General features: G+C 37.5%; 3 protein-coding genes across 3 annotated transcripts in view; 1 reads left to right on the forward strand and 2 right to left on the reverse strand.

Moving 5' to 3' along the window:
• Positions 1-28,384: 28,384 nt before the first annotated feature.
• On the forward strand, positions 28,385-81,857 carry LOC103036526 (calcium-binding protein 7). The gene is made up of 5 exons (XM_022668436.2): positions 28,385-29,210; positions 74,643-74,786; positions 75,880-75,992; positions 77,496-77,646; positions 78,434-81,857. The coding sequence occupies exons 1-5, from the start codon at positions 29,102-29,104 to the stop codon at positions 78,562-78,564; spliced, it is 648 nt and encodes a 215-aa protein (XP_022524157.1). The 5' UTR covers positions 28,385-29,101; the 3' UTR covers positions 78,565-81,857.
• A 51,263-nt stretch (positions 81,858-133,120) lies between these two features.
• On the reverse strand, positions 133,121-138,812 carry zgc:112294 (transmembrane protein 17A). The gene is made up of 4 exons (XM_022668444.2): positions 138,624-138,812; positions 136,577-136,683; positions 135,933-136,046; positions 133,121-133,955 (listed from the first exon to the last, which is right to left on the reverse strand). Exons 1-4 carry the CDS (start codon positions 138,751-138,753, stop codon positions 133,653-133,655), a joined length of 654 nt encoding a protein of 217 aa, XP_022524165.1. The 5' UTR covers positions 138,754-138,812; the 3' UTR covers positions 133,121-133,652.
• Positions 138,813-140,843: 2,031 nt separating this feature from the next.
• The window catches only part of selenoe (selenoprotein e), a 6,423-nt gene continuing 3,087 nt past the window's right edge, over positions 140,844-144,179 (reverse strand). The window contains exons 3-4 of the mRNA XM_015608299.3: positions 144,162-144,179; positions 140,844-141,151 (exon numbers count right to left, since the gene is read on the reverse strand). The exon at positions 144,162-144,179 is cut by the window's right edge and continues 61 nt beyond it. Of these exons, the coding sequence (XP_015463785.2) occupies positions 141,008-141,151; positions 144,162-144,179 (162 nt within the window). The 3' untranslated portion in view covers positions 140,844-141,007. The remainder of the gene's footprint in view (positions 141,152-144,161) is intronic.

Genomic DNA, 144,179 nt, shown 5'->3' on the forward strand with positions numbered 1-144,179 from the left:
ATTGAGTATCATTAAACATTTTTTTATACATACTTGAATCAACATGGCATTTTCTTAGTATTGCAAAAGATGGCAACATTTTACAATAATGGTGCATTGAATACCAATGCTTAAGAAAGAATGTCTCAACAAATAATACATTGAGACTTGTTGTGACATTATTTATCATTATGACTATTTAACTAATGTCTTAAATCATTATTATTTACAACATTTTTTAGCATTAACATTTAGTCATTTTTAATAATGTCTGAACTTGTTTTCGTTAAAATACTCAACCCTATGTTTTAGTGACTATTTTAGCATAGAGACTTTGAATCCCAGGGGTGACCCAGTCCTCTCTTAATTGAGTATTCCTGAAAACACACGCCGTGAGGCAGCGACGACTACCTGAACCCAGATATTAAAATCCTCAGCATATTTACATACCGTCTCAGGAGTAAAAGTTGTTAATAGTGGTGTTATTTTATGGTTGACTGTGTGAAAGTGCAGCGGAGACACAAGTCGGTGTACAGGGTTAGATTAGCTTCACGCTGCTGTGCTTCTATAGCGCAGAAACAGGTGTATGTAAAGGCTTGCTTTATGGTAATGCAGGAGACCTTTGGGAAATGTGTGTAGGGTTGTCTGAATGTGTGTGTGTATTTGTGTGTAGTCATGTCTTCACACACTAAACATATTTATTTATTATTTAATAAACAGCTCCAAAAAATGTTGGTACCCTGTGTGAAATGATTAACGAGGCTATTTACTGTTTCTAATGTATTATTACAATATTATTACCACTGTATTGTCGCCATTGTATTTTAACTTTTGTGTAATTACAATGTTATAACTATTTTATTAGAAGATTTATTAGAATTTTTGGACATTTTATACAGTTTACTTTGATGGTGGTGGTAGTGGAGGAAGGGGGGGGGGGGGGGGTGGGTTACCTACATGTCCACAGTACTGAAGCCCAATAAATCTTTTGGACTTGTGGTTAAATATAACAAATTTATCAAAATCACAAAAAAAGTATCTTAAAACATGGCGAAAGGATTTCACATTATGCTTAATATAAAGCTTGCAAAAATATATACCTTAAGGCGGTATAAACTATTAAATATACAGCTTTGAAAAAAAATGAGAGGACACTTCAGCTTCAAAATCAGTTTATCTAATTTTACTATTTATAGGTATATATTTGAGTAAAATGAACATTGTTGTTTTATTCTATAAACTATGGACAACATTTCTCCCAAATTCCAAATAAAAAATAGTCATTTAGAGCATTTACTTTTGAGGGTGAAAAATGAAAAATTACTAAAATAACAAAAAAGATGCAGAGCTTTCAGACCTCAAATAATGCAAATAAAACAAGTTCAAATTCATAAAGTAGTTTTAAGAGTTCAGAAATCAATATTTGGTGGAATAACCCTGGTTTGTTTTTAATCAGAGTTTTAATTATGCATCTTGCTGGCATGTTCTCCTCCACCAGTCTTACACACTGCTTTTGGATAACTTAATGCTGCTTTACTTCTGGTGCAAAAATTCAAGCAGTTCAGTTTGGTGGTTTGATGACTTGTGATCATCCATCTTCCTCTTGATTATATTCCAGAGGTTTTCAATTTGGTCATCATTAAGTGGACTGTATATATATTTATTATTAATCTATATTAAATATATCTAATATTTTCAGTCCCTTTTATACTGTAAATTCTCAGCTGAATTGTAATTGAGGGTCACTGTCAATGTATTCACAAGTCAAAGTAAAGGTTTATTGATTGAATGATTGACATCCTCTACTTTTTTGGTCCTGAGCTTTGGTATATTTATGTATGTGTGTGTTTGTGTGTATTTTAGAGGCGTTTTACGGGTGAAGCTTTTAACAGATGCTTGTTGCAGACTGTACGGACAGTATGCTCAGGTCCAGTGCCTGTGAAGAGCAGGCTGATTGAGTCTGTATTGCAGTGCAGCTGCACACTGAGCTGGAACAGAGCTTTCCCTCTCAGATCACGCTTCAGTGGATCAAAACCAAACCCACACCAACCACCAGAGCGCGGTGCATGAGTCCGAACGGGCTGAGACAGGTTGTGGAGTTGGACTTTCATGTGCACAGAATTGCAGGAGGTCATTACGTCCAGAGAAAGAGCAACACGGTGAGATAAAGAGGAAAGAAGAAAGAATTGTTGAGATACAATAAGAAATTTCTGTGGATTCTCAAGGTCAAAGAAGTGGTTGCAAAAATCAATGAACACAGTTCAAGGTGTCGGATTGCAGTACTGTACGTAAGAAAGATAAATGTTACCTGAAACAATGAATTATTATAAATGTATATACTGATATGGGCTCTTATAAGCCTTTGTCATATTTATTGAGCTGCAACACATACACAGCAAAAGGGCAAGTGTTAAATTAACTTCCACAGAGTTGATTTGAACCCTTTTTCAGGGTTTTTATAGGTCCACACTGTTTGGAGCTAAATCAACACTTAAAATAGTTAAACATTTCTTAAACTTCATAAATAGTTACACTTACACTGAAAAGAGTTTTTAAAAAATTATGAAAAGAAGATTAGTCAATTGATATGACTTTTTATTATTTAATTATTATTCAGGACAGGTTAGCGTGTAATTACCATTACCAACACTTTAGCACAATTTACTGTTCAAAGGATGGTAACTTGCTCTTATAGCCTACAACAGGGGTGTCCAAACTAAGGCCTGCGGGCCATTTGCGGCCCGTTTTCTTTTTTGGAGCGCCCGCGAGGTATTTTAGAAATAGAATGAAAGTTGGCCCGCTGTTAAGCAGGTTTTTATAATGTGAGATTCAAAGTTTGAACGCTAGGTGTCAGAAACGGGCCAAAGAGTCTAAAAGCGGAGAGGGTGCGCATTTATAGCGTAGAAAAACGGGCCAAAGAGTCTAAAAGCGGAGAGAGTGCGCATTTCTAGCGTAGAAAAACAGGCCAAAGAGTCTAAAAGCGGAGAGAGTGTGCATTTCTAGCGTAGAAAAACGGGCCAAAGAGTCTAAAAGCGGAGAGGGTGCGCATTTCTAGCGCAGAAAAACGGGCCAAAGAGTCTAAAAGTTGCCATAATTAAGGAATTTAATATTAAGAGACATCATGAAATTAAACATCAATTTGAAAAATCTTAGTTTACACAACATAATCAGGAAAATGTATTATTTAAAGTGGTATATTTCATTATTTGTTTTATTACAGAGTCTGTGGCCCGTGACTTCAAATATATTTCTCCTTCTGGCCCCCAACAAAAAAAAGTTTGGACACCCCTGGCCTACAATATGTTGGCTAGACAAACAACCATTAAACAAAATATAACACAATACCCAATAGAAGGTAGCCCTGGTGGGCAAGATTTCACACTGATGGTAAGTTAGGATCTGGGGGACACACCCATTATGCAAATAACGTGTTTAACTGGGCGGAGTTTAATTAAATCTGTGTGGAGCTGGCCAGTATTTATTGGGTTTCAACACTGAAATATTCAACTCTGTCAAATAACTCCAACACTGAACACCATTTAAATCTGAAAGAGTTAAAATGACTATTTATTGCTGCAATCTGCCTGATGCTTTGGTATGGAGTTGTAGATGTTCCTAATTGTGTCTGCTCCAACAGACCACTGAAATCGTGCGTCGTTCTGTAGTCCTCGTATTGCTTCCACGTCTAAGCGTTGAATGAATGTGCTTTACAAACTCTGGCCTTTCTCACATTCTGTAGTAAATAAATCTATCACTGGATGTTAAAATATGAAATCTATGTAATATTTGAATTTCACATTTTCAACTGAATTACTGAAATAAAGTAACTTTACAATGATATTTGAGATGCACTAGAATATAGAGGCATGCAGAATGTGTTGCAATGGAGTGCTAAGTTAATGTCCTAATTCTTTTGCTCTTATAGTTTATAGGGTAATCTGTTATAGAACAGCACTAATGCACTATTGCACGATCAATGGCTGAACATGACCTCCAAAAAACTAAAAACTTTTACGCAACTAAGGTTATGAAACTAAAGTTTTAGCATTGACCCCATTGCCTCAAGTTTGGTGTATCTTCTGAGACATTTTTTGGTTCAAGTCAGATCACATTATTTGAGTGTGAAATCAGAGTTCCTTCTCGTTCCTGAACGCCGACTTTTGGGTTTGCTGAAGTGCTAAAACACTGCAGGAACGCAGCTCAATCAGTATTCCCTCTGGCGCAGGCAGAGAAGATGCCAGTGCAGCAGCAGCGAGCCAGACTGAATTATGCAAGACTTTCAGTGAGTGAGTGGAAACAGGCGTTAGCGTAGCTACATGCCAGCCCCTGTAGCTCCAGCTGGTCCTCTCACAGACCATTGCCCTGAGTAAATGGCCAGAGGGGCTGATCTGCAAACACACAAGCGCTTTGATACGGCGAAGCCCGGCGCCGCAGAGTTTAGCCATGAACACACCAATCAGTGGCTTTTAATCACCCTCCTGCAGCCATCGTTTCAGCACCCTGACTCACTCAGACTGTATAAAAGCGGAAAAAGCAAAAAAAAAAAAAAAGATCAGTCTGTGAGAAAGAGAGAGTTGGTGGAGTGTGGATCAGTTTAAGTAAGGGAACTCCAGAGATGTTTTATAGCTCAAGGCCATTTCAGAACTACTGGAATCTGTGAGCAACATCCTGCAAGGGGGGCAATACCCACCTCAGTGTTATTACAGTATAATGAATTTAAATGAAATTAAATTTAATTAGTACTTTGTATACATTTAATTAGAGCAGTGACAATGCAGCTAAGGTATGCAATATACACAGCAAGCACTTTTATAGCAAAATAAAAAGATCATTTGATTGGGGAAAAGTGTACTGTACAATTGAAAGACGGCACAAGATACAAGATAAGATATGATAGATCCTGCTCTACACTCATAGCTTGCTGAAAGCTGGTGGCTCAACTGATCCCATAAATATAAACACTTTATTGACGATAAATCTGGTAACCAGGCAGGCTGAGATAGTCCTGCAATCTCTCAGGGACATTGTGCAGTGTGTAGATGGGCATTGTACTGCTGAAAAGTGGCAATTGAAAACCCTGAACATGTCTCAAGAACTTGTTGATCCAAAATTGTCCTGGCTTTCAAATGAAAAATATACATTTAAAATATATATTGTTTATCAGTACAGTGATACAGAATACTGTATATACCTTTTGGCTGGTTACATGGTACAAATCAGTACTCTGTTCCTGTTGTTAGGAAATACTTTGTTCTTGAAAAGTGTAGCTTTGAGTACATGAAAGTAGCATCACAGCGCACTTGAAAGAAAACGCAGCTACGCGGTTCTGATATATCAGCTCACAGACGCCTTGTGCTGATCGACATCACCCTAGAAGTGATTAAAGAGGGAAACAAAAGACGAGACAATTTAAAGGACAGGACAGTGCAGTATTGATACAGATGCCATCTACAGTACCTATCGAGAGGGAGCAAGGCCAATTGTACTCTCTCAGGGCTCCGGCAACTGATGGCAAGCTGAATGACTGGGATTTGAACCAGTGATCTTCTGATCACAGTGGCAGCGCTTTAGACCACTGGACCACTCCCCACCCTCCCCACAAGTTCCATTGGGTAGGAACCACTGATTAAGATAGTGTAAATGGCTAAGTTCTACCATGAAAACTTTTTTCACAAGTTTTCACAAGTGCCCCTGTTGGTACACTTTAATGGGTCAAGATTTGAAGCCCAAACTAACTGTGGATGAAGCTTCATGGGATATTTATATCAAGGGTAGGCTTGTAAGTTTGAGTTCCAGTTCGTCACATTTTCTGACAGCCTCCAACACTTTCTCAAAAAAGCCTTTTTTTCCCACGTCGTTAGATGGATGTTTATGGAATTGCTTGTGAAAATCTCAGAATGCTCATATTTTACCCGGTGTAAGCCTCCGTAAAAGTGTCCAACGAAGCCGGAGCCAGATGGATGCTATAGCAGATGTTCTAGTGCGCTTCCCTGCTGGTTTTATCACCGCAACACTTCTCTTCATAACTCAGAATGCAGAATTTATCAGTTCGGGGAGCTCGGCCACATCCCACAACGCTGCCCTGAAAAACCGGACCGCGGTCAATCCTCCTATCTGAAGCTCCAGATGGGTTGCGTCGGCTGCCGAGCGATGGGATGCTGGGTAGAACGGAACGCGCCGATAGGCTGATCTGGCCGTGACCGCGGTAAAGCTCAGCACTAAAGCCCCTGCTCCATAGCCCTGCCCAACAAAGCTGTTGGCTACTCAACGCAGCTGGAGCTCAGAAACTCTCTGCCTATTGACAAAAGAGGCAGCTGGGACTGGGGAAATAGGCTGAAGTGGGAATGCATGGTCTGAAGAGTTTGTGGTGATTCCATTTGGCCAGGCTGAAGCTCCCTCTGCAGATATCATAGCTGTTATATACTCTTCGGAACAGCTGCCTGAAAGGAACATGTGGAGCAATGCCAGAAAAGAGCCTGAAATAACCTCTTAATTGATCTTTCTTTGGAAAACAATCTTTTTAAAGTTTAATGAACCTCTGCAAAGTCCTTAAAAGCTTATACTATATCTTCTTTTTGGAGTTGCTGAAACACTAGATGGAACTGGAAGAAGGAAAATGAGCCACTTGTTAACAAATGCATGAGAAAATCAAGTTGTAGAATAGAATAGAATATAAATAAACTGAAAACAAACACGGGTAATGCAAAAACTCAGAAAAACAAGACTAGGATATATTTTAAACTAAGACAATGACAATGACAACTAAGGAAACAAGAAACTAACTAAAAAACTAACTTTAAACAATAAATAACTACAAAAATACAAAACAGACCTGGATATAAGTACTTAGGGATTCTAAAGAACACAAACTCAACACTCGCATATATGGTCACAAAGATAAAAGATACAAGATACAAAACTTGGATTTATACAGAAGACAAGGACACAAAAGACTCCACAAGCAAACACTCATGCTTTGGGCTATTTATACACAGGGAGGGTGAAGACAGGTAATGAGGGGGCGGGGTTACAAACAAGACACAAGGTGACACTAATGGCTAGGGCTGGGCCAGGGCGGAGACAGGACCAAAACACAACAGTAGCACATGGCTAAGAACACATGACAGGAGCACAAGGGACCAACTGAGGGAAAAACACAAGACAGACATGGGCTAAGGTGTGACGCCAGCAAGGCTTGCCATTTTTCTCTGGTTTCGCCATACAAAGGACAATTCAATTACTAAACACATCCATGAAACAAAACAAACAACATATCAGTAAATGACAATAACACTGCTATAAATAATAGACAGATCTAGCGCAATTTGTTAATGTGTGTGATGGCATTGGGGACAAACGTCCCTTTAGAAACCTTTTTTGTTCGTCAACGGCACTCTGTAACATCGGCCTGAAGGAAGAAGCTCAAACTCATTGTAAAGAGGGTGCGTCGGGTCAGAAATTATTGCAGTGAGTTAACTAGATAGCGTAATTTATCTGTGTTAAAGAATATCTACTGATTTTTGTTGGCGCCCTATTATTTTTCCTGCCACCTTAATAATTCTAGACAGTTTGCTTTTACCTAGTAAAGTCAGAATCAAGAACGCTAACGCTGAAAATAGCACTGCTTTAAGAACCATCGTTTAACACTGATCGATTTAAAAGAATCACATGGACAAGGGATTAATTTCACAAACCTTGGTCAGGTTCGACAATACAGAGTTACATTCACTAAATGCTATTATGTTAACTGTGTCCAGAAGTGGTGATGACTTATTTGGGCTTGGAAGCTTCTGGATTGAACCATCACACACCATCGGATCTGGATCGTAGACTCTTGGATGTAAAGTCCAAGAGCCAAGGTCTATTATTATATGAAAGTACATAAAGATTTTAAAGCAAGATATGCTGCCTTTAAAACAAGATTTCAAGCTGTGACACAAGGCTTTAAAAGTGGCAGATAGAAAAAAGGCGGGAAAAACATAGAAAGGAAGTGCTACGTGGCATGGCTCAAACAAGGGAGGCACAACCAAACAAACTTAAAGAAAATTAGGAAAGACCTTTTTTGAGATCTTTTTTTTTGGCTTTCTTTTAAGATCTCTTTTTTCTTTTGTGAGCCTTTTGCTTTCATTTGAGATCTTTTCTTTTTTCTCTTTTCTCTTTTACCCACCTCTACTACAAAGGTGCGACAGGGAGTTTTTTTGGCCCAATACCACCAGCTCTTCCACTGCAGTGTCCAGACCTTCTGATGGTGATTGGCGGTATGGGGCGCTTTCTTACTCTTTTTTAAAGAGATATCTATGCATTTTTTCAATAGTACAATGCACAACCACATGCTGCACACATTACAAAGGCAGGGCTATGGGTGTCAACTTATTTGGGGCTTGGAAGTTTCTGGAATTAACCATCCATCACACAATGTCTATTGTATTTTATTGTGGTCAGATAAATCAGTTTTTCAGATCTGGATCAAAACTCTTGGACGTAAAGTCCTAGAGCCAGGGTCTATTATGGTATGTGGGTCTGTTAGTGCACATGTGATGCACTTTTAATGCAGAAAAGTGCATAAAGGTTTTAGAGCAAGATATGCTGCTTTTAAAAGAAGATTTCCAGCTGTGACACAAGGTCACAAGGTTTAAAATTGGCAGGTAGAAAAAAGGCGGGAAAAGCAAAGAAAGGAGGTGCTACATTGCATGGCTCAAAAAAAAAGGATGCACAACCAAACAAACTTAAGGATACTTAGAAAATACTTTTTAAAATATTTGTTTCCGTGGCTTTCTTTTAAAATGGCTTTTATTTCTTTCTTTTAAGTCGTTTCCTTTCTTTTGAGATCTTTTCTTTAGGTTTTTTGACTCTTTTCTCTTTTATCCACTGTTACCGGTCACTATTCTACAAAGGTGTGACAGAGAACCTGGTCTGCGCTGATTGCTGCTGGGGATTCCTGGACTTTTTTTTTTTTTTTTTTTTTTAGATCAGATCCACCAGCTTTTCTACTGCAGAGTCCAGGCCCTCTGCTGGTGGTTGGTGGTAAAGGGTACCTTCTTATACTCTTTTATATTTAGAGATGTCCATGCAATTTTAATAAGACAATGCACAAACCACATGCTAAACACAGTACAAAGACATGGCTGTCTGCTGACTTGAACTTTTTCTGATATGAGGTTGTATAAAGTTCATATTTCAGTTTTTATGAGGGCTGAGTTCAATCAGAATCCAGGGCATTTTATCTTGAATAAAAAGATGGCTCTCAGAGTAGTTTTGTTGAAGAATTTAGTATGCTTTTTTTGTTCAGAAATGTCTAATATGAGCTTTCTAATGTCTGAGCCTTTCTAGGACAAGCAATTTTCTAATTTCCTAGATTTGTTATAAGCCCAACACAATATTTTTCTTTAATTTCATTCCAAATTGACATAAAATGAATACAGTTTTATGAAACTAGCTTTTTGTTTTTGAAATAAATCTAATGTTCTTTTGTTGAGAGCTGCGATTTCAGGAACATTCTGGCTGCCCTCGTTTAGTGAAAGGCAGCACTCATGGCAGGGATGCATTAGAGGCAATTTAGCTCCTCCACTTATTCACAAATTGACTCGGCCCACAGAATAAGAGCCTCCTGGATGTTCATACAATTGAATCTCCGGAACGTAATGGGCACGGTGTATTTCTATTTACATAAAAAGGACTATAATAGCGTGGTCAGTTCAGGACTACTATCAGAAATATATTCACACAGCATGTCTACCTCAAAGGCCCTGCAGAGCAAAACAAATAAAACCTGGCCTTTGAAACCGTTTAGAGAATAAAAGCCACAATCATTTAAAGTCACAAACTGGTAGAAATGTCTTTAAATGAGCTATGTATAATTTTTTATTTAGAGTTGGGACAGTGCTTATGTGCATTGCTTTGTGACTTAAACGTCTCATATCTTACATTTTTTATAGTTTTTTTGTTTTTTCATTGAGGTTGAACCCATATGCTGTTCTTTTTTTTTTTTATCAAAAAATTTATTTGGTAAAAAAATCTGAAAGGAACCTATAGAGCAATGCCAGAGAAGAGACTGAAAGAACATTTGTAATTGATCTTTTTTATATCTTAGTATCTTCTTTTTGGAGTTGCTGAAACACTAGTTGGAACTGGAAGTGGAAAAAATGGGTAACTTGTCAATAAATGCATGAGAAAAGGAATAAAGTGAAGGGCACAAGCATCTAAACTGAAAATGGCACTGCTTTAAGAATCGTCATTCAACAGTAACTGATTTAAAAGATCTTTGTCAAGTTCTAACATTTAAAGTTGCATAATTTTTCCACATTGTTTAGTGTTGTTTTGTGACATAAAGGTCCAATATCTTACATTTTTATTGCTTTTTTGTCTAATTGAGGTAAAACTCATATGATTTTCTTTTATATATATTGGTACATTTTCATTTGGGAACAAAAAAAAAAGCCTTACATTACACATTTTTACATTTCACATCTCATCAGAGAGAACCTCTGATACATTATTAAAAGGCATTCTCTTGTATTTTAAAGGTTATAAGAGTTTTATACATAATTGAAAAGAAATACAAACACAAAAAAAACAACAAAAAAACATTACATTATTTTAAAAAAGTAGTATTAAAAATGATGAGCAGTGATGAGGAAAGACAGCATGGTCAATTGTGCTTTCGCTCGGACTCCGGCTGCTGATGGTCATACGCTTTTCATTGTTCTTTTTTACATAGATATATTTCAACCTTAATTTCCTCATAGAATTTACAGTTTTTATTGCTCTGCCTTCATAGTTGATATAAGCTTTTATTGGCAAAATTGGCCATAATTCTATGTGCATGATTTTGTGACATCACAAAACATGTGTTTTTTTTATCTCGATGAGATCTCTGAGAGCTGGAAAACAGGCCGATTTCAGAACCCCAGAAATTTAAAGCATAAGTCTTTACTTGATATACATACAGTAGATATGGGGGAATATGTATCTAGTTAGTGTTCTCATGAGACACACTGTACTGGGCTGAGTGATGTACTCATGAGAGGGCTATGCAGTTACAGTTCTGTTACTTACTGTACTGGGCTGAGTGATGTACTCTTGAGAGGGATATCTGGTTAGTCTTTTGATTCTCACTGTACTGAGCTGAGCGATGTACTCTTGAGAGGGCTATCCAGTTAGAATTCTGTCACTCACTGCACTGGGCTAAGTGATGTACTCTATAGAGGGGTATCTCTCTCCATTAAACTTCCAAAGTGTTTCCAAACACAGATTTGGCAATGACAACTTCAGAAGAATGTTGTGTTGATATTGAAAAGAAGCTCATCACCACCAGACTCCTTCAGTTATGGAAATGCCAATTACTGTTGAAGGCAGCCTGTGAGTGGCTTGACTTAGCCCTATACAGTTAGAGTTCTCTTACTCACTGTACTGGGCTGAGTGATTTACTCTTGAGAGGGGATTCCGGTTAGTCGTCTGAGTCTTAATGTATTGGGTTTAGTGATGTACTCGTGAGAGGGGTATCTAATTAGTGTTCTGTCACTCATTGTACTGGATCTAACTGGATTGCCTTCTCAAGAGTACATCCCTCAGTCCACTACAGTGACAGTCAAAGGACTAACTGGATACCCCTCTCACGAGTACATCATACAGCCTAGTACAGTGAGAATCAGATGACTAACCAGAAACCAGGGTTGTGCTTGTTTTCTTTCTTTCTCTCTTTTGCCATGTGAAGAAGTGAAGATGAAGAGCTGCGCGGGGGTATGTATTTCTTTCCCAGGCCTGTCAGATTTGGTTAGCGGTGCTGAAACCGCTCCCACTATAATCTAAGAATCCGAACAGGTCACAACAGCTTGTGTTTAAAAAAAATAAAAAATAAAAAAAACACCACAAATATATTTGCAGGCCATCGATGCTGGGGGATGGCGGGAGGATGAAAGGAAAGCTGTAGAGAGAAAGAAAGAAGGAGGGGCGACGAGTGCATGACACCGCCATCCTGTCTTCTCTTCATTTCTCTGACTTTGATGTGAAAAGCGAGAGATTTTTTTTCTCCTCCGCTGGCGTGATTAATATTCTGGGGAGAGCAGGTACAGTCTCGTGTGCTGTTGCTGCTGAAAGCTGCGAGTGCTGATACATTTCAACAGCTTCAACTTCTTTATTCTCTCGCCATGTCTCTCGCCACAACTCTCGCAGGACGACCGGCGTGCATCCGTTCACAGTGGCCGTGAAAAAATAAAATCTGACCCCTGACTAAAGCTTATAAAGCGCTTATAACTGGAGAAACCATGTTACCAGGTTTCCCTGGGGAAAAAGTGACTTTGACTCTGAACTTGCCTTTTTACTCTTCCTGTAAGACATGCATTCTTGGTGCAATTTGCTGGGGTAGATGTGAATATAGTGTTTCCCTTGGACATTAACATAACATCTACAAGACTCTTAGAGGAACATGGTCATTATCTGGTTCCAAAAAAATCCAAAAAGAACCCATGATATGTTGGTAAGCTGTTTGAGTGTTTTTAAGGACCAGACAATGACCATCTCCTTCTGTAAGAAAGATATCAAGTGTTCTCATTATCACTGTACTAGGTGGTGTGGTGTACTCTTGAGAGGGATGTCCTGTTAGTGTTCTGACATTCACTATACTAGGCTGAGTAATGGACTCTCAAAAGAATGACCTAGTTAGTGGTCTGAACTTGAACTTGCCTTTTTACTGTGCCTGTAAAACATGCATATGTAAATGATCTCTGCTCTGAATGCCACGATTGGCCATGATGATCACTCCTTCAAAAGAAACTTAACACACAAGATTTCTGAACAAAATCAAAGGCTTAGTGTATTATTTAAGCTACCATCATTAGAATAGTTCTAATTAACAATCAAAGGCTAAATGTAGCTGTTTTGAGAGATGGACTCTCAATATTATTGATAATAGCTATTCTTCTAATAAACAAGACGAACTATTCCAATGTGATAAGCTCTATTCCAGATAGACAGACTCTTGAGAGGGGTAGCCAGTCAGTGTTCTGACATTTAAAGATGGACTCTTAAGAGGTGTATCTGGTTAATTTCCTAAAAACCCACTGTACTGGGCTGAATGATGTGTTCTCAAGAAGGATATACAGTTAGTATTCTCATACTCGCTGTACTGGGTGGCGTGATGTGCTCTTGAGAGGGGTATCCTGTTAAAGTTCTGACACTTTCTGACACAGTACTAGTCTCAGTGATGTACTTTCAAGAGGGGTATCTGGTTAATGCCCTGATACTTACTGTACAGGGCTGAGTGATGTACTCTCGAGAGGGATATTTGAATAGTGTTCTGTATAGTGTATAGTTCAAATCCAAAAGTCCCGAAACTGTTATGTAACAGTTGACTTGACTTATCACATTTACTACAGCAATTACACCACCAAAACTGATTAAAACCTGTCTCGCTAGAAAAATTATTATTCAAAGCTGGTATATAATTATGATATTGATGTCAGGAAAAAATGGTGTTGTTGATGATCAGGAGCAGTTTATTATCTCCAGACATAGTCTTAGGTAGTAGTATGGTTATATGCGATACTACAAATACAAGTTGCTTTACACTGGAGATTTGCACATTTAGATCAAGGGCACCTCTTTTCTTTATATCTTGTTTAACTGTGTTGTTTTTATTCTTGGTGCAATTTGTTCGGGCAGGTGTGAATTCAGTATTGCACTGGGAAGTTAACCATGGCATCTACAAACAAGACTCTTAGAAGGAGACGGTCACTGTCTGCTTCCAAATAAACTCTGAATCGGCTTGTTTTTTTTGTTATAAGTATATTGGGTTAAAGCAAGCTGCTCCAATGTTCATTTAGGAACAGAACATTGACCATCTCCCTCTCTTAGAAGGATATGCAGTTAGTATTCTCATACTCACTGTACTGGGTGGCATGTACTCTCAAGAGGGATATCCTGTTATTGTTCTGACAATTATTATACTAGGCTGAGTAATAGACTCTCAAATAGGGGTATCTGTCAAGTGGTCTATTAAAAAGACTTTTTGTTGTAGACGTTACAATGTCAAGTCAACAGTGGCACTGTGCTGTGGTCAGAAACCAAATATTGATGAAGCTCTAGCAGATGCAGAAGCATTAAAAGCCTATTATATTCACACCAGTTAGGCGGAGTCCTGGGTTGCTGTTGACTGTATGCATATTTATTGCTTCCTTCCCTCTTTCCATTACCCTCTTCCTCTTTTTAAAGATCCCGACTCCACCCCCTGCCCTGAGCTGCAGGCTACGTAGGCTACGGTGGCAGCCTGGTGTACCAAACTTCGGGGGTAGGTCCCAGGGCAGATGTATAATAGCTGTTTAAAAAGCTCACAGGCTGTCTCTGTCGTTACAGAGCGAGAGAGCAAGAGAAAGAGTGCGAGAGAGAGCGCAAGAGCCCGCCAGCATAAACACTAACGCTCCCACACATCTTCTCCCGGGCTGATGGATGTCGAGGCAGAGTGGAGCGTTGCCTGCAGGTGAACGCCAAGATGAGACGGCGCTGGGCCTGAATGCACAATGAGGGGAGATGATTGCTAATGAACTACGAGGGGAAAATGGGAGCGATCTCCACCATCATATTCACATTACTGCCGGCCGCGTCGTAAAGCCGGAGCTGCCGCTAGTTTATTGATCGTTAACTTGCTGGTGGTTCTGCGGTCTGATGAGCTGTGAATAAATTCATAAGGGATAAAATCGATGATTGATGGCTGGAGGTGGTTCTTAAGTGTGCAAAACAACGAGGTGGATGAATTGTTTACTGTTTCAATTAATCCTCCGACATCTTTGCGATCCAGGCCATTTTTTCCCCAATTACGTCGATAAAACAATCAAAATCAAGTCTGAAAGTCATCAAATCTGACAACTGACAACCTGTACGGCACTGAGTGATGAACTCTCAAGAGGGATATCTGGTTAGTGTTCTGTATAGTTTATAGGCCAATTCCAAAAGCCCCAAATATGTGAATGATGAGTGAATATGATGTTATTGAAGGTTGTTCTTATGTGCACAAACCAACAAGGCAGACGAACTGTTTACTGTTTCGATTAATCCTCTGACATCTTTGTGATTGTGATGGTTTTCCCCGAATCTTGTTGTTAAAACAATCAAAATCAAGTCTGAAAGTCATCAAATCTGACAACTGACAACCTGTATGGCACTGAATGATGAACTCTCAAGAGGAATATCCAGTTAGTGTTCTGTGTAGTATATAGATAAATTCCAAAAGCCCCACAAATGTTATGTAAAAGTCTTGACTTTATATTTACATCATACAGTTTTTACTACAGCATAAACCCCTGCTGACATAAGCTCCTCCCACTAGAGAACGCTCTCTTCAGAAAAAGCTGGTAGAATATGACAGTGATGTCAGTAGAACATGGCGTTGTTGGAGAGGGCTTTTAGGTGCACAAAACTATTGTTGGAGTTGGACGAATTGTTTACTGTTTTGATTAATCCTCCGACATCCTTGCATTCATGCCTTTTTTTCCCCAATCACATCGTTAAAAGTCATCAAATCTGACAACTGACAACCTGTACTGCACTGCGTGATGAACTCTCAAGAGGGATATCCAGTTAGTGTTCTGTATAGTATATAGGCTAATTCCAAGAGCTTTAAACTGTTATGTAACAGTCTTGACTTCATATTTACATCCTATTATATTTATATTTACTTCATTTACGCTACTAAAACTGACTGGAGTTGCACAAAACAATTGTTTATTGTTTCGATTAATCCTTCGACATTTTTTTGCGATTGTGACAATGTTAAACCGATTAAAGCCAAGTCTAAAAAAAAATCATCAAATCTGACAGCTGACAGCTGTTGCTAACAGCTGACATCATTGAACAGCCTTAACAGGTCATCGAAGTATATACAATTCCTTGTCGGGAATAGTAGCCTGGTTTTCGGCTCAGTCTTAGATAATAAGCCTGGCGAAAGGGAATACGTTAGTCATGCTCCGAGGAGCGAAGGTTGCTTTTTATAGGCGTCGTTTTTGAACCGTGTCTATTTCTGTCGCTCCCAGTGAGTAAGCTGCTGGTGTGTACCTTTCTTTGTCTGCTCCGTCTGAAAGAATCAACACCGCCGCTTTCCTAAGCGTTTGCCCTGAATAGCTTCAAAGGCTAAACTTCAACACAGATGACTTGTTATTTTAAATCAGTGGATCTGGCCTCCATCACACAGGGGAAGCCGTTCGTTTCCCTCGCTTCTGCTTCCTTTCGCTTGCCTTCGCTCACTTTCACTCGCTTGTTTGTTGGCACCGCTGAAGGAACGCTGCTTTTTCTTCTCCTTTTTTATATTTATTTACTTCTCTCCACATCTGAGGGAAGGTTCCTCTTGCGTCCTTGTCCAAGATCCAGGCCCTTTCCTCTGGATCCCCAGAGACCCTGAAAACAGCCGAGCGGAACTTCAAACGAAACCGGACTTCCTGCAGCAACCTCCTACTTTGCGAAGAGAGAGCGGCGGTTGTGGGGGATTGGTGGTTGAGTGGTTAGTGTTGGGAGGGGAGGGAGGAAGGGGTGTTTAAGAATGATTTCTATTCTTTGTTCCTGTGAAGATCCTTATACAGTAAATGCTTTGTACAGAAATCCAGAGAATGGGTTACTGGGTATATGCGGGAAATGGTAATTGGTTGCGTCCATACTAGCTTGTAGAGGATGTGTCAATGAGTTCATCAAGTCAACGCTAACTAGTTCTACAGGAAAGTGTGTATGGGTCACATTGGGATTGGGACAAGACCCAAATCTAAACTAAACAAAACACTGTCTTGGATATTCATTGGGAATAATTGGCAATGCATCCCACATCTATGTAAGTTGTGAGGTGTTATCTTGTAAGTGAGGCTGAGGACTGGCAAGAAGTTGGAGCAAGGCCTGATGGCAAGTGCTGTATTATTGGAAAGAGATCATAGAAGTGGACAGTGCAGAAGGTGATAATGATAATGACTGGCAGCGTCTGACCAGAATTGTCCATCTAAACCATTAATAAGGTCAGATAATGTTAATGGACTTTAGACCTCATTTACTTATAGCTGCTCCAAAGCATCCATCATGACCAGCATGACCACAATGACCAAGGTAGATGACCAGCATCACCAAAACCAACGGCATTATACAAATTTGATGGACATGAATTGGTCAATCAGCTAGCTTAGCTGTATAGAGAACTTGCTAACATTACCAAGTACTGGTCTACAAGGATGATCACTAAGGCCAAGCCAGAACTAGACAACCAGTATGACCAAGCTTCACCATGGTGGTTGACCACCTTGAACAACAAGACCAAGCTAGATTACCAGCAAGACCAAGCTGGTTGAACAGCATGACCAGCAGAACCTAGCACAAGTTATAGGACACAATGCTTTAGTTGGTAAAATCGAACCCTACACCTAAACCTAACCCGAACCTTAACCCTTAATCAACCATAAAACCAAACCCTACACCTAACCCTAACCTTAACCCTTAATCAACCTGTTTCTCCCGTCTCAGTACCTTTCCACCACTTGTCTCATTTGTAGCTCCGCCCCTTCCCCAGGTGTTTCCAATTATAGTGCGTTTCCTGTTTCTTTAAATAGCCCTCCTCTGCCACTTTGTCTCCGTCGGTCTTTGCACCTTCCCCTGTTGTTTTGTCTCTCTGTGTTTCTCTGCGTTTCTTAGCCCTAGTTCTTGCTCCGTGTTTATTTCTTGTTTAGTTTTCTAGTTTCTTGTTTCTTCCTCGTTTCCCCAGTTCCCTGCTTAGTGTTTAGTTCCTTTCTGCTTAGTTTATTTATTATTGTCTAGCCTAGTTTTTCCCTGTCTTGTATTAGCTTCTTGTTTGTTTTCCCTTGTAAATATATATCCCTGCCCTGTTTAGTCTTGTTTATCTTCTTGGTTATTCTTGGTAGCTTCTAGTTTCTTTGTGTTCTTACCTCGTTTGTTTCTTTGTTTATTAGCCTCCCTGTTTGTTTGTTAGTTTTCTCACCTCCGTTTCTTGTTTATTTCTTTATTGCTTGTTTACTTGTTTCTTTGTTTATTTACTCCCTGTTTGTATATATATATATATATATATATATATATATATATATATATATATATATATATATATATATATATATATTTAGTACTTCTTGTTTGTTTAGTTTATGTTCACTAGTTCCTCTCGTTTGTTTTGGTTTACTTTATTATTACGTGTTCTTTGTTATTTGTTTATCTTTGTTATTTATATATATATATATATATATATATATATATATATATATATATATATATATATATATTAAATTATTCGTTTCGTCCCTACCTGCACTTGTTTCCGCCTCCTCATCTCCCTGCCTGGGTTTTCCCTGACACTTACAATGTTTTTATTTTATTGTTTTAAATGTTTCTGCTAATATTGATTTTGGGAATGCTTATTTTTTGTAACAACATTTCCATAATGTTAGTGTTCATACAGCTGGGAACGTTACAGTATGTGAGAAACGTTCTAATAACATTTTGATCCAAACCATTTTGTCACACGTTTTAGAAAGTTCCTGGAACATTATTCCTGTAAAGTTAAAGGCTAACCTTCCTGGAACTTGGTAAGTTTGGGAATGTTCCTTTTCCATAACAATATTTTCATAATGTTAGTATTTGTCTAGCTGGGAACATTTCAGTATGTGCGAAACGTTCTATCAATGTTGTGATCCAAACCTTCCTAAACCTTTTCAAAACATCTTTAAACAGTTTTAGAACGTTCTTTTTCAGCTTTGACCCAGTGTTTGCAATCAACATTCTTAAAATGTTTAATCTTTGAAATTATCGGGATACTCTTACAGTGTGTTTAATTTTATTGTTTTAAATGTTTCTGCTAATATTTCCATAATGTTAGTGTTCTTACAGATGGGAACGTTACAGTATGTGAGAAACGTTCTAATAACATTTTGATCCAAACCATTTTGTCACACGTTTTAAAAAGTTCCTGGAACATTATTCCTGTAACATTAAAGGCTAACCTTCCTGGAACCTTTCTTAAAACTTTGTTAAACGTTCTTCCAATGTTCTACGTTAGCTGGGTTATGCCGCTATCACTATTAACAGCCACTCACAGTACAGGATGTTGTACCACTGAGCTGCAGCTTTACCAGCATTACCCAAAACCCACTTCTCCGACTCCCAACACGAATACACTGACATTTCCAGTGCAAACACATGCGAGAAGCCTTTGGTAAACAGGGACGGATGGATAAACAGGAAGCCTGGGCGAGTCGGAGGATACGGCCGGTGCTCTTGGCAGCTCCTCTGCTCTGGTCTTTGATACGGTTCTCCCTCTCGTATCCCTCCAGCGTCCGGCGCTGTCAGCTGAAGGTGGAGGAAGGAGGGAGCGGAGAGGATTACAGGCTGCCTGACTGAGCTCAGCTCTTTTCAAACAAGCGAGGGAACAATCCCCCAAGGACCCTCCCCCCCAAGGGCTCTCCTGGACCCGACCCACTCTACGTCCCATTGATCTCTCCGCAAATAAAATGTAGAACTTGCTTTTTTTTCATCGTTCCAAGAGCAAATCCATTGTTGTTTTCTTTTCTCCGACTTCCTCTGTAAACTTCACCCGCAGTCCCAGGGCTCTCTTTTCAGTGGTTTCACACTTTAATTCAGTTCTCGGAGAACGGGTCACCGCATTTACCCTCCTGACCTTCCCGATGCGGCACTCTGAGAACTGTGCAGCAAATACAAAAACAGCTGTCGGCCATCTTTAAATCGATCTGTGAGCAGATTTCCTTAGGCTGAGAAACAGCTTGAATTTTTTATATAAACTAAAATAAATTGAGATAAATTAGTTTTAAAAGCGTCTCTTCTGTGCAGGAAAGCTTTCTGCAGCTTCTTAGAGAATTTCTCTGAGATATCGGTCATCTCTTCTTCACATAGCCAATAATAAATATATACAGGGGTTGGAAACTGAAACTGAAACATTTGTCTCGTTTTAGTGTGGGAGGTTTCATGGCTAAATTGAAGCAGCCTGGTGTTCAATCTTCATTAATTGCACATTGCACCAGTAAGAGCAGAGTGTGAAGGTTCAATTAGCAGGATAAGAGCACAGTTCTGCTCAAAATACTACAATGCACTAACATTATGAGTGACATACCAGAGTTCAAAAGAGGTAAAATTGTTGGTGCATGTCTTGCTGGAGCATCTGTGACCAAGACAGCAAGTCTTTGTGATGCATCAAGAGCCACGGTATCCAGGGTAATGTCAGCATACCACCAAGAAGAACCAACCACATCCAACAGGATTAACTGTGGACGCTGTAAGAGGAAGCTGTCTGAAAGGGATGTTCGGGTGCTAACCCGGATTGTATCCAAAAAAACATAAAACCACGGCTGATCAAATCACACAGAATTCAATGTGCACCTCAACTCTCCTGTTTCCACCAGAACTGTCTGTCAGAACAATAAATTATTGTGGTCTAAAACCAGGTGTTTCAGTTTCATTGTCCAACTTCTTTATATATAAGTGAATACTATACATATAGCTCACCATTCCCAAAACCTGCAGTATATTTGGTTACAGCAGCAAATGATTGCAACACTTTAGAAAACACCCTCAATCTTGCAAATTTAACACCTTTTACTACTTTCAAGCATACAATTAAACAAATAATAGTAGACTGTTGCTCTTGCTAATCATTATGGGTCAAATTAGAGCATATTCACACTCCTGCTTTTTAATGAGTTCTTAATTTACATGTTTGTTTTTAGGCTAATCTGTGATTTTTGTTTCATTCTTCATTTGTCCACATGTTTTTTTTTATGTGTCTGTTTTATGTGCCATTGACCTTTTTATATTGGGGCCTGGTTCTCAAACATGTCACATGGTAAAATAAAGAAAAATAAAAAGCTTTGAGAATTTGATTACATTCAGAGACAGGAAAGTTATGGAGGTCCCCAATTCCAGCAATTGCCAACTTCATCCATTTCCGTAAAGTTTTGAATGTGCAGCGATTCTCAACTGGTGGGTTGCATATATATATATATATATATATATATATAACATTAAAAATAACTAATACTCATCTTATTTTGTACTCATCTTTTATATTGGAAAAAAGAGACAGAGAGAGTTTCTTAAAAATGTACTCTGAATGCAGAGAAGTTTTTCCATTTTCATGTTGTGCATGTATGATTATGTATGTTAAAATGGGTTTTTGAAGACTATTTTTCAAACATAATTTTTTTTTTTGGTTTGTATTCTATAAAAGTGGGTCACGACTTAATGAGAAAATGTGGTTCCTGGGCTGAGACCAGTTGAGAACCCCTGTTGTAGTGGATCATTCCAGAGAACTCAATCCCATTCTTTCACAGCTCAATGCTGAGAGCATTTTGTTGTGTACAGTACATTTCTGTAGTATTACTCACCCACATGCTTCTTTCACTGTTACTGATGGTCCTATATTTTTCAGCTTGTCCAGAAATGCATGTGTACATTGTGTGTTCAATATTGGCACTTCTAGCCAATATTGGTCTCTCAGCCTATAATAAAGACATGAAAATAATAAAGGGACACATGAATTACATAGTAAACCTGATGAACTGAGATAGAGGTGATTTGATGTGATTTAATTGGGATGAGCTGGAGCTTCACAGCGTAAAAAAAAAAAAACAACAACTATTGTTCAGCACTTCCAGGAACTCCTTCCATCAAGACACTGAGAAAACTATTCCAGGTGACTTTCCCTCATGAAGACACTGAGATTAAAATCTCACCAAGAGTCTGCAGATCTGAACTCAAATATAAATTAGATATCTAGAAGAATCTAAAGTGTAAAACAGATTCTGTTTTTAACACTTTTTATTTACAGAATATAGTCTTAAATGTTAAATTTACAATGTAAAAAAATATATAAAAAGAAAGAAACACATTAAATAAGAAGAAATGAGTCCAAACTTATTTTTGGAAACCCTCTTTTATTAAGTGTTAGACCTTTGGGTTTTGCTCTAAAGTGTGCTGTGTCCCGTCTCTGTGACAACTGATATCCTGAACCACTGAACTGAGCAGCTCTAGTGGACAGGCTGAAGACTGTGCTGTGGCTGGACTGTGAACTGGGCGGCGGGCGGCAGCCTGTGAGGACTTACTGATGCAGTTGACAGTGTTGCATGGTCGCTGGTTCCAGAAGGTTGAGAGGCTTCGAGTGGCCTATTCTGGTCTTCTGGATCAGATAGACCACTGCTAGGAGACAAGATAAAGCTTTTTTGGGTGATTTTGCTATTGTTTATGTTTGAGTAAAATTATCATTGTTTGTTTTATTCTATAAACTACAGACAACATTAGTCCCAAATTCCAGATTAAAATATTGTCATTTAGAGCATTTATTTGCAGAAAATGAGAAATGGATGAAAAAACAACAACAACAAAAACATGCAGAGCTTTCAGACCTCAAATAATGCAAAGAAAACAAGTTCATATTCATAAATATTTAATAGAGTTAAGAACTGAATATTTAGTGGAATATCCCTGGTTTTAATGGGGAACTCCGGTTCAAAATGGACTTTTGGTGTAGTAAAAAGTGCTAAAAGTACTTAACTCTGATGAATAGCACAACTCCGTTCCCCCAAAATTTAGATGTCAGGACTCTCCGGATTCTAGCATGGAGGTGTGGAGCTACTTTGAGCTGGATAACGGTGGTAAAAGCGATTTATCTGGGAAAATCATGCCCTGTGTCACCCAGTCTGAAGGGTGTTTGGACAAACTGTTAAAATTTCTGGATCTCAGAAAGCTGTGGGAGAACGGAGGTGTGCTATTCATCAAAGAAAAGTATTTTTATCATGTTTTACTACAACAAAAGTCAATTTTACACCAGAGTTCTCCTTTAATCGCAGTTTTCATGCATCTTGGCATCATGTTCTCCTCCACCAGTCTTACACACTGCTTTTGGATAACTTTGGATTGCCACTGCTGGCGCAAAAATTCAAGCAGTTCTGTTTGGTGGTTCGATGGCTTGTTATCATAAATCTTTCTCTTGATTATATTCCAGTGGTTTTTAATTTGGTTAAATCAAATAAATTCAACATTTTACCTTTGCTATTTAAACTGTTGGGCACTGTTGAGTGTTCCCAGTGAATGTGATCAACAACCAGTGTACTCAACACTGCCCACTAGTGACAGACGTTCAACACAGGACCTCAGCATGATGACCGCAGTGATATCGAGCATCTCTGGAGGCACTTGGCCTCCAGACTCTCCGGATTGTAGCATGGATGTGTGGAGCTACTTTGAGCTGAATAACGGTGGAAAAAGCGATTTATCTGGGTAAATTATGCCCCGTATCACGCAGTCTGAAGGGTGTTTGGACAAACTGTTAAAATTTCTGGATCTCAGAACGCTGTGGGAGAGCGGAGGTGTGCTATTCATCAAAGGTAAGTACTTTTTATCTTGTTTTACCACAACAAAGGTCCATTTTACACCGAGTTCTCCTTTAATCGCAGTTTTCATGCATCTTGGCATCATGTTCTCCTCCACCAGTCTTACACACTGCTTTTGTATAACTTTATGCTGCTTTACTCCTGGTGCAAAAATTCAAACAGTTCTTCTTGGTGGTTTGATGGCTTGTTATCATACATCTTTCTCTTGATTATATTCTAGAGGTTTTCAATTTGGTTAAATCAAATAAATTCAACATTTTACCATTGCTATTTAAACTGTTGGGCACTGTTGAGTGTTCCCAGCGACTGCTATCAACAACCAGTGTACTCAACACTGCCCACTAGTGACAGACGTTCAACACAGGACCTCAGCATGATGACCGCAGTGATATCGAGCATCTCTGGAGGCACTTGGCCTCCAGACTCTCCGGACTGTAGCATGGATGTGTGGAGCTACTTTGAGCTGAATAACGGTGGAAAAAGCGATTTATCTGGGTAAATTATGCCCCGTATCACGCAGTCTGAAGGGTGTTTGGACAAACTGTTAAAATTTCTGGATCTCAGAACGCTGTGGGAGAGCGGAGGTGTGCTATTCATCAAAGGTAAGTACTTTTTATCTTGTTTTACCACAACAAAAGTCCATTTTACACCGAGTTCTCCTTTAATCGCAGTTTTCATGCATCTTGGCATCATGTTCTCCTCCACCAGTCTTACACACTGCTTTTGTATAACTTTATGCTGCTTTACTCCTGGTGCAAAAATGCAAACAGTTCTACTTGGTGGTTTGATGGCTTGTGATCATCCATCTTTCTCTTGATTATATTCTAGAGGTTTTCAATTTGGTTAAATCAAATAAATTCAACATTTTACCATTGCTATTTAAACTGTTGGGCACTGTTGAGTGTTCCCAGCGACTGCTATCAACAACCAGTGTACTCAACACTGCCCACTAGTGACAGACGTTCAACACAGGACCTCAGCATGATGACCGCAGTGGTATCGAGCATCTCTGGAGGCACTTGGCCTCCAGTCTGGAGGTCTGGAGAGAGGGATGGCTTTCTGTGGGCACTTCATTACTCAGCGTGAGTCTCCGCCCAGACTCAGAGTCCATCAGGAGCTATCGACAGCCCAGCGCTGGCTGACCTTTTGAACGAGGGTCCCGTGGCGAGGGGGCTTTGTGCAGGGTGTGAATGGTGGAGAAGGTTACAGCTTCATCAGCTCGGCGTCTGAGAGGCAGGTTTTTGTTCTGCAGGTTTGTCGTGGCAGGACAGTGCCAGCCCGGGGATCAATAAGCAGCACAATAAGAAGGACGCCACGCTGAGAGAGAGCGGAGGGGTGGTGTCGAGCGTTCCACGCTTACTTAGACAGGCTTATTTCACCTCCTCCTTTTGTGGGGTTTTGGTTGCTCTATTAAGGAATTGTTAGCTACGGGGTTGTAAAGCTGGAATTGATGCCCAAGAGGGGGAGAGAGAAAGAAAGAAAGAGAGAGAGAGAGAGAGAAAAGTGAGGGAGAAGAAAGTGTCTATACTGGAAAAAAAGAACTGCCGCAAATGTGAATGCAAAGTTCTACTACAATGTATTGCATGCATTAAATACAGAATGCACTTCTTTAACCCTTGTGTGGTGTTCGGGTCTGTGGGACCCGTTTCCATTTTTCATCAAATGATACTAAAAAAATATTTTTTCTAACTCAAACTCATTGGCATTGACTCATTTTTGTGAAAAACATATATCAAAACACATTTTTGATAAACACACACTGTACCCCCCCCCCCCCCCCACACACACATTTATAATACATACAGTATGTTTGGCCAAGGGCTAATAAACATTGCTTCATTTGTAAATTTGAAACTAAACAAATTTTCTACTCATATCTTGAGTTTAATTCATTTTCTTTTACATTTTATTAAAAAACTAATAAAAAAAAGAGTAGCACTTTTTGAAAGAAATGTAACATAAGAAAGGTAAAGGGCAAATATTAACCATGTAAGCTGTTTATATAGCTTGCAATTTAGGTGAAGCAAGCATGTGTAAAGCATTTTAATGTAAAATTGCTTAATTTTGCTGAATTAAATACAAGTAACAAAGTAAACGAGTAACAAAAATATGAACACCACACAAGGTATAAAAAGAGAGCTTCAAAGAATCATAAAATCTTGACTTTCAAAGTATTTTTTAATGTAAACCTGGACAAGGTTTCTTCACTCTGGTGAAAAAAAAACATATTTGTATGGACATTAACAAAAAAGATAACTATAATAAGACTTTCAGATGCTACTTTTGGTCTTTTGGTTAGCGTACCTCCTGGTGAAAGATCGTTGACTGCCATCTAGGCTGTCCAACAGCCAGTCACCATCATCTTCATGCTCAATGATGTCATGAAGTAAAAATCTGGCCTTCTACAGCCATTTAGAATATAATCTAAGGTAGCTTAACGATTAAAGCCAATGAAAAAAGAACAAAAAAGAAAGAAAGAGAGAGAACTGAATGTAAGAGGAGGTGTAAGAGAAGAAGGAAAGCTAGAAAACAAGAGTTAGAAACAGAGAGACAGCAAGTGAGAGAGAGAGAGACAGAGACAGAGAGAAATTCAGAGAGAGAGAGAGGGGGTAAGATGTTGAGAGAGAAAGTAAAGAGAAAGATAAGACAAAGAAAAATAAAAAAGATAGACAGAAAGAAAGTGAGATTCAGAGAGAGAGAGATTGAAAGGAACAAAGAAAAAAGAGAGAACTGGCTGAAAGAGTCTTCTTGGTTCTTTCTTTTGTAAGCAGCACACTTCTAGTATACTTCGTTGGGTATAAAAATATATTTTAATATACTGTACTACAATTTTTTATCATGTTACAAATTTACTTTAATATTTTAAAATGTAGTAATTTAAATTACTTTCTTAAAAGTTACATGATACATTGTAATTTAAGTGAACAAATGTAACAGCTGTTTATAACACACTTTGCTAAAGATGTACAAAAGTATACTTAGAAATACTGTAAATGTTGTAAAAGTACATTGAATTACATTAAACTAATAGTGTACTTCATAGCAGTCTATTTTCTTTTTAAATTCACTGTATTGTACTTTTTTAAAACGTTAGATCAAAGTTTACTTTCAAACATTTGATGAAAGCATAATATTAATGTACTTTTAATATATTTTAAGAAAGTACATAAATCTGTTAGTATATTTACAGCATACTTAAACATTTCTCAGTATGTTTTAAGTACAATTAAGTATATATATTTTTTCAACAGGGACGATAACCTATTTTTAAATTGACTTCTATTGAAAGATACAAAGATTTTATATCTCTTCTCTAAAGGTTAACTTTTTAAAATAAATATGTGCCCCAATACTTTTTTTGTTCACTTTTTGTCTGAACCAGCCAGAGAACACCATCCGTCCATCCATTCATCAGGATTGGAGAGAGACTCTACAGGCCATCCCTCACTCCATCTTTGAAAACAACAAGCGGAGGAACAGAGGGATGCAGCGGAGAGACGGAGAGACGGACACTCAGCCTCCATCATCTCAGTCCATCAGCAGCTGAGTGACCGCACCTGTGTCCACCACGGCCTCAGCCGGGAGTCAGCACCGGCATCAACCAGCCCTCACATCCATCAGGGTCACAAACTCACTGTGTGTGTGTGGGTGTGCGTGTGTGTGTGTGTGTGTGTGTCAGTAAGAGTGTGTGTTATTATGGTGCCAATCTGGTACTGATGGATAGGGCACTGGCTGAAAGGGGCTTTTCCATGTCGGGGGCAGATTTGTGACACTGATGTGTGTGTGTGTGTGTTTGTGTATGTAAGTGTGTGTGTGCAGCATCCTTGGCAGGTGTACTGAATGAACACCTGCCTGCAAATGTGTGAGTAAATATGAGAGTAAAACGGCTATGAGCCACCGTTGGAGCATTGCAATGAACAATGTGCTTTTATGAGGTAGAGTCACCTGGAATTCAGGCTTTCAGTTAACAGCTGTGCCGCTGAACTCATCAAGAGTTAATTACTTAAATTTCTTGCCTCTTAATAAAGTGTTTGAGAGCATCAGTTGTAAAGTAGTGAAGAGGTAGAGTTACAGGTATACAGTGAATAGTGAATATTTAGTAATGTTCTAATCCAGGTTATGAGAAGCAAGAACTACTCAACTAAGTAAAGAAAAGAAAATACTTAGAAATAAGAAACGAAGGTCAGTCAAAAACCATTATAATGGTGAAACTGGCACTCATTAGGACTGCCACATGAAAAGGAAGAATAAGAGTTACCTCTCTTGCACAGGATAAGTTCATCAGAACTACCAGCCTCAGAAACCACTCAAAGTTAACAACAGTATTTCGGGTTTGTTTAACACTTTTAAGTTACTACATAATTTATGATCATCTTACTTTATGGGTTCCTTCATAGTCTAAATCACTTCAGTATTCATTGTTTGATTGAGTTTGTATTGTCTTGCTTCCAAATACTGTAGATAAAAACATATGCCACACCACTGGCACAGAATACACACTGCATGCATTTATGGTATATGTTTGAGTAAAATTAACATTGTTGTTTTATTCTATAAACAACGGCCGACATTTCTCTAAAATTCCAAATAAAAATATTGTAATTTAGAGCATTTATTTGCAGAAAATGATAAATGGCTGAAATAAAAAAAAAAGATGCAGAGCTTTCAGATTTATAAAGTTCATATTCATAAAGTTTTAATAGAGTTCAGAAATCAATACATGGTGGAATAAACCTGCTTTTTACTCACAGTTATCATGCATCTTGGCATGTTCTCCTCCACCAGTCTTACACACTGCTTTTGCATAATTTTATGCCTGCACTCCTGGTGCAAAATTCCAAGCAGTTCAGTTTGGTTTGATGGCTTGTGATCATATATCTTTTTCTTGATTGTATTCCAGAGGATTTCAATTAGTCTTTGATTTTTTTTTTTGCCAGAGCTGTATGTGCATGTGCGTGTGCGTGCACACGCGTGTGAGTGTGCGCGTGCGTTTGCGCGCGTCACCGCAGCCCGCGCAGATCGAGAACGAGAGACTTGAGTGAGAGCAGCACGGGCAGCGGGAGATAGATAGCAGGGGATATCGATAGACGGACTCAAGCTCGAGCTCGAGCGCGTGGGTGTCATCCTTGAGGGGTTATACTTTTATCACATTTATCAAAAGAGATAAAAGGAGGGCATCAGCCGCGCGACAGAGAGATAGATAAATAGATAGATAGACAGACAAATAGATAGAGGGGTATCCGCGCGCTCGCGTGCGTGCGCACTCAACAATAGGGAGCGCGAGAGAGACATGGGCACGAGATCTCCCGCACCAGCTCGCCCTCGCGCCCGCGCGGCGCCACGGTCTCCTCGCGACTGACCACCGACCGAGCACGACGAGCCGACACAAGCCGACGAGCTGACCCCGCGCGCGCGCCGGTGGCCGGTCGGTTGGTCGGTGGTCTGGTGCGTTCCGTTCTGAGCTACAGGTGCGTGCTCGGGGTTTTTGCGCGCGCGGAAGGTTTTTGTTCGCAGCGCTGGAGCTTCACCGCGCATCTCGCGCGTTCTCGAGCTTCTTGAGTCTTCTCCCGCTTCTGCTGCTGCTGCTTCTTCTTCATCATCCTCCTCTTCAGCTCCTCTTCAGCATCTTCCTCGGACGAGAGAGGCGCGCGCGCCCGCGGTCCGGCCGCTCTGAGGGTCCAGTTGAATTCCGCCCGGTTTTGGATCATTTATGAGGATCGTGAGCCCGGCGCCACCGGACCCTGCCCGCCGCAGTCATGCCTATGCATCCCGTCACCTCCACGCTGATGTACCGGGGGATCTGCACCATCCCGGACATACTATCCTACCGGGCCCCGGTCAACCTGCCCGAAGACGAGGTGGAGGGTGAGTAGGAGCCGGGCACCCCCGGGTACCCAAAACCGCCCGGGTTTCTCTGATTTTGCTATTTACAGCTTTATGTTTGAGTAAAATTAGCATTGCTGTTTTATTCTATAAACTACAGACAATATTCCTCCCAAATTCCAAATACAAATATTATCATTTAGAGCATTTATTTGCAGAAAATGAAGAAAAAAGGTGAAGCAGAGCTTTCTGACCTTAAATAATGCAAAGAAAACAAGTTCGTGTTCATAATTCAAGTTTTAAGAGTTCAGAAATCAATATTTGGTGGAATAAAACCCTGTTTTTTTAATCACAGTGTTCATGCATCTTGGCATGTTCTCCTCCACCAGTCTTACACACTGCTTTTGGATAACTTTATGACACCCCTGATACAAAAAATCAAGCAGTTCAGTTTGATTTGATGGCTTGTGATCATCCATCTTCCTCTTGATTATGTACCAGAGTTTTTTTTTAGTTGGGTAGAATCAAAGAAACCCTAGTGTGGAATTCTTAGATACTGTGTAGAATTATCACTAACTCCATGATTCTAAGAAAATATACATAGAATTTAGCACTGACACACAGTGTAGAATTAATATGCATACAAGGATGAATTAAAACAGCATCTGATTAACATGCATTAACGCAAATTATAGAATTAACACATGCAATGTACAATTGATGCATACATAAAAAGGCTGTATTAACTCATGTAAAGTGTAGAATTACTGAATTAACACAAAACATAAAAATTTAGGTTTTCAATTTGGTAAAATCAAAGAAACTCATCCTTTTTAAGTGGTCTCTTATTTTAATTCTGTTAATTCTGCACCATGTGCTTGTTTGGTACTATGTGCATATTAATTCTATGCTGGGCTGTGGGTTAATTCAGCACAGTATGCATATTAATTCCACTCTGCACATGTTTTTATTAGTTCGTGTTCGTTTGAAACTCAATGAAATCCTTCGCTATATGCATATTAATTCAACGTTTTGTTTGCATCATCTGCATATTAATTCTATGTTATGTAATAATTGTCCGCAACATTAGGAATAGAAATATATTCAGGTTGAGTATTTTTTTCATCCTGTCCTAATCCTGTCCAGAGTGTAGAATTAACAGATACAGTGTAGAATTATCACTAACTCTGCTGAATGAATCCATGACTCATAAAAAAAAGATATGTAGAATTTAGCATTGACACACAGTGTAGAATTAATATGCATACAAGGAATTAATACAGCATCTGATTAACATGCGTTAACAAAAATTATAGAATTAACACATGCAGTGTATAATTAATGCTCATAAACGGCTGTATTAACTCAGTGTAGAATTAGAATGCTGGTGTGTTTGCTTGTACTGTGTGGAATTAAGCTATAGTGTAGAATTTAATGTGAAATTTCAGTGAAAACCGTTGAGAATTAGGATTATAAGACTAATCCTGAACTCTGCAACATTAGGAATGGAAATATAGTCCAGGATTAGAATTTTCTTATCCTTTTTCTTATCTTTTTGTTAAAATGTAGTAGCTCACTAAAATGAACAATTGTATATATTTATCAGTATCTCTGACATATTTCAGGTCCAAATTATTATTATTATTAAAGAGTGTGATGTTAATATTTCATTCAGCTTAAAGCAGGTTAGTATTTTCTGACTGTTTTTGGGCCAAAAACCCATTAAATAGAGGAAAATGTAGAATACTGGCTTTTTAGGTTGTTTCTGGTTGGCATATATTTGATGTAGCCCTAATGAAGATGGACAAAGTACAGTAAATATAAATAAATGTAAATGTATATACAGCTCTGAAAAAAAGAGACCGCTTCAGTTTCTGAATCAGTTTCTCTGATTTTGCTATTTATAGGTTTATGTTTGAGTAAAATGAACATTGTTGCCTAGAAAACAAGTTCATATTCATAAAGTTTTAAGAGTTCAGAAATCAATATTTGGTGGAATAACCCTGGTTTTTAATCATCCCAGTTTCCGTGCATCTTGGCATCACGTTCTTTTCCACCAGTCTTACACACTGCTTTTGGATAACTTTATGCTGCTTTACTCCTGGTGCAAAAAGTCAAGCAGTTCAGTTTGGTTTGATGGTTTGTGATCATCCATCTTCCTCTTTATTATATTCCAGGGGTTTTCAATTTGGGAAAATCAAAGAAACTCATCATTTATAAGTGGTCTATTATTGTAGCTTCCATTTACTTGTTGTAATATTGTTTAAGCACTGTATATATAGTCATGCTGAGTCATGTAATGTATGATTTACAGATTTTACTGGAGTTTTCAGCCTCATAATGTAAGTGTACAATACTTTACTGGCCACTAACAGCTTTGAAACATATTTACCGTATATATATATATAAATATAAAATATGCTTTCTCACCTTTAACCCACAAACGCTGCATTATACTGTATTTAAATGAGCCTCTGTCTACAGCAGGTTTGAATGTAGGGCACCTGTTATCTAAAGGGTTAGCTTAACCCATTTCCCCTCTCTGAATGAGCCTTGTGTGTGGTACAATTTCAGTATTTTACCAGTAAAAGGCTTTTAAATTGTACATAATACACTTTTCCCATCATTATTGGATAATTCAGTGTATTTAAGCTCTGGCATTCAGCACCACGGACAGCAGCAGCTCCCTATAAAACTTTACAGCCACATTTATGACCATCTTTTGGGATTTTATGTGTTTTTATGAACAATCTCAAATTAGAATTCATGGTCAGTAATTAATTGGATAGTTTGCAATTAATCACTAAAGCACATAATTAAAAAAAGATGCAAGCAGCCTCATTAAATGCCTATGAGGAGTAATTGTTAATTGCTGTTATCCTGTACAGGCTGTATTCCCATTGGTGCACAGTGGACGCATATGGGATAAGCAATGAGTCCAGTGATGCTTACTGTAGCCAATCGCTTTCCTTTTGTAGTTTTTAGGAGTTTTTTTTCGCTGTGCAGCAAATTATATATACAGTACCAGTCAAAATTTGGACACACTTTAAATTCAGTGGTTTTCCATTATTATAAATTGTTTCTCAATACAGATTAATACTAAAGTCATCCAAATTGTGAAAAAAAATATACAGAATAAGTCTTAATACCCTGATTTTCTCAGTCAGCTTTATGAGGTAGAGTCACCTGGAATTCAGGCTTTCAGTTAACAGCTGTGCTGAACTCATCAAGAGTTAATTACTTGAATTTCTTGTCTCTTAATAAAGTGTTTGAGAGCATCAGTTAAAGTAAAGTAGTGAAGAGGTAGAGTTACAGGTATACAGTGAATAGTGAATATTTGAGTAATGCTCTAATCCAGATTATGAGAAGCATAAAGAAAAAATGACTGCAGTGACCACAATGACCATCAAAACCATTATAATGATGAAACTGGCACTCATCAGGACTGCTCCAGGAAAGGACGAGCAAGAGTTTCCTCTAAAACCACAAGTTAACAGCACCAGCAACCGAGATATGAGTCACCTAAATGCTTCACATAGTATTTTGGTTAATTTAACACGTTTTTAAACCCATTTTAAATATATATATATATATATATATATATATATATATATATATATATATATATATATATATATATATATATATATATATATATTTAATTTTATTTAAAATTTTCTTCCATTTTTCTTACAATTTATCTATGTCAATTGTCCCACTCATTCAGCTGCTATTCAGCTCTATATTCCCCATCACTAGTGACTCCACAAGACAAGGAAGGTCAAGAATAGCACATGCCTCCTCTGATACATGTGAAGTCAGACTCCGCCTCTTTTTGAACTGCTGCTGATGCTGCATTGCACAGCGCTAATGCTTGGAGGAAAGCGCAGCGACCAGGTTCTGATACATCAGCTCACAGATGCAGCCTTGTGCTGATCCACATCCGCCTAGGAGTGATGAGGGGAAAGAGCGCCATCTACTGTACTGTACCCACCCAGAGAGAGAGCAATGCCAATTGTGCTGTTTTGGGGCGCTCCATCAAATGATGGCAAGCTGCATGACTGGGATTCGAACCAGCGATCTCCCGATCATATTGGCAGGGCTTTGGACCGCTGGACCACTTAGCGCCTGTTTTCCTTCATAGTCTGGATCACTAGAATATTTATTTGCAGTGTAGGAATCTAGTCATACTGAGTCATATAATATATAATGTATGGTTTACAGATATTTCTGAAATCTTTAGCTTCATAATGTAAGTAACCTCTGAAACTTTTTTTTTGTATTTGACACAATGCAAAAGATCAAACCCACTGATCTCAATTTTTTTTTACATATTTCTTTGTTTAAATCTGGAGGAAAATTATTATAGGAAAATTTTTTTATGACATTTTTTGGGCCATAAATCCATTAAATAGGGGAGAAATTTTAAATATTGGCTTTTTGGGTTGATTTTGGTTGGCAAATATTTTATGCATTTGAATGTATATGAATATATTTGTATATATATATATATATATATATATTATTTTTTTTTTGTCACTATTGTTTTTCATTTTTAAGGAAATATATTATTGTAGATTCCAATACTTTACTGGCCACTAAAACCTCTAAAAACGTTTTTTTTCTGAAATGTTTTTTTTTTTTATTTGACACAATGAAAAAGATCAAAGACCCACTGATCTCAATAAAAAAAAAGGTTTCTGCGTAGGAAAATCAATTAATCTGCTGATAAATTGGGAAAAAAGTAAAATACTGGCTTTTTGGGTTGATTTCAGTTGGCAAATATTTGATGTATCCCTACTAAAGATGGAAAACATACAATATATGTATATAAAAATATATTTCACACAATGCAACAGATCAAAGACCCACTTATCTCAATAAAAAAAAAAGGTTTCTGTGTTTAAATCTGGAGGAAAATCCATTTATCTGCTGATACACTGCAAAGCCCAGATCTACACATTAATCCCTCCATCACACACACACACACACACACACACACAAACCCACACACACACACACACACACACACACACACACATGCTCAAATCAATTTCAATTCCATTTTTTTCCCGCTGTAGTATATTGATTTCTCTCCTCAGGTTATAGCAATAATTTGACTGGTTATTGAGTCAATATAACGCCCATCAGAGCCGAGCGCTTCACCGCCGCATTGTTGACGCCTGTTGACACCACAAACCGGCGAATCTGTTCAGAGATGAGCTTAAGTGATGAGCATTATCCATGACGTGTCCTCTAATTTAACCCCGACTCTGTGACTAAAGCTGAGCTCACTTTATAAAAAGCTCTGTACAGCATTTTTACCTCTTCTTATTTTACACTGGCGGTTCACCATCGTGGGAAAGCAGTGTGTACTGAAGTGATTGTGATTGAAGTGTTCCTCATGCAGGCAATGGCTTGGGAACACCCACCCACACCTGTACTGTAAGTGGTGAGGTGTTATCTTGTGAGTTGATTTAACACTCGACAATGTCTGCATCAGTTTCTCTGATTTTGCTATTTATAGGTTTATGTTTGAGTAAAATGAACATTGTTGTTTTATTCTATAAACTACAGACAACATTTCTCCCAAATTCTAAATATAAACATTGTCATTTAGAGCATTTATTTGCAGAAAATGAGAAATGGCTGAAATAACAAAAAAATAAAAGGTGCAGAGCGATCAGACCTCAAATAATGCAAAGAAAATGCAAAAAAATCATATTCATAAAGTTTTAAGGGTTTAGAAATTTTTGAAAATTGAGTTGTGAGGTGTTATCTTGTGCATGAGGTTGATCGAACACTGATCAGAGTACTTATTGGAAGTCAAGGTGAACTATGAGAGTTGGAGTGAGGCGTATTTTTTGTCAAATATATATATATGTCATTTTAATATAATTTTGTGCATTTGATTTAATGATAATATTTAATGATAACACGTTTGAAAGTGTAGTGAAGTTTTCATTATCTTAAGACTTCGCAAATTATTCTTTTATGATGCTTTTTCAGGCTTTCACTGCAGCCTCTCTCAGATCAGTTGGTGTTTGTTTTCTGTTGCAATTGACCTCAGAACATTGGAACGGCTCAGTGCTCACTATTATTTATTCTTAAGACGTTTGAGCGTTTTTACACCTGTACTTCGTTTCCCTGGACCAAATCAGTTGATGAGTTTGTTTACTTGGATCATTTCCCCCTTGGTTTGGTTTATTTTCACAAAGGCATAAACCTAAACGCACCAAAATACGACAAACCACATGAGCACATTGGTCAGAGCTGTCTAGAGCAGAGTGTCATGCCTGGCTCCGGACTACGATACCCAGGATGCACCACACACTGACACTCACGATCACATGACACTGCACACAGCACCTCCAGGAAGCCAATCACCAGAATTCTAAACATCTGTTCACTGCTCTATATAAACCCCTTCACTCCACTTTACCATTGCTGATGGATTATCCTCATACAATGCATTTCTCGTTGCCGACCCTGGAGTTAAAACACCCTTATTATAGTCAAAAGTCAACAGGCTGCTGTTGCTGCTGAAGAGTCTGCCAATTATCTTCTATTACAGTGAGTTTCAGACAGATGTAGCTGGTTTTGGACATCTAAAACTGTCCTATACTGTCTATAATTATTATCTACGGTTATTGACCATTCGTTACTCATACAGTGGAGATGGGTTCAGTTATAAAAAACTCTGGACGCTTCTTTAAATAGTTCATAAACCTCATTTAGCTCATCTGTGTACAGGTATAGATTTGATTCCAGCCTCGGTGTGTCTATAAATGAGATAAGTGTCAGAGGAAGACACCGCCGCCCAACACGCGAGAGCCGGGGCGAGCGAGAGCCGGCGAGCGTCAGAGGTGACAGGCTATTAGAGTGGGAGGCGTGAAGATCCAAACCATCCTGTCAGCTGAGCGCACACACACACACACACACACACATTTACACACATTTATACACACACACACATTTACACACACACTCGCGCCGCTAGCCGCCGCTAACACCTGCATCAGGATTCAGCTGCAGCCCGGCCGCACATTTGCAAGGCAAATTGTTAACACCACCAGGAAAGGCCACACGCGCTGGCGCACGCAGGGCACACGCTTCAGATTTAGATTAGCGTTGTACGAAATAAGAGAGAGAGACAGCGGAGGTAAAACCCTCTGACAGCGACGTCATAAATAAACCAGTGTTTCTCAGCATGGCGAGCACATGCTCCCCTCCATACATACACAGCAGTGGAGCTTCAGACCTGCGGGGGTTTCGCTTTACGTTTTGAGGCATGGAGTAATGCAGAAGGTCACGCAGAATGTCACGCATTGCATTATTCTCTAAAAAAAAAATAGTCTATAGAAAAATTGGCCAGATTTTAAAATAAGTCTCTGTAATAACTGTGTAGTTACACATGAACAAGCATGTAATAACGTATCGGTTCAGATTTACTACAGTGGTTCAGGTTATAACCACTTAAAAATTATGAGTCTCTTCAATTTTAGAAGAAACTGTTTAATGCTTGAATTTTTGCACCAGGAGTAAAGGCATAAAGTTAGCCAAAAGCAGTGTGCAAGACTGGTGGAGGAGAACATGATGCCAAGATGCATAAAACCATGATTAAAAATGGTTCTGTTGCATTATTCTCTAAAAGAAATAAAAAAAATTGGCCAGATTTTTACGTGTCTGTAATAACTGTGTAGTTACACATTATCAAACATGTAATAACATATTGGTAAAGATTTATTACAGTTGTTCTGGTTATAACCACTTAAAAATTATGAGTTTCTTCGATTTTACCAAATTAAAAAACCTCTGGAATATAATCAAGAGGAAGATGGATGATCACAAGCCATCAAACTAAACTGAACTACTCGAATCTTTGCACCAGGAGTAAAACAGCATAAAGTTATCCCAAAGCAGTGTGCAAGACTGGTGGAGGAGAACATGATGCCAAGGTGCATGAAAACTGGGATGAAAAACCAGGGTTATTCCACCAAATATTGATGATTTCTAAACTCTTAAAACTTGAATATGAAAATGAACTTGTTTTCTTTGTATTATTTGAGGTCTAAAAGCTCTCCATCGTTTTTTGTTATTTCAGCCATTTCTCATTTTCTGCAAATAAATGCTCTAAATGACAATATTTTTTATTTGGAATTTGAGAGAAATGTTGTTTGTAGTTTATAGAATAAAACAACAGTGTTCATTTTACTCAAACATAAACCTATATAAAAGGTGGACGGTGGTTTCCGGTTGAGAGTATGCTGTGTGCAATTGACTGCTACTTCCTACTGATGTGTGTTGAGTGTGTGTGCGATGTTATTTTAACCATCCTTGAGTGGCAGGAAGGCGCTATATAAGAGTAATTGTAAGTTAATAAGCAAAATATTTTAGTGTAAATACTCCGGTTTTCAGTAAACATTACTTAAAAATCTTAACCCAACCAAGAGCGCCTTAAAACCTAAAAACTATATAAGGCCACTACAAAAATTTCCTTTACAAAAAAGCACTGACACAAGGTTTGAACCTGAAAGTGAAAACCAAGTGCAATTCTGTTCTATTTAATGAGATAAAAAATTATAAATACACTATTTAGTTTGATCAGGGAAACAACAAATCAAATATCAGGACTTCCAGGCTCTTTTCTGATACTAAATGTTTTTTAAAAAGCCATATCCTGATCCCTCCTGTGGCTGAACAGCTCTTAGTATCTGCATATCCCCCATAAACCCTTTTTATTTGTTTTTGTTTGTTTTTGCTCGTGATTTTGTGATGGAGCATCCCTGCAGGTTTTTTAAAGACAGCATGTAATTAAATAGATGATTTGGTTCAAAATGAATAAAATTTACATTCGATTTGAGACTCCCTGTCAACACCAAGGGCCCTCTTCCAAAAATCTTTGTCAAAAGTCTTTTTTATGTGAATTTAAAATGGCTTTTTAAAAGTGTGCAAACCAGTAGCCTGTATAATTTGTCAATAAACCACTAGTAAAAAGAACATTCTTAAAGTTTAAATAACCTTTTAAGATTGTTCTACACCAATTCCAGGTCTCTTAAAACAACACGATCCATCCAGGAACCTGGTGGAACCTTTAATATGTAGAATAATCACCGTTTAAGTAAGGGGTTTATTCGGTAAAGACATTAGAAAATTGTGGAGTCGTGGTGAACCACTGTTTTTGGATCCTTATCTAGTTCTTTTCCTGGTTAAAGCATTTTTCATGCTGGTGGCTACACTGGTATGCTAAAAGACATGGAAACTAGCATTGCATCCAATGACTTTTGGCATGTCCATTTAGAACCATATAAAAAAAAAGCATCTAGCTATAATTTTGAATCATTTTTCAGTACCAATTTCTGTAGATATATAGTCAATTTGCAGTACTATATAATGGGCCATGCCTATGTAGTGTACCACTTCTATATAATTTCTTTTAGAATTATTCAAAATAATAATAGTTAGGTGCTTTTATCTGGAGAGCTGTTAACTTCTAGTTTCTGATGAGTGCCAGTTTCATCATCAAAAGTTTTTGGTAACACTTTACTTGGATGGTCCATTTTATGGCCTTGTTGATGCTCAGCTGACATTCAACTAACACTGAACTGAATGTACATTAAATTTAACTTAACCCTATGTTGAATGTAAATGATTCAAAATAGAACCTAACCCTAAACCTAACCCTGACCTTAACCATGAATTAACCCTAAAATCGAACCCTACACCTAACCCTAACCTTAACCCTTAATCAACACTAAAATCTAACCCTACACCTAATCCTAACCTTAACCCTTAATCAACACTAAAATCTAACCCTACACCTAACCTTAACCTTAACCCTTAATCAACACTAAAATCTAACCCTACACCTAACCCTTACCATAACCCTTAATCAACCCTACACCTAACCTTAACCTTAACCCTTAATCAACACTAAAATCTAACCCTACACCTAACCCTAACCTTAACCCTTAATCAACACTAAAATCTAACCCTACACCTAATCCTAACCTTAACCCTTAATCAACACTAAAATCTAACCCTACACCTAATCCTAACCTTAACCCTTAATCAACACTAAAATCTAACCCTATACCTAATCCTAACCTTAACCCTTAATCAACACTAAAATCTAACCCTACACCTAATCCTAACCTTAACCCTTAATCAACACTAAAATCTAACCCTACACCTAACCTTAACCTTAACCCTTAATCAACCATAAAATCTAACCCTACACCTAATCCTAACCTTAACCCTTAATCAACCCTAAAATCTAACTTTACACTTACCTCTAACCCTAACCTTAACCTAAGCTTAAAATCTAACCCTTAACCCAATCCTAAAATATTAAAATAAGTGTTTGGATTAGAGTTGAATGTAGGGTTTTATTCAATAGAGAATCATTTACTTTCACCTTTTAGTTCATTTGTATTTAATAGACATGTAGTTGAATGTTAGCTGAATGTCAGTTGAGCATCAAAGAGGCCATCAAATGGACCATCCAAGTAAAGTGTTACCATTTTTTTTTGCTGCTCTTCGCTGTGACCACACTGAGGATACTTTTTTAAATTTCTTTTGTTATAGTAATTTTTTATTCTTTATTTAGTTGAGCAGTTCTTGCTTCTCATAATCTGGATTAGAACATTACTCAAATATTTACTATTCACTGTATACCTGTAACTCTACCTCTTCACTACTTTACTTTAACTGATGCTCTCAAACACTTTATTAAGAGGGAAGAAAGTCTTCATAGTCTGGAAGACTTTAATAATAATCTAGAATTCAGAATATTTTCAAATAATTCAAGTTCATACATTTGACAGGTACTATAAATTTGGAACTATTGTCTTTTATTATTTACCCTTGTTTAATTTAAACTGTACAAAAACATGGTAATCTTAATTTCCTCCAGTTCCTGATGCGCTGGAGTTGGCAGGCATGTGTGAATAAAGAGCTGCAGAAATTTCAGGGGGAGTTTTATTCTTTTATTCTGAGCCGGAGCCTCTGAGGAAAAGCCTGTGAGCTTCAGCAGAGCGAGAGTCTGGTTGTGCCATGGTGGCTTATTTTAGTCTCAGTAGCGTCACAATACAGCAGTATAAAGCGGTGCCATGGCGGGTACCCGCTGACAGGCAGCCATTGCTGAGCTGAGGGAATTCCCAGATGTTTGGTGGCACCTGGCACGGCCGTATGCCTCGGATAGTATTCCACTGACAGTGTATGAAGATGTCTGATGAAGATCTGACACAGAGCTCGTTCTGAGCTTGATTAAAGCACCTGGCAGTATTGGCGAGGGTGGCGAGGGTGGCAGAGGTGGATACAGCCATGATGGAACCTGGCTCTGCTTAGGAGCACTGAGGATTTGGCATCTAAGAGGTTGCCAGATCCCTGTAATCTGCACTGCTAAAATAGAAGAATATTCCAGGGTTCGGGTTCAAGCAAGCTATTAAAACTATTATTATTCAATATTATTACAAAGCCATAGTGCACTAAAGTGTACCTGTAGCCACATTATTATTAATCAGTATATTTAAAGAGTTCTAAAATGGAACAACTTTTTTGTACTTATTATACTTTTAATTAAGTATTATTTAAATTGTGCGGTACCACTTTAAAATAAGACTACCTTTATAAAGGGTTTATAAATAGTTTACAATTAGTTTATTAATTATCATTAATTACTAATTAGGTTGTAAATGCCTTAAAATCATTCATAATCAGTTATAACACACAAAAGGGCAACAATATAGATGGCTGTGGTTTCCCTATTTGGCAAACAACAGGTCCTTGTATCCCTTTCTACGTATGTGTTATAACTGATTATTAATGATTTTTAAGGCATTTACAACCTAATTATTAACCATTAATAAACTAATTGTAAACCATTTATAAACCCTTTATAAAGGTAGTCTTATTTTAAAGTGGTACCAATTGTGCTAAGTGTACTTAACTGTACTAAACTATTGGAACTATTTTAAATACACTTAAGTAAGATTTAAACATTTAAAAATACTTCTTCATGTATGTAACCCCATATTTTACATATGCTTACAGTAAAATTATAATACATTTAATTATAGAATATTACAACTGTATCACCATTTATTATACACCAGATATATTAGAAATGTACTAAGAATTGATGTTAAAAATATATGATCTATTTACATTAGAGTACAAATATGCTGCTTCTTGTTCCTGTCTTTTTTTTGTAAGGAGCACACTTCTACTATACTTCGTTGGGTATAAAAATATATTTTAATATACTGTTCTATACTGTTGTAGCGTGTTTTTGCGGCTGTGTTTATCATTCCTGTGAACTCTTGCGCTTCCTTTTTTTTGCAGCATTCTTAATGAGTGCCAGTTTCATCATACCATTTTTAATGGTATTTGCGGTGACTGCACTTGAGGATATTGAGGAATGTTACAAATTAAGTGACCTTATTTTTTACTTAAAGTATTTTTTTTTTCTTTACTTAGTTAAGTATTTCTTGCCATATCATAGATTAGAACGTTACTCAAAAGTTTTAAGAGTTCAGAAATCAATATTTGGTGGAATAACCCTGGTTTTTAATCACAGTTTTCATGCATCTTGGCATCATGTTCTCCTCCACCAGTCTTACACACTGCTTTTGGATAACTTTATGCCCGGTGCAAAAATTCAAGCAGTTCAGCTTGGTTTGATGGCTTGTGATCATCCATCTGACTCTTGATTATATTCCAGAGGGGTACCACTTTAAAATAAGACTACCTTTATAAAATGGTTTATAAATGGTGTACAATAAGTTTATTAATGGTTACAAACTAGGTTGTAAATGCCTTAAAAATCATTAATAATCAGCTATAACACATTTGTAGAAAAGGCAACAATGACCTGTTTTTTGTCAAATAGTGAACTCACAGCCATCTATATCAATGCCCTTTCTACGTATGTCTTATAACTGATTATTAATGATTTTTAAGGCATTTACAACCTAATTAGTAACCATTAATAAACTAATTGTAAACCATTTATAAACCCTTTATAAAGTTAGTCTTATTTTAAAGTGGTACCTCCAGAGGTTTTCATTTTTTTCCTGAGCTGTATTTGGTTTATTTGGATATATAATAATACAAAAATCAGAATGAGCGGGTGTATTAAGAGTGGTATACTGTAGGTCCTCCTCTGGTTTTCATCGCTTCCTCTCAGCTCTTTGTCATATTTTCATACAGTTTTCTTATGATCCAAATGAACTGCCTCCCACACACTCCACTTTCCACTGGTGTCCACACACTTTCTCCTATAGTGGAGCCAAGCTTCACCTCCACACGTTTCCCAGCACAGTCCAACCAGTTCTCAATGGTGGTTGAATCTGGTGATCTGTGTATTTATTGTTGAGTTATTGATTCATGATTGTTATTAACCATTACTTTACCTGAAGGTACATTAACTTTTATAACTCTAGGCTGTTTTGGTGTGTTTTTTCTCTTCGTTTTTGTCTTCAGTTCCTCTTTCAGGTCTTATAACACAGTGATTATATCAGACAGACACATGCCCTGATCTCATTTACTCCAGAAGACATACGGCTGCTCAAAAATATAATCATTTAAAATGTAAAAAGAAGCAGAATTGTTATATTTTCCTGGAACTGATCATGTTTTGGTCACAATTTTACCAAGCGCCTGTTTTTTTAACTTATTTTTAAATGTATAGACTTTAAATATATTCACACCTAAGATATCTTTTCAAAAATGACTAGAGTTAGACTAGAGTGTTTATGAGTAAGAAACATAAGAATATTGATGATTTGAGTTCATTACATGGTTTATTAATTATTACTTTGATAAAATACATGGAGAAACAGAATCAGGTGGAGTTATTTATCTTGATATTCAATAATCACACCTCTAGGATACATGTAGATACTAAAAACCTGACACTCAGAGCAGCCTATGACTTTCAGTATTTTGAGGATCAGGACACACAAAGAAAACATATATATACAAAAATGTAAAAAAAAAATAGTCTAAATAAATAAAAATGTTTACTGCAAAATAACTACTTATTAAAAATGTGCAAGTAAAATAAAAAACATATAAAGTAGTGCGCACACCATACCTAGCTTTAGTTTGAGTAAAGCAGGTAGTTTCACACTTTTTTTTCTGTGGACACTTTTGAGTCTTTATTTACTGATATTATTTGGTTTATATGAAACATCATATAAATATGTTTGAAGCACTAAAGGTAAATAATATTGGTTGGGGAAGGAGATTTTTCACTTTTTTAGGTGTTTTTCTCAATGGGTTTCTTGTAGATTTAGCTTTACAGCACCGGGATGTGATCACTATTTTTAGAAAGAGTAAGTTCTGCCCTTTCTAACCATATATGGATTATATTTATGTGTGAAGGGATTCCTGAGTAATTAAGCTGAGAACACAAGGTGCGATTTTGGACAGACACTTGCAGAAAAAAAACATAGCGCATCCAACAAGAACAAGAGTTTGTATACATGTACAGTGTATCATTTTTACAGCAGTAAAAAACATTGTAGCTTAAAAAATGTATTGTTAAATATTTAATAAATGGTAAAACAATCATGTTTTTCCTTATAGTTGAACATAAACAGCAGCTTAAACATAATATATAATGTATAACATCAACACAATTACGTCAAATGTGAGTAAAATTACACAAACCTGTGGCGCTGATATATTTTATTCACTTCTAAATTATAAATTGATCCTTTAAATCCACTTTACTCAGTCTGCTGATGTTTCTAAAGGCTTTTAAAGATCCATTTGTCTATCTATCTATCATTCATATCTCGATAAGATCACTGAATAACTGAAAGGCCATTAAGCGCAGTGCCATCACAGGCTGAAATCTGGAATTAAGAAGGAGAATTCCCACTGAATATTTGAGTTGACGTGGAGTTTTAAGAGTTGTGAGAGTTGTGAGAGTTTAGACAGCTGTTTGCTCTCTAAGAGAAAACACTCAGTAGCTACATTAAAGCGATTCTTCACTGAAATAATAAATGAAGACGCCCCAAATTCCATCTTTATCCCGGCCGTCAGTTACTGCGAGATTTGCGAGTTCAGATCATGCCATCAGCAAACCATAAAACAGGAAGACACTGTGCCAAAAGTCATGGGACACCATTATGGAACTTTTTGTATGGATAAAGTTTTACCTCAGGAAATGGCTTGGGTATTGTTGTAGAAAAGAAAATGAAAGGTGGACTACCCCCCCACCTCTCGTCCGGGGTACAACTCCCCTGCGTGTTCGTTTGATAGAGAGAGAGTCAGACAGTGGAGTGAAGTTGAAAGCAAACCAAGTATTTATTACAAAGCACTGAATATTCAGGAGAACCCACACATGAAAGACCGTCTAACAGCCGTCCCAGCATAAGTTCTGACCCCCCTCTGATCTGACTCCATGTTTTATACCCAAAATGACGTAAAGCCTGTTGATGAGGCGTTGTTAAAATCATCTCCTGTTAGCATGCGTAATTTCACGTGTTAGTACTCAAGTTTCACGTGTCTGACTGGACCACTAGTGTTTGGCCTTGACTGTGTTTCTTCCAGAATGGAACATCGTGGCACTATCTGTGTGTGTGCGTCACCCCCCGCTTTGAAGCAGAGGTTTTTTAGGGAGGCACTCACTCACCAAAAGGCTGCTTTGATCTAATAGCCTTTTTTGTAGCAATTTAGCCCCGTACCAGTCGAATTGATGACCGTTAGTTAGGGTCATGCAGTAAAACAAAATACTTTATGTAATTATAGATACTAAGATAAGTAATCATTATTGAAAGATATTTGTCAATACACTCAAGGTAAAATAAACAGTTACTCTTTAATTCTCCCTTTTGACGTATCAACCAGATACGTCAGTATACACAGGCTTGTGTAAGTTTTGAGGTGTTATCTTGTGAGTGAGGTCGAACACTGGCCAGTGGGCTCATAGCAAGGTGATGGTGTATTATGATTTTTTATTTTACCTTAAAAAAAAAAAATCACCATTATGTTCATTTTAAATATTCAAAATATTATATTGTTTGTCTTCCTATGATTCACTTATTCAAGCAAAAAAAATATATATTTGGCTTGAGTTTTTACACATTTTATTATGGTGTTTTGTCAATTGATAGTAAGTATACTGTAAACCCGGATAAGTTGAATTTACTTAAAAATTTTGAGGAAACCGGTTGCCTCAAATGGGTAAAGAAAACTTAAGTTAGCATAACTTAGAACATCAAGTTATTACAACTAAAGAGGAATTTAATTTAACTTTTTTATTTTTGTTATACTGTAAGACCAGATAAGTTGAGTTTACTTAACTTTTTTAAGGCAGCCGGTTTGCTCAATTTTTTAAGTAATGGGGAATAAAAACTTGAGTTAGTATAAATTAAAACATCAAGTTATTACAACTAAAGGGGAAGTTGATTTATTTCTAAGGTAGCCCAGGGGGGATCACTACACACTGATGGTGAGTGTTAGCCAGAAACTGTTGGACACACCCAGTATGCAAATAGATTGTGACAGAAGCCAATGGAAAAGAAGCTGTTAATGGCAAAACAGACTAAACTCAGTTATTATAAGTTGGTTCAACTCAAATATCTCAGTTTGAATAGTACAGTATATGTTCCCACAAATGTTCAACTAACTCAAAATAGATGAGTTGAGTATTTTTTAGAAATATACAATTTTATGTAAAACAGACTTAAATCATTTGAGTTTAAACAACATATGGGTTTACAGTGTAAGATATATTACTGGTCTATTCTTTCTTAATTAATCTTTCTTAAAGATTGTATACAAATATTATTAGATATTAGATTGTATACAAGATTTTATTAAAAGCTGAAGCATAAATCAATTTTTCTCTATGTAAATCTAAAGTTTAAATATTACCCAACATGATTTTTCACAGATTTTCATTAGTTTTGCCACATTTTTTACCATTGCATAAATTTAAAATCCTAAAAGATGATTTTTATGGTCCTTCTGAAAGAAGAATCACTGTGATCGTGATCGTGTGAGTAAGGTCTTTACTGAACATATTTCAACATCTTTTCAACCACTGCAGACAAACCAATAAAGCACAATATGAACAAAAACAAATGAATCATTATTCTGTATAAATTCTTCACATTTCACACATTTTTTTGAACGCCAAACATGTTTTTTTTTTGCCATTTTTGGCAGAGTAATTTCTCAGAAACAAGTCAATATTAGTTTGACTAGAGCTTTTACACAATTTTTCATGTCATTTCTCAGTTGGCAGGAAAGCACACTCAGTGTATGCAGCACGCAGCTGTTTGATGAATGGCTGTAAGCGGAAGTAACGGATAAACAGGCTGAGAATTTTGACACAAGTTTCAGTGTAGCCCAGAGACGCAGGCTGTTTAATCACACAAAACAAGGCTGGGCTATTTGCATGTACTGTATGATAAATCTCGGCTCACTCTGGATGTTCTGCAGCTAGTATGAGTTTTTCGCAAGTGAAATATGGCCGAGGGTGTGAGGAAGAAAAATGAACCGCGGCTATACTGCAGCCATCAGAGAGCTTCCATCAGATCCCGGGACTAGTACAGAAATTTATGCATTTATGAATTGTAAATTTATGCTAACAGTTGACGCAAACAAAGGTGGATTTAATCAGCATGGCAGAAGCGTATGCTGAGCTTGCACAACATCAATTGAAGTTGTTTACAGACTGCGGATGCTTCACCTGGTATGTCTCTTTTAAAGTAGCCCACAAGTCTGCAAATCTGCAGCCTGCAAACACCGGGAGAACTTTTATTTTGCTTAAACTTTGTTCAAAAAACTTGAGGGTCACATTCTGTGGCATTGTACCCACCCAGACAACCAACCAACGAGCCAACGATTCACTAGCGAATGTATCTAGATATCTATCTACTTAGTCACCCAACCATACAACCAAACAACCACCAACCAACCTACCTACTAATCCATCCAATCAATCAATCAACCAGCCAACTAAACCAAGCAATTATGCAACCAGCCAATGATCCACCAGCTTATGAACCTGTCTATCTATCCACTCAGTCACCCAACAACCGCCAACCTACCTACCAACCAATCCACCCAGGCAATCAATCAACCAACCAACCATCCAATCAGCCAATGATACACCAGCATATGCACCTAGATAGGTACCTAGTCACTCAACCATCCAGCTGAATAACCACCAACCTACCTACATATCCACCCAGGCAATCAATCAACCAACCATCCATCCAATCAGCCAACGATGCACCAACCAATTTTCCTACCCAGCCAACTAACCACAGACTCTAACTATCCACCCAATCAACCAACCAATCCATCACTAACCTACCCATGCAACCAAATAATCCCCTCAACCACATACTGTAGATGCTAAACATTGGCAAAACCCTGCTCAATATAATGAGCAGTCATAATCAACATTTGGCTTTGTTTTTTTTTGGCATATCAGTGTCATATTGTCATTGGTTCTCAATCAAACAAGAAAAAAAATCAGACTCTTAAAACCCATCCAAAACAGCTGCTAAACATCTGTGTTTCACACACTGCAGCACTATGTGTCTGTCTCTATATTCTGCAGTCCCGTGTGCATATCTATATATATATATATATATACTCTAGCAGTGTGTGGTGTGTGTCCATCAATTATTCATGACTCTGCACTGTCACTTTCATTCTACAGATTGTTTTATGAACAGTGACAATAGACTATACTGTCACTGTCACTTGCATTACTTTATACATTTCTACATACTATTTATAGTGCAATGGCTTACAAAAAAAAACTACATACTACATACCCAACTAACCACACACCAAGACACCTGCACACCTACTTACCTACCACTCTAAACACTAATTGACCTACTTAACCACCCAACCAACTGACCACACACTCTAAAAAACAGAGGTACGATATGAGTACTTTTTTGTACTCGAAGGTACATTCTTTATAATTGTACCCTCAAAGGTACAATATTGGTCTTTACAGGGTCAGATTTGTGCCCTCTGAAGTACAAAGTCATTTCTAACAGCAATAAGTACAAATTTGTACCATTTAACCAGCCAAAAGGTACATTCAGTATTCTGCATCACTGTACTAATGAACAGTATATATTTAAATTGCACATTTTTTATTTGAAAGCCAGACAATTTTGTATCATCAAGTTTTTGAGCCATTTTTAGTTGATGACAATGTTTATAATCTTTATAATCTATACTGGCACAAAAACCATGGGTACAAAAAAGGACTTTCACTGAAAGGTACTTTTTTGAACCTTAATATAAGGTACAGCCCCAGCGACAAGCTTTGTACTCTTTTAAGTACAAATCTGTACTTATATTTCTTAGAGTGCACACTCATTTTCCTGCCTACCTTCTCAACAAACATGCCCATCCAAACACTAACCTACCGATCTACCCACCCACCCAACCAAATAACCAACCAACCAACCAACCAACCAACCAACCAACCAACCAACCAACCAACCAACCAACAAACCACCCAACCAACCAACCAACCAACCAACCAACCAAGCAGCCAACCATCCAACCTCCCTTGCTACTTACTTACCAACCCCTCCAAACACTGAATGAACTACCCACCCAATCAGCCTTTCTATCAACCCACAAACTGACCACCAACTCAACTAACTCACCGATTCACCCAACCAAACAGGCACCAACTAACTAACTAACTAACTAACTAACTAACTAACTAACTAACTAACTAACTAACTAACTAACTAACTAACCAACATGCCCATCCAAGCACTAACCTACCAACCAACCAACCAACTAACCAACCAACCAACCAACCAACCAACCAACCAACCAACCAACCAACCAACCAACCGACCAACCAACCAACCAACCAATCAATCAACCAAACAACCAACCATCCAAACCACTAACTAACCAACCAACCACCCAACCAACCACCCAACCAAAAACCTAACCAACCAAACAGCCATCCACCCAACCAAAAACTTATCCAATCAACCAACCAACCAACCAACCAACAAACCACCCAAGCAACCAACCAACCAACCAACCCTCCAACCTCCCTTGCTACTTGCTTACCAACCCCTCCAAACACTGAATGAACTACCCACCCAATCAGCCTTTCTATCAACCCACAAACTGAACACCAACTCAACTAACTCACCTATTCACCCAACCAAACAGGCACCAACTAACTACCTAACTAACTAACCAACATGCCCATCCAAGCACTAACCTACCAACCAACCAACCAACCAACCGACCAACCAACCAACCAACCATCCAACCCACTAACCAACCAACCAACCACCCAACCAACCACCCAACCAAACAGCCTACCACCCAACCAAAAACCTAACCAACCAAACAGCCAACCACCCAACCAAAAACCTAACCAACCAAACAGCCATCCACCCAACCAAAAACTTATCCAATCAACCAACCAAACAGCCAACCACCTAACCAAACCTAACCAACCAAACACGTAACCAATAAACAACCAACCAGCCAACCAGCCAACCATCTAACCTCCCTACCTACTTACCTACTCCTCCAAACACTGAATGAACTACCTACCCAATCAGCCTTTCTATCAACTCACAAACTGACCACCAACTCAACTAACTCACCTATTAACCCAACCAAACAAGCACCAACCAACTAGCCAAAGAATCTACTTATCAATCCAAACACTAAACTAGTACCCCAACCATGTATATACCTATTAAATGTATCTTTCCCACTCAACCTACCATCAATTCAGCACTCTTTAACCCCATTTCAGGTATTACACTTCAGTTCTTCAGTCAAAATCCTTCCTCAGTACTACATAGAACCTTTTTCGAGTCCTTTTACTGCAGAAACATGGCTGTAAAATCACACACTGATGCGGGCCATAGAGATGATTAAGTATCCCAGCATACAACCAATTTATCCTTACAAAATGACCTTTCACATCCACACAATAAAGATTAACATATTGCCATGAAAACAATGTCTTTTTTGGCAGAGCATGGATGAGTCAATTAGTCCATAATGCGGCACCGATTGGTGGGTAACTGGCTCATAATGAAGATTTACTGTGGAGAGGGAAATGACTATGAATAAAGTCTGTTTTCACCTGTGGAAAGGTTTAGAGACAGAGCCATACTCAGTCCAAGCTTCCTGACTGCTACTGAGACAAGGGTGCAAACAGACTAACTTACCCAAACACTTACTTACCTACCCAACCTTTCACCCGACCAACCAACCAACTAACCACCTACTTACATACCTGCATATCTACCCATCCTAACACTGACATACCTACTTTGCCATCCAACCTACTTACCCATTTACACACCCAACCAACCAATTTGCTTACCTACCCACCTACTCAACCTATCGTACTACCAACCTTTCTTCCCATCCTTACACAAGCTAAAACGCTAACAGAGACCATTTTAAGAACGTTTAGCTAAGTTTTAAAAAGGTTTTAGGGAAGTGAGCGTGTAACATTACAGAAATAATGTTCCAGGAATGTTCTTATATAATTTTCCCAGCTAGATGAAGAGTTAAATAAAACATTCTAAGCACATCCAGAAAATCTGACAGATTTAACTTACCCAACCATCCACCCATCAATCTTTCCAACCAACCAATCAACAAACATACCTACCCATCAGCCTACTGTAAACTAACCAAAACTACCTACTTACCTACCCACACACAAACCCACCCACCCGCCCAACAAACCTACTTGCCTACCTAACCACCCAAAAATCAACCTATGCACCTACCCAACCAACCACCAATGTAGGAACTTACTTACCCAACCAAACAATTACTTACCTACCTATCATTCAAACAATAAACCAACCAACCTCCCAAACAATTCCTCAAACATTCACACCCCCACAAACATACCTATCCAACCTATTCACCTGCTTATCCACCCTGTTAACTATAAACTGAATCAGCCCAACCAACCACCTAATCAACCACCCACCAACCAACCAACCAACAAACTACTAATGTAGCTACCCACCCAACCACCCATACAACCCACCCACCTATCTTCATGCCCATACCAACTAACACTAATCTACCTACCTATCCATCCACCCATCCAACCAATCAACCAACCAACCAACCAACCAACCAACCAACCAACCAACCAACCAACCAACCAACCAACCACCTACCTACCCAACCTACATACATACTTGCCTACCTACCCACCCCAAAATCAACCTATGCACCCACCCAACCAACCCCCAATGTGGTTTCTTACTTACCCAACCAAACATTTACTTACCTTTCTATCATTCAAACAATAAACCAACCAACTACCCAAACAATTACTCAACCACACCCCCACAAACCTACCTACCAAACCTATTCATCAATACACCAATGTACCTACCCACCCACCTACCTACCTGCTTTCCTCTCCAACACTAACCTTGATATGTATCTAATTAACCAACATACCTTCCCACCAATCTACCAACGAACCAAACACCTACCAACTCAACCTATCTTACTAACAAACTACCTTCCCATCCATAAACTATAAACTGAACCCAACCAACCACCAACCAACCAACCAACCAACCAACCAACCAACCAACCACCCACCCAACAACCCAATCTACCAAGTACCCACCCAACTAAACACCCAATCTACCAAAAACTCATACAACCCACCCCTCTATCTACCTGCCCAACCGTGATCCTATTAAGTGCAGTCTGTTTTTAAATAGTGTGCGATTACTAAGCTTTCCTTAAAAGAGCAATGCAGCTCCAGAGACACAAAAAGAGACGCTATGTGGGACTACAGCTTTCGCCTGACACCCCCCCCCCCCTTTCCTCTGCTTCTGTAAGACCCCGCTGTTCACCCCCCAACGTGTTCCACATAAACTTTTCACAGACAGGAAGAAGAAAAGTGAGCAGAGATAAAGACGTATCTCCTGTTTGAATCTCGCATTTGCTGTGAAAACACTGGATCCCAGGATGTCCCCCACAACTAATTTGTATTCTGCAGAGATCAGAGAAGTTTAAAAGATTTCTCTCTCAATTTTATGACTCACAATAGCCAGAGGAGACAAAAGCAATTTTGCGGGGAGATATACTTCTTCTTAAACGTTTTTCAGAAAGCTGCATCAGTGGCTTACCATATTTAAAGCGATGCTAAATTGCTCCGACTCAATCTACAAAGCATTAGTAGAAGAAGATTTAATATTAAGTGCACGTTTCTCAGAACTTGGATATGCTGGATCTCGTGCGAAGGCCTACACTTCAGTTCTTCACCCACGTAACTGTAACTGCATTATTTTATTATGTTTAATTGTGTTGCACCAAAACTCTGCAGCAGCTACTGATGCACATGTGCAGCACTAGATGATGCTTGACAGAAACCAGCAGCATGTGAAACTGAATTATGGCAATTTGCTTTGGTAACTTACAAATGAGTAAATGCTGTTCTTTTCAAGCTTATTATATACAGTATTATTTGGTATAAAGAACACTGTATTTATCAAAATAAAAGCTGTACAACATTTTATGCTATAAGTGTAGTGGATAAACTGCAGTTCTACATTGTAAAACCCGATAAGTTGACGAAACTCAATACTTTTGTTGTAACCGATTACCTAATAAATTTTAAGTTCATGTAATATAATTTATTTATTTAATATAAGTACAGTGAACTTAACAAATACATATACATATATATTTAAAATTAATATTTTCCTGAAATTGTATTTAGTCTTCTTTCTGGTTTCATTCAACTATTTTTTTAAATACTCATAGAAAAGTAGATGAAAGAAAGAAAACAGTAAAGAATTAAAAGTACTGAGAGCACAGAGAGAACACAGAGTTACTGCAGATCAGTAAATGATGCTTGTTCTTACAGCCTACAACACAGAGACCAAGTATTTAATCATAATATGTGATCTACAAGTTTACCTTAGGTAGCCCCGGGTGAATCACTACACACTGATGGTGAGTGTTAGTCAGAAACTGTTGGACACACCCAGTATGCAAATAGATTGTGACAGAAGCCAATGGAAAAGAAGCTGCCAATGGCAACAGACTAAACTCAGTTATTATAAGTTGATTCAACTCAAAGATCTCAGTTTAAGTGCATATGTGCCCTCGAATAGTTGAGTAATGTTTAGAAATCTCCAATTTTATGTAAAACAGACTTAATTTATTTGAGTTCAAACAACTTCTGGGTTTACAGTGTAGTGGACATTGTTCTCTGCATACTGGTGGGAACCTGCACCCAAGTTTTTCACTCACCTGACAATAAAAATATTAAATTTTGAATCTATAGTCAGATTATTATTTTTTTCAATATGGATGTTCTGTATCGGGAGATTCATAAAAATCCGACATCGGTATCAGATTTGAAAGTTTCATAGACCCTTGCAAAAGGCCTGTACTAAGTCTCTTAATTAATCATGGATGTATTTTGGATGTAACATGAAATGAAACAAGTCAGCATGTTATTTCCCTTTCCTTTTAAGAACCAGGTGTGCTCTGACTTTAGTGGATTGCTATTTTAAAGGCACAGTGCTTCTGTGCTTCTCAGTAGAGGAAACTGACCTGCTCATATGTGGCAAACCTGCTTAGCTAAGATAGGAATGGACATCTGACTGGTGACAGTTGTCAGGGTTTTAATCAGTCAGTGGCGCACCTGTGTTTTCCGTTTCCAAGATAGCAACACGCCAGAAATTTACCTAAACACACATCACTTCCAGACCACCATGCCTTGTATCATCAGTGTGGATTTATTACTAATCTCCTGCAGATATTTTAACTAGTGAGGTGTTAACTTGTGATAATGGTAAGTTGACAAGATCTATGGGAGCTTAAGTCAGGCGTGATGTTTGGAGTTGGAGCAGACATTTCAGTTTGTATCGGGATTATATCATAGAATACATACACTCTTACAGAATTAAGGAAGCACCATGAAATCCACTTTTGCTTGTTGTTTGTGAAATATTATAGGTCTTTTTGAGTTGTATATAATGCTGCACATGATGCTGTTCTTTAACCTCCATTGTCTGCAGTAGCTAGTAAAAGAAAATCCTCAGAAATACGAGTTAATCAGAAAGATGTTAGGTGTCGGCGTCAATCAGTGACTACATGGCCTCACCCACCTCGGCTCAGAGCTAGTTAGCGTTAGCTATCTTGTGTAAGTAACTGTAGGTTTAAATCGGATCTCCGGTTTATTCTGCGATTTATCGAGACCTTTAATATACACTAGGGAAGCACAGTTTGACAAGATTTTACTATAAAGAGCGACTCTGGGGCTTCAATGTGGTAAAACTGACCAAACATATTGATGCTAAGCAAAGTTTAAGGGTTAAAATTTCCTAGCACTCAGTGCTATATCTTGGCTCTGGTAGGCGTTCTCTGCTGTAGAGCTGTTTGGTTTTAGAGCCAATCAGAGGCGATATATATGTTTGCATGTATGAATATTCATGAGCAGGAGCCGAAATCCTGCCTTTCTTCAGAGACCACTAATTCAGTGAACTAAAGCAGGGCTAAACAGAAACACCGGAGAACGTCTCCGTGTGTAAGAAAATATATAATACAGGCTGTCTGTGCAAATATAGAATAAAAAGTAAGTGTGTTTATGGGTTAATACACAATAAAAGCAAACGTACAAAAGTGACCACATACCGGATACACTCATACTGCGACTTGACTGCGGGTAAATGAGTTGGTGCATTATGGGTGGAGGGAGAGTGTTGTGGAGGGGAGGGGCATGCAAATATAATTTGCAATTTAATAATCTGTCTGTATTGCCAGTCAGTCTGAGCCAGAAAATGACACTGACCTGTATCATTAATCACACATTTAGCTCTGAGTGGAAGAACAAGATATCTGACATTTAAGTGACGGCGCTGAACTTTACACCATACGTCCGGAGATGAGCTTTAGACTTTAGAGTTTAGAGTTTAGAGTTTAGAGTTATGGGTGAAATCAAATGTTGAACATCCCTGTTTCCAGCATTTACTACACGGCCTGGCCAAAAAAAAAGAAAAAGCTCTCCACCTGGATTTAACAAAGCAAAAGCTGTAGAAAAGAGCCTCCCATTGGATAACTACTGCATGGGTGATTGTTGTTGAACCCTAGCTGATGCAGGGAGTAGCTTCTCATTTGTTTCATTAACAACCATATGGAAAGACTCATCCTGTGGTCATCTAAGGAGATTGTTAAAGCTAAGAGTTAAAAAAAAAAGATGTGGGTTAAAAACTGTCCAACGGATTATTTTACAGTATAAGGACAGTGAGGAAACATCATCTTCGACCACTTAAACATTTGGTGATATAAATCTAATTGTAGAAAAACAGCACTAGTCCCTTAAAAAATTACAAGACCATTTCAGTTTCTGAATCAGTCTCTCTGCTTTTGCTATTTATAGGTTTATGTTTGAGTAGAATTAACATTGTTGTTTTATTCTAAAAACTACAGACAACATTTCTCCCAAATTCCAAATAAAAGAATTAAAATCATCCAAATAAAATAATTTAGAGCATTTATTTGCAGAGAATGAGAAATGGCTTAAATAACAAAAAGTTGCAGAGCTTTCAGACCTCAAATAATGCAAAGAAAACAAGTTCATATTCGTAAAGATTTAAGAGTTTTTAATCACAGTTTTCATGCATCTTCAGGCATGTTCTCCTCCACCAGTCTTACACACTGCTTTTGGATAACTTTATGCTGCTTTACTCCTGGTGCAAAAATTCAAGCAGTTCAGTTTGGTTTGATGGCTTGTGATCATCCATCTTCCTCATGATTATATTCCAGAGGTTTTCAATTTGGTAGAATCAAAGAAAATCATCATTTTTGAGTGGTCTCTTATTTTTTTTTCCAGAGCTGTATATGTTGTTTAATAGTGAAAGTAAGAGCTTTGCCATACGTACAATGCAGTGAAGGGAACTCAACGGCTGTGTAGCATTAAGAAAAGCACTTATCAGTTTAGCGAACCAGCACATAGACATTAATTTGATAGGGAGCATAAGGATTGGACTTTGGAGCAATAAAAGAAGGTCATGTAAGGACTGTGAAGAGTCCAGATTTACACTTTTCCAGAGAGATGGAGCAAAGAAATCTTTAAAAAAATGAAAGAAAATACATTGAGAAAATGAGAATGGGAATAAGGGGAATAAGACGTATATTCTGTATATTTTGTATAACAGAAGTGTATCCACTGTGGCTTCCCCTGCCACCCAAAAAAATCTCCCGAGTCGGAATATCATTACCGCTGCAGGATCCGGAGTGATTCTGCGCTTTTCTGGCCATCTGTTGTTCCGTAGAGTAAGACATGACTTAGCTGGAGAAGTAGGCGTAGAGGGAGGCGGATGTTCGCAGGGGTCAAACAAGGCTCTCGCTCTCAACATATGCTTCAGCAGAACAGCGGAAAACCAACGCTTCGGTTACGCAGAGAGAGAAAGAGAGATAGACGGAGATTAAGAAGTGCTGATGGGCTTCATTAAGATTTTACCAATCAGAATTCAGACGAGGACTGAGCTGGATGTTCATAAGGCGCTGAGTCATGAGATGTCAAAGAGCTGTTGAGAAGAATGATAAAGAGGGATCTCTGTAACGCCAGAGCTTTTATTCCCCATCTCTCATACACTCTCATGTGCTCTCTCTCTCTCTTTTTCTAGCTCTCTCTCTCTCTCTTTCTCTGGCTCTTTTCTGTCACTCAGCCCCTGCGAGATGTTCAGAGAGCCTTTTTTTCTTCTCCTCAGCCTTCCTTTGTGGATGTTCGACAGGCGACGGCTTTCCACGCCGAGTCAGGCTCCTGTCATCCTGTAATTACCCGCGATGTTCGCTAACAAAAGGCGTCTTTGCTTTTTTTTTTATTTGCCACTCCAAAATTCCCGAAGTCTTCTGAGTCAAGCCCTGACACAATAGGGCCGTCAGAAAGCGAACTCATAAAACGGACTTCAGTGGCGTATATTTTACACATACAAATACAGTACAGGCCAAAAGTTTGGACACACCTTCTCTTTTTCAATGCGTTTTCTTTATTTTCATGACTATTTACATTGTAGATTCTCACTGAAGCATCAAAACTATGAATGAACACATGTGGAGTTTTATGTACTTAACAAAAAAATGACCCGTCCTCAACACACAGTCACCGGACCTGAACCCAATCCAGATTTGAGGTTTGGGTTGAGCTGGAGCACAGAGTGAAGAAGGCAAAGGAGCAACAAGTGCTAATAAACACCTCTGGGAACTCCTTCCTTCCTTCAAGCCTGTTGGAAAACTTTTCATTTCAGGTGGCCACCTCTTAATGAAGCTCATTGAGAGAATGATGCCAAGAGTGTGCAAAGCAGTAATCAGAGCAAAGGGTGGCTATTTTGAAGAAACTAGAATATAAAACATGTTTTAATTGATTTCACCTTTTTTTATTAAGAACATAAAACTCCACATGTGTTCATTTATAGTTTTGATGCCTTCAGTGAGAATCTACAATGTAAATAGTCATTAAAATAAAGAAAACGCATTGAAAAAGAGAAGGCGTGTCCAAACTTTTGGCCTGTACTGTACATGAAAGAAGTTACAGCAAATAATAACCAGTTTCAGGGAGCCAAAAAAATATATATATTTTAAGTGTTTGTTGCAATTATGTCTCTTCTAAATATACAATGATATGAAGAAGAGATCTTTATCATACTTACTTACACTTTTTTCTGATTAACAAACACTTTTTTTACTCAGAAATAGAAAACCAGAGTAAATACAGTATAAAAAGCTGTTTTTAAATGATGACTTCATTTATTAAGGGGTAAAAAAAAAAAATTTTATGGCAGCAATGACTACAAAGAAGCGTTTTCTATAACTGCCATTGAGTTTTTCGCTCATCTTTGGGGAGTAATTTTGTTCCACTCTACTTTGTTGAATTGAAGTTTGAATTGTTTTATTTGTTTTAATGCATAAATATATTCTTTTTAACCTTAATTGGACTTTAGTGAGGCCTCCAGGATGAGTTGTCCATGCCCTGTTGGAGTAAGTTTTAGGCTGGTCACTCCTGGGAAGGTTCCTTAATTCCACTGTTTCTTAAATTCTCAATTTTTAATGGCTCTTACTGAGGGTGAGTGATTTCTTGATTCTACATGTATGGCAATATTTAGACCAGGAGAACTCTGGTGTAAAATTGACCTCCGCTCTCCCGCAGCTTTCTGAGATCCAGTAATTTTGTACTTTTTGCCCAAAAACCCCTTAAAACGGGCAATTTTTGGCATATTTTGCCCCCAAAAATGCTTTTTACACCGTTATCCAGGATCAAAGTAGCTCCACACCTGATTGGTAAAATCTGGAGAGCTCTGACATTTAAAATGAGGCATTAATAACTTAAAAAGTGCACAAAAAGCTTATTAAAAAACACTGTTTATAAACTGTAGCATGCACCTGGAGATACAGGTTAAAAACTGTGTTTTTAATAAGCTTCTTGTGCAGTTTTAAAGCTTTTAATGCCTCGTTTTAATTGTCAGGGCTCTCTGGATTCTACCAATGAGGTGTGGAGCTACTTTGAGCTGGATAACGGTGCAAAAAGTGATTTATCTGCTTTATCTGGATCTCAGAAAGCTGTAGGAAAGCGGAGGTGTGCTATTCAACAAAGGTTAGTACTTATTATCATGTTTTACTACAACCAAAAGTCAATTTTACTCCAGAGTTCTCCTTTAATCACAGTTAATTCATGGAGTGGCAATTTCCGATGCTATTTTAATGGCACATAATATGAAAATATATTGTTAACAAGGAGAAAGTTAGCAATGAGCATTGTAACAAGCTTTACACAGGGTGTACTATAGAATCCTTAGTCCCAACTTTTTCTGATTCAGGGTTGTAGAAGATTCCCTTCTGGTTTACATTAAATCACGGTGGTTCTGAGGGAACCCCTAGATAGAATACAAAAGGCTGGAGAAAAATGAGGTCCAGCCATAAATCCCCTCATAAGAATGGCTCTAAAACTGCTCTAGTGGGATCTGCACATGTCCCAGATTTTCCTCTAACTGAGCTTACAACACATCTGCCCAGAGCAAATGTGGACCATTCAGACATCCCTCAAGACCAGTTAGAGAACTACTGCTTTACTGCTTTTTTTGTGAATGGAGTGTAAATGTGGAGGTTCTTTTTAAAGTTCAAAGAGTTGAAACCACAGAAATGCTCTAAAGCTGTAATTATTGTGCCATTGTTGCAGTTATCATTGAGTTATCATTGAGTTATCATTGCTTTATACTTTATTCAGACTGCCAGCCCAGATCTGGCACATTTCTGGCATATGTACATTAATCCAGATTGATTTTTGATGGTCTGGACAGCAAAACTTTAATTAAGATTTGTAAAACATAGTCTGAACACCAAGAAAACAGGTGTCTGAATTTAGCTTTAATCCATCTAATTCTCTGAATGTCCCTTGCCTCAAATTCCCTTAAAAAAAGGTGGGCTCAGGCATTTCTATTTTTTATCCAATTCTCTCCAATATACAGAGGCCAATTACTCAACCCACTCATTAAGACTCCCCCTATGACTAGCAATGCCCCAACACCAGGAGAGTAAAGACTAGCACATGCCTCCTTTGATACATGTGAAGTCAGACTCCGCCTCTTTTTAAACTGCAGCGCAAACGCTCAAAGGAAAGTGCAGCGACTCGGTTCTGATACATCAGCTTACAGATGCATGATGAGGGAATAGAGAGTGCTATCTACTGTACCCACCCAGAGAGAGAGCAAGACCAATTGTGCTCTCTCAGGGCTCTGGTGGCTGATGGCAAGCTGCATGAACCACGGGATTCGAACCGGCAATCTCCTGGCAGTGCTTTAAACCACTGGACCGCTCGGAGCTCTGGATTGCTATTTTAATGGCGTATCACTTTTGTGCTTCTCAGGAGAGGATACTGACCTGCTCGTTCACGCTGTGAAGGTGCGGGAGCAGCTCATTTAAGGGAACAGAAATGTAATTTTATTCTGTATTCTGTTTATATTATTGATTTAAGAGTTACAAAAGAATTAAAAATTTAAGAATTACAAAAAATAGACTGTTGGCAGAGGGTTAGATAGCAATGAGCATCATGACATGCCTTGCGCCAGGTATTTGACCTCAAATAAGCATAAGCAGTTCACTGAATTAGCTGAATGCATAAACACCTTCATTTAATCGACTACAGAGTAAAAAAACAAACAAACAAAAAAAAAACGGTCTACCTTCAATTTCCCTCTCAGAACTGTATGTGATCCGGCCTCCTCAGAGGCATCGGGGGAATTGAACCAGCAGTCCAGCTCTGAGCTTAATACCTGAATCTGAATACTCCAGAGTCTTGTTAAAATAAATTTACAGCCATATTCAGAAGTGTTGGGCATGCCAGTAGACCCTTGCAGCACACAAGATGGATTAAGGCTGCCACAGATGTTTAAAAATAGTGTGGAGAACACACACACACACACACACACACACACTCATACAAACACGCAATGGGTTAAGGGTGTTTTTGAAGGCGTTGATTTTTTTTTAAGCGCATTACATAAAGAGTGAGTGGATTCTCCGCTGTGCTGGACATGCTGAGAGATATGGAGATAATGTAGGGTAGAGGCTGTTGCTCCATCAAAAATCCATCTGTTGCCATTGGTTTCTAGCTCCCGTTCTCCTCAGAGTTCATGGTTTGCTGTTGTATTAGTCATAGTTCACCATTATTTCAGTTATTATTTTTGGTAACGCTTTATAATACAGCTCGCGTTTTAGAGGGTAAGTTCCCTTTACTTACAGTGTAACTTCTCTGGATGAACCAGTACATACTTACCCAGTCCTACAGGTACTTAACCCTTTGAACTCTAGACTGTTTTGGTTCTCTTTCAGGTCTTATAACACAGTGATTATATCAGACAGACACATGCTCTGATCTCTTTTACTCCAGAAGACATACGGCTGCTCAAAAATATAATCATTTAAAATGTAAAAGGAAGCAGAATTGTTATATTTTCCTGGAACTGATCATGTTCAGGTCAAAATTTTACCAAGCGCCTTTTTTTTTTTTTTTTTACTTATTTTTGAATGTATAGACTTTAAATATATTCACACCTAAGATATCTTTTCAAAAATGACTAGAGTTAGACTAGAGTGTTTATGAGTTGAAATCATAAGAATATTAATGATAATAGTTCATTACATGGTTTATTAATTATTACTTTGATAAAATACATGGAGAAACAGCATCAGGTGGAGTTATTTTTCTTGATAATCAATAATCACACCTCTAGGATACATGTAGTTACTAAAAATCTGACACTCAGAGCAGCCTATGCCTTTCAGTATTTTAATCAGGAAACACAAAGAAAACATATATATATATATATATACAAAAATGTAAACTTTTCAGTCTAAATAAATAAAAATAATGTTTAGTGCAAAATGACTGCTTAGTAAAAATGTGCAAGTAAAATAATATATAAAACTATATAAAGTAGTGCGCACATCATACCTAGCTTTAGTTTGAGTAAAGCAGGTAGTGTCCACTTTCTGTGGACACTTTTGAGTCTTTATTTACTGATATTATTTGGTTTGAAACATCATATAAATAAGTTTGAAGCACTAAAGGTAAATAATATTGGTTGGGGAAGGAGATTTTTCACTTTTTAGGTGTTTTTCTCAATGGGTTTCTTGTAGATTTAGCTTTACTGCACTGGGGTGTGATCACTATTTTTAGAAAGAGTAAGTTAACCCTTAGAACCCTTTGGACGGATTTTCCATCCAAAGTCGCACCTTGTGTTCTCAGCTTAATTACTCAGGAATCCCTTCACACATAAACATAATCCATATATGGTTAGAAAGGGCGGAGCTTACTCTTTCTAAAAACAGTGACAACATCCCAGTGCAGTAAAGCTAAATCTACAAGAAACCCATTGAGAAAAACACCTAAAAAGTGAAAAATCTCCTTCCCCAACCAATATTATTTACCTTTAGTGCTTCAAACATATTTATATGATGTTTCAAACCAAATAATATCAGTAAATAAAGACTCAAAAGTGTCCACAGAAAAAGTGTGAAACTACCTGCTTTACTCAAACTAAAGCTAGGTATGGTGTGCGCACTACTTTATATAGTTTCTATTTTACTTGCACATTTTTACTAAGTAGTTATTTTGCACTGAACATTTTTATTTATTTAGAGAAAAAAAGTTTACATTTTTGTATATATATATATATATATATATATATTTTTTTTTTTTTTTCTTTGTGTTTCCTGATTAAAATACTGAAAGTCATAGGCTGCTCTGAGTGTCCGGTTTTTAGTATCTACATGTATCCTAGAGGTGTGATTATCAAGAAAAATAATCCATGTAATGAACTATCATCAATATTCTTATGCTTTCAACTCATAAACACTCTAGTCTAACCATTTTTGAAAAGATATCTTAGGTGTGAATATATTTAAAGTCTACACATTCAAAAATAAGTTAAGAAAAAAAACAGGCGCTTGGTAAAATTTTATATTTTTGTATATTTTTGAGCAGCCGTATGTCTTCTGGAGTAAAAGAGATCAGAGCATGTGTCTGTCTGACATAATTACTGTGTTATAAGACCTGAAAGAGGAACTGAAAACAAAAACTGAGAAAAAACACACCAAAACAGCCTTGAGTTCAAAGGGTTAAGTATAGTGATATATTAAGCCGTAAACAGACATAAAATCAGTTAATGACACTGTGCCTCTCAACACATTTTTTTATTATAGATACTAAAATATCATTAGAGTCTGTTAGGGTTCCAGCAGTGTGAAGTGTGCAGAGAGTCATTAGAAGTGGTGTAGAATGTGAATAATGATCCCTTTCACAGTACGGAGAAATGATGTGTGTGTGTGTGTGTGTGTGTTCACTGAAGCAGGTAAACAGTGTGTTTAATTCACTTAATGATGCATTGACTTCTTTCTCGTCAATATTTCCCATAAATAATTTAAAGAAAAGAATTTTCTATCTTTATTTTCTAATAAATGCTTTCAGCTACTTTCTAAGCTCTGTCTACAACGGCCTAAGGCACTGCCACTATGATCAGGAGATCGCTGGTTCGAATCCCAGTCATGCAGCTTGCCATCAGCTGCCGGAGGAGCCCTGAGAGAGCACAATTGGCCTTGCTCTCTCTGGGTGGGTACAGTACAGTATATGGCACTCTTTCCCCTCCATCACTCCTAGGGTGATGTCGATCAGCACAAGGCTGCATCTGTGAGCTGATGTATCAGAACCGAGTCGCTGCGCTTTCCTCCGAGTGTTAGCGCTGTGATGCTACTCGGCAATGCTACAGCTATCAGCAGCAGTTCAAAAAGAGGCGGAGTCTGACTTCACATGTATCGGAGGAGGCATGTGCTAGTCTTCACCCTCCTGGAGTTAGGGGGAGGATGTCTAAGTATGCTGTAAATATACTGACAGATTTATGTACTTACTTAAAATATATTAAAAGTACATTAATATTATGCTTTTATTAAATTTTTGAAACTTAACTTTGATCATGTTTTATAAAAAGTACAATATAGTGTATTTTAAATAAGTAGACTGCTATGAAGTACACTTTTAGTTTAATGTGATTCAATATACTTCCAAAATATATATTTCCAAATATACTTTTGTACATTTTTAGCAAAGTGTGTTAAAAACAGCTCTTACAGTAGTTCACTTAAAGTACAATGTATCATGTGACTTTTTAGAAAGTTAATTAAATTGCTACATTTATAAAATTTAAAGTAAATTTGTAACATGCTAAAAATTGTAATACAGTATATTAAAATATATTTTTATGAAGTATAGTAGAAGTGTGCTACTTACAAAAGACAGGAACAAGAAGCATGTATATTTGTACTCTAATACAAATATATTTAACATCAATTCTTAGTACATTTCTAATATACCTGGTGTACAATTAATAGTGATACAGTTATAATAATCTGTAATTACATGTATTATAATACATTTTACTGTAAGCATTTTTAAAATATGAGGTTACATACATGAAGTACTATGTTTAAATGTCACTTAAGTATATTTTTATTTATATACTTTTGTACTATTTTTTATACTGTAATTAAAGTATAATAAGTTAAAAAAAAGTTGTTCCATATTTTATCACTCTTTAAATATACTGATTAAAAATAATGTGGCTACAAGAACACTTTAGTGCACTATAGCTTTATAATAATGCTTAGTATATTTTTAATCTATTTTTTTTCACTAGGGTTGGAAAGAGCAGTGGCTTTACTTACACTTTTACTGCTGAGACCACACAGTGCAGTAGGTTCAGCTGAAGGTTTATTCTGTTGAGATGTGCTGCTAATGCTCCCACAGCCCCGCCCCCCGAGCCCACCGTGGCTTTGAAGTGTGTGTAAACCTTTACACATCAAACACACACACACACACACACAAACACACACACACACGCAGTGTATCCAGGACAGCAGAGCCGGTGGGCCGGGGGGCTCACACAGCCAACATAAGGCTTTTCCAAACCCTCTGGATGTTTAAAGAAGACTAAACTGAACAAGAACCAATGCATCAGTACAGACAGACAGACAGGCAGGCAGGCAGATAGACAGACAGACAGACAGCACTGGAGTCAGCAGTATGCTGAGAGCAGATAGAGAAAGAAAAGGGGTAATGCTCCTCTCAGAGCCTCAGATCAGAACCACTGAGCCCAAATCCGAGCGCTGCTTAAAACCTGACTCACTATGAAGTACAGATTTCTGAATCTGTATAATTCAGTCTACTCACATTAACACTAACCTTGAATAGTTATATATATATATAAATATATGAAAAGTAGGATTTCATTTTCCAGCAGGACATGGCACATGCCCTGTTTGCCAAAAATATCCATGGTTCTTAGATAATGTTGTGATTTTCTTAGAGACTGATTTTTGAGTTTTTATTGTCTGTAAGCCATAATCATCTACAATAAAAGAAATAATCGTAGTAAATAATGCAGTAAATGTAGTAAATAAATTATATTTTTCTATTACACATATATATATATATATATATATATATATATATATATATATATATATATATATATATATATATATATATATATATATATTTGATAACAGACTAATATGTTTAACAAAAGAAGGAATGGTTGGATAAATACAGGGCTTGTACTAAAAAGGCTTAAACAACGAGGCAAATAATGAATAAAACAATACATAATGAACAAAGACCTTAATTACTTGATAAAATAATCATGTTGCAATGTGCTCAAATGTATACATCAATAAGAGATTTGATACAGTAAATATATTGATAAATGTATTTGTTTAATTTGTTTAACCTTGCATTCATTCATTCATTCATTCATTCATTCATTTATACATACATTCATTCATTTATACATTCATTCATTCATTCATTCACCCATTCATTCATTTATTTATTTACTCATTCATTCATTCATTCATTCATTCATTTACCCATTCATCCATCCATTCATTCATTCATTTGCTCATTCATTCATTCATTTACTCATTCATTCATTTATTCATTTACTCATTCATTCATTCACTCATTCATTCATTCATTCACTCATTCATTCATTCATTCATTCATTTACTCATTCATTCATTTATTCATTAATTCATTCATTTACTCATTCATTCATTCATTTACTCATTCATTCATTTACTCATTTATTCATTCATTCATTTACTCATTCATTCATTTACTCATTTATTCGTTCATTCATTGACTCATTAATTAATTAATTCATTTACTCATTCATTCATTCATTCATTTACTCATTCATTCATTCATTCATTCATTTACTCATTCATTCATTCATTCATTCATGTAACCAACTAATCGATTGAGTGACTGACTGACTGACTGACTAACTGATTGATTGATTGATAGATTGATTGATTATATAATTTAATAAATGTGTGGTTAGATTATTAAATGACAGCATAGAATAATAAATGGATAAGAGTGTGGATAGATGAATAGATGAATAAATTAATAAACCAGTCAATGCATTAATAGACTGCATAGAAGAATGAATGAATAAATGAATTTACAGAGAAAAATGTGGATCAATAATGAATGATTGCATAATGAAATGAATGTATGGGTAAATGAATGAATGCATGAATGAAAGTGTGGATGAATGAGTTAATGAATGCATAGATTACTTGATATATGGATGAATGAAAGAAAGTGTGGATAGGTAAATTACTGAATCTATTAAAAAATTAATTAATGTGACCACAGAGGAATGTATGGATGAATGTAAATGTAAGTAAAACATGCAATAGATAAATTATTCATTGATTCATTCATGCATTCACTCATTTATTCATTTATTCATTCATTCATTGATCAATTAATTGATAAAAAATGTGTGTGGTTAGATGATTAAATGAATACATAGAGGGGTTAAATGGATGAATAAATTAATAAACCAGTCAATGCAAAGAGACTACATGGGTAAATGAATGGATGAATGGATGAATGGATGGATGAATGAATGGATGAATATACAGACTGTAGTATAGTGCAGTGTAGTGGGTTAGTGTATGTTATCTATTCCCGGTGGATCTGCTCTCAGGGAGATGATATATATGGAGTGAGGATGAGCTGTTATCTGTGTATAGAGGTGGGGATGTAGAAGAATGGCCGAGGCTGTGTCTGTCTCTGGGTAGCGATTAAGAGCAGCGATTCTGACGGTGGGTTTAATCTCTGTGCTGAGCGCTTTCTCTCTCTCTCTCTCTCTCTCTCTTTCTCTCTCTCTCTTTAAGAAGAGAAATGGAATTCTGCAGAAAGATTAATTAGTTTTCTTTGAACAGAACTTCTTCTCTCTTCTTCTTTCTCTCTGTGTTTAAAGTCTATTTTAGTACTTTAGCCATTAACTACACTCAGAGCTACAGTATATGAGGGTCATGTGACTCATTTCAGGAGGGCTCGGGCTGTAGTGAATTAGTGAATAGATTTAGGAGATGTATGAACTGTTCTAAAGTGAGTTATATGGGTGAAATTTGTATTGAGTTGTACAGCTCTGGAAAAAAAAAAAAGAGACCACTTTAGTTTCTGAATCAGTTTCTCTGATTTTGTTATTTTTAGGTTTATGTTTGAGTAAAATGAACATTATTGTTTTGTTCTATAAACTACAGACAACATTTCTCCCAAATTCTAAATAAAAATATGGTCATTTAGAACATTTATTTGCAGAAAATGAGAAATGGCTGAAATAACAAAAAAAAAAAAAAGATGCAGAGCTTTCAGAAAACAAGTTTATATTCATATGAGAGTTTTAAGAGTTCAGAAATCAATATTTGGTGGAATAATCCTGGTTTTTAATCACAGTTTTCATGCATCTTGGCATCATTTTCTCCTCCACCAGTCTTACACACTGCTTTTTTGGATAACTTTATGCCTTTACTCCTGGGGAGCGTTTTTCCATTTGTTTGGTTTGGTTTCACACAGGCAAAAACCTAAATACACCAAAATATGCACCAATAAAGCACGCGATCACATCGTCTCCTCTGATTGGTCAGTGCTGTCTGGCGTGAAAGTAAATATACATATACAAAAAAGCGCGAATAACTGCTTTAACACTGAACGCTGAAACAATGCGCTTTCAAACACAGTGTTTGGACACAGTGGACCACAGTGTCTCATTCTTTTATATGTATATGTTCATGTTTATCAGAATAGACTGCACCTTTATTTGAGTGATTTGAGCAATTTAGCTCAAATAAAAGGAGTATATTTGATAGTCTGGTCGCATCGAGACCAAATAACTGGACCAATTAGTGCTGGTGTGAAAACACCCTAAGAGAATTTGTATGTGCCTTTTGCGTATTTCGAGCTGCACAAGGTGTACTTTTCCCGTCGTTATGATAGCAAAGGCACACTGACACACAATACAAATCAAGCTGCATGTTGAAGCAATTGATGGCTAGAATCGTCTATGCATATAGACAGCAATAAGCGACCCTTGCAAAATTCTTAATAATCACAATCAATGCATTAGACCCCATCGACCCATCCCACAGGTCAGTGCAGCGTTCATAAGCTTCCATGGGACATGGCAAAAGTCATGGGACACCATACTACTGTATTTCATGTTCCACAATGATGCACAGATTCACTCGTATCACCTGGAGTCAGAGTGTGTAAGAGTATGCATGCAGTACATGTGTGTGTGAGTGTGTACGTGGTCAGCTCAGCTGGAGAGAGCTGAAGTGTTTGCAGAGTGAATGAAATCGCAGGGCTTTCCTCACTCACAGCCGTTTACAAAGCGCGAGAGCTGGCGGACGCGAGAGCTGGCGGACGCGAATGCAGCGCACAGCAGGGAAAGCAGCTGGAGCTCTGCCAAACGCTGCAGGATTTCAATAGCAATGACTGCCTAACACAATCACTGAGAAATAAAACACCTGAGGTGGAAAAATGAGAGAACGAGAGAGAGAGAGCGAGAGTGGGGATTCTCTCTGTAGATGGTCTATTGTCTCTTTGTTTCACCCTTAGAAGGGTTTATGCATTATATTTTTATTGTGCTGTACATTCTCTTCTCATTCACTTTTTTTTTAACTTATTTTGATTAGTTTCTTTTCTTCTTATTTTTATTATTATTTTTTATGTATTTTTTATTATACTATGTAAAAGTTCATTTTAGCTTAATTTTAAATATTTTTTGTCGTATTAATCTTATCTTCTTCTGATTTAAATTTCTTTTCAATTAAACCAAGTTGTATTACTATTTTACTATCATTATTTATTAATTCATACTTATTTTAATTTTGATCCATTTTGATCTTTAATTTAGTATTATTTTAAAATTATTTCATGTAGTTTTTTTGTATTTATGTAGTTTTTTTGTAATTGCTCGGCTACATTGAAAATGAAGGTCACTCTCAATGTACTTCCGAGTCAAAATAAAGGTTGATTGATTGATTGATTGGTTGATTACATGATTATAGCCTATTACCATATTTTTCAGACTATAAGGCGCACTTAAAATTCATTAATTTTCCCACAAATCAACAGTGCACCTTATAATCTGGTGCACCTTATGTGTTATGAATTCTACCAGTCTGGTATTATAAGGAGCAGTAAAGCCACTTCACTAAAGTACAGCATTATAAGGGTGAGTTTATACGTTTTCAGTGTTTAAGTTTCTCCAGCATTAAGGCTGGGTGCAGCAGCATTAGCATTAGCTTCTAACCACAGCACTAGCTCTTTCTTCTTTCGTTCAGAGGCGAGTATTCAGATTGTAGTCCAGCTTTATCTAGGGAAATGTACGCCCCGCTAGTGCTGCGGTTAGCGGCTAATGCTAATACTGCTGCACCCAGCCTTAGTGCTGGAGAAACTTCATTGAAAACATCCTTCATTTTGTATCCTTAGACAAAATGTTGGAAACGTATTCTTACTGTAAATAAATGGAAGAGCTTTACTCAGCTCAGGGTCGTGGGAGACGTATGAGAGAAGTATGGAGATAAGTAAGTAGATTTGATTTAGGGATATAAATGGTCTCTTTTAGGACCTGCAAAGACAGTAGCTGCCCATTATGTGGTGGCCACAAAAAAAATCTGCTTTGTAAAATTAAATGTAATGAAGTGTAATGGTGGGATGGAGTGCTACAGACAAGTAGCTCTCAAGCCCAGAGGGTTGTTGAACCCAATTGCAGAACAGTTGATCTCAAAGCAGGTAAACCCAAGAAAAAAGGAATAAATAAATAAATAAACACACCTCTCCTTCGACGCGGGATCGAACCCGTGTCTTCAGTGTCGCGACCAATACACTACAGCTGCCCCGGCTAGTGAATTGGGACACGGCCGGGGAAAAAAAACGCCCTTATAAGGAGATAGGGAGCCCAAGAACAGGTGAAACAACGAGAACGGGTGGAAACTAAAGTCACACCGAGTGCAACAGAGAGAAAGAGAGAGACAGGGGAGGCATGTAATCAAAAGCTCACCAGAGAAACATTTTATTTAGTTATTTTTCATTATCGTTCATTATGGTTCAAACAACCTCGCTTGCCAGATGTTTCATGCATGCTTGGAACTTTTCAACCTCAGTTTTCAACCAATTTTCCTCAATGTTTTAAATCAGTCACTTCCGCTAGTAAAATATCATGTATCTTGTTTTACATCTGTGTATCAGTTACTTGAGATTCTGCTTCCTGTAAAATATTCATTGTGCGCAATTAAACAGCTTCCTGTCACTGTTCAAAGGCAGCGAATCTTCCTGCATGTTAATGAAGCTCCGTCTGCTACAGGTTTCTTCTTCTGCTGTACTGCAGTCTGGAGCACCGACAGCACCACTCATTAAATTACACTTTAATATTGAGTCATTTTTCACAGCAAATAATAATAATCAGGTTCTGCTCTTTTCTTATAGCATAACATTAATACCTGTAGCTCTAAACTGAGGAGGCATTTTAAACTAAACTTTACACTAAAGTTTATGTTTTAAAAATTTAGTTTAAAATATATTTTGATTCCAGTTTTGATTTTAAACATAATTTAAATACACGTGTTAAATACCAAAAATACTTTAAACCAAAAATTGTGTTCTGTATATACAGTATTTAATGCCTGTTAGTTGTGTGTAATGTTTGAGTTTTTTTTATAGTTTTCTTTTAAATATATTCTACAATTAATGCAATTTTAAACACTTTTTCAAAATTAAATGTACTTTTAGATAGATAGATAGATCTATATATATATTATAGATATATCTATAATATATAACCCAATAATGGTTTTGAAAATACTTTTAAAACAAGTCATTTTGTTCAGGTTCTACACTATATATTCAAACTAAAGTTCATTTCTCAATATATTTGTTATAAAGCACTTTTAGTTTTAATGCACTTCCTATTTCTATTTTAAACATGTTTTAGTAGGCTTAGTTTGAAAAAATAGTTTAAACTTATTTTTATTTAGTTTTGAATATATTTCATATGTGTATATATATATATATATATTTGAATGTAGTTTTAACCTAAGCCAGGTGAGTAAAACAAGCATTTTAGTTTTGAATTGAATTTAACTAAAGCTTAACTTTACATTTTAAACTTTTTAATTATTTACAAAATGTTCTGCAACTATGAAGAAGAACATATGGAATTATTTAGTGAACAAAAAAGTGTTAAGCAAACCAGAATATATTTTATATTTTAGACACTTCTTGATTAGATGACAGTTTTGCACATCTTGTTCATTTGCACATTTTCTCAGGCAGCTTTATGAGGTAGAATCACCTGGAATTCAGGCTTTCAGTTAACAGCTGTGCTGAACTCATCAAGAGTTAATTCATTTATTACTTGCGTTTTTTGTCTCTTAATAAAGTGTTTGAGAGCATCAGTTGAAAAGTAGTGAAGAGGTAGAGTTACAAGTACACAGTGAATACTCTGTGAGAACTCTATTTGACTTTGCAGCTGCAAAGACCATCAATCAATGGTATGGTGAAACTGGCACTCATCAGGAGCACCCTATGAAAGGAAGAGCAAGAATTCCTCTGTTGCACAGGATAAGTTCATCAGAGCTTCCAGCCTCAGAAAATGCTTTTGGTTTGTTTAACTTGTAGAATAGCTTGAGCAGATGTATCTGTGTAATAAATCTAATAAAACAGAAGATTATAACGTGTAATAAATGTGTGTATTTAGTGAAGAGCATCAGATTTAGTGTTGTGATAGTTTGGGCTCTCAGCTCTCGGCTCTGCTCTTTACAGTACATTAATACACCACTTCATATTCCCCATCTATAACTCAGTGCATTAACAGCATAACACCGCCACATTTTTCCTAATTATCATCTGGACATTATGACTTGACAAGTGGAAAATTGCATGTGACTGAGTGATGATGGGTAATGCATATAAATGAGACGGCCGGTCGGGCTTTTAACGGATCGGTACGGATGTTACGGGAATCCCATCGCTCGGCTTTTCTGCCGTTAACTTGGACCGGCGCCAACGCTGAAACAATACGCTGATCCTCCCATTCAGAGTCAGTAATGTGTGATCTTTATAATATCTGTCTCCGCTGATAATGTCACTCATACGCTGTTTAACATTCGCGCATATTAAACACTCTTTGGATTATAGAGTGATTCTATTGGGGCATCAGTCTGACAGAGCTTTCATCTGAAGGTGACACTTTAACTGCGCTGAATTTAATACATTATAACTAATTATGATCTTTTTCCTCAGGAATATATGCACATTTTACTGACAGTATTTATATTTTTTTTCAACAGTAAAAGTCTCTCAAAAATGCTTGGTAGTCAATCAGTCATGCAGTCATCTTGTATTGGGTTTATTCCTAGAAATAACAGCTTTCTAGGTATTTCATTATGACTAATGTCTATTGAAATTAGATTTTTTTTATATGCAGTATGTTGAATTTTTGTTTAACCCTCCTGTTATCCTGTCATGTGCATGTTTAATTATGCAAAAAGATGTCTGAAACCTAAAAAAAAAAATTGAATATTTTATTACTAACTCAATTACTATTTATTCTATCAATTTTTAGTGCAATGGTGTTCCTTACCTCTAACAGGTAATGCTTCAATTAGAATAATTCACATTCACAAAATATACATATATATATATATATGTGTGTTTTAACTTTTTTTTAATGTTTCACTACTTCTATTTGAACTATGTTTGAAAGACCCACATATAAACACAATAGTTCTACATAACATTAAAACGTAACATTGCAACTTTCATTGCAAATATGCAAATGCAAATATGTGAGATTAACCATTTTTATATTGTTATATATGTTGATTACACTAATTAAGGCAAGCATTTTTTTTTTTACTTTATCTTCAAGCTTTAAAACAAGTCAATTTGACCTGTAACATAACAGGAGAGTTAAATAAAACTTAATTTACTTTTTTTTTTTTACTAAATTTTAATTTAATTTCTGTATGTTTTAATACTTTTTTAAATCCATTTTGGGGTTAAAATGTAAAACATTGCTGTCCTGTCACGTCTTAGCCCTGTCTCATGTCTCTGTGTGTCTTCCCCACGTGACCTGTGCCTCTCTGTGTCTCCTGTCAGTAGATTTCCACCATGTGTTTCTCATTTGTAGCTCCGCCCCTTCCCCAGGTGTTTCCAATTCTAGTGTGTTTTATGTTACTATAAATAGCCCTCCTCTGCCACCTTGTCCTCCGTCGGTCTTTGCACCTTCCCCTGTTGTTTTGTCTCTCTGTTGTTTCACCACGTTTCATAGCCCTAGTCCTTGCTCTGTTTTACCTCTGTTTATCTCTTGTGTATATTTCTAGTTTCCTTTATTTCCTTTATTGTTTTCTCCCTTGCCCTGCTTAGTTTAGTTCCCCTTGTCTAGTTTAGTTTCTTGTTTAGCTCCATGTTCCCTGTATTTAACCTTAGTCATTTGTTTCTCGTTTATTTCTTGTTTTCACGTTTATAGTTTATTGCCTTGTTTATTTTCTAGTTTATTTCCCTTGTATATATATTCCTTATTTGTTTATTATTATCATCACTCGTTTGTTATTGGTTATTTGTGTTTCTTTGTTACATGTTTACTTGTTCCTCGTTTCCTTGTTTCTTTGTTATTTATTTAATAAATTATTTATTTATATCGCCCTTACCTGCGCTTGTGTCCGCTTTCCTCGTCACCCTGCCTGGGTCGTTCCGTGACATGTCCAATGAAAAACATGTATCTTTAAAACAGTAACTTTACAGGAGAGAGATAAAACCTTTTCAACTTTCAATGGAAGTCAATGTAAAAATAGTTTATGTCAGGGCATTTTGGAGAATTTCTATTGGTCCATACATCAAGAAATTTTGAAACAGTGTAAGGGAAAGTTTGTTTGTTTAAAAAAATGTAATACATTTAAAATCGACAAAAATGAAAATACTTGTTTTTCACGGGACAGCAGCAGAATTTTTATTCAATTTTCAGTACATCTTCAACCTAATTAAAGTTTTAATAAGATATTTTAAATCGAATATGTTAGTTAGTTTTATACATACTGTGGTGCTTAAAAGTTTGTGAACCTCTCTTAGCATTTCTGCGTAAATGTGACCCAAAACATTATCAAAAAATTTTAATTATTACAAAATGAGACAAAAATATAAAACATGCTCATTTATTTATTGAGAAAAATTATATAATATTACATATTTTAGAGTGGCAAAAGTGATCCTTTGCTTTCAGTATCTGGTCTGATTCCCCCCCCTCTTTGCTACAATAGCTGCTAAACTAAACATTTTCGTTAACTGTTGATCAGTCCTGCATCATCCACTGTAAAGTAAATTAAAGTAAATTAAAAATTGTGCTATGGTTTGAATGTCACTTTTTAACATTAATTTCCATCAAATTAGGGTATTTAAAATCATTAAATATTTAAATCTTGAATTTCATTCAGTTTTTGCTTGAATAATTGTATAATTATATTATTTATATTAGGTAAATAAATATGTTTATGTATGTGTGTCTCCCTCAGAGATTCGTGAGGCGTTTAAGGTGTTTGATCGGGATGGGAACGGCTTCATATCGAAGCAGGAGCTGGGCATGGCCATGCGTTCTCTGGGCTACATGCCCAATGAAGTGGAGCTGGAGGTCATCATCCAGAGACTGGACATGGACGGTGAGGAGAACCTGGATAAATACACTTGATCAAAACTTCACACTCAAAAAAACACTTATTTTTAACCTTGTAACGCAACACAACATATAAAAGCTACTTTAAATAACTATATATAACTTTTATATCATTTTATTTCAAATTTTTTTCACATTTTTTCTCCAATTTACACGGCCAATTACCCAACCCACTCATCAGGGCTCCCGCTATCACTAGTGATGCCCCAACACAAAGAGTGTAAAGACCTCTGATACATGTGAAGTCAGACTCCGCCTCTTTTTGAACTGGTGCTGATGCAGCATTACCGAGTAGCATCACAGCGCTAACACTCGGAGGAAAGCGCAGCGACTCGGTTCTGATACATCAGCTCACAGACGCAGCCTTGTGCTGATCCACATCACCCTAGGAGTGATGAGGGGAAAGAGCGCCATCTACTGTACCCACTCAGAGAGATCAAGACCCATTGTGCTCTCTCAGGGCTGTGGCAGCTGATGGCAAGCTGCATGACCAGGATTCGAACCAGTGATCTCCTAATCATAGTGGCAGCACTTATCCCTCTGCACCACTCGGAGGCCCCTCTCTTAAACTTTAATGTAATTACCATTAAAAATACGATACCGATCAAGCAACACATCACAGTATTATTTGGATGCTGGGTAAAAATTAAGCACTGCAATGTAGATCTGCTCCGTTTATTTACAGTAAGCTTAGATGTCTAGATTTCCACTAAGGCTGGGTGCAGCAGCATTAGCTGTTAGCGCTCGTAAGTGCTGTAAAATGCCAAAATGCCAGGGCGATATTAGCAGTTTCTAGCAGTTTGTCCCTCGTAGCTTTTTTTTTTTTTTTTTTTTTAATATACTCACCTCTGTATGGCGAAAGAGCCAGCACATAGTTTAGTTAGTGGGTAATGCTAATGCTTCTCTAGCAGTGCTAGCCGGGGTTAGCATCCTCAGTGCTGGAGAACTAAACTGAAACTCCTGTATTACGCTGTATTACAATTCAGTGGAGTGTTTAAAAACTCCAGCAGCACTGCACCAGCACAACACACACGCTAAGGTAATGCTAATGCTAATCTCTCTCTCTCTCTGGGTTGTAGGAGATGGTCAGGTGGATTTTGAGGAGTTCGTAACGCTGCTGGGGCCGAAGCTCACGGCTGCAGGGATGCCGGACAAGTTCAACGGAACCGATTTCGACTCTGTTTTCTGGAAGGTGATTATCGGACTCTTCACTCTTATTAATACTGACAACAGGCACAGACTGTGTCTCTGCTGTCACACACACACACACACACACACACACACACACACACAACCAGGCCAAATCAGGAACTTCAACACCCACCCACTCACTCTATAATTTAACGTTCATTACGCAGTCAAATAAAGAGGTGCTTGGCAAATTGCATCCACAGCTCTGCTCCAGGGTTTAAACTGAGGACGGTGGAAACGTGGATCTACTGTATATGTGGGTTAATTGTGGTGTATTTTTAAAGTGGTTTACCATAGTGTTAGTTAGCTTACAGAGTTTACACACCTGCACTTTTTGCCATATTTTTGCACTATAAATTGCACAAGATTATAAGGATGAAGCTCTATTCTCTGGACTATTTCCATATTATAAGGCACATTATGCGACACTAGAAAGGGACAAAGGTGTTGCCATGTTTTCCTTCTAATTCCCTCTAATTCAGCAGGTCTCGTCGCTAAGCTAAGTAATTCTTAAAAATAATATTTTCTTTTAAAGTTAAACAAATGCTGGATGTTAATCTACACATATTTATCTCTTTAAAACTTTATTTGGGTTAGTAAAGCGTTTCCGTTTATTTACAGTTAGCTTATATTTTTATATTTCCACTAAGGCTGGGTGCAGCAGCATTAGCTGTCAGCGCAAGTAAATGCAATTCAATAGCGCTACACTAAGGGACCCTGAGCTTGTTTTAATACGTTAAAAACGTGCAGGCTACAGGCCTTATAGTACGAAACATACGGTAGTCCAGTTTAATAGGCTCTGGTTTATTTTTGCATGTAATTCAGTTTGTTTGGGCAAAAATAGATACAGAATTCACTCTCACATTTAGACCAAAACAACCACACCAAGACCATTGAGAGCAGGTCGACCCCAAATGAACTCTGGAGTGGTCCATTTGTGGTAAAATCTATGATTTGACCTTAACCCTAGTCAGTTATCAGGTGCAAGTTTGAGCCTTAAAATCTGATTTTGCGATTTATAGATTTATGTTTAAGTAAAATGAACATTGTTGTTTTATTCTATAAACTACGGGCAAGATTTCTCAACATTCATTTGTCACTTAGAGCATTTATTTGTAGAAAACAAGTTCAAATTCATAAAGTTTTAGGAGTTCAGAAGTCAATATTTGGTGGAATAACCCTGTTTTTTAATCACAGTTTTCATGCATCTTGGCATCATGTTCTCCTCCTCCACCAGTCTTACACACTGCTTTTGAATAACTTTATGCTATTCACTCCTGGTGCAAAAATTCAAGCAGTTCAGCTTGGTTTGATGGCTTGTGATCATCCATCTTCCTCTTGATTATATTCCAGTGGGTTTCAATTTGGTAAAATCAAAGAAACTCATCATTTTTAAGTGGTCTCTTATTCTTTTTACACAGCTGTATATTCAAAAACGTCACATGGTGGTGTGTTAGTCTGAAAGAGTGCAATCGTGGAAAATGGTGCTCTTGTCTTTCTACAGTGTGACATGCAGAAGCTGACGGTGGAGGAACTGAAGCGGCTCCTGTACGACACCTTCTGTGACCACCTGTCCATGAAAGACATCGAGAACATCATCATGACGGAGGAGAACCACATCGAGAACCCAGAGGACTGTCAAGTGGACATAGACTGTAAGAGTTGAAAAAGAGCTACTAGAGAGCTTCTGAATTCGAAATCTAACACCTACATTGTACTTTCACTTTATTAGATACACTGTCCTTGTATGTCCACCTACTGGCCATTTTATTAGAAACACTGCCCCTGTATGTCCACAAAGTGGCCACTTTATTAGAAATCCCTATCTTAGTACTTAACAACTCTGGCCACAGTTCCTATATGTCCACCTACTGGCCATTTTATTAGAAACACTGTCCCTGTACGTCTACCTACTGGCCATTTTAAAAGAAACACTGTCCCTGTATGTCCATCTACTGGCTATTTTATTAGAAACCCAGTCTGTCCAAATACTGGCCATTTTATTAGAAACACTGTCCCTATATGTCCACCTACTGGCCATTTTATTAGAAACCCCTATCTTAGTATTTAACAACTCTGGCCACCATCCCTGTATGTCCACCTACTGGCCATTTTATTAGAAACACTGTCCCTGTATGTCCACATACTGGCCATTTGATTTATTAAAAACACTCTTCTTGTAATTTCCACCACTGGCCACTTTACTGGAAACACCATCTCAACTTTTACCTACTGTCTGCATTAGTAGAAACATTGTCCCTGTACTTCCACACACTGGTCACTTTACTTGACTTCCATTCACTGGCCACTTTATTAGAAACAATGTCCACCAACTTGCAACACACATTAACTGTATGAACACTGTGGAACAATGAAGCTCTTCTTCACTTGTTATCCTTTCTTCATGTCTTCATCTATCTTGTCCTTTCTCTCATTTCACAGCGTCGAGTCCGACCCAGCAGGTGAAGCAGACGTGCGTGAGGAAGAGCCTTATCTGCGCCTTCGCCATCGCTTTCATCATCAGCGTTATGCTCATCGCAGCCAATCAGGTGCTCCGCAGCGGCATGAAATAGCAGCGCCGCCCAATCACAGACCAGAGAATGGTGAACACTAACCAATGACTGAAGCAACAGTGGCAAAAAAAAAAGAAAAAACTCATATTTTAAACTAAAGAGTCCAAATAACAACATCAACTGGCAGTGCTGTGACCCAGACTCTGTTCTTCTTCTACTACCAGCTAAAAACTCGTCCATGAAAACTTCAAAGACCTGAAAGAAGACCTGAAGGACCTGAACGAAAGATCGAATGTGGAATTTAACAAAAAAGAACGAAAGGAAGCGAGTGTTTCATCAGATTCACACTGTTATTTGGACGTGTGGGTCCAGAAACGATTCAGACTCTACTGCTCGACCTAGTTGGACTCTGGAGATGCATGGAAACCTCAAGGATCCTCCTGCTCCTCAGTGCATGATTGATGCATGGATTTACAGTAGTCTAATAGCACCTGTAGAGCTCAGCTGTGCATCCATCCATCAGTAAACCACATCCGAACAAGATGTGCTACAGAATCGGACCAAGGAGTCGAGGGCGGTCTTTCGGACCGAACCTGAAAGTGTATCCATACAGTGTACTTTGACCCATTTGCATGACTCTAAGGGCTGTTTAGGATATGCTCATGTTGTAAAAGTGTGTGTTACGTGTCGTTTTTCTCGATTACTGTGGGTTCTTACCTGTTGCACTGAGCAGATTATAGTAATACGCCACACTGCCAAAGGGGGGCGCTACAGCCCTGAAGTAACGTCTGTGTTTGAGTGGAAGAAATTGGGAAGTAGAGAGAGACTTTCAGACCTTTTTCGGGGAACTTGTTTGTGTAGGACCGGGAACTGGGTGTTGACCCTTTGAGATCAAATTGAACCAGTGCTTAAAATACTTTGTAGGAATAGTCTTCTTTTCCTACAAATTTAGAATCTCTTTTTGAGTCAGTAGCTCCTCCCCCCTCAAATAATTTAGATTTGTGTCTAAATGTTAGATCCTCCCTATCAAATCACAAGATTTTGATAATAGTGTGCTGAACCCTAGCTAGGAATTGAACCGATGATCTCCTTACACTTGTTTAGCAGGCAGTTAGACCGTAGGGCCACTCAAGATTCTAAACCAAATACTTTTGTCAGGGATTGGGCATTTCAGCTGTGGGTGGGACAACCGAGAATCAAACTCAGAATTAGGCCAACTTAAAATGGTACAGTAACTGATTGAGTAGCATTTTTGAGTTACTCAGTAATTGACAAATTTTCTTTGCTTAAGTTTCATTAATATATATTGATTTGAGCTCAACTCATGTGTAAATTATCTGCTGAATTTGATTTAAAATTGTGTAAAAGATTGAGTCGGTGGCAAATCTCCATCACATGATCTCTCAGGCTGGAAGGATTTTCACAACGGAGTGTTGAGCCCTAGCTAAGAATTGAACCGATGATCTCCTTACACTTATATAGCAGGCAGTTAGACCGTAGGGCCACTCAAGATTCTAAACTTAAAAATATGTATTCTTCCCCAAACTGAAATGCAGAAGCAATGAGATGTAGGAGAACTTTAGACTAACCAACTGGACAATAAGCCAGCTGTTAGAAATTTTGTTAGGGATTTTATGGAATTGGAGACCTCACATTCTCGTCCTAAAAACTCAGAATTATTTTTTTAGTCAGTGGCTTTTCCCCCTCAAATATTTTACTGTTAATTAACCTTCCCATCACATGATCTCCCAGGCTGGAAAGTTATATTAACAATAGAGGGCCGTGGCCAAGCTAGGAACTAAACCGATGATCTTCTTACACTTGTTTAGCAGGTAGTTAGACCGTAGGGCCACTCCAGATTCTAAACTCAACAATATGTATTCTTGTCCAAACTGAAATGCAGAGTTAAAATAGTTCCATTGCTGCTCTGTTTGTAGCTGCACTGTTTGTGGCACAGTAATACAGTGCATTACCGGCTGATAGCGGTACTTATAAAAAACCTCTCAGCCAATCACATTGCAGGGTTGGACCTAATTATGGTATAATTAGTGTTATGTATAAGGTTGGGTTACATTCAATAGAGAATAACGGTAACACTTCCAATGAACCCTGCCGCTGTAAGTACTTATGCACTGAAATACAGGCTTATTACAGTCATTATAAGGTATTATGCATGTCATATGATGCATTATAAATGCATTTTCATGAGGCATTATGAATACAGGGTCTATAGGAAGTGTTACCAGAATAGTATATATATTTAACTAGGAATTTGGTTGCTTTTTTAACTTTTAGTTGAACTCCAGTTAAGCATCTATAAGGCATCAACAATGGGTCATTCAAGTGTTATATCAGTTATACCAGTAATCAATACCTCAAATACGATATGTATATCTAAGCTAAATGCCTATAGGGTCTAAATAACACAAAGAAAAAGGAAGGTTCTGGAAAAGAGGAACACTGGAGATGAACTCAGGACTTCTAGATGAACAGCAATACTTTAGACCCAAGTCCAGCCAGATGTGGAGTGATACTTAACATATGTTTAATATATATATCTTTAATATTCAACATAAAACCAACAACCACCAGAGATACAGATACAAAACTCACAACAACAAAGGGTCAAACGCAGGTTCCCTGGTTCTAGATAAACAGGAGAACCGAGTCTGCTTCAGGAGACGCTCTGTTAACCATGTGAATACAAACAGCATTTGATTTACATCTGGAACACTATGCATTTTAAAGCTTAATTCTTAAAACGATCAATGCTATCAGTCAGTTCTAATGTCCTAATGTACAGTATCTGTTTCCCATCGTTACCCATATATTTACCTTCGCACTGTTGATGTGTTTTCATATTAATATATGGATATATGGAGTCAGATAATGAGAAGAGTGGGCTGAACACGGAATACTGTGACTTTTTAATTAATAATTAATTGCTACAGTTGCCCAATACCCCAAAAAATGCAATATATTTAAAATACATTGCAATATATTCCATTCATATTTAACATATGTTAATTATATATTGTACTAAAATGATAAATTATATAATGAAAAATGTGATATGTAATATATACCCTGTAAAGAAATCTGATATAAGCATATATATCAAAAACTTGGCATATATTTCAAAGCATATATTATTAATAAAATATGACTTCTAGGGGTATATATATATTTGTATACATAATACTGGAATATACTACCATTTACAAAACCATATAAGTAGGAGATACATAAATATTATTAAGATTAAAATGATCCCATACAGAAATGTGATATTTGTGCATATACAGTATATGGCAATGTAAAGATTTCAAATGTATTAATATGTTATAAAAGGAAGTTCCCTCATATATATATATATATATATATATATATATATATATATATATATATATATATATACATACACATATTTCAGTTATATTCTGTATCAACATAAGCAAATATATTGATATATATATTCACATTCAGTCTTATACACAATCTTTGTTATAAGAAAGATATTTTATTTTACATGTACAATATATGGGTCATATACTGTAAATACAAATATATGTATTTGTATTTACAGTATATGACCCATATATTGTACATGTAAAATAAAATATCTTTCTTATAACAAAGATTGTGTATAAGCATAAATATATATATATCACATAAATTGACCAAAACAAAAACTCAAATGATATACTGTTTGTAGAATAGATGCAAATATATATTTTACTGACACATATTTACAAGCACACGCTTCTTAACTGTAAAGTTGTATTTTTGGTATTTAAGGTTGTTTTTGTTCAGCAAGCATTCTTTGTCATAAATATTTTTACATATACATGCTACATTTAGTACTGTGCATATGTTCACGTATATATTTTTAAATTTGTTAATATATTACTGTGCTGAAATACATGTATATCAAACATTTCAACGTGTGACAGAGTTATGTTGAATATGAGGGAACTCCATCTGTGCTAAAATATACACAATGTCATATATTTTAACATTCTCTTTGTATTGCCATATACTGATTTCTGTACGGGATCATTGTAGTCATAGCAAAACTATGTATCTCCTAAATTACATGCTGAATATGGTTTTGATATATTACAGTATATTACAGTGTTTCATACACAAATATATACAGACCCATAGAATGAAATATATCAGGGTATTGTTGAAGCAGCAGGATAGTTGGACTGGTTCTGAGTGATGCTGTGAAAGTTATATATGTATATATGTACTGTAAGTGCAGCGTGACCCACTGACAGCGTATAAGAGTGTAAATCACCACTGGAGTCCCAATCGATCACTTGTGAAGCGTGTCCTCACTATTGTGGTGTGTAAAAGTGTGTAAGAACGATGGTAATAGAAGATGGAACAGCTGTAGCTCTGTCTCCGGTTCTGTATGATGTCCGGGTTCTGGGGTTAGTGGATCCGGGGCTGAATTAGCCAGTAGCTACAGGCAGCTACACGCTCACTTTTAGCACAGTTATTGTATACTAGTGAATCTGGATGGCCTGGTATATTTGAAATATGCAATATATAAGTAAAGCTCTGTCTGAGGGCAGGATCACTATTTATAAACTATTTATAAATGATTTATAAACGTATATAAAATCCAGAAAGGCTAGCAGGGTTGTGGGTAACGCTTTAATAATGATAACTTTCCTTAATATATTTTTAACTAATCAGAATTTGAATATATGGGTTGAACAATGAAACTGAAACACCTGTCTGTCATTTTAGTGTGGGAGGTTTCACGGCTAAATTGGAGCAGCCTGGTGTTCAATCTTCATTAATTGCACATTATTGCACCAGTAAGAGCAGTAAGAGTGTGAAGGTTCAATTAGCAGGGTAAGAGCACAGTTCTGCTCAAAATATTGCAATGCACACAACATTATGGGTGACATACCAGAGTTCAAAAGAGGACAAATTGTTGGTGCACATCTTGCTGGCGCATCTGTGACCAAGACAGCAAGTCTTTGTGATGCATTAAGAGCCACAGTGTCCAGGGTAATGTCAGCATACCACCAAGAAGGACCAACCACATCCAACAGGATTAACTGTGGATGCTGTAAGAGGAAGCTGTCTGAAAGGGATGTTCGGGTGCTAACCCGGATTGTATCCAAAAACATAAAACCACGGCTGATCAAATCACGGCAGAATTCAATGTGCACCTCAACTCTCCTGTTTCCTCCAGAACTGTCCGTCACCACAATAAATTATTGAGCTCTAAAACCAGGTGTTTCAGTTTCATTGTCCAACCCCTGTATATTTATCAGCATGGATATTCACATTAAATAACAGATATTAATCATTACTTAATGCTATATTAATGAAAGTCATTATAAAGTGTTACCGGGTTGTGTTTTTACATTACAGTGATGTGAAGTGAATTTGAATTCTGGCACTAATGTTTGCTTAAAAAAGTGAGTAGGAAAATATTCATAAAAAAAGAACAAGGTAATAAGGGAAGCTTCTATGATGCTCATTGCTATCTTACACCCTGTCGACAGTCTACTCTCTATTCATGTCTTAAACCCTTAAACATAGGTAAATGTATTTTATTGAGATTTTAGTTGATAAACGAAAACAAAATATATTTATCATATTTGTGAAGAGGAACAAAAATGATACATACATTTAAAATCTGAAAAAAAGTGTGCAAAAGTATTCAACCGCCCTACATCATTACTTCTTAGAGCCAGCTTTCAAGTCTGGATAGATGGACTGCATCTGCACCGGATTTTATTATTTAGCTAATTCGGAGTAAAGGGGGATGAATACTTTTGCACACTTTTCAGATTTCTATTTTATAAACATGTTTAAAATGTAATAATGCATCAATTTCATTTCACTTCACAACTATTTGCTACAGTACTTTGTGTTGGTCCATCACTTAAATTCTCTATAAAATTTATTTAAGTTTGTGGTTTTATGTTGACAAAATGTAAAAAAAAAATTCAGGGGTATGAATACTTTTGCAAGCCACTGTATCTACGCTGATGGGCGTGGTGGGCTGAAAATTAGGTGTTAAGGTAGATTTCTGGTGTATTGCTTGTACAGTGTTTCGGCAATTGAAAAAACAGGTGCTCCACTGACTGACAACAACCTAGACAGAAGCCAACATTCATTGCTATCTTGGCAGTGAATCGTCAATACAGTTACGCGCCAGCTTGTTGCCCACACAAACCCATAGCGTGTGCCTGTTGGCAGCTACATGTATAAAAACAGAATGAATGAGTGTGAACGAGCAGGACAGTTTTCTGTGCTCAGAAAAAGTTTTGAACATGTCCAGGTAGCTGCGGCAATAAAATAGCAATCTGCCAAATCAGAGCTCAACTGGTTTTTAAAGGAAATGTGAGGCAAGTGACAAAAAGACTAGTTTATTTCATGTTACGCCCCAAAAAAAAACCCTATTATTAGTTAAGAGAATTAGTACATTGTCTTAAGGTGTACTTTTCCCGTTGTTACGATAGCAAAGACACATACAGCCACATACATGACATGCCCTAAATTAAGCTGCACAGTGCACCAATGATGACTGGCCTAAAGATTGCTAAAAAGTACAGTATAGTTTCGTTTTACGATGAACAAGTAGTACGTTCAGCTAATTTCATATTCGTCATTTCTGCACTCTGATTGGCTGCTAGCTCTGTAAAAAATTCACGTGGTGCACTTCCCACAGTCCCTGATTCCAACAGTTTCCACACAAATCAGTGTCAACAAGGCCAGATGAGAAACGCTTCATTTTTCTGTAATGTAAGCACAATGTAACAGAACTATAACTGAATCCGAATCTGAATCTGAATTTGAATCTGATTGTTCTTGTGTATTGGTCCAGTCTGAACAGTGTTTGTATGTTGATGTGGTTCTGTATAAGGAATCGATGTACTGAGAAGTATTTTAATTACTTGATAAGAAGGTTGTTTTACTTGAAAGCTCGGGGTGTGTTCAATTAATGCAGAGTTCAAAATTCCAAGCAATTGCTACAGTTTTAATGTATTGAGTCCTTGCGTCCACATATGTGGACATATCTGCATTTCTGCTTTTCTGCACCATGATGCTTAATTTTTTTAACATTGACCCTTGGCCTCATATGGGGACACTGCCTGTACCATCTAGTGGTCACATGACAACATTACACTCAATCGATTGAAAGCTAGATGGCGGGAATCCCAGTCTTAAGTTTCTACAGCCAGTCCTTTCTACGAGTGTCTTCTTTATAAGACTCTATAAACACACCCATAACAAATAATAATAATGCATTCATAAGGCATTATAAACACGATACATAAACGTAGTTATAAAAATGTATAACCAATCATAGCCATGTTTATTATTAATAATTATGAATTGTGATCGTAATGCATTAATAGCTGTGTTTATAACATGTTATATGTCAATACCAAGAAACTCAGTCTCAGCTTGCACAATTATGCATTATTCATTATGATTGAAAAAAGCTGCCAAATTATAAACAAGCAGTATATAGTGCACTAAATATATTGAATCATTGAAGTATATTTGTCGTAAATATTATACTATTAGTTATAGTCACTTATAGTGCATTATAACAGGTCTTTGTGTGCTCCAAGTAAAGTGATAGATTTTCATTATGGGACAATTAGATTATTAATGATAGCTATATACTGTATACTATTTTTGCATACATATAATAATCACAGCTTATAATATACTGTATTATGATCACAAGTCATAATGCATAATAAACATGGCTATAATGGGATACGCATTTCTATAAATACATTTTTTATGTATAGCCATGTTTATAATGCCTTATGAATGCATTATAATATGATATGAATGTGTTAATAGAGTATAATAGAGATGACAATAATAAAAAATTGCTATCAAAATCTCATTTAATCTTTTATAGGTTGAAAATATTTGATTTACTTACTGTAGAAATAAGCTTAACAAATGAGTTTTTGGACTAATTGGTTTCTTTTGATCCCAAAATGCAAGAATAATTTTTAATGGTAAAAAAATGAACTGTTTTTTTTTTTGTTTTGTTTTTACAAAAATGACTTGTTTAGCTATTTAATTTACTAATCTCAAATAGCTTGGGGAAATAAAATGGGTCTTTGAACTAAAAAATAGTAAAAAAATATAATAAATAAAGTTAAAAAATAATAACTGGTTCTTTTAATGTCATATAAATAAATAGCCTGTTACAAAATTGACATTGACACATGTGCAATTACAAAAGCTGTAAAACTGTAATAAGCCTGTATCAGTGTGTACTTCACTGGTAGTTATTACTACTGTTATTACATGTTTGTTAATGTGTAATTACACAGTTATAAGAGGCACTTATTAAAAAGTGGGACAGGCTTACCTCCGTGAATCCTTTTTAAAACATTGCTAAACATTATGCTCTTACATAACATTCTCTCCATCAACTAAAGAAACATTTGGAGAACATTTATTTTTATAAAATAAAAAAAAAAATGTTGTCTGCCTTGTTGAACACGCCCACAGCTTTATCTGAGGGGGTTTGTTTCATGGTTTGTGTTATACGTTCCATTGGAACAGTGCTCCCATATGCACTGAAGCAATACATCAAAGAGGATGTGTATATCTGGAGGCGAGGAGTGCATGTAGTAGTGCAATTATTATTATTATTGTTGATTTGGCTTACAGCCAATGAAAACCCAAAAATCAGTGTCTCAGAAAATTTGAATATTATAAAAGACCAATTGGTACTTTTGGCAGTGTGCCAAATCCTTCTGGAAAATGAAATCTGCATGAAGTGCTGTAAGATTTTGTGGGAAAACAAAACTGCACTGACTTTAGACTTGATAATAAAACACAGTGGATCAACACCAGCAGATGACATGACTCTCCAAACCATCACTGATCATCAGTAAATTTTACATTTCATTTGTAAATCAAGGGAGCAGAGTCTGGAGGAAGAGTGGAGAGACACACAGTCCAAACTGCTTGAGGTCTAGTGTGAAGTTTCCACCAATCAGTGATGGTTTGGAGAGACATGTCATCAGCTTTTATGGAGATGCGGATTTCATTTTCCAGCAGGACTTGGCACACTACCCACAATGGCAAAAGTACCAATTGGTCTTATATAATATTCTATATTTGTGAAACACTGATTTTTGGGTTTTTATTGAAAAAATTTATCACTCTGTGTGTAACACATCTATATAATATATAGAGTTTCACATTCTGAATTGAATTACTGAAATAAAGTAACTTTTTAATTCTAATTCAATGTTTTTGAGATGCACTACTGTAGTCTTGTAAATAAAGGTACTACTGAAGGTTTTTGCTTTGCAGAGATTTGGTTTGTAAAAAGGTGTAAAGATCCAAAAAAATGGTAAAAACCATTAACAAACACTTTACAAAAACGTTTTCTAAATGTCTATTTGAATTCTTATTCTTATTAATGAGCCCCTCCAGAGTTAATGAGTGACCAAGTCTAAGTTGTTTGATTTTGGTTCTTTGTATCGGTTATTAAAAGTTTTAGGTCAAATTTATGCAAAAGTACGAACATTTCTCAAAGGTTCTTAAACCTTCAATCAATTTGTAACTTGTTAAAAACTTAGTTTTGATTAGTTCGAGTGAGTTCTGGAGGTATTATCACTACAACGTAAATTTTTCATATCTGTTATTGTCACGTCTTAGCCCTGTCTCATGTCTCTGTGTGTCTTCCCCACGTGACCTGTGCCTCTCTGTGTCTCCTGTCAGTAGATTTCCACCATGTGTTTCTCATTTGTAGCTCCGCCCCTTCCCCAGGTGTTTCCAATTCTAGTGTGTTTTATGTTACTATAAATAGCCCTCCTCTGCCACCTTGTCCTCCGTCGGTCTTTGCACCTTCCTCTGTTGTTTTGTCTTCTCGTGTTTTCTAGCCTAGCCCTCGTTTTCTTAGCTTTAGCCCTTGTCCTTTGTTTATCTCTTGTTTAATGTTTCTAGTTTCTTGTTTATTTCCGTGTTCCCTAGTTCCTTGTATATACCCCTGCTTGAAGTTTATTAGTTTATTCCCTTGTTTATATTTCCCTGCCCTGTTTGGTTTGTTTATTATTATCGCTCATTTGTTTTGGTTATTGGTTATTTGTGTTTTTTTGTTTAGTGTTACTCGTTCCTTGTTTCTTTGCTTATTTGTTATTTATTTATTAAATTATTATTTATTTAGTCCTTACCTGCACTTGTGTCCGCTTTCCTCGTCTCCCTGCCTGGGTCATTACATGACAGTTATTAGAACTTGTGTGGGAATCAGATGAAGTTTTAGGTCAAATTTAGGCAGAAATATGAACATTTCTCACAGCGGTTCTTCTAAAAAAAATCTTCTAATTTTGTAGTACCTTTATTTTTAGGACTCTACATGCACTTTTACGTTAATTTCTGTGAGCTGTTCGTGATTTCATGGTGCAAGAAGGGTTTTAATTATTTTTTAATTGATTAAAAAAATAGTTTTTTTCTTTATAGAGCACTTTAAACACTGTTGTACACAAATTCTATGATTTCTTTACTGATTTCTTTTGAAACTATCACTGTCATTGAATCAATATTTATTGTATATATATATATATATATATATATATACACACACACACACTAAATGGGCTTTTGTATTACGTAACTGTTTTACGTTTGTAGGCGAAATATATGTCCATAATACTTATTTTTGTTGAATAGATGGCAATATATAAACCAGGCCTAAGATGTAAAAAGGATGTAAGGGTCAATTTTTGTGTCGTTCTGTTGGACGTTGGGCAAAAACAGGCTCCTAAATGTTCGTCGGTAAGTGTAAAATCGTTGAATCCTTGAGATTCGAGGCGTGTTGAATGTTGTCGCGTGACATATTCATGTTTTAATTTGCCTTAGTCAGAGTTTTAATTTGGGTTTTAACATTTTTAACACTCTTGACGATTTTTCTTTTAATGGCACTGGAATCAGACTTTCCTTTACCTTTTGTTTGGGATGATCTATTTTTTTGAATGTTTTCAAATAATCAACGTGCCATAAATATATCTATCTATTGATGCACCTTGACATGCTCTGTTTCTGAGCTTGGGTAAAAAAATATATATATATATATATAATATATAATGTGACACATACATTCGGGTCCACCCTGTGAAGTGTGTTTACAGAGTGTCTTCCTGTAAAACTGTATCTCATGAGAATAAAAAGAAGGTCAGGGGAGCCTGGCCTGACGCAGTGTTACACTATTGTACTTTTGTATGATATTTTCATATAATCTGCATGGTTATTCATGATATACACACATATATAGCATCACTGTCCAATGAAATACGAGTATCTCCATGTTTTTTTGACAGTTTTTTAGTTTAAAACACAAACTGTGACCTGAAATAATCTCTTTTTACATTAACTTCCATTAAACAAACAAAAAAAAAATAAGGGTAATACTTTCTATGAATGTCATCTTTATTAGACGCTATAACCACATTCATAACATATTATAATGCATTCATAAGGCATTATAAACATGGCTATACATGTTTATAAAAAAGCATAACCCATTGTAGCCATGTTTGTTAAGCATTATGACCTGTGGTCATAATACATTATAAGCTGTGCTTATAATATATGTGTTAAAATAGTATATCTCTATCATTAATAATCTAGTCCTACAATGAAAGTCTGGCACTTTACTTAGAGCGCACAAAGACCTGTTATTATACATTATAATTGACTATAAGAAATATTATATTCAAGCAAAAATAATTTAAACCACTTTTTAAGTGGTTAAAAATATATTTATATTTATAGATTATTGATGTTGCGTTTATATGTTGGAAGCTGTTTTATTCATTATAAAATCTGCAAGCAGGGACTGCGTTTCTTGGTATTGATGTACAACATGTTATAAACTCATTATAATGCATTATAATCACAGTTCATGATGCATAATAAACATTGCTAGAATTAATTATACATTTTTATAAATATGTATAGCCATGTTTATAATGCCTTATGAATGCATTATAATGTGTTATGAGTATGTTTATAGAGTCTTATAGAGATGACATTCAAAGAAAGTGTTACCAAAATAAATTTCGGTAACACTTCCTATGAACCCTGTGTTCATAATGCCTTATGAATGAATTTATTTATCATGACTGTAATAACAACTGTATAAAAACCTTCATAACACATTATAAACTACAAGTATAACGGATTATAAAGAAAGGACTTATAATGCCTTATAATATCTGTATATAAGAACATCCAATGTATACAATGTAGTGTTGTACCAAAATATACCAAATCTGTGTTATAGTGCATTACAACACTACATTGTACAATGTTCTTGAAGAATGAACATATATTATAAGGCATTATAAGCCCTTTCTTTATAAACCCTTATACTTGTAGTTTATAATGTGTTATGAATGTCGCTGTAAGTACTTGTAACTGAGTTATTGTACATGCTTATTGCAGTCATTATAATGTATTATGCATGTCATATAATGCATTATGAATGCATTATGAATACAGGGTTCATAGGAAGTGTTACTGAAGTTTTATCTCTATCCTGTAAAGTTTCTGTTTTAGAGATATATTTAACGTTCCACTAGGAAATTAAAAAAATTTAGCCCTATCTGGATGGGATTAGTTTCTCAGGCACTCCTGGGGTAATTCTGGGGTAATTCCCATCCAGAACAACCATGTATGTGTTTTCTCAGATGTCCTCTGAGAAAATTACAGGCTGAATTATCTACTGTTTTTCGCTGAACTCTTTTCGTGGTCCTCCGTAAATTTTAGTCCTGTCCGGATCCACATCTCTGAGTTTCGTCTCCTCGCCTTTAATAAAATAGCTATTTGTATCATAATTACACTTTGGGTGCACATTTCCAAGGAGATCCACAACAGTGAGTGGAAATGGAGGAGCTACTGAACATCTACTGATGTCACGTGATCGAGAAAGCCTAAAAACTCACTGGTTCTCCTGTTTTTTTCAATTACAGTCTGGATGCGGGAGTTTTATCACTGAGTAGAAGTGCGAAATATTTTTCACAGACATCCCCCTGAGAAACGAATCCCATTCAGATAGAGCTTTAGTTTCATTTATAGGATTTCTGCATATTTAAATGCACGAATCAACCAGCTGGTAGGTAGATTTACCTGGTTAATACCCACTAGTATTACAGAAAAGTCTCTGTAACATAATCTGACTGAATTTGGACACATCTTCTCATTCAATATTTTTATTTTACAATTTTTTTCTACATTGTAAATTAATTCTGAAGTGTACAAGACTATGAAGGAACACAAAGAATCACAAACCAAAATACTCTTATATGAGGTGAACTCATCCTGTAAAACAGGAGCCGGTCCTGATGAGGGCCAGTTTCATCATCATAATGTTTTTGATGGCCTTTGCGACTGCACTTGAGGACACTTGAGTATTTCAAAATCATTCTTCTCTTTACTTTACTAAGTATCTCTGGTAATAATATGAATTAGAACATTAATGAATGTTAAATACTGTACACACCAACTCTAAACTGTCACAAAAACACACCTGTTAAATCGTTAAAAAAAACATGAAATAAAGTGGCCACGGAGTGTAGATTTCTACAGTTTTAACACTAATAACAGGAGAACTTTAACCACAGTAAAACAATGTAAGGATTGTTAGCAGATATTTTCTGTTGAAGATAAAAAAGAGCAGAAATGTCATCACTCCTCCCGGTTCCCCATAACTGTTCCATTTTTATGCTGTAGGTTAAAATCTGAAAGTAGTTAAACAGCAGGCAGATACATCATCCAGCCTCCCTGCGGTAGAGCCGGCTATTCTTAATCCCTACAGTCTGCTCTACAACATTCAGCTCCTTTATACTGTAGCTCTGCCGCTCTCTCTCTCTCTCTCTCTCTCTCTCTCTTTTCTCTCTCTTTCTCTCATTCAGCAGAGCAAGGCTTCACTTTAAACGGCGGAGCTTTCTGTAAGTGTAGATATATATATATATATATATATATATATATGTATATATATATATATATATATATATATATATATATATATATATACATATATATATATATATATATATATATATATATATGTATATATATATATGTTGTGAGGGCCAGTTGTGATCTGAGAAAAGAACCTCATGATGATCAGGCTTTTTCAGAGAGTTCAGAGAGCAACATCAATGTATGCATATATACAAATACTATATCTCCATACATATATAGCTCTGGAAAAAAAATGAGAGACCACTTAAAAATAATGAGTTTCTTTGATTTTACCAAATTAAAAACCTCTGGAATATAATCAAGAGGAAGATGGATGATCACAAGCCATCAAACCAAGCTGAACTGCTTGAATTTCTGCACCAGGAGTAAAGCAGCATAAAGTTATCCAAAAGCAGTGTGTAAGACTGGTGGAGGAGAACATGATGCCAAGATACATGAAAACTGTGATTAAAAACCACCAGGGTTTATGTATATGAACTTGTTTTCTTTGCAGTTTTTTTTTTTTTTTTGTTATTTAAGCCATTTCTCATTTTCTGCAAATAAATGCTCTAAATGACAATATTTTATTTGGAATTTGGGAACAATGTTGTCTGTAGTTTATAGAATAAAGCAACATTGTTCATTTTACACTCAAACATATACCTATAAATAACAAAATCAGAGAAACTGATTCAGAAACTGAAGTGCTCTCTTCATTTTTTCCAGAGCTGTACAAGGTATATTTTAAGGCTACCTATATAGAGACTTAATAACACATTCTTAAACATGGAAAAATAATTTATTACGCAATTTATAGATATTCCTGAATAGCTTATGGTATTACTCACATGATATGAGAGAGAGAGATGGACAGACAGACGAAGCAATGGTTTACTAGTAATGTCCCTGCCAAACGCATGTCTAGTGGTCAACGGTCTCTCACCTAGAGGTACACTACCCTAAAGCAGCTTTTTATATATAGGTTTAAATAGGTTTATTTGTATTTGAAGCACAGTGAGAGATCATTAAAGGTCACCTTCCGCGAAAATCCGATTTTTCTTGTTTTTTGTGGAATACAGTAGGTCTCTCCGAGTTGAATGTGTACACCTGCACATTAAACTGTTTTGCAGCCCCCATTGTCTGCAGGAGCTAAGCAAAGAAATCCCCCCTCCCCCCCTCCGAAAAACGGGTGAATTTTGAATTATCTTTCTGCCTACGTAGGCAGAAACTCACAGACCAGCCCACCTTGGCTCGAGAAACTCCCAGAGGCGGAGCTGAAGCGACGCAACATCACCGCTCATCAGTTAGGAGGTGGGAGGCAGTGAGCGGCAGAGCGGTGGAGGGGCGTCGCAGTGCTCCTAGCCAATCAGAGGAGAGATATTTGCATTCTGTTTGCATGTATGAATATTCATGAGCAAAGCTGGAATCCGGTCATTTTGGACACACCCCTAAAACAGTCCATTAAAAAAGAGCTATACAGAGACACCTGAGCACTTTTTTTTACAAAAACGGCTCACATGTCATTCATTCATACTAGAGACCACAACTAGACATTTTAAAATGAAAGAAAAAACGACGGAAGGTGACCTTTAAGAGCTAGATAGACATCTACAGTACAATTAAAGATATTTTGCCCAGTTGCCAGACCTTCAGCAGGATAATGCTCACCAGATTTATTGCCAATAAAGAATTTATTGGACCATCTGGGAGATGGAGATGAATACAGAACCTGTATGGCTTAATGCCAAATGGTATCTACGTAAACCGTCTTCAATTACACCTGTAAACCCAGAGAATCTTGAATCACACTGACGGCCGTAGACATTCATTCAATGCTGCTTCCTCTCAGTCTGGGCCATCGGCCTTGTGGGAAACCGTCTCATCCACAAAGCAAGCTATCAGCTATTGAGATCTGGCTAGAAAAAAAAAAGAAAATGTGTGTAAAATTGATGGCAACGGCTCATGAATCATTTTCCTCTTCCTCTACCTTCCTGCTACTTCTCTCTCTCACTCACTCTCTCTCTCTATTTCACTCGTTTTCTCTCTCTCTTTTCCTCTTTCTTACCTGGAGGCTACAGAAAACACACATTTTCCTCTCCACAGCATGAATCAGTAGCAGAACAGTCCGGGGGCTGATAGTAATCAAAAGTCTAAATGAAGCACGCGCTATATTATTCTCCGCGGCGCATGCCGAAGCTTGCGCAGGAAAACCCAAACCGCGGAGAACTCCTCGCCAGTCATTAATAAACATTGGAAGTGCAGAAATGCATGAAGAAGTCTGTGAAACGCTGAGACTGTGTTTGATTTGGGCTGTGGAGGTACAACACCCCCAGCGCTCGGCTGGGTTTTACAACATCGCGCCAGGCTGGAGTCGCCCTTTTCCCCCACACGTTTCTTTTTTGGTGTAACACCAGGTGTTGCCAAAGATTGCATCAGGGCTTCCTTTGCCTACATCTCTTCAAAAACGAAGACGTGGGGTGAAACCGAAGCGCAGAGGCCACGTCAGTTCTGACACAGCCCTGTCTCTTTTTTTCCCCAGACTGGGACTTTCTTGGAAGTAAATTAGTCCCTCAAGCTATTGAGACCTTTAGAACTTCATTAATGCAAATATAAGTAAAGTTAGATTGATAGACAATTATAGGGGTGATGCAGTATAATCAAAAAGAAGCAAGTAAATGTGCACTAAGAATTTTTTTTTTTTTAACAAAGTTTTTTTTAATTGTATTTTTTTCATAATATAATATACACAAACATTTGAGAAAACAAGTAAAGTAGAGACAAAAAACAGTTAATGTTATGTTAACTTGCATTACAGCATGTACAACAAATAATACGCTGCACACAGTAATAAATCATGCTCACTGACTCGTAGCAATTTCACACCCAAAGCCACCTCCTGAGAGACGGTGTAATAAGTAATAACTTGTATGAATCAGATTGTATTGCCTTCCATTATAAATGCATTAGGATTAAAGAACCTAATGCTGTTTGTTCAATCAAGTCTTTCATTTAAAATGCGATCGCAGGTAACTGCTAACTTGCTGACTTGTCGATAATAGTTGTTTGCAGGCCTGCTGTGCATTTATATCAGATTTCTCCAGATCCAGTCGGTCAAAAATTGCTATGTTGGCGATTGAAAGCTTTGTGCAATAATACTGTCATGTTCACTTATGGCTTTTACATGGATTCATGCAGCAAAAACATGCGTAATTCACTTTTACAGGAGCGTTTTCCATCCAGACGTCTTTTTATCTGCTTTGTCCAAGATTGAGATTACCAAATTACCTGGGGTTATTGAGGGCAAGGCAGGAAATACCCCCCCCCCCCCCCCCCCTTAGATAAGACAAGGGCAATTTTTGGCATGGCCAATCCATGTACATGGGAAACCAAATTAGGAAATCCACATGGAGGACAGTCTGCTGGAGAACCAACCAGAGCAAGGATCAACCCCAGAACCCCAGACGGCTCCTTCTTCTGTATGTGTGTGTATTTGATATATATTTATATTTTGGAGTTTGATAAAACATGAAAAGCATCATCATTTCCTTTGATTTTTACCAATTTCTTACCAAACCTCTGGAATATATTCAAGATTTGGAAGATGGTTGATCACAAGCCATCAAACCAAACTGAACTGCTTGAATTTTTGCACCAGGAGTGATTGAGTAGCATAAAGTTATCCAAAAGCAGTGTGTAAGACTGGTGGAGGGAGGAGAACAAGATGCCAAGATGCATGAAAAAAACTGTGATTAAAAACCAACCAGGGTTTTATTCCACCAATTATTGATTTCTGAACTCTTAAACCCTGAATATAAATATGAACTTGTTTTGTTTGCATTATTTATTAAGACTACCTTCATAAAGGGGTTATGAATGGTTTATTAAGGAGATTATTAATGGTTATTAATTAGGCTGCAAATAAAACTTTAAAACTCATTAATAAGCATTATAAACATAATAATCTTTCTAGATACTGATCTGACTTTGTGTTTTGCATCAATCAGCATTAAACTTGTAAAATTAATATATTTATAAGTATGTTTAACTCTTTTCTATGAATTAAATGACTAAGCAAACAACGGATCACTGTTAGCTTTTTTCAATTGATATGTTGTAATTGCTTATCAATGGTTTAAAGGCATTTACAACCTAATCAATAATACTTAATGCCTAACTCAAATATATACCTATATATTTAAAATCAGAGAAACTGATTCAGAAACTGGAGGTGGTCAATTATTTTTTTAGCTTTTTATATGGCGGTATATATGTCTCATGTATTTAAGGTATATGTTTCTAGTGATATTACTGTAGGGTTTTTTTTTTTTGGAGTCCTACAAAACCAAAATATAAAAATATAAAAAACTCTTATGGCTTTCATATCAAAATCATGGTAACAACCACCTGACGAATGCACAGGCGTTTTGATACCTTTGTCCATATCATATAATTTACTGTATAGCAACCACATTTAAATTGTTGTCTGTTGCTGGCTTCTTCTACTTTTTGCCAGCGTGGTCACGTGATGCTCCAGCTTGATGAAAAACAGCTCAAAGTGCTTCTGAATGCTCAAACAATGCAGAGCGGCGTCCATAACGTGAGTTCATAATTACACGAGTGAGTGGAGGACAGGGTGACATTGTCTCAGACAAAGCTGTAATCAGCGCTCAGCAGATGGCGATAAAAAGCAGAAATTACAGCAGAACCGTTGCTCAAGTTCATCTGATCTGAATGGAGGTAACAGATGTGGCGGAGATGCCAAGGTTACATTAATATTTGATGATGCATTGAGCAGTGACTCTCTCTTTCTGTCTGTCCGTCTCTCTTTGTATATATATATATATATATATATATATATATATATATATATATATATATAGCATTGGGAAAAAAATGATTTTTTGATTTTACCAAACTGAAAACCTCTGGAGTTGCATAAAGTTATCCAAAAGCAGTGTGTAAGACTGGTGGAGAGAGGAAAACATGCCATAATTCATAAAACTGTGATTAAAAACCAGGGTTATTCCACCAAATATTGATTTCTAAACTTTTAAAACTTATTTTATGAATATGAACTTTTGTATGTGAGGTCTGAAAGCTCTGCATCTTTTTTTATTTTAGCCTTTTCTCATTTTCTCCAAATAAAAGCACTCGATGACAATATTTTTCTGTGGAATTTGGGAGAAATGTTGTCTGTAGTTTATAGAATTAAACAACAATGTTCATTTAATCAAACATATACCTATAAATCAAAGCAAAATCAGAGACACTGATTCAGAAACTGAAGTGGTCTCTTCATTTTTTCCAGAGCTGTATATACATATATAAACTCATTAACACACAAAAAAATAACATACCAAGTTATCGTTCTTCATTAAATCTAATTAAACTTTTGTTATCTATATATCTATATATGGGTGTCATGGTCTTAAAAGTAGGTGTGTTCAGGTAAATTTCTGGTGTATTGCTATTTTGGCATCATAAAACACAGGTCTGAAAAAAAAAACCTAGACTGACTCCAACAGAATCAATCAGACGTTCATTGCTATCTTGGCAGTGAATTGTCAACACAGGCATGTCCCCAACACACGTACACCCCTGCTTGATATGCACACATGGAAACACAGCAGTGCACAAACCCATAGTTTGTGCTTGTAGGAAGCTGTGCAAAATACTTTTACATCAACAATAAACAGAATGCACAGGTGTGAATGCTTAGGTCTGATCCCTCTGCTGAGAAGTGCAGTTAAAAGCACTGCACTGTTAAAATAGCAATCCTCCAAAGTCAGAGTACGCTGATTGGTTTGTTGCACATTACACCCAAAACACACCCAGCATTAATTAAGAGAATTAGTAATTAATTGTCTTTTGAGCTTCGCAAGCTGTACTTTTCCTGTTGTTACGATAGCAAAGCTTTAATATTCATCTTGTCAGTAGATGCTGATTATGTGAGTGAGTGTATATGTGTCGGTGTGTACACTAAGTGTGTGTGTTCACACACATGCCCACCTTCCATCATCTCAAAATCTTGTACTAGAGACCCCTAGAGCTGCAGCTAGCTTCATTTCTCACCTTCTAAATTACATTTTCAGTATCGGTGCTCCTCCGAAACCTCAGCCTTTCACACACACACACACACACACACACAAAAAAAACTTCCACAAGCCTCTTCCATAGGCTCCCATGTCTCTCCACAATGCCCAGCTCCCAGCTTTTTGTATCTAAAGCAAATGAATCTCAGTGATCCATCACCACAGACACCAGGTCCTGCATACCAAACAGACTTTCCTCCACCCATCACATCACATCACATGTGCTGCACTGCAGACCGACCAGTCCAGTACCTGTACCCTCTTCTTCAACAGTCACGCCTTTATAACATGTGCAGCATGTGATTTTACACTGTCTTGTTGAAAAATATGCATTGAAATCCCTGGAAAAGATGAATGGAATTGAAATGAATGGAGCATTTTGTATGTTGCTGTAATTTTCGATAGATAGATAGATAGATAGATAGATAGATAGATAGATAGATAGATAGATAGATAGATAGATAGATAGATAGATAGATAGATAGATAGATAGATGTAGTTATGAAAGAGTTATTCATGAGATTTAATTGATTCATAGATTGTGTTGCAGGCCTGAAACGCAGGAATGGATGCATCTGAACTAAGGAATTGACGTTCATCAGACAAAATATGAAATATCTTGGGCTTATACCGTCAGCAATGAAATAAAATAGCCTCTCTCCGTCTAACCAGACATGTCTCGACCCATCTGCATCAATAATCATCCAGGAATAAGACTCTGGACCTTATTAATCATTCACATGGGGTCGCTTACATTTCAACCATGACTCAATTAGTTTTCAAGAGCTCTCTGCCGGGCTGACCAGCTGGGATTTATAATTGACTGCATGGACTACAGCGGCAGCGAAACGGCTCAGGTCCCCAAAGGCGGTCAGGGTTTGTTTGGATGATTTATCGGAGAGTTACAGCGAGCAATAAGCAATGATCATGGGTCTTTAAGTGCATGCCAGCCAATGCTTCTTGGATGCTGATGTTGCAGTACAAGCTATGATTATTTTTCAGGGGGATGTAGCGAGGCACAGATGAACACTTGTAAGTAAGTGGAAAAAAAGTGTTCTGTGTTGGTATATGTATGTATACACCAAGCTCAGCATTACTGGCAGTTCATTTTTTTGCCTTATGTTAACCTTGTCCAGACGTGGCGTCAACTTGTCTGGATTTGGAAGTATTTGGGATGGACCATCTCACAGTGGAAAAACATGTATTTTGGTCAGATAAAATAGTATTCCAGATTTTTTTTGCAAGAAAAAAGGGTGCTGTTTGCTTCAGACCAAAGATAGTATGGTCTTAGTCTTTACAACAACATCTTTTCCAAGGACATCCATGGTGACATCAACCTCTCTTGGCTTGGAAGCATCTGGGATGGACCATGACACAGGGGACACATGGGAAATCATGTAATGTGGACAAATAAATTAGTATTCCATACTTTTTTTGAATGAATAAAGGGACAATGTTTGCTTCACACCAATGATATCCATGGATTTTTTAACAAGACAATACAAAACCACATGCTGCACACATAACAAACCAGAACCAAATGTGGTGTCAACCTCTTGGAAGGCTTGGAAGCATCTGGGATGGAACATCTCACAGTGGAAATGTGTTTTGTGGTCAGACAAATCAGCATTCCAGATCATTTTTGCAAGAATAAATGAACAATGTTTGCTTCAGACCAAAGATAGTATAGTCTAAGTCTTTAGAACAAAATCTTTTCCAAGGATGCCCATGGATTTTTTCTACAAAACTGACAAAATTAAAATCCACATGCTGTTCACATAACTATCCATAACCAGATGTGGGGTTATCTTCTTTGGGCTTCTTTGAACCAAAGACAGTTACCAACATATCCCGTTCCTGTACACTCCTATGATGGCAGCAGTATTACAAAAGTCCATTAAAGTCCATATAAAGTCCATTAAAATTTATTCAGAACAACCTTTGTTTCAAGGACATCCATTCAGTTTTCCAACAAGACAATGTAAAACCACATGCAAGAAGTGTTGCCAACTCATTAGGGCTAAGAAGCATCTAAGGTGGACCATTACACAATTGAAAAACACATATTGTGGTCTACTTTAGACCAAAGATTGTCCTTGAATTTTTTAACAAGACAATGCAAAATCACATGCTGCACACATACAGTAACTAACCAGAACCAGATGTGGTGTCAACCTCTTGGATGGCATGGAAGCATCTGGGATGGACCATTACACAATGGAAAAACATGTATTGTGGAAGACGGATGAGTATTCCAGATCTTTTTTGGACACTGAATGGACTCTGTTGTCTCCAGATCAAAAAATAAAAGGTCTATAAGACAGAATCTGTCATGGTGTGGGAGTGTTTCAGTTCACGTCTGTGATGACAGCAGTATTAATGTAGAAAAAACAGTGAGATCTTTATGACCAGATCTTTTCCAGGGACGTCAATGCATTTTTCAACAAGACATTGCATGGCTGCTAAAGAGGTACTATAATAAAAACTGCTTGTGAACCAAGGCAGTTGTGTTAATCTAATATTAGATCAGTGTAAATTTTTCTTATCTAATAGAGTGAAGAGTCAATACATGTAGGCCACAGGGTAGATGGATGTACTCACACCAAAAGAGATAGAAATACCCTACATCCATACTTACATCCATTCAGATCGCCTCAATCCCACAGTTCCAATATGCTGACTTCAAAGAGACCCATACATCAATACCCAGCATTCCCATCAAACATGTGACCCTGAAAGCCTCACACATCACCCAGTGACCTTTTGTCATGGTGCAGTGAGCTAAAGGCCACGGCGACAGCAGGTAAGCGAAAGAAAGCCCAGCGGGAGCGACCAAGGCAATGGCATTCAATTTGACCCAGGAGGTGAGATTGAATTTGTGGCATAAGGGAAGCCGAAAGCTTTAATTCCATCTGCGGGGTGGGTGGTGGCGGGGACGGTGGGGGTAGTGGTGGCGGTGGTGGTGGTGGTGGTGATGGGGGATGAGGGGCTGAGTTCAAGGTCTGCTCAGACACTTCACCAGCTGTACTTTGTTCTGAGCGGAGATGTGTTCACTCCAGATCCTGGAAATACAAGATACAAGCTGGTAAAAAATGATCCGGAACAATACAGCTCCTCAAAACCAAGAAAAAAACAAGACCACGGGATGTGCCAAATCAGGTAGTCATAGGAGCATGGGGTATTTTAAGGCATTACAGGGTAGTTTGTTAGTGTAGGGTAGTATTGAGAGTATGGTTCGGTAGATGGTAAATGTGTAAATGGTAGTATAGAGTCTTTTAGGGAATAAAGGTTATTAAAATTATAGTATTGTAGTATAGGCTAGTATATGGGGTACAGGGTACTATAGAGTTTAGGGTAGTAAAGGATAATGTATAGTACTAGATGGTACTATTCATATAGGAATTAAAGGTCATATAGGAATTAAAGGTTAATAAAGGGTAGTATAGTCTAGTATATGGGGTAATAAAGTGTAGTTTAGAGTAGAATAATGTCATATAGGAACTATAGAGTACTATATAGGGCTAATAGTGGGAAGTTTAAGGTAGTATTGGTTGCATAGGGAGTCTATATAGCAATATAGCAAGTACAGTATAGTATAGGGAATATTTGCTCACATGGGGAGCATATCATTGGTGTCCAATGAAAAACACTTATCTCCATTTTTGTAAACTCGATTTTTAGTTTACTACATAATTTGAACAGGCAAACTGTTCCTTGCACTGTGCCAAAATTTCTTGATGAACGGACCAATAGAAACTCTTCAAAATGACCTGAAATAAACTCTTTTTACATTGACTACCATTGAACATTTACAAGGTTTTTTCTGTCTCCTGTAAAGTTGCTGTTTTGGAGATAAGTGTTTTTCATTGGACAGTGACGATATGGGAGTATATGAAAGTATAGGGTAACAATATAGTATAGGTTAGTAAAGGATAATGTAGAAGATGGTACTATAAAGTATTGTAGGGTAGTTTAGGGAAGTATATGGCTGTACAAAGACTATATGACACTATATGGTAGTATAGAACAATATAGGATTTTGTAGGACAGTAGAGAGTCATATAGGGAGCAATAGTTAATAAAAGGTAGTATAGGCTAGTATATGGGGTAGTAGAGGGTAGTGTAAGGTACAGTATATGGGAACTATAGGGTACTATATAGGGCAAATAGTGGGAAGTTTAAGGTAGTATTGGTTGCATAGGGAGTCTATATAGCAATATAGCAAGTACAGTATAGTATAGGGAATATTTGCTCACATGGGGAGCATATCATTGGTCAAAATTTCTTGATGAACGGACCAATAGAAACTCTTCAAAATGACCTGGAATAAACACATTTTACACTGACTTCCATTGAAGGTTTACAAGTTTTTCTCTCTCTTCTTTAAAGTTGCTGATTTGGAGATAAGTGTTTTTCATTGGACAGTGACGATATGGGAGTATAAGAAAGTATAATATATATATATTGGCTATATATATGGCTGATAGTGGGTATATAGTGATAGGGACTATAGCACGTATAGTGTATTATAGTGAATATATGTTCATATATATAAATATATAAGTTTATGGTAATATAGGGTAATATAAGATAGTATAGGTGAGTTTAGGATAGTAAAGGATAATTTAGAGTAGTAGATTGTACTATAGCCATATATCGGAAGTATATGGCTGTATAGGGTATCATAGATTATAGGATAGTATTGGATAGCATAGGGAATATAAGGTAGTAAAAGTTAAAATAAGGGTGTACAGGAAATGTATATGTTGTACTGGGTAGTATAGGTGAAAGTTTTAGTGTTTATGTACAACAGTTCATCAGATCATTGAGATTGACTGTATGACTGTAGGTCAGCTATTTAAAATACATTTTCTCAATTTAAAAAGAAAGTATGGAAAAGTATCTGAAGGAGATTTCAACCTCACAGAAATCTTTCAACCTTGAGAGATCATTAATTGACTTTGGTATCATTGGTTGATTTGTATCTGATGAAAGATTGATTGAGACCATTAGGGGCTATCTGTGGATAATGCCTGCTAAAAATGGGCAGAAATACTTTTGCGCCAAGTTCACCCAAAGCCATAAACTGTATTTGGTAGATTTTAGGCCCTTTTAAACCATTTTATTTACTCGATTCCCCAATAATTAATCAATCTATAATGAATGATGTCCATGAGCTTCACCATATTGTTCACAAATCATGAGGTTCAGGAGGACAGAACAAAGGGTTGTATTGGACTGTTGTAAAATGCAATATATATCACACTTGATACTCCTGCAGCTTTTATTTTGTTTTTTTAATAAAACTGCTGTCATTTTACTCAAGGCAATGCGTCATACTCACAGCACGGCTGGACATCTTTACGACGTTATCTTTCTGACAACAACTTTCTGAGAAGACTTTATGGCACAATCCAGCCTGACGTACAAATCGTCTGCTGTTATAACTTCAGTATTATTGTACACCATCATTTAGGCTGCTCACTGTTGGTGCTTTTATCATTTCTGCAGACGTTTCTGGGGCTGCAGTGAAGAGTGAGTGATGGTAATGGTTCCAACTCAGTTAGAGGGGCTCTCATTTTTTTTTTGGAGCAACTGCTTTGGTTGTATTACAGACGAAACAATCAACAGAAACGACAGTCTGAGTGTCAGAACAGAACAAATCTGTAAAAAAGACATGAAATTGTATTTTTTATTTTACCTTACTGTCCATAAACTGCGTTCATTTCATCAGTATTTGCTTATGTACCATGAATGCTTGGATACCAATAGTTCAGAGCAGTACCACCTGAAACTGTAGGGGGCAGTATCACTGGTAGTAACTCCTACAGCCATTTACGTAGCTTTCAAGCCTTTGCATCATGGCTCCAACCCTGTCTAGGCCAACTGTTAGCGTTGTGACTAACCTTCTCCCACCCTGCCATGTCAAGTTGCTGTATCTGTTAGCATAGCAGCTCCAATCCTACTCAGCCTTACTGTTACAATTGTGGTTCAAACCCAGTCTAGGCCAACTTTTAGCAATGTGACTAACCTTCTCCAAACCTTCCAAGCCTAGCTGCTGTGTCTGTTAGCATAGTGGCTCCAACTTTACTCAGTCTCACTGTTAGCATCATGGCAAACTGGCTTCCAACTGGATTAACCTTACTGTTAGTATTGTGGCTAACACAATCAAACCCTACCAAGCCTGGTTGCTGTATCTGTTAGCATTGTGGCTCCAAACCATCCAAGCCCAGTTGCTGTATCTGTTTGCATAGTGGCTCCAACCCTGTCTAGGCCAACTGTTAGCGCTACGATTAGACTTCTCCTAACTTTTCAAGCCCAGCTGCTGTGTCACTTAGCATAGTGGCTCCAACCCTACTCAACCTTACTGTTAGCATCATTGTTCCAACTCTTTCAGGGCCAACTGTTAGCGTTGTAACAAACATTATTCAAACCTTCCAAGCCCAGCTGCTGTGTTTTTGTTAGCACAGCGTCTCCAACCCTACTCAGCCTCACTGTTAGCATTATGGTTCAAACTCTGTCTAGGCCAACTGTTAGCATTGTGACTAACCTTCTCCAAACCTTCCAAGCCCAGCTGCTGTGTCTGTTAACATAGTGGCTCCAATGCTACTCAGCCTCAGTGTTAGCATCATGGCGAACTGGCTTCCAACAGGATGAACTTTGTTGTAAGTATTGTGGTTTACACAATCCAAACCTGCCAAGCCTGGTTGCTGTGTCAGTTAGCATTGTGGCTCCAAATCTACTGAGCACAGCTGTTAGCATCATGCCTAACCTCGTACAACACTACTAAACTCAGCTGCTGTGTCTGTTAGCATCATCTGGTAGAATCATGGCCAACACCATCCAATCCTTCCTAGCTTTTTTGCGGTATCTGTTAGCATAGCAGCTCCAACCCTACTTCAGAGTCCCAGCTGTTAGCATTGTGGCTAACCACTGACATGGCTCTCCAAACCACTGATTGGTGGAAACTTCACACTAGACCTCGATCAGCTTGGACTGTGTGTCTCTCCACTCTTCCTCCAGACTCTGCTCCCTTGATTTACAAATGAAATGTAAAATTTACTGATGATCAGTGATGGTTTGGAGAGTCATGTCTGTCATCTGCTGGTGTTGATCCACTGTGTTTTATTATCAAGTCTAAAGTCAGTGCAGCTTTCTTTTCTCACAAAATCTTACAGCACTTCATGCTTCCCTCTGGTACTGACAACTTTTATGGAGATGCGGATTCGGATTTCATTTTCCAGCAGGACTTGACACTCTGCCCTCACTGCTAAAAATGTCAATCAGTCTCATACAATATTTAAAATTTCTGATTTTGGGGTTTTCATTGGCTTTAAGCCATAATCATTAACAGTAAAATAAATAAACGCTTAAAACAGATGCACATATTTTTTTTTGTTTCTCTTATACAGTAACTGCATGACTGTCAGACTTAACTATATGGCAAAGCAAGCTTAATAGGGCCTATAATAGAGCCCTGAGGGACGCCACAAGATAAACTTAGCGTAACGATTCCTAGAGAGAGCATAGCAGTTTCTGCATTCGAAATAATGACTGAATATTAAAGGGTATAAAAGGGTTCATTAGGTTAAGTTCACAAGTTCACAATTTATATAAGTGCCATATTTCAGCTGATACAGTGGAAACGATGGCATTATTCAGTTGTTGTGTCACCGCAAACACAAGACGCCTATGAATTTAAACTCTAGGAAAGCAGACAGCTGTCTTTTATATATGAATTATTAGTATTAGTATTATTCAGGGTCTCGGTATACAGTCTAATGTCATGCCGCTCATTTTGAATGACAGTTCAAGCACTTCCTGTCTCCGCAGTCTCCTCTGCAGTCTGCAGAAGTGTGGACACAAGTTTTGTCTCATTATTGTTCAATTATTTACCGCGCTATGAATTTTTATGAGCTCTGGGAAAGAGTGTGTGTGTGTGTGTATATATATGAGTGTGTGTGTGCGTGAGAGGCATGCAGTAGATGTCTGGCTGTGTTTCACACTCCGAGCCAAGCCAAGTCCAGGAATCAATCTCCGGACTGTAAACCTCCCGTGATTCAGGATAAAGTGACGGCTCTCGGGAAGATGTGTGCCGGCTTGAGCGGCGTTAATTAGACGAGTGGCGAAACCCGTGACATTCATTTCAGAGCAGATGCTTGTTTGGTTTGAGCGTCACGCACTAAATGTCAACGCTAAAAGTGCTTTTACGACTTCTCCTGATCGCTGGTACAAGGCACTCCGGCGCTAAGTGAAGTTTAGATAAATTGCACGTATTAAAAGTGCATTAATTTGAAGGAGGTCGAGTGTTTCGCTGTAGAGAAGCTGTAGAGAAGCCGCAGAGCGTTTAGCATCGCAATCTTCAGTCAATAAACCAATACGGGCAAAGAGTTACACAAATACGCTTATTTTATAGTAACAGCACTCACTAATAATAAGGAACAATAAGGGAAGTGTCATATTATTCTACTGCTGCAGAATTATATGTATTTCGGAAGGGTGGACATTCTAAATTTCCTTTGGGATAAATAACTTACCTACCCCTACCTACCTACCTACCTACCTACCTACCTACACTTATCAGACTGTCCAAGCAACTGTAGCCTTTCTGCCAGCTCCAACCAGACTGAGAATTTTCCGTTCCACCTCTTTTATCTCATCCTTGGATGGTCCTCAGATCCACAGGTCTTCTCAGTAACTCAAAGCAGCTCTTCTGACACCCGTCATATTCCATATGCCATGGTAAAAATCACAGACATTAAATTTTAAACCCATGTATTTAGAACCACTTAGAAATATCATGAGATACTCAATATTCCTCTAGAATTTCCCTCTGGGATTAATAAAGTATCTATCTATCTATCTATCTATCTATCTATCTATCTATCTATCTATCTATCTATCTATCTATCTATCTATCTATCTATCTATCTATCTATGTTTAGAGATAGAAGACATTATTTAAAATATAAAGAGGAACACTTGAGATATCATTTCATTATATTGAGATGATAATATAGTGGAGGAACAAAGTCATTTTATTTGTCCCAGCTATATGGGATCAACAGGTATAAAAGCTATATGGGAGCTAACAGGTATAAAAAAAAAAACTTAACTTTCTCTTCATACAGAAAGGTGTTTTTTGTAAAAAAAAATGCAAAAAAATAATTATTATAAATGCAAAAAAATAAAAATAATATTATTACTAAAATTTGTCAAAACACGTCTTATAAAGCTAAAGATGTTTGTATCGGGACTGGCTGTAGAAACTTTTGACTGGGATTCTTGTTATCTTGTTTTCAATCAATTCAATATATTGTTGTTATGTGACCACTAGAAGCTACAGAAAGTGTATGAGGCCAAAGGGTCAAAGTATTGCAAAAGTACTGAAACATTTGAGTTTGACGATAATATGTAAACCCATTTGGAATGTCCCTGAAGAAGAAAGTCATCACTGGTGTACTAAGTAACAGTAGTTGAACAGGTAGACCAAGGAAAAATGGGTGGGTTCTTCTGAACTGTGTATCAGATCCAGATGTGAAAATCTGTAAATAAAAACTGAAATGTTAATCTTATGTCTTATATTAGTCTTTTAATGATAAATGCAAATGTTTTCAGTCTACAGCAAAAACAAATGTATTGACCTCCAATACTGATCCAAAACTTTTGGAGGGGACTGTAGGTATCCTGGTGCACAGAAGCAGAAATATATTGTCCTCATATGAGGACACAGTTTCTCAAGAGCTTAACCACAACAAGAACGACAAAACCTAGAGTTTACAAAGTCATGTATTTTTATTCGCTCCTGTTTTTTTAAATCCCATTTTTTTCGGATCGTTTCACTTTTAAAAAAATGCACAAAACCAAAAACACACGCACTGACTCACTGACAGAGTAAACAAAAAGCTCCAGCTCCGTAACTCTCGGGTGTATTCGGCCCGTGGCTCGGAGTGACAGTCTGAAAGTTTGTGAGGCAGCAGTTTTGCCGCCTCGCCTCTGAAGGAAGTGTCAAATTAGACATGGTTCACCTGGAGGCCTGAACGCGCTTCTCCTTATGGTTCTCTGACAGATAATTCTCCACAGCGTTTCTGACTTTTTTCAGGCGTCAGGAACTCCCCTCCGCTCGCTCCTCCCTCCTCACTAAAGTAATTAAAAGTTTCAGGACACATCAGAGTGTGAATCAGCAGCTTCTGCAGACTCAGTCTCCTTCACGCACTGGAACGGACTGAGGCTGGAGGAAGCTGATGGAGCAGGGCATGCTCTGAATGAGAGAATTCCCTACTGCAGCTTCTACTGTTTACTGCTTTTATCTCTGTTTTTCAAAGTTATCCTATGAAGCCATAAATTACAATATAAACTAGTGGGAAAAGTGTGTGAATAAACTTTAAAAGTTGGCTTGGAAACTCTGTCTGCTGCACCTCCGGAAAATGTACTGAAATTTCCAGAAAATGTCCTAAAAAAATAAAAACGTCATTTATACAAAAACCGTACCACATATCGCTCAGTATATGTATATGGTGTTGCTAGATAGTTGCTGTGGTGTTGCTAGGTGGTTGCTATGGTGTTGGTAGACGGTTGTTATTTCATTCTTTATTCTGTTTATTCTGTACGCTTGGTGCAACTATAGGAAGCCTTTGCTGTGGTGTTGCTAGATGGTTGCTGTGGTGTTGGTAGGCAGTTGCTGTGGTGTTGCTAGGTGGTTGCTGTGGTGTTGGTAGACAGTTGATGTGATGTTGCAAGGTGGTTGCTGTGGTGTTCATAGACAGTTGCTGTGTTGTTGTTAGGGGGTTGATGTAATGTTGCAAGGTGGTTGCTGTGGTGTTGCTAGGTGGTTGCTGTGGTGTTGGTAGGCAGTTGCTGTGGTGTTGGTAGACAGTTGATGTGATGTTGCAAGGTGGTTGCTGTGGTGTTCATAGACAGTTGCTGTGTTGTTGTTAGGGGGTTGATGTAATGTTGCAAGGTGGTTGCTGTGGTGTTGGTAGACAGTTGCTATTAAGTTGCTAGGTGGTTGCTGTATTGTTGCTAGTTGGTTGCTGTGGTGTTGCTATGTGTTTGCTGTGGTGTTGGTAGGTGGTTGATGTGGTGTTGGTAGACAGTTGATTTGATGTTGCAAGGTGGTTGCTGTGGTGTTGCTAGGTGGTTGATGTGGTGTTGCAAGGTGGTTGCTGTGGTGTTGGTAGACAGTTGCTGTGGAGTTGCTAGGTGGTTGCTGTGGTGTTGCTAGGTGGTTGATGTGATGTTGCAAGGTGGTTGCTGTGGTGTTGGGAGACAGTTGCTGTGGTGTTGGTAGACAGTTGATGTGATGTTGCAAGGTGGTTGCTGTGGTGTTGGTAGACAGTTGCTGTGGTGTAGGTAGACAGTTGATGTGATGTTGCAAGGTGGTTGCTGTGGTGTTGGTAGACAGTTGATGTGGTGTTGCTAGGTGGTTGCTGTGGTGTTGGTAGACAGTTGCTGTGGTGTTGCTAGGTGGTTGCTGTGGTCTTGCTAGGTAGTTTATGTGGTGTTGCTAGGTGGTTGCTGTGGTCTTGCTAGGTAGTTGCTGTGTTGTTGGTAGGTGTTGGCTGTGGGGAGGGGGATTTCCTACTTTCTAGGGAAATTCCCCCCCCCCTTAAAAGTGGCCCTAAAAAACTACTAAAAACGTCAGTTTTGCGAAAACCTTCCTACCTATCGCTAGTATTGGTATTGCTAAGTGGTTGCTGTGGTGTTGCTAGGTGGTTGCTGTGATGTTGCTAGGTGGTTACCATGGTGTTATTTGTTTGCTATGGTGTTGGTAGGTGGTTGCTGTGGTTTTGCTAAGTGCTTGCTATGGTGTTGCTAGGTGGTTGCTGTGGTGTTGCTAGGTGGTTGCTGTGGTGTTACTAGGTGGTTGCTACTAAAAACATCTGTTTTACGAAAACCTTACCACCTATCCCTCCAAAAAGGATGAGCAACATAATTTAGTATAGTTATAGGCCTAAGCTTTTGTCCTTGATGGCTTTATTTTTTCCCCTTACATTACTTTTACTTTTATACTTTAAGTAGTTTTGAATCCAGTAATTTTACACTTTTAATCCAGTAATTTTACACTTTTGTTTTAAACCCTTGTATCTATACTTCTACCTACAGAGAAATAAATGTGAATACTTTTACATCATTGGACACTTACAGGTGAGTGACTATTATGGCAGAGCTCCCAGCTGATTCCATCAGACTGCACTGATGAACACTAAAATGTGCAGAGAAGGGAAGCTCCAGCACCTGGTTTGAGAAACACTGCCTTGGAAAACAACTGAAAAGTATCATTACTTGCAAAAGCAAGAAAAGAGTTTCCAAGGTTATAATTGGATTCTTTTCTTATGTACAGCAAGAATACAGGGATTGTCTTTGCTTTTTAAATGTTTAACTATCTGTTTACACTCTGCATGATACTTCAGAAGTGAATTTTGAAAGCTGGAGACGTTTAGAGATAGGACATTTAGTAGGAATTCCTTCATTAGTTGGGGATATGCAAATTTCAGCAAGTTTAAAGCTGTTTAAAGTGTTCACTTCAAACGCTCCAAACATCTAGAGGACTTTATTTATTTCCTGAAGCTTCATATCTTCATTATTGCCATGGTAATAATTAGCAATTTACATAATAATTGCTGTTAGAGTGGCAATTGCTGGTGTAATTGAGAGCTTTTCATTATACTTCTACACCTGAATAGTCTGTAGTGAAGTTCTTGTCTTTGTATATTTCAGCTTAGAAATATGAGGGCAGAGCAAAAGATCAGCCAATTATATGCAAAAGTCATCTTTTGGGTCTCGACCTTCCCTATAAACACTCCAAGCTCAAAAAAAAAATCCATCCAAACATTTTCTGTAGATCGGCTGAAAGAGTTTGGTGTCGGGAATAATATGCTTCTATAAGCCGCTTGGATGCGCTCTTATTGTGACATCACAATAAACCAGGAAATCTGCATAGAACCACACTGGCCCCACCCCTCACAGAGCCCCACCCACTAGATCAGTTGAAGAAACACCATTTTAGCTAAGGTCATTTGGGTTGAGAACCTCAGGCAGTACACAGAAGGATTAACAAGCAGACTTTGTCTGAGGGAGGGATCTGTACCTACTGACCATAGCAAGCTAGCAGATGAAGGAGATGTAAGTATGTTCAAATAATGAGTTTTGATGAGTTTCTATAACAGTTAAGCATGAATTAGCTTGTTCCTGTTTTGCCAAGCTAACATTAACATGTGGTAAACGAGTTCTTAGGTTTTAGGGGTAAAATTTAAGGTTTAGTTTAAGGTTAGGTTTAGGTTTTGTAAGGGCTCAAAACCTAAAAGGAGGTTGAACCTAGGTCTTTTTGTTCACAGCAAAGCTCCCTAACTGGGTGAGCTACCTAATAAAGGTAGTTAATAGGACCCAAGCGAGAGCAGATTTAAAGGGGGTGTGAAAGGGTGGATCCTGAAAACAGGTGGAAACCAAAAGAAATGCCCACACCTAATTGTCGGGATTTTGGCAAGAAAAGAACAAAGAACGCCAGGGAGAAAACTGGCTTTCCCTGGAGAAAGGGAAAATGGACAAATTAAATACAATGGGTCTTCCAACAAAAATTGGAAAAGGAAAAACTGTAAGGTGGAAACAGGTGGAAACAGCCTTCCTTTTACAGTTAAATGTAACTTTTAAACCTTTTACTTTGTTACTTTTCTTTTCTCTTTTCTAAAAAAGAGCTAAAAAATAAAGAATAGCAGCTACTTGGCCGCTCACACACGGACTAAACAAAAACTGCTCTGTGTTCCTCCCTCTTTTAAAGGCAGGGCACAGGTGTTGCTGCCTCCAGAACCCATAAGTTGATCCCCCCCCCCCCACCCCCCCCGGTGGCCGGAGGCTGAGTAGTCCTGGAGCCAGCCCTTTAGGGTTAGATTTAAGGTTTAGATTAAGGTTAGAGTTAGGTTTAGGTTTAGTGTTAGATTAAAGGATTAGGTTTAGGGTTACATTTAAGGTTTAAGATAAGTTATAGGTTAGGTTTAGGTTATAGTTAGGTTTAAGGTTTAGGTTAAGGTTAGGGTCAGGTTTAGGTTTAGAGTTAGATTTAAAGTTTAGGTTAAGTTAGGGTTAGATATAAGGTTAGATTTAAGGTTCAGATTAAAGTGAGAGTTAGGTTTAGATTTAGGGTTACATTAAAGGTTTAGGTTAAGTTATAAGTTTTTAAGATTTAAATTATACTATAAATTATATATAGTATAATTATATTATAAGTTATACTTTAGGTCTAGGTTTAGATTTAGGGTTACATTTTAGGTTTTAATTAAGTTATGGGTTTGATTCAGGGTTAAGTTTAAGGTTTAGGTTAAGTTAATGTTAGGTTTAGAGTTAGATTTAAGGTTTAGTTTAGGGTTAGGGTCAGGTTTAGGGTTAGATTTAAGTTTAAGTTTAAGATTAGGGTCAGGTTTACATTTAGGGTTAGATTTAAGGTTTAGATTAAGCCTAGAGTTAGGTTTAGGTTTAGGGTTGGGATTAGGGTCAGATTTAAGGTTTAGGTTCAATTAAACTTCGGGTTAGATTTAAGTTTTAGGTTAAGGTTTGGGTCAGGTTTAGGTTTAGGGTTAGATTTAAAATTTCGGTTAAGTTATGGGTTAGGTTTATGTTTAGATTTAGGGTTACATTTAAGTTATATGTTAAGTTATGGGTTTATTTTTAGGGTTAGATGTAAGGTTTAGGTTAAGGTTAGGGTCATGTTTAGGTTTAGGGTTAGATTTAATTTTAGATTAAGTTATGGATTAGGTTTAGGTTGAGAGTTAGGGTTACATTTAGGTTTTAGGTTAAGGTTAAGGGTTAGCTTTAAGGTTTAGCTCAAGGCTTTGGTTGGCTTTAGGTTTAGTAGTAGGGTTAAGGTTTGGGTTAATTTTGAGTTTAGGATTAGATTTAAGTTTTGGGTTAACATTTGGATTATTTTAAATTTAGAATTAGGTTTAAAGTTAAGTTTTGGTTTTGGATTCATTTTAAGTTTAGGATTAGATTTAAGGTTTGGGTTAAGTTATTTGAGCATCTATGGGGCATCTATAATGCACCAGCTGAATAAAGTGTTACCACAACATAAAGTGTCAAAGCTGTAAAAATACTGGTAATGGATTTAAACTACAGTGCTTTTAATCTCTAGGCTTATAAATAAGTAGAACATGGTTTAGCAATATGGTTTCTCTTGCAATCACCACTGTGTTTTTTAATGCATATTGTCTTTTTCTATTATTTATACCACTGGTATTGAATACCACGCCACATATTAAACAGGGACAGTTCTCACATAATGTATAATATTTGCATGAATTACAAAGCCTAGAAAGTGACTAATTAATGAAATAATGCGGCGGCGGTGAATAATGCGGCGTTCTTGAGAGCTTGTTTCACAGGAAAATGCTAATGACAGATTTCGTGTAAGGCAATTAGGCTAAGAAAGCCATAATACTGTCAAATCGCGCCTTAATGGGGTGAATTCTAATGACGGCACCCTCTGAAATATTAACATCTTGTTTTCCTGCGCCGTTCTCACCCAGAACACTGGGGTATATTAGTCCGAGTTATTTTTAGGGCCTGACCTATTTTCCCCTCTCCGTTTTTCCGTAGACGATAAAGCGCGTAAAAGACGCAGAGACGCAGTTTGAGCGGCTCCGGAGCTCCGGCGTGTCACGGGGCGGATCCTCGGCACAAACGAGCCGGCACGCGTTCACCAGAAAACTTCGAACATGTTGACAAGAGCCACCGCAAATAATCCATAAAGCTCAGAACCTGAGGAACCCGGAGCAGCCTGTGAGAGGAGAGGCGCTGGAGGGGAGAATATATTTAAAGCTCAGGCAGTAATGATACGGCTGCAGTATAGTGGGGGGGGGGGGGGGGGGGGGGTTGGTGTATGTATGTGATGATACTGGTGATGAGGTGATGATGACTCCACTGCAGTGCAGCAATCATCTTCTCTAACCTGAGAGAAGGTTATAATCACATCACTCCGAAAAGTATTGTTATTGTATAGTATTGAAAAGTAAGTTATGACATCTCAGGATCTCAAAAAATGTACTTAGTATCTCAAAATAATGAAATAGTATCTCAAATTTATGGTACGGAATCTCCAAACACTGCCTTATCTCAAAATATCGACTTAATGTCTAAAAACAATTAAGGTTTTTAAAAGAATAAAGACTATCTCATAGTATCTCATAGTGATGAGAATCTCAATGTAATGGAATACCAATCTCAAAGGTGTGGCATAGTCTTGATTTATCTCAAAGTCATGTCTTACTATCTCATAGTGATATTATAGTATCTCAATCGTATGACCTCAAAATAATGTGATCATAGGTCAAACGTATGAAAAAGTATCTCAAAGTATTAACTCATCTCAAAATATATGAGTATATAAATAAAACAAAACAGTATCTCATAAAAAAAAATATTTGTATATTTTATAGCATCTCAAAATAATGAGAAAACATATCTCAAAATGTTGACAGAATTGTGTCTTAGTATCTCATAATGATATGTATCTCAAAATATTGACAAAATTGTGTCTTTATATCTCATAATGATATGCATCTCAAAGTATTGGCTTAGTATCTCATAATATCTCAATATAACGAGATAGTATTTCAATATAATTGAGACAGTATCTCAAAATAATGACATAGTATTTCAATATAATGAGATATTATTTCAAAATAATGACAGAGTATCTTAAAAGTATGAGATAGTATCTCAAAATAAAGAAATAGTATCTCAAAGGTATGGTACGGAATCTCCAAACACTGACATATCTCCAAATATTGATGTAATGTCTAAGAATAAAGACTATCTCATAGTATCTCATAGTGATGAGAATCTCAATGTAATGAAATACCAATCTCAAAGGTATGACACAGTCTTGATTTATCTCAAAATCACATCTTACTATCTCATAATGATATTATAGTATCTCAACTGTATGACCTCAAAATAATGTGATCATATGTCAAACGTATGAAAAAGTATCTCAAAGTATTAACTCATCTCAAAATATATGAGTATATAAATAAAACAAGACAGTATTTAAAAATATATATTTTTATATTTTATAGTATCTCAAAATAATGAGAAAACATATCTCAAAATGTTGACAAAAGTGTGTCTTAGTATCTCATAATGATATGTATCTCAAAATAATGAGATCTCAAACGTATGAAATAGTATCGCAAAAATATTGACTTTCTTAAAGTATTGGCTTAGTATCTCATTATATTTCAACATAACGAGATAGTACTTCAGTATAATTGAGACAGTATCTCAAAATAATGAGATAGTATTTCAATATAATGAGATATTATTTCAAATAATGACATGGTATCTTAAAATTATGAGATAGTATCTCAAAATGATGCATATCTCAAAATATTGACCTAGTATCTCATAAGGATGAGTATCTCAAAAATTAATCAGATAGCATATCAAAAGTATGTCATAGTATTTCAAAATATTGACTTTATATCTTAAAATAACAAGATAGCATATGAAAAGTATGACACAGTATCTTAAAGTATTGACTTAGAATCCAAAAATAATAGCTGTTTATCTCAGAGTTATTTCAATATAAGATGAGATATTGTCTCAAAATAATGACTTCTCCAAATAATAAGACACTTTCTCAGTAAGTCATATATTAGCCTTTAAAATCTAAAATGTTAAATATTAAAGGTTAGTGTTATCTTAGTATGTTAAATAAAGAGAGTATCTCAGAATAGCTTAGTATCTCAAGAGATAGTATCTCAAAGTAGTATCTCAAAATAATGACACATCTAAATAATAAGACACTTTTTTAAATCTAAAATGTTAAATATTAAATGTTAGTATTATCTTAGTATGTTAAATAAAGAAAGTATCTCAGAATGACTTAGTATCTCAAGAGATAGTATCTTAAAGTAGTATCTCAGTCTTAACTAAGTCTTAAATAGTAGAAAATCTTAAAATAATGACTAAGTTTTTAAAATTAAAGAGATACTATTAGTTTGTGTCCAGTTTTCTGTTTTAATCTGAGATAATGTGATGCTGGTTGGATTATCTGGTTAATCTGATGTTTGTAACTCTGTAAAATGGTTAAATTTGCACCCGGCTGTATATATTTATACTCTATACTGTATAAACCCACAAACCAGAGCTTTCCTTAACTTATAATTCCAGTCGTGGTCTCTGGAGAAATCCAGCAGAGAAATGAAGGACTCGGAGCACTTCAGGCAGCCGGTCCCTCGACTCTCACTCTGTAGTGTAAAACAGAATTGCTTTTTCTATCTGTTTGGGATGAAATCACTCGCTGATCCGCCCTCAACTCGCCGTCTTGAATATTTCAAACACAACCGAACTGCTGTCAGATACGTTTTTAGCATCTTTAAACACATTTTTTACTGGTCCTTCAATTAAAAAAAAAATGCTAATCAAAAGAATGAACTGTATCTCAAAATGTTCACTTATCTCAAAATTGTGTCTTAATCGTCCCAAAATAATGAGATAGTATCTCAAATGGGATGTATATCTCAAAAGAACTGACTTATAGAATTCTTATTCTATATTGGCTTCTTAAAACTGTCTCTTAGTATCTCATAAGAATATGTATCTCAAAATAATGAGGCAGTATCTCAAATGTATGAAATAGTATCTCAAACTTATTAATTTATCTCAAAGTATTGGCTTAGTATCTCATAATGATGTGAATCTCAATAGAATCAGATAGTATTTCAATACAATGACATAATATCTCAAAAGTATGAGATAGTATGTCAAGATGATTGACCTAGTATCTCATAAGGATAAGTATTTCAAAAAAATTCCTAGTATCTTGAAATAATCATATAATCTGTAGTGTAAAACAGAATTGCTTTTTCTAATCAAAAGAATAAGTGTGTAATGTTGAATGTGTTGAATATGTATTTGCTATAGAATTTTCAGTAGAATTTTAATGAATGTATTGAGGTAGTTATGTGTGCAGCATGAGGTTTTGCATTGCCTTTTTAAAAAAGGCTGGACGTCATCTTGAAGATCTCAATTAATGCTGCAAAACCAGATCCTTGCTGGTTCTTGATGATCATGTTTATTTTAACCCTTTCAGACCCTGCGTCAATTACAATGGACATCATGTAGTTTCTTTTTTATTATTGTTTTGTTGGACAGAACACTAATTTAAACCTGTTGTCCATCAGAATAGATCATAAACCAGCCAAAGAAACAGTAGCTTAGCCCCACACAAAAAAAACATAAAAAAAAAACAAATACTAATACTAGGCAAACTAATACAAGCTAATATTTACTAATCATTTGTGATTTAGAACATGTTTTATTATGTTAAGGAATACAAAGTTTTTGTTAATTGGATATATTTTAATATATTAGGGTAGTAGTGCATTTTCAATATTTTTACCTCAGTGGAACATAATTTAGGTCTATAAGCGTTCTCTTGATGCTAATCCTTCTAACCACAACTCAACAATTTTCACTATTTAATGGTTCCTCCTAACAGCCTCTGTTGGGGATGTACCTGTGTTCAAAAAAAATCACTGCCAAGATAGCAATGAACATCTGACTGTTGACCTCTGTCTAGGTTGTATTCAGTCAGTGGAGCACCTGTGTTTTCTGTTGCCAAGATACACCAAGCAATACACCAGAAATTTACCTGAACACACCTCATTCTCATTTCCACACCACCGCACCATACAGTGTAGATATATTTAGAAGTGCTGTTGCTATTTAAACAAAGCAAGGGGCAAAGGAGTGAAAATAGACTGTTAACAGGGTGTTTTTTTTATCAAATCATAATTAATGATTGTCCTTCTAATTCACCTGTAAAGCTAAAAAAAATATTTTACGGTCAAACGAGCACTGGATGTTAATCTACATGGATTTATCTCCTGAAAACTGTTTATTTGGGTGAGTTAAACGCTTCTGTTTATTTACAGTAAGCTTAGATTTCCAGATTTCCCTTAAGTAATGCTGCCTGATAGTGAGAGTTCCAGTTAGCCAGAGTAATATTAGCTAGCGGTTCTTCCTACGTAGCATATTTTACACAAAAAATACGAGACTACAGTCCGATACACTCGCCTCTGAATGGCGAAAGAGATAGCACTTAGCGCACAGTTCACTGGTAATGCTAATGCTGCTCCAGCAGTGCTATCCGGGGTAAACAGCAGACTACAGGCCAATAATACTCACCTCTACAGCATTAGTAAAGCTAGTGCCTTGCGCAGTTAGCAGCTGTAGCAGAAGGCTACAGGCTGATATACTCAACTCTGAACAGCAAAAAAGAGCTAGCGCTTAGTGCTGTTAGCGGGTAATGCTAATGCTGCTCCAGCAGTGCTAGCTGTGATTAGAATCAGGCTACAGGCCAATAATATTCACCTCTGAAGGGTTAGCAGCTAATGCTAATACTGCTGGAGTCTCAGTGCTGGAGAACTAAACTGAAACTCCTGTATAACTTTTGATTTTTGGGAAAATTAAAGGGTTTTAAGTTTGCCTTATAGTCTGAAAAGTACGGTACAGTTAACCATGAAATGAAATGTTGAAAAGTTCTTGGGTTCACACAGTCTTTTCTCCATTTTTCCAGTTTTTAAATGTGCTTTCATGCTTCCATAATTACGTTCGTAACCCCCAAACCCCATCAACGAAGGCTTTTCCGAAAGCTTTTTTTTTCCCATTACCTCCCTCCACTCCTCTTCTACTAGGCCCTTGTCCCACATCCAAATGGATCAATTCCCAGTTGCCTGTAACAAATAAGCCTATCAAGTGTTGCTGAGTAAACTTTTAATGGGGGCTGAGAAAAATCCCTCTACGCAAACCTCATCCTGTCGTGAAATTGGAGTGCAGCCCTGTATTAAACCGCGGATCCACACCGAAGCTTAAGTCATTAGCGGCAGTGCTAGCTCGCTAACAGGCCAGGCGCTAGCTGCTGTCACACAAGCCCTAGATTAAAGACGCACCTCTGCCGAGCCATATTCATCAACGTCGCGAGCGCTGTTCCCACCACCTGTAGCGGCTTCGGTTCGGCGTTCGCCCCCGCCACCCTCGCCCGCACCCCCACCAACAGCAAGTGGTCAGACAAATTGAAAATGTGATTGGCTAAATTGAGGGCCAGCCAGGGAGGGCACGGGTATACAGCAAGATAAATGAGAGCGCACACTCCTCATGCAGAATAAAATGAAGTCTGCCGAGGTCGGGAGGAAAACAGCGCTTGCTGTAATTGTAGACGGAGGGTGCGTGACGCATTCCGAGAAAACAGGCTCTCGAGATTCGAGCCAAGATTTCGGATGGGAAATTTTTGAATAGGTTTTGGCTGTATTTGCATGATAAAGTATTGGGCGAACCTGCACGACAGTCATTGTTTCTTATATCTTTATACCCAAGGATATAAAAAAAAATGGAGAGGGAGCTTTTAGCTACTTCACACTAAGAAAAGTAAGTACAGATTTGTACTTAAAAGGGTACAAAGCTCGTCGCTGGGGCTGTACCTTATATTGAGGTACAAAAAAGTACCTTTCAGTGAAAGTCCTTTTTTGTACCCATGGTTTTTGTGCCAGTAAAGATTATAAACATTATAAACATTATCATCAACTAAATATGGCTCAAAAACTTGATGATCCAAAATTGTCTGGCTTTCAAATAAAAAATGTGCAATTAAAATATATATTGTTTATTAGTTCAGTGATACAGAATACTGAATGTACCCTTTGTCTGGTTAAATGGAACAAATCTGTACTTATTGCTGTTAGAAATTACTTTGTATTTCAGAGGGAACAAATCTGACCCTGTAAAGACCAATATTGTACCTTTGAGGGTACAATTATGAAGAGAGTACCTTTAAGTAGAAAAAAAAGTATTCATATCGTACCACTGTTCTTTAGAGTGTATGCTGCTCTTAAATGGAACCAGTTGACAGAGAAGCATTAGAAAATCCCCAACACTAAACACTTTTAAATTCAGATAAAAAAAAAAAAAAACTGCAGCTCCGCACACTTTTATTCTAAAACGGCACTTTTATATCATGTTTTATTCATACTTAATTCTTATTGTATTTTTTTCCAATGCATTGTTGTTCTTTTACCTGTTTTTTATTTTACTCCTCTTTAATTCTCTTTAATTATGCTTGAATCTATCATGCTTTATTCTTATTTTAGTTTTTATTCCTATTTCTACTGTTATTCTTTATCATGTTTTTTTCATTTGACTTCTCTTTGTATTTTCTAATTTGTAAAGCACTTTGAATGACCCTTGTGTATAAAATGGTGCTATATAAATAAACTTGCCTTGCCTTGCCTTGCCTTGCCTTTGGTTGGAGTATTTGTTTTAACTGGTCGATTTTCTACTAGCGCAATGCTAGAAATGACTTGATTTCATCCAGCAACAAAAATGTAAGTGGTGTCAGGAATGAATGCTGAATTATCATCACCCCCATCTCTTTATTATTCACATTTACATTTTAGGTATTTAGCAGAGGCCTTTATCCAGAGACTTAAAGACTTAAAACAGTGCTTCATTGTTTAGTTAAAAATATCCATAGCTAGTTTATAGAGACTAGGATCAAGAGATACACAAAGCTTGATCATGTCTAGAACCCTAAGAGATTTTTTTAGTTTTTAGTTTTAGTCAAGATTAGTTTAGGAACTCTTTAAAAAAAGATGAGTAATGAGTCTTCAGTCGGTGTTTGAAGACTCTGTGAGTGACTCTCAGAACTGTTCTGACACCCAGTGGAAGTTCGTTCCACCACCTTGGTCCTACCTAGCACAGAGAAGAGTCGGGATGTTTGTTGTTTTCTGTAGGTTGTTCTGAGGGATGGAGGTTCGAGCCGAGCCAGACTGGAAGCTCTAAGAGCTCTTGGTACAGATCTGGCTTTGACCGTCATCGCCATCATGTAGAAAGGATCTGGTCCATTTTTGGCTTTGTAGGCCAGAGTCAGGGTTTTGAATTTGATGCCGGTGGCAACAGGAAGTCAGTGGAGGGAACGCAGCAAAGGAGACACATGACTTAATTCCATAGATTGAAGACTAAATAGTCTTGCCATCAAATTCTGAACTAGTTGCTGGGTTTTGGTGGCTCGCAGTGGAAGATCAGCCAGTAGAGAGTTGCAGTAGTCTTCAAGTCTTGAGATGATAAGAGAGAGAGACTGCAGGAGCACCTGAGTAGCTTCCTGAGAGAGAAATAGTCGAATTCTTTGGATGTTATACAAGAGAAATCTGCATGACCAAGTCAGATTTGCAACATGGCTTGAGAATGATAAGTGGTCATCCATTACTACCGCAAGGCTTTGTGCTTCTGCCGATGGAGTGACCAATTAGCTATCAAAAGAGATGGAGAGATTGTGGTGAAGACCTGTAGTTCCTGGGTTGAACAGAAGGTCAGTCTTGCTAGGATTGAGTTTCAGGTGATGAGAACTCATCCACGACGAGACATCGCTGAGACATGCTGAGGTGTGGAACATCAGATCAGACTCATCTCAAAAGTATTGTGAGTTTTGAACAATTTTACAATTCACACTCAATTTATAGCTCCTGTTTACTGGTTCCGCTGTTTTGTGTATCAAACACACCCTGTCTGCCATGTACTTGAAGAAGAACTGAGAAAGCAGTGTTGCTGCAGCTATATTTATTTCATTTCTCCTCATAATGTAGCTTTTAAAACATGAACATGTACATTAAGTTCAGGTTTGGGTTAGGGGATGTTAAGCACTGCACTCACTGTTCAATGTGGGTGGTCAATTAATGCCTTCTATGATGTATTCCTTATTCAAGAAATGTGATTTTGTCTTTTTTTTTTACTCATTCGCAAATTTTTAGTTAAGGATTATTCGGAGCATGCTTACATTTTAAGAGAATAAGCAATGCCAACTTCTCTTTAACTTCTGTGCAAGGTGTGTTTTAACGCTTATTGCTATCTTACACCCTGCCAACAGTCTATTTTCATTGCTTTCACCTGCATTGTATAAATAGCAGCAGTGCTTAAAAATATATATCTACGCTGATGGGCGTGGTGGTCTGGAAATAAGGTGTTCAGGTCAATTTCTGGCGTATTGCTACAGTGTCTTGGCAACGGGAAACACAGGTGCGCCACTGACTGAATACATCCTAGACAGATGTAAACAGCAATACTTTTCCCGTTGTTATGACAGCAAAAACACACTGACCAACAGATCACCTACATATCGCTAAAAAAGGGCCTGTAATGCTTTCATGCTGCCACCAAAAACAAGGAAAAACGTATATTTTTTCTCCTCTGCCTGGTGGGAACAGCTTCATACATAATTAAAATTTGAAGCTCATAACAACAAACCATTTCAGAGTGTTTGACCTTGAGCCAGAGTTCCAGGCAACAACAACCAATTTATTTGGAATTAGGAGGTTTTGACCAGCATCTCTTTTTCTGTAAACTTTTAGGGGGGGTGACATTGAGCTGTCAAACTTTTGGTAGATAGAACATCTCTCACTGGGCATGTGGAACATAAGATGCATGTTTTTACCTTGATAAAAAAAAAATATATATATATATGTGTGTCTGTAAGACAGGGGTCAGCAATAAGGCCTGTGAGGTTGTTTGAACTATAAAGAATGATAATGAAAAATAAATAAATAAAATGCGTCTCTTGTGAGCTTTTGTTCACATTCCTCCCCTGTCTCTCTCTCTGTCGCGCTTGGCATGACTTTAGTTTCTGCCCGTTCTCGCTTCTCCGCATGTTCTTTGTGTTTATTTATTTATTTATTTATTTATTCCTTTCTTCTTGGGTTTACCTGCCTTGAGATCAACTGTTCTGCAATTGGGTTCAACAACCCTCTGGGCTGGAGAGCTACTAGTCTGTAGCACTCCATCCCACTATTAAACTTCATTTCCCAAAACAGATTTTTTTTTGTGGCCACCACGTAATGGCTTGGAAAATATATGGCCTACGGCCAAACTTAATTGCCGACCCCTGCTGTAAGAGATCCCAATACAGAGATAAAGGGCTTTGTTTTAGTGAGGGCACAAAAAAATATGCATTTGCTCAGCTTGGATAGCAAAAAAGACATGTACTAACTTTCTTAATTAATCATGGGTGTGGTTAATATTGGGCATAACGTGAAATAAACCAATCAGTGTGACAGTTTTCATTCCCTTTAGAAGCCTGATGTGCTATGACTTTGGCACATACGTATCTGAACAGCACTGCGTTCTTATGCGTCTCAGCAGAGACAGATACTGACCTGTGCGTTCACACTGTGAAGATACACCAGCAGTTCATTTAAGAGAACAGTATTAACAGTGTTATTTTATATTTTATTCTGTTTATTGTTGAGTTAAAAGTCGGGTTTGTGCTCTGAAGCATGCTGGATGCATGCATCTATTGGAATGGACTCTGACTGTTGACTGTTGTCAAGGTTTTAATCAGTCAGTGGCGCACCTAAAATAGAAACACGCCAGAAATTTACCTGAACACTCTTCACTTCCAGGCCACCATGCACTACACATCAGTGTAGATATATTCCTAAGCTCTGGTGATATTTTAAAGTCAAGGGCGCAATGCGTGAAAATAGATATTTGACGGGGTGTAAGATAGCAACGAGCATCATGAGGTGCCTTGTGCAAGGTGTACAATATGGCCCCAAAGAATCGTGTATTATACAGTATCCTGTTATCCTGTTTTCCCATGAAACACCATATGAATAAAGAGATGCCTCAACCAACAATGGCATTTCTACAGCCACTGATAGCATCTATCAATCTGGAGCCGAACAGGCAACAATCAGTCCTCAAAGGGAAATGTATCAGCAGAGTGTCAACATGTAATGAAGCCACGTCTCCGATGACATCCATCACTATGCCATTTCCAATGGATGCATTTTTTTTACCAAGCATGCAGCAGTGGAAATAGGACCCATTATATCCAGTACCAGCTCAATTCCCAATAGCCTGCAGATCCCATTAGCCCAGACTGGTTCATCCAAGCAATCTCAATCTGTCAGACATTCAAAATTGATATATTGAAAATACATTAACGAATCAATATAGTTAATAGATGGAGATAAATGTGGTTTAAAATGACAGTGATTGTATAGAGTGTATTGTGGTGTGATGGGTGGTCATTATATTGGATTGCAGGGCTACAACAAATGACACTAATATGACACTGTACACACACATCACTTTTACACTATATGGGTCCTATTGTACACCCATCACATTGCGATGATCATTGCTAAGGTGTTGCTAGATGGTTACAAAAAACAAACAAAAAAATACAACCACAGTTCCGACCCTGCAATGTGATTGGCTGTGAGGCGTTCTTATGAGTGCCGTTATCAGCTTGTAATGCACTGTAACCAAAGCACTCCATGCATTACACCGACACATAGTACAAGTAACCTACCAGCGATGCAGCGCTTACAAGCCAAACAGCACAGATACTTAACTTTGTTGAGTTTTTATAACCAAACAGATCAAATTCTCTCGTCTTCTTTAACTCAAAATATTTTACTAAACAGCGACTATGAAAGTGTTGTATAATACACTCGAGGTTCATGCTATATTGTGTAATACTTATGTATGACCACAGCACAGCAGTGCCAATATTGCACATTATAGCACAAACCTTTAGTGTATTATTGCTTAAATATATATTGATATATGAGGCAAACCCATATATACATCTTTTTCTCCATCAGTGAGTGTCCCAGAAATCAGAGATAAAGCTAAAGCTCTGGCAGCAATCACAAATACAGCACGCACACACTCCCAATGCTAGGCATACCTGGTTGCCAGGTCTGCACGCTTGTTTGTAGCCGATGGGAACTGAGGCCCGAGTGGAGGAGTGTGTTAGCAGCGATAGTGCCGTTTCATCCTTCTCTCTCTCTCTCTCTCTCTTCTAGAGCTATTAATTCACCTCCCTCTCTCTCCAGCACCTCGTCCCCGGGCCCTGAAAGAGCTCTGCCCACCCCCAGCCCTCCTCCTGCTGCCCCCCTCCAGCCCTGCGGAGGGCAGAGTCATTACGCAGCGGGCACCAGGGGTTAGGCAGCATGGGCTCTCACCGTGATGCTGACGCTCTTCAGATAAGTGTGAACGGGACAGAAATATGATTACACTCCACTTTCATTCTGTTATACTGCAAAATAAAAAAAATAAAAAATCCTATAGATATCAGTATTTCCCACAGAGACCGGCTCTTTAATCTTTCAGCCATTCTGGAGAAATTGGTGTTGCTCCCATTTGACCATCAAAGAGGGACCTAACCCAGGTTGCTACGCGAACCATCTTACAACCAATTCATGATGACATCACAGAGATTAATGGATGATAGACACCTTGCATTCCTTTATCTTCGACTTGAGGATGCCCCACAGTTGCTCAATTGGGGTTTAGATCTAGATGATATTACATGAACTGCATCTGAGAATGCTACTAGGTAGTTATTAGGTAGCTATTGTAGGTACAACAGACGTCTACGAATTGGTTTCTATGTCAATGACAGGTGGTTGTTAGGGTGTTGCTTATGGGTTTGCTAAGCAGTCCCTACAGCATTCCAGGTTGTTATAATGGGATAGTGTGTAGTTGATGTGACAAAAAAAATGACTTTATGAAACCTTTCAAGAACTTAAAGAAAGTTTCCTTAAAGGGGACATGAAACACTTCAAGTATTTAGTATAATTCACAAGATGTATTTTCACTCTAACAAATTTTAGAAGTTTAACAGTTTTCAGTGAAGCGGAATTAAAATTATAAGCAATCTAAATGTCATTTTTTTAAGTAAGGGCAGCGACATCTTGTCCCAGCGCTGAAAGTGACGTCACGAGGTTGGTTCTCGAACGCCTCACTACTATAATCTATGAGAATACCGTAATTTAGATCCTCAATAGATAATAAAATCCAAACCAAAACTCAATGCAGAGCGGGGCGGGTGGGGGGGGACGGGATGGGGGAGGCACTTTTGTATTGTCCCTGTGTGTAGTAATACTGGGAGTAGTGAAGTTTAATAGGGTGAGGAATGAGAAATATTCACTTTCACTTTCATACCTTCAGCGGGGGCTCGCAGCGCTGAAGCGTGAGAATCCTCCGGTTAGCTGCAATGCTAGGGGTTAGTGGCGAGCACTTTCTAGACCAGGACTATATGAAGGAGAGGGGTTTGAATCAGGAGCATTAGCGCTGGATAAATAAGCTGCAGTCCGAGGCTTTTTTCCTCCGTTTTTTATTTTTCCTCTGATCAGCTGAGATGTACAGACCGTCCGAATGGGTAACGTTACTATGAGAGCGGCAGCTGTACAAGCCAAACGGAACGAGCCAAACAACGCGCTCACCCAGCAGAACAACGAGAGGTTCCGTTACCGAAAGTCTAGATAAAATGACAATTTAAAGATAACATAGCTAGCGTTAGCTACTTAGCTAGCTATCTTATTATAGCTAGCCAATGCTAGCTAACTAACTAACACTAACTAGATGAAGCTAAGTACCCAGTAAGCCTTCTAACTTCTAAACTGAACGGTTTATCAACCAAACAGCGCCTTGGTGTTTCAATATCCACTTAAATCATGTACGTTTCATTCAGTCTTAATAGACTCTGGACTTTACATGTTAAATAGCTAAATGTATATAAAATAGCTGGTTAACTGGATGGTAGTACCTGCTGTGGACGGGCTGCAGGGTTCTGCACGGCTCCACGTAGAGAGAGAATAAACACTCCCAAAACCCTTCGCTCTCAGAAAAGCATCTGAAAAGTCCTGCTCAGGTTTATAGAGGAAAGATCTCTGAGTAAATGCTCCATGTTAGCCTAGTTCAGCTTCATCTTCATCCATAATCTCCACAAACAATAAACTCTTTTCCTCTAGCTATATGCCTGGGATCTTAAACCAAGCAACCTCGTGACGTCACCAGCGCTGCACGGGCAACATGGCGGCGCCCTAGCTCAAACATAACAAAAATAAATATATTATAATTTAGTGTGTAAACATTTTATATAAAAAATTCCCCCCAAATAAATTCCATTATATTTAATCCCTTAGAAAACTTGTACAAACTGAAATGTTTCATGTCCCCTTTAAGCGCAGTTGCAAAGACTATAAAATGTTATGATGAAACTGGCTCTCATCAGGTGCGCCCCAGGAAAGAAAGACCAAGAGTTACCTCGAACTGGTTTGCTGGGCAATTGGATATGGCATTTCAGGTGGTTTCTTTAAGGTCGCTGTGATTGTCGTGATGTGGTTGGATAGGAATTTCTTTGCAGTTGCTAGGTGGTTGCCATGCCAGTTTTAGGGGGTTGCTATAGTGTTGCTTAGTGGTTGCTTGGTGGATCAACAGCATTCCAGGTTGTTGCTATGGGTTAGTGTGTAGTGGATGTGGATATGGAGTTGATAGGAGGTTGCTAAGGTGTTGCTTGATGTTTGCTATGTTGTTGTTTTGGAATTCCAAGTCAATGCTAAGATTGATATAGCATGCCTGGTGATTGCTATGGGGTTACTATGGTGTTGCTTGGTGGTTGCTGTACTGTTGCTTATTTGTTGCTATTGGATCACAGGTTATTCTTATGAGGTTGCTAGGTGGTTGCTTGGGTATTGCTTAATGTTTGCTATCAGTTGTTGCTTTGGTATCCCAGGTCTGTGCTATTTGGTGTATCCAGTTGTGGTTGGTTAGGTGATGATAATGCTGGAAAAATGAGGGGAAAATGGGGTAGTATCACATTTTACGCTCCTGGTGGATAAAAGTTACAGCTTCTGTAACCTGTGCACCAGGAGGTAGGGATCTGTGGTGGTCTGTGGTGGGATGGAGGTCCGTAATAAAGCAGCCGGTAAGTGAATTTTCCAAATGTCAGAACTGTTTCACTGCTGTAGAGCTAAAAATAGATCTTTTACTGTTTCCTCGCCCCTCAGCTCTGTACCACTCTGCTTCTTCCCATTATGTAACACGTCGCCCCCCATTCTCCCCCGCAGCGGTGGGATAGAATACGACACACTGGATCCTGGGCTTCAGGTGCTGGAGCCGTTTCAGGAAACCCCCCGAAAAGAAGTGCTCATTAAACCTCTGTGGAGTCGTAACCAGCGGCAGGGAGATATCTAATACTGTAATTAGAGTGAATTTATTACACACACACACACACACAGAAAAAGAGAGAGAAAAAGTGTAAGACAGAGAATAAAAGAAAAAGAGGAAGGTCGGGTACCCCATAGAAACCATATGGCAAACCAATTGCCCAGCAATACCTTATCAACCACCAAGCAACGCCACAGCAACACTATTAGTATGAACATAGCAGCCACCTAGCATACATATGTAATACCATAACAACCACTAAGCAATATCACTACAACCCCCCTGCAAAACCATAGAAATACCATAACAACTCCCTAGTAAACCAGTTGCCCAGCAAGAAAATAACAACCACTAAGGAACGACACAGCAATCCATAGCAACCAATAAGCAATACCACAAAAAACACCTTGCAAAACCATAGTACCAAGGAATAACAAGCACCTGGAATACTATATCAGCTCCCTAGAAAACCACTTGTCCATCAAGACCCTAACAACCACGACGAAACTCCACAGCAACACTATTAGCATGAATATTGCAGCCACCTAGCATCCATATGTAATACCATAGCAACCACTAAGCAATACCACAACAACCACCTTGCAAAACATTACAGGCACCTGGGATATTATATCAACTCCATAGCAAACCACTTGCTCAGCAAGACCTTATCAACCACTAAGCAATGCCACAGCAACACTATTAGCATAAACCTAGCAGCCACCTAGCATCCATATGTAACATCATAGCAACCATTAAGCAATACCACAACAACTACCTTTGAAAACATAGCAAGCATATGGTAAGTACATTGACATTCCAAAAGTAATATGACTTGGAAGCCCTCTCAACTGTATAAGACATGAGGTGTTATCTAGTTATGAGTGTGGTTAAACACGAATCACTTCCTATGGCATTATGATGGTGTTGCTTGGTGGTTGCTACGTTGATTGTTTGGGTTGCTATGGTGTTGATTAGTGGTTTACTAGGCAATTTCTACTGCATTACTATTTTGTTTTTGGGTTGTTGCTAAGTTGATTCTAGGTGATTGCTAAATATGTTGATGCTAGATAGCTGATATGGTGTTTCTTAGTGGTTTACAAGATAGTTGCTATAGCATTTCTATATTGTTGCTTGGTGGTTGCTATGTTGATTCAAAGGGTTGCTATGGTGTTGCTTAGTGGTTTACTAGGCAATTGCTAAGGCATTTCTATATTGTTGCTTGGTGGTTGCTATGTTGATTCAAAGGGTTGCTATGGTGTTGCTTAGTGGTTTACTAGGCAAGTGCTACAGTCTTACGATGGTGTTGTTTTGTGGTTGTTATGTCAATGCTAAGTGGTTGCTATGGTGTTGCTTTACTAGGCAGTTGCTACAGTTTTATATTGGTGTTGCAATGTTAATTGTATGGTATTGCTAAGTGGTTTGCTATGCAATTGCACTGCTATTCCTATGGTGTTGCTTAGTGGTTTGCTAGGCAATTATTATGGCATTACTATATTGTTGCTAGGTGGTTGCTATGTTGATTCTACATGGTTGCAATAGTGTTGCTTAGTGGTTTACTATGCAATCACCTTGCTATTCCTATGGTGTTGCTTAGTGGTTTGCTAGGCAATTGCTATAGCATTAGTATATTGTTGCTAGGTGGTTGCTATGTTGAATCTACATGGTTGCAATGGTGTTGCTTAGTGGTTTACTATGCAATCGCCTTGCTAATTTTATAGTCTTGCTTAGTGGTTTGCCGGGCAATTGCTATAGCATTACTATATTGTTGCTAGGTGGTTGCTATGTTGATTCTACATGGTTGCTTAGTGGTTTACTATGCAATCGCCTTGCTAATTTTATAGTCTTGCTTAGTGGTTTGCCAGGCAATTGCTATAATTACTATATTGTTGCTAGGTGGTTGCTATGTTGATTCTACATGGTTGCAATAGTGTTGCTTAGTGGTTTACTATGCAATCACTTTGCTATTCCTATGGTGTTGCTTAGTGGTTTGCTAGGCAATTGCTATAGCATTACTATATTGTTGCTAGGTGGTTGCTATGTTGATTCTACATGGTTGCTGTGGGGTTGCTTAGTGGTTTACTTTGCAATTGCCTTGCTATTCCCATGGTGTTGCTTAGTGGTTGGCTAGGCAATTGCTATAGCATTGCTATTATTGTTGCTAGGTGGTTGCTATGTTGATTCTACATGGTTGCAATGGTGTTGCTTAGTGGTTTACTATGCAATCACCTTGCTATTCCTATGGTGTTGCTTAGTGGTTTGCAAGGCAATTGCTATAGCATTAGTATATTGTTGCTAGGTGGTTGCTATGTTGATTCTACATGGTTGCTGTGGGGTTGCTTAGTGGTTTACTATGCAATTGCCTTGCTATTCCCATGGTGTTGCTTAGTGGTTGGCTAGGCAATTGCTATAGCATTGCTATTATTGTTGCTAGGTGGTTGTTATGTTGTTTCTACATGGTTGCTGTGGTATTGCTTAGTGGTTTACTATGCAATCACCTTGCTATTTCTATAGTGTTGCTTAGTGGTTTGCTAGGCAATTGCTATAGCATTACTATATTGTTGCTAGGTGGTTGCTATGTTGATTCTACATGGTTGCAATGGTGTTGCTTGGTGGTTTGCTATGTAATTGCCTTGCTATTCCTACGGTGTTGGTTAGTAGTGTTGCTGGTGACACCTTCACCAGCCTGAGCTCAGCTGAAGATGGAGCTGTAGATGGAAATATAAAGCTATTGGCTGATGCTGATTCAGTGAGATATCTCTGTGATTTCTTCATTCGCTGGGATTCAGATGCTTCTGAAGCTGAAAATGAAAGGTGGCAGAACATCTGGAGCAGCTGCAGATGCCTGAGCACACCTCTGTACCCGTGCCAAATATATGTCACTGCTGTTGTGTAAATATGTGGTTTCTCTATTTTACAGTTTTTCACTGTTTGATAGAATGTACATCTGGCCGTTATACTTTATTCACTGTATCATTAATCCTTGGAAACCCATCAATAAAATATCTTTATAGTTACTTTTATTGAAGGGGTGATGAGTACTGGAGTTTCCTGCTAGAACTGGCGCTGAAGCGTATAGATCTACAAGTTAACCTAAGATAGCCTGGGGGAATGACTACACACTGATGGTGAGTGTCTGTCAGAAACTGGGGGACACACCCTGTATAAATAGGTTGTGCCAGAAGCCAATGGAAAAGTAGCTGCGAATGGCAAAAACCCAGAATAAACTCAGCTTATTATCAGCTGACTCAACTCCAAGATCTCCATTTGAATTTACTTTATATGTTGCCACAAATGTTCATCTCATTTAAAACAGTCGAGTAACGTTTAAAAATATTACATTTTACGCATAAATATTACATTTTACGGGGTGGAGGGACATGTCCCACCCAATATCAGAAACCAAAGTTCAAAAGAGGACAAGTTGTTGGTGCAAGTCTTTGTGATGCATCAAGAGCCACGGTATCCAGGGTAATGTCAGCATAGCACCAAGAAGGACCAACCACATCCAACAGGATTAACTGTGGACGCTGTAAGAGGAAGCTGTCTGAAAGGGATGTTAAGTATGTGAAAGGGATATTAAAAAAAAACATAAAACCACGGCTGATCAAATCACGGCAGAATTCAATGTGCACCTCAACTCTTCTGTTTCCACCAGAACTGTCCGTCACCACAATAAATTATTGTGCTCTAAAACCAGGTGTTTCAGTTTCATTGTCCAACCTCTCTAACTTATTAGGGTTTACAGTGTAACATGTTTAGGTTGTAACTAAAGTCACCTTTAGTTGGATTTAACTAATAATAAACAGAAACAGCACAGAAAAAACCCTCTAATTCTGCAAATGTTGTTCACTATACACAATGACATACCCGCTGCTACACCTTTGTATGAAAACAGGTTTAATTTATTTGAGTTTATCCTAATTTTGGGGTTTACAGTGTAGACGCTGATATAATGAAGCGAATGTTTAGTGGACGGCGTACGCTGACAGCGGCACCATCTGTCTGAGCCGTATCTATAAGGACAGTGCCATGTGTTTCACCATCTCTCTCAGGCACTCATCTCTCTTACACACACTCACACACTCTTACACACTCATGTGGATATCACACACTGTCCGAACTGTCACTCCGTCTGATTGCAGCAGTGATTTGACTGACACTGAAACCATTATCTGAGTGTGAAGGCTGGAAGACTGTGTGACAGAGCGACCCTTTCAGCCTGGGAAATAATCGCTACGCCGCTTTTATATAATGCAGAATACAGATTTATAATATATAATATATCACTCCTAATGGATTTGTAGTGTTCTGTCATCTACCTGACACAGAGAAGCTGCAGAACGAAGAAAATGAAAAGGAATAAATGACAAAGTCAAAACCCAGAGAGAGACAATACCATTCTCACTCATTAAAACAGGGACTGTAGTGGTATTCCCCACCGCAGTGTGTTTGCGTGTGTTTGCGTGTGTGTGTGTGTGTGTGTGTGTGTGTGCCGCATGGGAACTGGTTTGATGAGTCATCCCCTGAATGTTTATTGGCTTTAGGGGGCTGCCTGGAATTGGCACAGCCTTACTGCGCCACCAAGTGGCCAAGAAAGGAAGTACACCACATTCAGGTACTGAAAAAAAAATTAAAAAGCTGTATAGGGCACGTTTTTTGTTACTAGTAAATTACATGTATAAGTGTGCACACAAAATAACTTAATAAAATACATATATTATTAAGCATAGTGTCTTTTTTTTACATTGACCTAATTGCAAAAATAAAGATATGTAATTAAAAACATTAATAAAAACTACTTAACCCCTTCAGACCCTGCGTCCATTACAATGGACATAATTTATAGTTAATACATGTGTTATTAAAACAATACGTTTAATTTGAAAGGGTTACAACATGCAAATGGCACCCATTTAGTGGAATGGACCATAGACAGATTAAGCTCGTTAATCATTTTAAAAGTGCTATTATTGATTGAATATTTAAGAAATTTATGAAAAGTTTATTAAAACTTTGAAAAAGTACAAATGCAATAAAAAAAAAGAAAAACACACACACTGATCACTGTGGCTGGATGTCTCTGATGGGCAGCATGGGTAATACGCTCCTGGCGCCGAATGCTGACAGCGTGTCCGTGGCGTGGAGGCCGAACTGCCGGAGGTGAAACTGCAGGGCGAGTTTCCGGGTCATGACCCTCAGAGCCATGAAGGAGGTGGACACCTCACCCAGCAGAAAGACCAGATACAGAGCGTGCACCGCCCGCTCCAGAGGCAGGATCAGCAGACCTTCATCACTGAGGAAGAAGAGCAGGATCGGCAGCTGGAAGAGGAAGGAGATCAGCCAGAAACCAGCCAGCTCTGGCACCTGGAAAATACCAAAAAAAAAAGAAGATAGACTGAAACTGAGATAGACTTAGACTGGGATAGACTAGGACTGAGAGAGACTGAAACTGAGATAGACAAGGACTGAGAGAGACTGAAACTGAGATAGACTAGGACTGAGAGAGACTGAAACTGAGATAGACTAGGACTGAGATATACTGAGATTGATATAGACTAGGACTGAGGGAGACTGAAACTGAGATAGATTTAGACTGGGATAGACTAGGACTGAGAGAGAGACTGAGATTGAGAGAGACTAGGACTGAGAGAGACTGAGATTAAGATAAACTAGGACTGAGAGAGAGTGAGGCTAAAATAGACTAGGAATGAAAAGACTGACACAAAGGAACTAAGATAGACTAGGACAGAAACAGACTGAGACTAAGATAGAATAGGACTGAGAGAGACAGGGATACATTAAAACTGAGACTGAGACAAACTAAGATTAACACTGAGATAGACTAGGACTCAGACAGACTGAGACTGAGATAAACTAGGACTTAGATAAACTGAAGCAGACTGAGAGAGACTAAGATTGAGATAGATTGAGTGCTGAGATAGACAAGGACTGAGATAGACTGAGACTGAGACAGACTGAGATAGGCAGACTGAGATGGAGAATGAGACAGACTGAAACAGAGGAAGACTAAAATTAAGAAAGACTGTCCACGAGACAGACTGGAACTGAGGAAGACTGATTTAGTCTAAGACAGACTAAATTAGACTAAGACCGAGCCTGCAGTAACTGATAGAGACTAAGACTGCAACTGGGATTCATTAAAACTGAGACTGAGACAAACTAAGACTGAGACTGAGATAGACTAGGATTGACACAGACTAGGTCTAAGACAGACTGAGACTAAAATAAGATAGGTCTGAGACAGACTGAGACTGAGATGGACTAGGACTGAGACATACTGAGACTGAGGCAGACTGAGGCTAAGATAGACTAGGACTGAGAAAGACTGAGACAGACTAAAACTGAGACAGGAAGACTGGGAAGGAAAATGATTTGGACTGAAACTGAGACTGAGACAGACTGATACAAAGACTGAGGACACAAATTGAAACTGATGATAAAAATGACAAAGGCAAGGTCAGATTTGGACTAAGATAGACAAAGACTAAGACTGCAGGGACTGAAAAGACTGAGACCTGCAACCAACAGAGATACATTAAAACTGCAGCTGAAACCAACTAAGATTAAAGCTCTATCTGGATGGGATTAGTTTCTCAGAGGGGCATCTTTGAAAAATATTTCACACTTCTACTCAGTGATAAAACTCTCACATCCGGACTTCAATTGAAAAAACAGGAGAACCAGTGAGTTTTTTTTTGCTTTCTCTGTCACATGACATCTTGTTCAGTAGCTCCTCCATTTCCAGTCACTGTTGTGTTTTTAACGTGGATCTCCGTGGAAACGCACGTCCAAAGAGTAATTATGATGTGCGGCAGTGCACCAATGGGTATTTTATTAAACGAGAGGTGTGGAGATGTGAATCCAGACGAGACTAAAATTACCAGAGGACCACGAACGGAGTTCAGGAAAAAACAGTAGATAATTCAGCCTGTAATTTTCTCAGAGGACACACACATGGTTGTTCCGGACAGGAATAAAATCACAGAAGACCCCGTAAAAGAAAAATGACTCCAGGACCCCCTGAGAAACTAATCCCATTTGGATAGAGCTTCAGACTGAGATAGACTGGGACTGAAAGAGACTGAGATATACTCTCAGTCTCTTTCAGTCCCAAAAAAACTGGTTCTGTAACTGAGATTAAGACTGAGACTGAGAAAGACTGAAACTAAGACAGACTGAAAAAGACTGATACAGTCTGAGGCTTTGACAGACTGGGACTCTGGACATCACCGGAGATCAAACAACTTTTGATGAACAAACATAAAAAACACACACAAACACAAACACACATTTTCATCTAAAAGCTCTTTCCTATGTTACCTTTTCTTTCAGGTTCCCAACATAACCCAGGTAGACACGGATCACCTCAAATAAGCTAATTAGCACCATTCCCATCACCATCAGACACTGGTAGTATCCGGGCAGCATGGGGAACTGAGGAGAAAAAACAGGAAAAAATATACTCAGCACCAACACAATTACTGCTAATACTCATTATTTCATTGTTTTATATCACTGTTGATTAAACTTTGTAATGTGGAAAGACTATGCTGCTCCAAACCTCTTTTCTTTTATTCAACATATAATACTTTTATGTGCTGCGTTCCATTTTTGGGCTGGAAATTACGTCAAATCCAATTTTTCTACATTCCAGTTATAAAGCTATCGTTGTTAGCACAGCCCAAGTTAGCCTTGCTAGTAATATTGTTAAATAGTATTACACAGTACTGTGTGTGTAACTGAGTGTTAATAAGATTAGATATGAAGTAGAAATGACTTTTTGAGTAAGAATTCCAACCTGAGTTTTCCAGTTAAAATCTCCTACTTACAACAAAGAAAATTCTAACTTTTCAGTTCAAATACAACACATATTTTGCTAGTTTTTTTTATTGGTGGAGCAATTTATAAAACAAGCATTCATAATGCTAATATGCAGTGGTACTAGATCAACTGACTGGTCCCACCTTTAGATCCAGCATGACGATCTCAGAGATCCACCAGAACGGGAAGTAGAACATGTTAAAGTAGAGGAGCATCTGCAGAGGCAGGTGAGAAGATACTTCCCCACAAACTGGAAAGAAGAAGAACCTGTACAGGTGAATCTTAGATCATAAAACATCTACAGTTTACCAGAGACCCTATTATTTTACTATTACTTTTAAAAAACAGACATGCACTACACACTACACACCCCATAGCTGCACAACTGCTATACTCGCACTGTTATACACACTTTAACTCCCCATAAACTGTGAACTTTAAGAACTTTATGCACTCATTCACTTTGTGGAGCTATGTATTATAGCTTAGTTTTGGGAGTTGATCCACGCCCTCACTCCTCCCATTTCCTTCCCTATTTAAACCGTCACTTCCTCTCTACCTGCTCGTTGAACAATTTCACACTCACCTCCTCCCCATCTTCCTCCTTCTTTAATTTTATTCTTTTTCCTCTTCTATTGTTTCTCTTCATGTGAGGTGGGGCTTTCGGCTTCACGCTTTACAGCGAAGCTGCCCCAAACTCCACCCCAAATACAGTGAGTTCGCTCCCCCTCTTTTCTTTTTCTCTGCCCAGTCAAGGGCATGGGTCAATACCAGCAAAACCAGCCTTAAGCTATTATACCATATTTGCACTACCGTTTATACGGGTTCTGTTTATATTTGTACTGTTATTCCATCTTAATCACCTCCCATCACTATTGCACTATTGTCTTCTGTCTCACGTATGTCCATTTTTATCCTTGCTGCATTGTACATATAGTGTCTCCCATTCTTTTATATTATATATCTTATTTATACTGCTCATCACTATTGCACTATTGTAATGAGCTCAGTCTTATTGCCGTTTAACATGAGGAAGTTTTGCTTCATGCAGTTTTTAATCTCTAATAGACATTTTTCTATTTGTGCAATGGGGTGATCATTAACAGAACTGGTACTGAGGTAGATCTGGGTATCATCCGCATAACAATGAAAATGTATGTGATGAAAACAAGAGGTCCAAGGACTGATCCTTGTGGGACCCCTTGTGTAATCACGGAGGTGGAGGAGGTATGGCCACAGAGTGTGATTAACTTTTTTAGTTTTCTGTCTGTTGCTAGTGCAGCAGCCACAACAAGCCAAAAAATCAAGTGTTTTTGTGCATTATTGAGACAAATGTTACAAACAGCTCATGTTGTTTTTCATGTTATCAGATCAGTAAAACATGGTGCTCAAATGACAATTAGACTTTCAGTTTGAAGTACAGTACAGGCCAAAAGTTTGGACGCACCTTCTCTTTTTCAATGTGTTTTCTTTATTATTTTCATGACTCTTTACATTGTAGATTCTCACTGAAGGCATCAAAACTATGAATGAACACATGTGGAGTTTTATGTACTTAACAAAAAAAAATGAGCTGAACCTCCACAGTCACCGGACCTGAACCCAATCCAGATGAGCTTTGGGTTTGGGGTGAGCTGGACCACAGAGTGAAGAAGGCAAAGGGCAAACAAGTACTAATAAACACCTCTGGGAACTCCTTCCTTCAAGACTGTTGGAAAACATTTCATTTCAGGTGGCCACCTTTTGAAGCTCATTAAGAGAATGATGCCAAGAGTGTGCAAAGCAGTAATCAGAGCAAAGGGAGGCTATTTTGAAGAAACTAGAATATATAAAATATATATAAAACTCTACATGTGTTCATTCATAGTTTTGATGCCTTCAGTGAGAATCTACAATGTTAATAGTCATGAAAATAAAGAAAACGCATTGAAAAAAAAGGTGCGTCCATACTTTTGGCCTGTACTGTATTTTGGTCTGTCTTTATTCAAAATTTTGATAGATTGAGATTTTCTTCAGAAATTAACCAAATGTATTGACTTTTACTTTTTTAGATCCTTCATAATGTAGTGGAGAAATATAATTCCTACTTATTTCTAGTGCATTCACAATCACAGCTAAGAACTACACTGAGTGCTACAGCTAGCCACAGGTAGCAGTTACCCAGCATTACTCAGGCTTGATCCTCCTCACCTTCATCCTCGACACTGTGCTCCCTCAGGTCACCACTGTCCCTCGTCCTGTTATTAATAAACACTGAGCTGCTAGCGTGAGCTAGCCCCACTCTCAGGTTCTGGGGAATGGGGGTGTAAAACACAGGCATTTTCAGCCTAGCCCGTACGCGCTAACACGGCTACGCTCAGCTTGCTCCGCGTCGGCCTAGAGATTAGCAGCAGGAGGACGGGCTCTAACCAGATTAAATCTGAGGAGGCAGCCCGTCTGACAGCGGATTAGCGCTAGCCTCGCATCTGCCTCCACTCCTCCACGCCAGCGCCTGGATCCTAATTAAATACGTCAAATATGACGAGTACTTAACAATTAGCCGAGCGGCTCCTAGACGCCGGTTATCGCACACTTTGTTTGGAGACAAAACTCTCTCAATTAGACTTGTCATTAGATCCGACAGAGTCAGCGGCTTGTTAAGAATTTCTCATTATCCTCGGGGTGCCGAGACGCCGCCGCTTTCCGGAGACGGCAGTCACTTCATTTACTCTGGAGGAAAAAAGCTCAGACAGTTCTGTTCCACTTTAAAAGCCAAAGATAGGAGGAAATGGGAAGATTCTGCACCTCATTATAGTGTAAGATAATGAATATCAAAGAGTTCGGACCTCTGATGAAGTGTTAAAGTGGAATTACATTGGAAAAACTGGGCCTGCATGGTTGTTGGAGGAGCCTGTTTTAGAAAAAAAAAAAAAAAACTGCCTACCAGTTCAACCAGGGTGGATTTTTTATTTTCTACATTGTACAATTATGGGACACATATGGAATAAACATGATGAACTGAGATGGTGATTTGAGGAAAAGCAGCAACCAATTGTTCAGCACCTCCAGGAACTCCTTCCTTCAAGACGCTGAGAAAACTATTCCAGGTGACTCTCCCTCATGAAGAGACACTGAGATTAAAATCTCACCAAGAGTCTGCAGATCTGCCCTCAAATATAAATGTGATACTTAGAAGAATCTAAAGTAAACTAAATAAAACATATTCTGGTTTGTTTAACACTTTACTTTTACTAAATATATCAGCATGTGTTCCTGTATAGCTTTAATATAGCCTTCAATTTTAAATGTATGATGTTAAAAACATTAAAAACGAAGAAAACACATTGCATGAAGAGAGGATTGTCTGAACTTTTGACTATTACTGTATGTGGTTGTAGTGTGTAATTGTTGATAAGATGCTATTGATAATTGTTGATTAGAGCAATAATAATTCATCATTCTTATCGTTTTATATTAACTACCGGATGAACCATGGTGAATTTTCATATGTGGTTGTAGTTTGAAATTTTTGATAAAATGACAGTTATGAGAGATAATTGACAAAAAATAAATGAATCAAATAAAACTAAGGGAATTAGCCTTTTTAACATTCAAAAGAAATGAGCAATTTGAAATTCTTCACCTAAATATAGAAAAGGATATCAATGGATATCAAAGGTTTCTGATCTTGATGAGTGTTAAAGTGGAATTATGGCAGTTTTCTAAAATACTAATTGATAAAAATAACCATTCAATAAAACTTTTCAAACAAATTTCACCATAATTGGTGGAATGTGAAATGTGCTGTTCTAGAGAAACATCCAGACAGGGAGAGAACCGATCGTCCAGAACCGGTCTGATACTGTCTTTGAGTCTTTGGTAAACTCAAACTTGTTTTTTTTTTCTCTGACCTCACATTGCATTTGTGTTTTAAGAGGAAATCTCTGTATTTTATGTTTTTTTTTTTAATTAGCACACATGAATTCATGTAAGAACTATGATTCCTTCCCAAAACTGGACCTGATTGGTTGTTGGAGGAGCCTGTTCAAAAGCTGTCTACCAGATGATCCATGGTAGAGTTGGCTTGTATGTGGTTATAGTTTGTATTTGATGATAACATGATATAGAGGGATAATTTACAAAAAATTAATGCATACATAAATAAAATGCCTTGTTATGTCTCACTAGTGGGGGAAACAAGGAAAATTCTGTTCAGCAGTATAATAAAAGATTATAGGCCTTATTTTTTGTTTATTTATGGCTGAGCTATTCGTAACTACTTAAAAAGTATTTCAGTGTAAATTTATTTTTATTTATTTTCATTATTTATGTTATTTTCTGCCCTAGCAGTTTACCATTTAAGCTTACTGGATTTTGTACCATTTCAGGTTATTCACTGGAATTGAGGAGCTTAAACTGCAAAAAATCCAATTATTTCCTCAATCATTTATTGTACAGTTATTCACATGCTGAGAGTGTTAACTACACCAAGCCGTCAGAGTCTCGGCCCAGAGCCTGACCCGGTTTGAAGGTCTTGGGGTCCTGGGCGTCATTATTTGCTGGGTGCAGCAGATTCAGCAGTCAGCCAGCAGAGGTCACAGTTCGTCTCGTGGAGCCTTCAGAGGGAAGTTCTGGAATTCCTCAGGGACTTCCTCGCCTTTCTTTGACCTCTTATAGAAGCCCAGAGAGTCTAGGAGATTACTGATCTCATCTGCCTTCATCTTCTTCACTGGAACTGTCTGAGAACAAGGAGAAACAAAGGCCTTCTTGTCAGAGAGCTTCTGAGGTGGTGAGGTTGAGAGGTTTCGCTTTCCCCAAAGGAAACTGCAGAACTCAGCAGTAGCGCGAATTCCACATTCTGAAAGTCTTTGGTTTATTGTTAAATCCTGAAAGAACTGTGGATTATTTTATTGTTTCCATGCTTCCTGCTAAACCAAACAGCATGGACAGCTCTAGCTGGTCACCGTAGTTGGTTCAGCTGGTTGACCAGCTTCAACTTGGCAATTTGGATATTCAAGTTTATAGTACAGATAACTTATTAGCAGAGTTACATTCACTTGTTCCAGTTATTTAGTTTAGCTTTGTGTGGGGACACATTTTGGCTCAGTTTTTTGACAATAAGTTATTATGCATAAATGCAACTCATCCATGCAACAAATGGTAACTTGCTTTTATTGCCTCTGCATAGCGTAGTAGCCGGCACCAGGAGTGATGGCGCTCAAAGCTAAAGCTGACATTATCGGATGTAAATGGTGTTTTTTTTAATAATTAATAATAATTTTAATAATAGCATCTTGTGCACTTTTTCTTAAGTTATTTATGCCTCGTTTTAAATGTCAGGGCTCTCCGGATTCTAGCAAGGAAGTGTGGAGCTACTTTGAGTTGAATAACGGTGGAAAAAATCGGGGTATTTATCGGGGTAAATTATGCCCCATATCACCCAATCTGATGGGTGTTTGGACAAACTGTTAAAATTTCTGGATCTCTGAACGCTGTGGGAGAACGGAGGTGTGCTATTAATCGAAGATAAGCACTTTTTATCATGTTTTACTGCAACAAAAGTCCATTTTACACCAGAGTTCTCCTTTAAAGTGAACAACGATACCAAAGACATGCACTGTAGATCGCTAAAATATGACCTCAAAACTGGCCAGTCAACCATTGCATAAAACATAACAGGATACACAAAAGAAACGGTACCACTTAATAATAAGACTACCTTTATAAAGGGTTTATAAATGGTTTACAATTAGTTTATTAATGGTTACTAATTAGGTTGCCTTAAAAATCATTAATAATCAGTTATATCACATACATAGAAAGGGCAACAATGACCTGTTGTTTGCCAAATAGTGAACCCACAGCCATCTATATTGTTTCCCTTTCTACATACACTGTATGTGTTATAACTGATTATTAATGATTTTTAAGGCATTTACAACCTAATTAGTAACCATTAATAAACTAATTGTAAACCATTTATAAACCCTTTATAAAGGTAGTCTTATTTTAAAGTGGTACCAAAGAAACTAGCCTTGGGGGGATGACTACACACTGATGGTGAGTAAAGAGAAGAGAGAGACACACTTACTATGCAAATAAATTGTTGATCGAGCCAGTAGGAAAGGTGTGAAATAGGTGTGACTTAAATGACTGACAGCTCATAAACTCTAAAACAATAATAATAATTTGAACAGTTAAGACAAATGAACAAAGTAAGTTATCGTAACTTATTGCTTAATTATATTTTAGAGTGTCCAGAGTGTTTAGAGTGACCAGCAAGACCAAGCAGGACAAACGGCATGACCAAAATCATTGCAACGTGTATTATGCTGGTCAAAAGATGGTTACCCAGTTAGCCAACCACAATGTAACCCTACAATTAGTTTGAACTCAAATTGATCAGGTCTGTTTTATGTTAAATTGGATAATTCCAAACATTACTTAACTATTTTAAGTTAGGTGAACATTTGTGGCCACATACTGTACATTTTATCTGAGATCTTTGAGTTGAATCAACTTATAATAACTGAGTTTAGTCTGTCACCATTGGCAGCTTCTTTTCTATTGGCTTCTGGCACAATCTATTTGCATATTGTGTGTGTCCCCCAGTTTCTGATACTCACTGTCAGTGTGTAGTCATTCTCCCTAGGCTACCTTAGGTTAAAATGTAGTTCATGTACCATGACTAACTACCTGTCCTTGTAACGTCTGGTGCTGTAGGCGCTTCTTTCTGTTCTTCTCACACTCGGCTCTAAAGGAGGTTTGCAGCCTAACAACTACACAACCCAGAACGCACCACACGCTGACATCACGCACACACCTACGCATGTGACACCTCACCTGCGTATTCTGTCATGGTGGGGTACAGAATACAGACAATTGCAGATGTAAATAAATAGTTTAATAAAGGTGAAAGGCAAAACCATTAACAGGAGACAGTCCAGGGTTGATACACAGAGAAGCCAGTATCAGAGATAATCCAACAATCGGAAAACGTTAAACAGTCCAGGTCAGTACACGATGATCCACAGTAGAGGCAAAGGCAAAAATTGGTGTAGAGAAAACAAAAGGCAAGGTCAAACACGAGAAAACAATAACAGAAAATAACGCTTTGTTAAGTGGTAGAAACCAGGCAATAAATCCTGAAATACTCTGGAGTAATCAGTACTCTGGGCTTCCTGGAGGAAGCAGGTGAGGTGTCACGTGCGTAGGTGTGTGCGTGATGTCAGCGTGTGGCGCATTCTGGGTAGTGTAGTTTTTAGGCTGCAAACCTCCTTTAGGGCCGAGTGAGAGAAGAACAGAAGCTCAAACAGCACCAGACGTGACAGTCCTCCACGTTATAGGCTGTAAGAACAAGCATCATTTTCTGAGCAGCTTACCCTGTTCACTCTATTCTTTCTCCATCTAATTTCTATAAAAACTTAACCTAAATTAATTTTCTAGCTTTTACATATTTAGTCAAATTAATTTATCTTATCTATCTATATTTATCTTTATTAATTAATCTAAGCCAGATTTAATAAGATCTTTATTCCTAAAATAAAAAGTAATACAATCTTACACTAACACAATGCTTAATAAAACAAAAAATTAGAGAAGAAAATATGTTTTATTGCATTCAAATGAGATCATTTCACTTGCTAAGATTATTAGCAAGTATAAGATTGTAAGATGTGCAGTGCATACTTAGCTAAAAAAAAAAAACATTAAAGTGACTTTAAAATAAACGAGTAAGGAAATTCGTACCATCACCACCTCCTCCTT

Source organism: Astyanax mexicanus, chromosome 22 (genome assembly GCF_023375975.1).
Source record: "Astyanax mexicanus isolate ESR-SI-001 chromosome 22, AstMex3_surface, whole genome shotgun sequence".
Taxonomy (NCBI): Eukaryota; Metazoa; Chordata; class Actinopteri; order Characiformes; family Acestrorhamphidae; genus Astyanax; species Astyanax mexicanus.

Coding starts and splice junctions, on each gene's coding strand:
- LOC103036526 (XM_022668436.2), top strand. CDS start 29,102: ATGCCTATGCATCCCGTCACCTCCACGCTGATGTACCGGGGGATCTGC. Junction 29,211..74,642: donor GCCCGAAGACGAGGTGGAGG/GTGAGTAGGAGC, acceptor TGTCTCCCTCAG/AGATTCGTGAGGCGTTTAAG. Junction 74,787..75,879: donor CCAGAGACTGGACATGGACG/GTGAGGAGAACC, acceptor TCTGGGTTGTAG/GAGATGGTCAGGTGGATTTT.
- zgc:112294 (XM_022668444.2), bottom strand. CDS start 138,753: ATGCCTGTGTTTTACACCCCCATTCCCCAGAACCTGAGAGTGGGGCTA. Junction 136,684..138,623: donor GCACAGTGTCGAGGATGAAG/GTGAGGAGGATC, acceptor TCTTCTTTCCAG/TTTGTGGGGAAGTATCTTCT. Junction 133,956..135,932: donor TTGGGAACCTGAAAGAAAAG/GTAACATAGGAA, acceptor GGTATTTTCCAG/GTGCCAGAGCTGGCTGGTTT.